The sequence below is a fragment of the Phaseolus vulgaris genome, chromosome 8 (assembly GCF_051622355.1).
Source record: "Phaseolus vulgaris cultivar YP4 chromosome 8, ASM5162235v1, whole genome shotgun sequence".
NCBI classification, from domain to species: domain Eukaryota; kingdom Viridiplantae; phylum Streptophyta; class Magnoliopsida; order Fabales; family Fabaceae; genus Phaseolus; species Phaseolus vulgaris.
The window spans coordinates 52,968,181-53,112,359 of record NC_143505.1 but is presented as its reverse complement, the minus strand read 5'-3'; the positions used below and the strand labels follow the sequence as shown (position 1 = coordinate 53,112,359).

Below are 144,179 nucleotides of genomic sequence, written 5' to 3'. Positions count from 1 at the left end.
TTTGAAAATTTATGGAGGTGAGAGAAGAAGGTATGGAGGTGCAGGAAGAAAGAGTCCAAATTTCGAATAGCAAAAGTAATGGGCCAGATAAATAGGCCTAGTCTTTTGCATAAAAAGATGTTGCGTATATTAAAAAGTGCGAGGAAACTAGTAGAAATGTTAGGCCTAATGAATAGGTCCAGGTTTTTTAAAAGACTAGGGGTGAGGATATAAAGAACGAGTGTGGAATAGTGCAAGGGCTAGGTTATCCAAAATGAGCCCAGTCTTTTCAATAAAATGTAGGGTGTTTCTCCCTGCACCCCAACAAAGGACTTCCTGCACCCCATCATTCTTGGAAAAGATCATTTTACGCATTTAAAAAATGACTTCTTGATTACTCTTTCTGAAATATTTTCAGAACATACTTTTTGGAATATATTTTATGAATTTCTGATTTACCATTCAGAAAATTAAAAAAATGTATTCCAGAAAAGATGTTCCATAATGGTTTTTTGTCTTCTGGATTTTCTATTATGAAAACATACTTTGCTTATAGAACCTCTATTCTGGAAACGCTTACAGAACCCTTATTCCATAATCTTCCAAAATTATCAAGAATAATTTTGGTATTGCAAAGAATGTAGGGGTGTAGGAAGAAATATCCTAAAATGTATGGTGTGTAAGCAACTAGTATAAACTTAGGCCGATTGAATGGGCCTTGTTCCTTTAAAAGAACAAAAGGCTTGGGCAATTGCTTCCTGCACCCAACACTTTTGAACTTGCACTCAACACAATTTTAAAATTCTGAAAATACCCTTTATTCCGGAAATGAAAATCCAGAATTGAAAATAATGCATTCCAGAAAAGTAGACCTGGAAGAGATTATTGTGTTCCGGATATAAAAATCCGGAAACAAAAAAACAAAATCCCATTCCGGATAAAAAAAATTCAGAATTAAAAATAATACATTCCAGAAAAATTTATTTGGAAGAGATTATTGCGTTCCGGAAAAGAGGATCCAAAATGTAATTTTATATGTACCCCATTTTTTTAAGAGTATTTTTAGCTTTTCCCATATAATTGGGTGCAGTGATATGGTGCCGGAAGCAATTGTCAAAGGCTTGTGGTAGTAATAATGAAAACACATCTTTTACAAGGAAATTGCTTCCTACTCCCAATCTTTTTTAACCTACACCCAACACAGTTTTAAATTTTTGAAAATGCCCTTCATTCTGAAAATGAAATTTCAAAACTGAAAATAATATATTCTGAAAAAATAGATCTAGAAAAGATTATTATGTTTCAAAAATAAAAATCTAAAAACAAAAATTAAAATCACGTTTCAGATAAAAAAATCCGTAATACAAAAAATTATGGAAAAAAAATCCAAAACATATTTCGAAAAAGGAGCTTCAGAATGTATTTTTATATGTACCCATTTATTGAAGGGTCTTTTCCACTAAAATTGGGTGGTGATATGGTGCAAGAAGCAATTGCCCATTTTACAAACATGTGCACGAGGAGGCTTATAGTGACAACACTATTGGCAATATCGTGAATCTCAGCCCTTGCTTTTAATCTCGTCGATGGGGCTCTCCGCGTCTTCTAGGTGGCGGGGACACGACCCGGATCCGTAGAGATGGCGTCGCAGTAGGCGATGCCGCAGACAACGGCGAGCGCGGTCCTTAGGGAATGAAAAAAAAAAATGGAATATAATTATTACAACTTCCAATTATTTGCAATCTTGACACTTTTTTTAAAAGTTAGATATTTTTAAGAAATATTTTAGAATATGTTTCCAAATTTTAACCAAGGTTTCACTTGAATTATGAGATAACAATACCTTTTAATAGATAAAATAAGTTTAGTTATTTAGTTGAGAGTCGGTGATTTTAAAATTGAATAGACTGTATTATTTTTATTTATTTTTTCATTGTTTAATTATAAATAATACCTCTGATTAAACATCTTTAATTTCTACACAATATTTTACTCCTTTTTTTGGGGAAACTTAATAAACTCGTTCTGGAATATTTCTATCCTTTTCCTAACTTTGAATAATAAAACAGAAAAAAATACTATAAATTTAATTCAATACACATGAATATGAACGCTATATTTTTTTTATACACAGGAATCCAATTCTGTACAATATAAACCACATTAAATATGCACCACGTGAATTATTTATGTTCATCTTTATTTTCAAGATCGAGCCATCATGTTTGGTAGTTGTAATAATTATATCCCATCTTCTTTTATTCTTGGTCAATCCCTATAATTTAGAAGCTTAATTCAGTGAGACAGCAAAAGCGTGTATCCGCGTAAGAAAGTGTATTTAATCAGAACACACTAAATTGATGAAAGTAGTTGAGAATCCATAGTGTAGTTTTGGTGTGTTTGTAGCATGGGAAAACATGGTGAGGAAGAAGAGCGTCTTGGTTTCACCTATGATGTGTTCATCAGTTTTAGAGGGGAAGATACAAGGAACACTTTTATAGGGCATCTGCGTAGAGAGTTGGGTAGGATGGGAATAAAAAGTTTCAATGATGATAGGAATATGAGAATAGGGGAAAGTCTTTCACCTGCTCTGTCGAAGGCCATTGAAGAATCTAAGATTTTCATAGTTGTGTTTTCTGAGAAGTATGCATCTTCCACATGGTGTCTGGATGAACTTGTTAGGATCATAGAACGCAGCAAGATGAAGAAGAAGATGCATCTTGTTTACCCAGTGTTTTACCATGTAGATCCCTCAGATATAGAGCACGAGAGAAATAGCTTCGGAAAACACATGAAGGCACATGAAAAGGAGATTGGAAAAGAATCACAGAGAATGCAGGATTGGAGGTCAGCCTTCTCTCAAGCAGCAGTTGACTTCCAAGGGAGGCATATTAGCACCGGGTATGTATAACAAACCATTCATTCTTATTTCTTTTTCATCCCATATTTAGAAAAAAATAATGTATTTTATGGGATAATTATTCACAACTAAAATAAAATTAATAATGTAACTTTAGTGAAAGAAATAAGATTATAATATCGTCAGTTTATAAATCTAATGAGAAAATAATAGTATATTATCTATGGAATGGTGTGTACCTATGCATTTTGTTTTGAAATAAAAGACAAGATTTATTGTTATGGGTAATCCATTTTGACTATTAGAATAATCTTTTTGTTGCTTATGTACCTCTTAGTTTATCAGTTAATTTTTGAATTTAGATAGCTTTCGTGTATGTTTAGATAATTTTTATGTTCATATTTTTTTTTGTACTAGACAAAATTATAACATATCATCCAATTTGGATTACCAACATACTGCTTTTCCTATTAGTATACACACATAATCATCAGTAACAAAATTCATTTAATAAAAATCATATAATATAAGTCTCTAAAATATAATTATAATCTTTCAAAACATAATACCATGCCTAATGTTTCTCTAAAGTATTTAAGAATATTCTTAATAACAATTCATTGTTCTCTGCCAGGATTTACCATAAACCTATACTAATCGTTGTCACTCCTTATTTAATGTCTAGTATTTTTTTTTTACATATGACGTACATAAGGTTTTACATTGTTGATGTATATAATACTCAAGAAATCTCAACCCTTATTGCTTCATTTATAGGACTCAAACTTGAAAATAATTTAAAATTGATAACAATTGCACATGCCCATTTGGGTGAGCATACCATATTACTTAGATATGGTTTTTATGAAAGTTATTTGACATATAAGAATATGTGAAAGTCGATTTTAGAGATCTATTCCTTGTCCAAGCTCATACTTTTGTTTGTGGCAAAAAAAAAAATATCTCTTCTGCATACCCGGTCTCATTCTTAAAGACAATTTTATTCTTATAATTTTATATGTTTCAAATGATCTCTACCCACATACACCTCCACATCCTATTTCAATTGTTCACATATTCCACATAACCTGCCTAGTGCTTTTTTTTTATATTTTATTTCTAGTTTCGTGAACCCACTTGTTAGGATTATATTATCACCAGTAGAAATAGAAGATAATGTTCCTTAGCCTAACATTGAATTTAGTAATCTTTGTTAGCCTCTCTTAGAATAACTCTTTTACCTTGCTTTTAACAATGACACGGTATGTACTCCATTACCCTAGATTTTCAACACCTTTAATCTTATTCCTACTTATTTTCCAATCCGTAACAACATGGAAATACCAAGAGTTTGAGTCTCCAAATTGAATCCATTTTGACCTAGACTTTTATTTCTCGAAGGACTTATGTTGCCAGCGTATGAGTTTAAGTTCACTAAATAGCCTCTTTCTTTCCATCCTTCCTTTCTCATTTAGATCACTTAAGTAATCCATTTTGTCGAAATCACCTATGAGTTATAGTGGTTTGATTAATTTGGTTTACATTACCAAATACCTATTTGTTACAAATTTGTAAGTCCTACTAAGTCTTTTTAAATTTGTCTCTTAAAACCATCCACTAACAAAAATTATTGAATTACCAATGGAAATTTATCGACAGATTTATGTGTATCAATATTTTTTTTTATTATTGACGAATTGTATACATTATCGACACATTTACTTACAGATATGTGTTCGTCGATAATTATCGACGAATCTGAAAATCGAAAAAAAAATTAGACACAAATCAATATCTATCAGTAATTGGACATCAAACTTGTTAAAGATAAAAAATTTAAAAAATTTATTTTGTTACAAAATAGAGTTTAGTCACGTTTCTCTAATTAAGAGATAGTTGATAATAGCTACTAAGCCAAAGTTATTTAGTTTAATTATGATTTTTATTATTCCTATTATGATTTTTATATTGTTTTCTTCCTCACCATTGTTCCATCCATTCTTGCAAGGATAAAATTGTGGAACCTACTTTTTGAGAAGTATATTTTCTACCTACTAGAAGGATATCCATGATTTCAGTATTTTCTATAAATTCATTAATTTTTATTATTTCCTTAATTTATACCTCTTCTTTAATATAAATTCCTTATTGTGTTAAAATTTCCCAATACATAGCAGGTATTGCATTATTGTTCCTGTCTTAATCTTAATATTTCATTCCATATTACTTACTTTTCACTATAGTTAGAAAAGGAGTACACATTCACTATTACTATTAACATATTATTCTTTTTGTACTTTCCTTTAACCCCTAAAAAACTTGTGTTTCTAACCAATGTTTCACATGTGAAAGTATCCTTACACCACATAGTTAAAATTCCTTGTATCCCATTTACAACTGAATGTTCCCATATTGTAGCATCTTTCTTTATTCACTATTTCTAATTTGATTTCTTGTAAGCATACTGCCCCAACCTCCTCCTTATTAAATCAATTCCCCTACAATGTTTAAACATATTATCTTCATTAATTGGATTCTATCTTCTCCCCCTTTAATATTTTCATCTCGCAATCTTTTTCCTTCATTTTCTCAATCATCTTTAAAATATTTTCACCCTACACTGTAAATTTAATTCTGATTTCCTAACCCAATTCGCATAACCTAATATCCTTTACACTTCCATTTCGTAACAAAAAAGTCTATTGCTATTATTAATAGCAGAGTCAGATGCAAAGTTGCTAACTTCAATTAACGTTGTTGTAGTGGGTTTTTTTCACACAGATTGTTTTTTTTGTTCCTTGGTTGTTTTTCACTTTCACCATCAATTGCGTTTATTGAACACCGTAAACTCTAACAATATTTTCTCAATGAGTACCATGTTGTTCTCTTGGGTTCCTTCAATACCTCGTTAGATTTTTTAAGCACCATGCTCCCAGGTGAGTATTGCTTTACCTCTAATCATAAATTTTGATGTTGTTGATTTTTGTTTATCAGAAAAAAAATAAAATTAAATTAAGAGGGACACTTTTGGAGTGTCCAAACTCTTATACAAGAACCAACAACCACATGTAGCTATTAACCACATATAGATCAAGACAACCAAATCAGAAAATGCATTCAGGAACAAACATGTATGAGTGGCCAATAATGCTGCAGAATGTGCTGCAGAATTATGCAGCAATAGTCTGCAAACGTTCCTTTTGACAGCAGAGAGAAGAGGTCCGTGTGCACATACTTACTACAAAAAACTGGACGGCATAAATTACCAATACGGTAACAATTGCACAGCTGTTAAACCTTAACACTGCACACGACCAAACCAAGATAGAAAGAAGTAGGCACTTGCTTCTAAGAAAGTATTTAATTCCAAGAAAGTAAAACATTTCTCTTTTTTTGTGAATTTTATTTCTAAAATCTTGTTTGTTGATCCCAAGTAATTATTATCAAATGTCTTCGATTCCCATATTTGAACTTTGTTGGGAATTATTACTAACATATTATCATCGACATATATTATTAAGATGAAAGACTTTACTTCTCTTAAAAAAAATAATTGGTAAGGAAAATTTAAAAGAAAAAAATATTTTTCCTCTCTTAATTTTTCTCTCATCCAAAAATAAATTATTTTAGTTAAAAAATAATTATAGCCTTTTATCAAAGGTTAAACACCAAAAGTAAGTTGACCTTATGTAACTTTACTTTTCACAAACAAAAATATTCAATGATTCAAGTAATAATTGATTTTTTTCAGGGTGTTAATTGATTTTGTTAGTCATAAAGTATAATTCTGAACATTATAAAAAATAATCTAAAAGATAAAAAAACTAATAAAAAATTAAAAGTGGAAAAAATCATTTTTTATTTGAATTTGATATTATATTTAGGTATTTTTTTTATAAATTATTGATTTTTTTGTTTAGAATAAAATTTCTCTAACTTTTTCATCTCCATTAAATTTTGTATAATGTGTAATCATTATTCTTTTGTGCTACTTGCTATGAGTATCATTGCTTTCTATCTAGTACAAAAATCACAATGCTTATCACTTGGTACAATAATAATAGAAATCATGATATCAAACAAATAATTAATTATTACATTCTACTCTTATAGGGATGATGAAAGCTATTGTATTAAAGAAATTGTTGCGAAGGTCCATGAATATATAACTCCTAAATCTTTATATAGTGGTCAAAACCCTGTTGGACTTGACGCCTGCATAGAAGAAGTTATGTCCCTTTTGGAAATGAAGCCTTATGATAAAACTGTAAATATGTTGGGCATATATGGACTTGGTGGAATTGGAAAAACGGAACTTGCCATAGCTTTGTATAACACAATTTTGCAACACTTTGATGCTGCAAGTTTTCTTTCCGATGTTAGAGAAAAATCAAGCAGAATCAATGGCATTAAAGATCTACAAAAGACACTTTTATCTGAGATGTTTGAGGAGTTGGAAACTGAATTGGGAAGTACAAGTAAAGGAATGACTGAAATAGAAGAAAAGCTTCAGAAAAAAAAAGTTCTTTTGGTTCTTGATGACGTTGGTGATAAAGACCAGTTAGAAAATTTGGCAGGAGGGGGTAAATGGTTTGGTCCAGGTAGTAGAATCATTATAACGACAAGGGAAAAAGATGTGCTAATTTCTCACCAAGTTAAAAATATGTATGAAATGAAGGAACTTGATGACCTACATTCTTTAGAGCTATTTTGTTGGAATGCCTTCAGACAAAGTTATCCTAAAACAGGTTTTGAAGATGTGTCTCTGCGTGCTGTAGATTACGCCAAAGGTCTTCCACTGGCTTTAAAAAGGATAGGCTCTGATTTAGCTACTTTTCATGAAAGTTTAGAAGATTGGGAAATGGCAATGGAAGAATATGAGAGGACTCCAAATAAAAAGATTCAAGATGTGCTTAAAATAAGCTACGATAAATTGGATGATAAGGCCAAACAAATTTCCTTGTTCATCAGTTTTAGAGGGGAAGATACAAGGTACACTTTTATAGGGCATCTGCGTAGAGAGTTGGGTAGGAGGGGAATAAAAAGTTTCAATGATGATAGGAATATGAGGATAGGGGAAAGTCTTCCACCTGCTCTGTCGAAGGCCATTGAAGAATCTAAGATTTTCATCGTTGTGTTTTCTGAGAACTATGCATCTTCTACACGGTGTCTGGATGAACTTGTTAGGATCATAGAACGCAGCAAAATGAAGGAGAAGAAGCAGCTTGTTTACCCAGTGTTTTACCATGTAGATCCCTCAGATATACGGCACGAGAGAAACAGCTTCGGAAAACACATGAAGGCACATGAACATGAGATTGGAAAAGAATCACAGAAAATGCAGGCTTGGAGGTCAGCCTTGTCTCAAGCTTTTGACTTCCCAGGGAGGCATATTATTACCACCGGGTATGTATAACAAACCATTCAATGTTATTTCTTTTTCATCCCATATTTCGAAAAAATCATGTATTTTATGGGATAATTATTTACAACTAAAATAAAATTAATAAAGTAACTTTATAAAATTAAAGAAATAAAATTATAATATAACCACCTTATAAATCTAAAATAAAAAAATAGTATATTATCTATCGAATAGAATACATTTTCACTATTATTGTTATGTGTAAATGCATTTTCACTATTAGAATATTTTTTTTTTTTGTTGCTTTATGTCTTAGTTCATCAATTAACCTTTGAATTTAGATAGCTTTCATGTATACCTTTGAATTTAGATAGCTTTCATGTATACCTTTGAATTTAGATAGCTTTCATGTATGCTTGGATGCCTTTTATGTTTTCAATTTATGTACTAGACAAAATTATAAAATCATCCAACTTGAATAATTAACATATTGCTCCACCTATAAGTATACACACATAGTCACTAATAGACTTCATTTAATAAAGATCATATCTAATTCTGATATTTCAAAACATAATACAATGTCTGAGGTTCCTCTGAAGTATCTAAGGATCCTCTTAATAACACTTCACATCTCAGTATCAGAATTTACCATAAACCTATACTAATTGTTGTCACTCCTTATTTAAAGTTTAGTTTTTTTACATATGTCGTACATAAGGTTTTACATCGTTGATGTCTATGGTACTCGATAAATCTCAACTCTTAGTGACTCAAACTTGAAAAAAACTTATAATTGATAACAATTGCATATGCCCATTGTGCGAGTATACCATATTATTTATATAGGGGTTTTATGTGAAAGTTGATAAAGATCTATTCCTTGTCCAAGCTTATACTTTTATTTGTGTAAAAAAAATATCTCTTCATATACGGTCTCATTCTTAAAGATATTTTTATTCCTTTGATTCTATATAATCCAAAAAAAAGATCTCTATCCACATACACCCCCATATCCTATTTCCTTTGTCATTCATTCTCGACAAGTAGAATTGTTGAAAGTTCAACTTTACATGATTTTGAGTAGCAGTACTTACTCCAACATACTTGTTGCACATATTCCACACAACATGCCTAGTGCTTTCTTAATTTCTATTTTGTCTTGTTAGGACTATATTATCACTAGGAGAAATAGAAGATAATGTTCATTAGCCTAACATTGAATTTATTTCTCCAAGGACTTATGTTGCTAGTCTATGAGTTTGAGTTCACTAAAGAGTTTCTTCCTTTCCATCATTCCTTTCTCATATAGATCATTTGAGTAATCCATTTTGTCAAAATCACCTCTATGAGTTATAGTGGTTTGCTTGATTTGGTTTACATTACCAAATTCCTCTTTATTCCAAACTTTTAAGTCATGCTTAAATCTTTTTAATTTTTCTCTTAAAACCACCTACTACAAAAAATTATTGAATTACTAATGAAAATTTATTGACAGATTTATGTTCGTCGATATTATTTTATTATCGACGAATTGTACCAATAGATAATGTTAGACATTTACTGACATATTTGTGTCCATAAATAATTACCCACGAATCTAAAAAAAAAATTTGAGCGCAAATCAATATCTATCATAATTGGACGTAAAACTTGTTAAAGATAAAAAAGTTCATTTTGCTTCAAGACATAATTTAGTCACATTTCTCTAACATTTCTCTAAGGGAACTACACATTTAGTATTACTATTGACATATTATTCTTTTTGTACCTTTCCTTAACCCTTACAAAACTTGTGTTTCTAACCAATGTTTCACATATGAAAGTATCCTTAGGCCACATAGTTAAAATTCCTTGTACTCCATTTACAACTGCAAAATGTTCCCATTTTATGTCATCGTTTCCCATATTGTAGCATCTTTCTTTATTGACTATTTCCAATTTGGTTTCTTGTTAGCACACTACCCCACCCTCCTCCTTATTAATCAATTCCCCTACAATGTTTAAACATATTATCTTCATCAATTGGATTGTCTCTTCTCTCCCTTTAATATTTTCATTTCGCAGTCTCTTCCCTTCATTTTCTCAATCATCTTTAAGATATTTTCATCCTACCCTATAAATGTAATTCTGATTTCCTAACCTAATTCACATAACCTAATATCCTCTGCACTTCCATTTCGTAAGCAAAAGAGTCTATTGCTATTATTAATAGCAAAGTCAAATGGAAAGTTGTTAATGGTATGAGTTGTTACCTCAATGAACGTTGTTGTAATGGGTTCTTTCACACAGAGCATAGAGAGTCTCGATTGTCTTTCTTTCGTTGTTTCTCACTTCCATCATCAATTGTGTTTATTGAACACCATAAACTCTAACAATATTTTCTCAATGAGTACCATGTTGTTCTCTTGGGTTCCTTCAACACCTCCTTAGATTTTCTAAGCACCATGCTCCCAGGTGAGTATTGCTTTACCTCTTATCATAAATTTTTTATGTTGTTGATTGAAATATTTTATTCTAAGGAAGTAAAACATTTCTCTTTTCTATATTGGTGAGTATTTCTAAAATCTTAGATTGTTGATCTTAAATTCTTATTATCAAATGCCCTTCAATTCTCATATTCGAACTTTGTTGGAAACTATTACTAACTTATCATCCACATATATCATCTATTAAGATGTAAGACTTTACTTCTCTTATAAAAAAAATACAATTGGTAAGAAAATTTAAAAGAAAAAATATTTTTCCTCTCTTAATTTTTCTCTCATCCAAAAATAAATTAATTTAGTTAAAAAATAATTATAGCCTTTTATAAAAGGTTAAAAACCAAAAATAAGTTAATCTTATGTAGGACTTTACTTTTCACAAACAAAAATGATTTCAAGTAATATACTTTATGGTATGCAATATTATTTTTATCACGTGTAGTTTGTTATATATAATATTCTACATCTTAATTATAATGGGATGCAATATTGTTTTTATCATGTGTAGTTTGTTATATATAATATTCTACATCTTAAACTTTAGATTTTTTTCAGGGTGTTAATTGATTTTGTTAGTCACAAAGTATAATTCTGGATATTAAAAAGTATAATTTAAAAGATAAAAAACTAATAAAAATCCAAAGTGGAAAAAATCATTCTTTATTTGAATATTATATTATATTTAGGTATTTTTCTTTATAAATTATTGAATTTTTTGTTTAGAATAAAATTTCTCTAACTTTTTCATCTCCAGTAAATTTTGTATAATGTGTAATCATTGTTCTTTTGTGCTACTTGCTATTAGTATCATTGCTTACTATCTAGTACAATAAAATAGTAACCGGAGAAACACGATGGTCGGAGTAAGTAAAGGCGGTTTGTTAACTTTCGACAATGGCGGACACTTCGTTTTTTTTTACTAACTTCCCCGAGCATTTCATGGAGAGAGATCTTTGGAAGGTTTTCCAAAGGTGGGGAAGGGTTATGGATGTCTTTGTTTCAAGAAAGCTCAATGCAAGGAATAAGAAGTTTGGTTTTGTAAGGTTCCAGGGTGTGAAGGATGTTCTTTCCCTGGAAAGAGAATTGAGTGCACTCTGGATTGGCACTTGGAAGATGCAGGTGAACCTTCCCAAATATAAGAGGAAGGATGGTTCAAGGAAGCAAAGGAATGAAGGGTCCAGATTAGGGAGGAACCCAATGACGAGCACAACGAGTGGGAAGGGGAAGCAAACGGAGCAGGTTTCGTTCGCTCAAGTGGTTTCGGGGGGGGGGGGGGGCAGGAAAGCTTGGAACAGGCGAGATTGTGGGTAGCTCTTTGGGGGGCGACGTTGATTCTCAGGTTATAGTGGAGGTAGAACAAGACGATTGGTTAGTAGATGCTACGTTGGTAGTTTGAAAGAGCTTCCAAGCATGCAAGTGATTAAGGAGAGCTTTGTGTTGGGAGGTTTCAGCCTAGTCAAAGTAAGATATCTTGGTGGTAGGTTCAGGTTCGTTCTGCTGTCTTGCGATGATGGAGGAAGTCTGAAGAAGATCATTGCAGACAACAGGTCTTGGTTCGACGAAGCGTTCTCGGCGGTTACACCCTGGGATGGTTCTTTCGAACTAAAAGAACGTTTTGCATGGATACGATGCAGTGGAATCCCGCTACAGTTCTGGTGCAAACATAGTTTTTCCAAAATAGGGGTAGTGGTGGGAGAGGTGATGGAGGTCGACGAAGTAACTGAGAGAAGAGAAACAGTGGAGTTTGCTCGGTTTAGAGTTAAAACATCGGTAAGATCAACAGTCAATATGGAGAAGGAGTTGTGCATCAATGGTAGGTCATGTAAGGTTGCCTTTGTTGAAGAGATGTCCGTCCCGGAGCAGAGTCTTGGCAAGTGGAATGGCGGAGCTTTAGAGGTAGACACCGAAGCTAACTCCGATGACGGAAGCGTAGGTGCAAGCTTGTGCGATTCAGTGGGGTCGGAGCTTGGGTTGGCCGGAGATGGAGGTGTGGGTGCCGTCGGGGAAGGAGGCTTGGAGTTGGAAGAGACGGTCCAGGGCATGGTGGACCCGGTTTGTCTTGGTAAGGGGCGTGAAGGATGGTTTCAAGATAATTTAAGAGGGCCAATGAATGTGCACGGTATTTCTTTGAGAAAGAGAGTGGAGTTAGTGGGTGGGCACGGTTCTCTTAGCTGTTCAAAGATAGAGATAGTGGATTCCTACGTGGAGGTGGCTAGTTCCAAGGAGTCCAAGTCAGCGAATGATAAGGCAAGGAGTAATGGAGGGGTAAGTGAAAGTAGGTGCATGTTGAGAGGGAATGTGAGGGCTGGAGCGTCTTTTCAAGCGCCACCTCAAGAGCCATTTCAAGAAGTAGGAATGCAGGAAATTAATGATGGTGGGCTCGCTTCTTTAAAAGTGTGTCCCCCTATGATTAAGTGCGTGGAAAATGGAGTTCTAAGTGTGAAAGGAGTGGTGGGGGATTTAAAGTGCCAAAGTGCATTTATGAAGCCGTGCAAAGAGAATTTGAGTGTCCAGGATGGTTGTCACGAAGAAGAAGAAGGAGAAGTCGGGAGCGTCTCAAGACAGACGAGTTCAGTGAGTAGGGTCGCTAATTCGGTAGGGATATGTCCTTCTTTGAATGATTTGGAACAGTCTGGGACCAGTGTGATTAGAGACGGAGTCGACGGGAGTTCAGTAGCAACTGTAAAGGACATCCCAAAGTCTCCAGTAGTCCAAGGTTTGAATGACAGTGAACCGGTAGATCCTGAAAAGTTGGTCGATGCAGAGGGGGCAAGGAGGTCAGAGATGTCAAAGTCGAGAGATGGTGGGTGTGCCCTCCCTCCAGGAGGACTATTAGAGGATTTGGGGGCAGGTATGGAAGATGAAGTGGAAGGTGGAGGCAACAACGGAGATACGGAGGGCAGGGTGACGGGTTTGGATGGAGAAGTCGTAGGAAGACAGTCCTCAGTGGAACAAGTGTTTTTGGTTCATCAAACAGGCAGCTCGTCGAATTCACTTTTCACTTCTGATAGCGCAATTGAGAATTGTAACATGATTTTTTGGGTGAAAACAGATAAGAATTTGGCTGCAAGTGTCTGGGGAGTAGGGAAAGAAGCTGGGTTTTCGCTCGCCGATCGAGAAGAGGTAGTTTTAGATGGTATTTATTCGTTATCTAATCAAGGCGGGGTGACTACGAGAAGAATGTGGAAAGAGAGGAGCAAGGTTGTTAATGAAGATTCTTAGTCTGAATATCAGAGGGGTAGGCGGGGCGGTAAAAAAGAATTATGTCAGGGATTTGATCAGTAGGGAGCAGGTGAACATGGCGTGTTTACAAGAGACAAAGTGTTCAGATTTTAGTAGGGAAAAGGTGTGTCTTTTTTGGGGAACTAACGAAGTGGATTGGGTGGAAAACAAAGCAGTTAATAAAGCAGGTAGGGTGATTACGATGTGGAGCAATAAGGTTTTTCAGTTGTCCAGTTTCAAGAATGGTAGGAACTTTTCAGTGTTAGAAGGGGTTTGGAAGAGGGGTTTTGGAACCCAAGTAACCATCGTGAACATTTATTGTTCAGGATCTTTTCGAGAGAAGAAGGAGATGTGGAACGAGATCAGTTGTTTCAGACAAGGTCAGTTATCGAAGGCTTGGTGCATCATTGGAGACTTTAATTGTATAAGAAGGCAGGAGGAAAGGAAGAGTTTGGTGTCGTGCTCGGATTGGTTGATATTCCGTTGGTGGGCAGGAAGTTTACTTGGTTCAAACCCAATGGTTTGGTGAAAAGCAGGATTGACAGGGTGCTGGTCTCCAAGGAGTGGTTGGAGGTGTGGCCTAACAGCCAACAATTTGTCTTCAATAGATCAATCTCAGATCATTGTGCTGTTATTCTGAAGGAGGTGTCAGTGGATTGGGGTCCGAAGCCGTTTAGGTTTTTGAATGTTTGGCTGAAGGATCACAGGTTCAAGGAGTTTGTGAGTTCGAGCTGGTCTGCTTACAAGGTGACGGGAGGGGGAATTTTTGTGTTTAAAGAGAAGCTGAAAAAGTTAAAAGCAGACCTAAAGGTGTGGAATAGGGAAGTATTCGGAGATATGAATCAGGCTAGTAAGGAAATCTAGAAAAGGTTAGACGAGTTAGATTCTCGTGACGACGAAGACGGGTTGTTGGAATCAGAAAAGGATGAAAGAAAGTCCCTATTTGCTCAACTATCTGAGTCCAGATCCAAACAAGAGGCGATCTTATTTTAGAAAGCAAAGCAGAATTGGATAAAGCAGGGGGATCATAATACAAAGTTCTTTCATTCTGCGGTTAAGTGGAGGAGGGCAAGGAATCAGTTACATGGATTTTTCGACAATAATAAATGGTGTGATGATAAGGAGGAGGTAAAGGATAAGGTTCGTAAGTACTTTGAAGAAAGGTTTGCCCGGAACGATGTTTGTCAGGTCACTTTGGATAATGTCAGGTTCAATACCATATCAGAAGCAGATAACGCTATGTTAGTCAGCGTTTTCTCGGAAGATGAGGTAAGAGATGCGATCTGGGGGTGTGATAGTTCAAAAAGTCTTGGTCCCGACGGGTTTAACTTTTGTTTTTTAAAATCTTGTTGGGACATTGTGAAGAAGGATGTGATGAACGCAGTAAAGGACTTTGCTGATTTTGGATGTTGGCCAAGAGTATCAAATGCGTCGTTTCTTTGTTTGATTCCAAAAGTTGAAAATCCTCAACAGTTGGGGGAGTTTAGACCTATCTCATTAGTAGGTTGCCTGTATAAGATCATCTCAAAGGCGCTCTCCTTGCGCCTGAAAAAGGTGATTGGAAAAATTATTGACATAAGACAGTCGGCTTTTATAGAAGGAAGAGGTTTGCTGGATAGTGTGCTTATTGCAAATGAGGTTCTTGAGGAGTACAAGAGAAAGAGAAAACAAAGTATCTGCTTTAAAGTCGACTACGAGAAGGCATACGATTCGGTGAAATGGGAATTTTTATATTATATGTTAAGAAGGTTGGGTTTCTGTGCTCGGTGGATTTGATGGATAAAGGGATGCCTGGAGTCAGTTTCGGTGTCGGTCCTTGTAAACGGAAGCCCAACTAGGGAGTTCTTTCCTAGAAAGGGTCTACGTCAAGGCGACCCGCTTGCCCCTTTTCTCTTCCTTATTGTGGCGGAGGGTTTAGCTGGGGTGACAAGGGTAGCAGAGGAAAAGAAGTTGATTGACAGTTTGGAGGTTGGGAAGAGTAAAGTAAAGGTAAATATGTTACAGTATGCGGACGCCACTTTGTTCTTCTGTGAAGCAAATACCAAAAGTGTCTTTAATATCAGGGCGATCCTGTAGTGTTTCGAGCTATCTTCTGGGTTAAGGGTTAATTTTGCGAAGAGTAGGATTGGAGGGACGGGGATGGACCAGGCCACACTTCAGAGATTTGCAGCGATTCTTGGGTGTGATACGATGGCCCCTCCGTTCATTTACTTGGGTCTGCCTGTTGGAGGGAGTCACAAGTGCGGTACGTTTTGGAACAGGGTGATTGAGAAAGTGCAGGCTAGGTTAAGCAGGTGGAAGGGAAGAAGTTTGTTGATGGCTGGGAGGATTTGTCTGATTAGGTTTGTGCTTTCTGCTATTCCGTTATTTTATATGTCTTTGTTCAGATTGCCTACTAGGGTGGCAAGTAAGTTGATCAAGTTGCAAAGGGATTTTCTTTGGGGATGGGGTGCAGAAGGGAGGAAGATCGCCTGGGCGTCCTGGAACCTGGTGTGTAAACCTCGTGAGTTTGGGGGGCTTTGTTGGGAAAGTGGATTTGGAGGTTGGGTTCGGTTGAGGTAGGACTTTGGAAGGACATCATTTTCTCTAAGTACGGGGGGTGGAGAGATCTGGGGGTGGCAAGTAATGGTAAGAGTTGTTCTCTTTGGTGGAAGGATTTGAAGGAAGTTTGGTATTCGAAGGGGTGGGGGAGATGTTTCGAAGACAGTTTTGAGTGGAAGATTGGGAATGGGATGGACATTTGTTTCTGGAAGGATAGCTAGTTGATGGGTGAGGCGTTGAAGAATGTTTTTCCACGACTTTTCTCAATCAGCTCTAACAAACATGCAAAACTGTCGGATCTTGGGTCTTGGTCTGATGGGAGATGGGTCTAGGGACTTGATTGGAGAAGGCCTTTTTTCGAATGGGAGAAACCGGCGGCGGATCGATTAAGTCAGCTCCTGCTTGGGGTTGAGGTTGTTCTTGGAGAGACTGATAGGTGGATTTGGAAGGGTGGGGGTGTTCAGTCTTACACCGTTAGCTCTGCTTACAACCTTATCAGGAAGGATTTTGAAGCGGTTTCTTCGCAGGAGCTTAGGAAGTTGTGGAGGAGTAAAGCAATTCCTTCTGCAATGGTTTTGGCTTGGAGGGTGTTGAAAAACAAGCTAGCTACCAGGGTCAATCTTAGTAGAAGAGGGGTTCGATTAGAAAGCTTGAGGTGCGTGTTGTGCGGGAAGGAGGAGGAGTCGAGTAGCCATCTGTTCTTTGGTTGTTCGTTTGCTTGGCGAGTTTGGTGTTTATGTTTTAAGTGGCTAGGAATCCAGTTTGTGACTCATATTGAACCAAGGTGCAACTTTGATCAATTTAGATTGTGCTTACCTTCGGAGACGGGTCTGGTTGCTTGGAACACGATTTGGGTTGGGGTGATAAGTGAGATTTGGAGCCACAGGAATCGTATAATTTTTAATAGAGGAGTGGCAGACGAGAAAGAGCTCTTTGCGTTGGCACAGGTAAAGGCTTGGTCTTGGGTTTCAACAAATTCCCGGTTAGTTTCGTTTTCTTATTCTGGTGTTTGGCTCCTTTGGAGTGTACAAGGTTAGTTTCTTGAGGTTTTTTGCTTGGTTTTGTAAGGGGTAGAAGAGTTGGGTTGGTTTTTGGAAGACGTTAGTTGGAGCTGGTTTAGCTTTTTTATGTATAAGGGTTAAACCACCCCTGAAGTGGTTCTATTTTTATTTTATTTATTTTTTATTGCCGATAAAAAAAAATCTAGTACAATAATCACCACTTAGTACAATAAAAAAAATCATGATATCAAACAAATAATTAATTAATACATTCTACTCTTATAGGGATGATGAAAGCTATTGTATTGAAGAAATTGTTGAGAAGGTCCATGAATATATAATTCCTAAACCTTTATATAGTGGTCAAAACCCTATTGGACTTGAGGCTTGCATAGAAGAAGTTATGTCACTTTTAGACATGAAGCCTGATGATAAAACTGTAAATATGTTGGGCATATATGGACTTGGTGGAATTGGAAAAACGGAACTTGCCAAAGCTTTGTATGACAAAATTGTGCAACACTTTGATGCAGCAAGTTTTCTTTCCGATGTTAGAGAAAAATCAAACAGAATCAATGGCATGGAAGATCTACAAAAGACACTTTTATCTAAGATGTTTGAGGAGTTGGAAACTAAATTGGAAAGTACAATTAAAGGAATGGGTGAAATAAAAGAAAAGCTTCAGAAAAAGAAAGTTCTTTTGGTTCTTGATGACGTTGGTGATAAAGACCAGTTAGAAAAGTTGGCAGGAGAGTGTAATTGGTTTGGTCCAGGTAGTAGGATCATTATAACCACAAGGGAAGAAAATGTGCTAATTGCTCACCAAGTTAAACCTACGTATGAAATGAAGGAACTTGATGACCAACATTCTTTACAGCTATTTTGTTGGAATGCCTTCAGACAAAGTTATCCTAAAACAGGTTTTGAAGATGTGTCTGTGCGTGCTGTAGATTACGCCAAAGGTCTTCCACTGGCTTTAAAAGTCATAGGCTCTGATTTAGCTGCTTTTCATGAAAGTTTAGAAGATTGGGAAATGGCAATGAAAGAATATGAGAAGACTCCAAATACAAAGATTCAAGATGTGCTTCAAATAAGCTACGATAGATTGGATGATAATGCCCAACAAATTTTCTTGGACATAGCTTGCTTCTTTAAAGGGGAGAGAATGGAATATGTGAAAAAGATACTTCAAGAATTTTGTCCAACAACCAACATGAAATTACTTCTTAATAAATCTCTCATAACTGTCGAGAATGGCTGCCTGAAGATGCATGATCTAATACAAGATATGGGTAGAGAGATTGTTAAGCAGGAATCACCAAATCCTGCTAAACGTAGCAGAATATGGTATTATGAAGATGCTATTGAAATACTAACAAAAGATTACGTAATCCTCTACTCTTTTATTCTATTTTGTTTTTTATTTATAGATTATAGTATTTTATATTACTGATAATAGGCAGTTGATGTTGCTTCTTTGTACTTGTGTTAAAGGGAAGTGATATGATTCAAGGGTTTATGCTTGATCCCCCTCAACGAGAAAAAGTAGAATGGAGTGGTACTGAGTTGGTGAAGATGGAATGTCTCAGAATTCTCATTGTTCGAAACACACAATTTTCATCTGAACTTGAACATTTACCAAATTATTTAAGACTTCTTGACTGGGAAGAGTGTCCTTCAAAGTCTTTCCCACCAAAATTTAATCCAAAGCACATCATTGTTTTAAATTTGCCTAGAAGTCGTCTAACATTGGAAGAGCCATTTAAGGTACAATTCTATATCATATTTTCCCATTTTTTACGTTTCAATTTTTTATTGAACAAAAACTTCCATATTTATTGTCATTAATAAGTTAATAACTCAAAATGCTGCAAATAATATTTTTATTGACTTTCAAAGTTAATAACTCGATATGTTCCTTGCAAAGGGTGTCGCAAATTCAGAATTGAAGCAGAACGCATCTTGATCTTTGATCTACGAGTTTTGTTCAGTGACAAGAAGTGGGTTGGCCTTGACCGACTTCTGGAGGAGGAGTGAAATCTGGTGCAGATTTAGTACAAAGCCACTTCCTCCTTCGTGATAAGTGGTTGGGGAGCTTTTGTGTATGAAGAGGAAACATGATCTCCTATTGGCTTCTCCCAATCCCCATGTATTGAGACAAGATGTGATAACTATTTTAATAAGGGCATTGTATTTTCAGAACTACAAGGAACAATTGAATAATTAAGTAAAAGATTCACTAAATAAAAAACAAAATAACAAAGTTTGTTGGGAGTTTGTTATGATGATAATGATTAAATAGAAAACAAGTCCAAGAATTTGTTGCTTCAATTTGAAAATTGGGATTGAAATTCATCCTCTTATGTATTGAGTTGATATTTAAATATAATATTTTGTTCTTGATTGATGATTGTTATTGTCATTTTATTTGTAATGTTTGTTTCTATGATCTAGATTGATCTTGACTGGAAAATACTCTTGAGTTTCTGACCCAAATGATAATGTTTAACATATTTTGAATGTTGGGAATAGATTTGAAATGTTAATTGTTATCAACGTCTAATCGTAATGATAAGAAGTTTTTATAAATATGTGATACAACAAGTGCACCGTGTTGTCAGAAGTAATAATTTATCCTTAAGGACGAATATCGAACTCACAAGGAACACTTGAATAATCAAGTAAAATATTCATTAAATAGAAAACAAAATAACAAAGTTTGTTGGGAGTTTGTTATGATTGCAATGATTAAAAAACACAAGTCAAAGAGTTTGTTGCTTCAATTGGGAAAAATGGGATTGAAGTTCATCTTTGAAACTCTTATGACTGGAAAGTAATTCTAAGTTTCTGACCCAAATGATAATGCTTAACGTATTTGAATACTTGGAATAGATTTGAAATGTTAATTGCTATCAACGTCTAATAATAATGATAAGAAATTTTTATAAATATGCGAGGAATCAATATTTAAGAGACTCTCTTAATAATTTTATATGCGAGGAATCAATATAAATGATTTTTATACCGCATCAATATCAATCAAATGATAGACTATTACAGTTCTCGCCGAGATGAGGTCAATCTAAATTTGAGTGGGCTTCGGGTAGTCTCCCTTTAAGCTCTAGTGATTCAACTTCCAAGGAATGAGGGGGGCTCCACCTGCAAAAAATACTCTGACGCTCAACTCAGTAAGAGCATCAAATTTTGTTTATATAGTGAGTATAGTGCCAAAATTCGAGTTGAGATTACTCCCTATGAGTGGTCATCTATTTATAAGCCTTCATGGACTTGGATCTCTAACACTAGTTTCTCCAGGTTTTGATGTGACATATCATAGTATCCTTTCATATAATCTGAATATCATGGATATAAATCGGAGTACTTTGTGATATAATCAGAGCATTTATGTAATATAATAAAGGATATTGTGTAAGTTATTAAAGTAAAAGAAAGAGTAGGGTAAATCCCTTGTGTATATTGAACACATAAGGTACCCCGTTGATCCCGTTTCTCATTCTCCTCCACTTCACTGAGGAGTGGAAAAATTTAGTGTTTAGATCGCCTTGTTTCAACCACTTTAGTCTTGCTTTTTGGTGCAAGACCGCTTCTTGTGTAAAAAGGTTTCGACTTTGTTCCACTAGCAAAAGTCCCTCTCCTCCCTCCCCAGCTCATCTAACTCACTTTCATTGTCTCTTGCGTCCAACTCTTGAATCTTCTTTTGTATAGATTCCCCTTCCCGATTGACATTCTCGAAAACCTCCCTATTCCACCTCTTCAAATCTAGCTTTCAATTTTTCAATTTTTCTTTTAGAACAACCATCCCTCCACAAAACACCTCATAGCTCTGCCATTTACTGCGAACAAAATCCAGGAACCCACTATCCCTTTGCCACACATCCAGACTCCTGAAAGGTTTAGGCCCCCAATCCACCGATAAAACTTTTAGAACTAAAGCACAATGATCAAAGACCTTTCTGGTGAGACAAGAATTCTGTCAATTCTGCTATTGACCGTCCCATTTGGCTTTTACCAAGCAAACTTTTTTTCGACCATTGGAATATCCAATAACTCCGTGTTTTCAATGAAATCATTAAAATCCCTGATCTCTCTACTATAATCTGATGTTGAGACTACGCTTTTTCTCTCATCTTTTCTTCTGATTGAATTAAAATCCCCGACAACACACCATACCTTGTTTTGTTGGTTCTTCCTGATTTCTCGTAACTCATCCCAAACCTCCTTCCTTTCTTTCAACGAGCTGGAACTGTACACATTTACTATCGTAATGTGTATCCCGTCTCCTACTTTCCAAACTCCTTCGATGATAGAGTAACATTTCCCATTTAAAAAACTTGTCTTATTAAAACTACTTCTTCTCCACATAGTAATGATTCCACCAACATTATTTACTGCACCATTCTCCACCCAATCAATTTCATTTGAACCTCACATATAAAAGCAATTGTTCTTACTGAGCACTAAGGACTTTGTTTCCTGTAAACAAACCATTCTAACCTCCTCTTTTCTAATTAATTCTCTTACGTATGTTCTTTTTATATTTCCTCTTACTCCTCTTATATTCAAACTAATTAGACTCATCATAAAAAACATTAATCTCCATCTCCAAATTCCTGCAATCCCGATTCTCCAAACTGCTAAGCCTATTTAATACCACATTTTCTTCACTTAACAGTGTGAAACTCATCTCCTTACCAACTTTCCATCTCTTCCTAGCTTCGCCCTGCTCATCTTTTAACCAAAGCATTCTACTGTATTTTCTGGCATCTTTGTCTAAGATAATGATTTCTGATCTTAAGCATTTTAGTGAATCTGACATAGATAACCTTTCAATCCTCGGTGAGCTTTCGTCTCTCGATTTAGGCAAATCGTCCACCCTTCCGCCAAAACTAGCCATCATCCTCCCCACTGGGTGACTTGCAAAAAAAAGTCTCAGTCTCCCTTATCGTGCCCCTATGAGTGGACGTCTTTGCAGCTCCATCATCCTCTCTACTCCATACTAACCCCATCCTCTCCATCACGCTTGTTGTTTCTCTGATTGCCTCACACCCCAAAGATCCTTTGTTTTCGTCATCAAACCCACCTTCTTCTCCCTCAACATGTGTAACCCTTGCCACCACTACCACCACACATTCGTCGCTCACCTCCTCTCCACTGCCGCGCCCCATGCCGGAACTATCATACATAACAGCGTCAGCCGCTGCCGCACGCTGCTCCGCCCCTACAGACGCGCCGACACCATTGCCAAACACTATAGTCGCGCCATCTCCAACCACTGAAGTCGTGTCATTGCTAGCACCAATCTCGCCATTGCTCGCCACTACAGTCGCGCCACGGCCGTCACTAATTGCACCATCGCCTGCCTCCTTCATTGTTCTAGCATCTTCGACAACCGCCATCAATAATCGTTGCCCCTCACTGCCTGCCTCCGACAACTTCAAGGTATAACCAGCGTTGGGATCCTCAATACCAATTACATTAGCCGCTACCGGCGGCGCAAGAGAAGCCGCGTCGGCTTCGTCGATGTCGAGGCCCTCGAAACCAGTGTCGTAAGCCACCGTCAGCGACGTAGGGGGAACCGCGTCGTCTCCCACCCAGTTCGTCGCTCCTCCTTGTCTAACAATTTCTAGTTGTGAGTCCATGTCAGCAATTGTGTCATAAATTAGGGTTTCCCTAACCCAACTGTATGCATTCAGTTAGGCCTAAACCAACCCACTACAAATTAGGACATCTGCTCATACTCTATCATTAGTCTTTTTGCACTTAATTTCTGCCAAGAAATGTATTAAAGGATACAGATACCAGAGTTATAGAAGGATCCTAATATTAATTGGGTATCTTTTCTAATTATCAATTGTTTCTCTTTATAGAGGAGAATAATTGTCTTTTCTAATTATCAGTTGTTTCTCTTTATAGAGGTGAATAACCTTTATTTTGTCTTTGTGTGTTCTGATTCTAGTATTTAATTATTGATTATTTTCATCTTTAGTTAAACCTAGAATGAGTATACTACTTGTATATATTCAACCATTTGTTTTGATTTCAATAACAAGAAAAGAGAGCTCTGATTAGAGCTTTGGTTGCTACATTTATCTATGGGTGAAGTTGTTGATCCCTCACAAGATCTTTGTTCACCTTACCATGTTAGTTCATAAGATAATTCATCCTTGAATAGAGTTTACTCTCTCATTACACAACAATAGAGGCAAGTTTTTGGTGATCAATCCAAGGCAATGATTGCTAGTAGCAAAGGAGGTTATAATAACAATGCTACGACCTATGGCATGGGTGGTGGATATGGAAGAGGAAACTATGGAGGAGGATATACTTCCAAAATTTGCATTTATTGTGGAAAGACAGGGCATACCATTGATACATGCTATAAAAAGCGTGGTTTTCCACCTCATTTCAAATTTAAAAATCAAAACCATCATCAGAGTCATGCAGCCTTTCACAATACAAATTTTAACAATAATGAGCAAAATCATGAAGGTTCAAAGTTAGAAGTGGAGTCTCAACAAATTGGTTTTACTCCTGAGCAGTATCAAACATTGTTAGCTCTTTTACAACAGGTCAAATCCAGTGACAATGTTTCTAGTCAAGTCTTTGTTATTCCTTCCATCATGACAACACAAACTGGTAATAACTTTATTTCTTCTTTTAGTTCTTGGATTATTGATAGTGGTGCTACTGATCACATTTGTTCATCCTTAACTTACTTCACTTCGTATCATCAAATTGATCCTTTTTATGTCAAATTACCAAATGGAAACCAAGTCATTGCCAATTATTCTGGAAGTGTTTTTCTCAATCAAGATCATGTCATAAACAATGTTTTGTATATTCCTTGCTTCACTTTTAATCTTCTTTTAGTAACAAAACTGATTGATAGACTATCTTGTGTTCTTACCTTTGATTCTAATGGTTGTCACATTCAAGACAAAAACTCCTTGAAAATAATTGGTTCTGCTCAGATGCAAGATAGACTTTATATACTCAGGATCCCATCTCACCGGAAATTTCAAATTAAACCCCTTGAATGTACACACATCATCAATACTGTTAATGTTAGTGCTAGTGATCTAGAAACCCTTTGGCATTTTCGATTAGGTCATATTTCAAATAAATGTATTAATGTTATCAAGAATAAATTTCCTTATGTTAAATATAACAAATCTTTTGTTTGTGATGTTTGTCATTTTGCAAAGCAAAAAATACTTTCTTTTCCTATTAGTACATCTAAATAAAAAAAAAATGTTTTGATTTGATTCATGTAGATATTTGGGGACCATACTCAATACCATCAATTCATGGTCATAAATATTTCTTGACCATAGTTGATGACTATTCGAGGTACACATGGATTTTTCTTTTGAAACAAAAATCTGAAGTTGTTAAGGTTTTGGAACATTTTGTTATTTTTGTTCAAACACAGTTTGAGACAACAATAAAAATAATAAGAAGTGATAATGGAACTGAGTTTGTCATGGCTAATTTTTTTGTCAGTAAAGGAATAATACATCAAACATCATGTGTCAATACTCCACAACAAAAATAGTATAGTTGAAAGGAAACATGATCATTTATTAGATGTAGCAAGAGCTCTTATGATACAATCTCATTTACCCAAAATTTATTGGTCATATTCTGTGATACATGTTGCACATATTATAAACATGCTTTCCACACCTGTTTTAAACTATTCTTCTCCTCATGAAATGCTTTTCAAAACTGATGCAAATTTTAATGGATTAAAGGTGTTTGGTTCTTTATGTTATGCTAGCACTTTGTCAACAAATAGAAGAAAATTTGATCCAAGAGCATCAAAATGTGTTTTTATTGGTTTTCAAAGGGGGACAAAATGATATATTTTGTTGAATATTCAATCAAGAGAAATTTGTGTCTAGGGATGTTGTCTTTTATGAACATGTTTTTCCATACCAAAGGATTCAAGATACTAGCAATGAAACTAACAGTTCTGACATTAATGATCAAATTTTGTTTGCTGAAGATCAATCTGTCTTATATCAGTCATCACAAGCCATTCTTGCACCTTGTGATAATACACCTTGTGATAATGTTGAAAATAGCAGTGATAATAATTGTGAGTCAGAAATTGATGTTTCAGAAGAAGATTGTTCCCACATAGATCAAAACCTCAATGAAAATCATGATATAGAACAAAGTTCTAAATCAGATCCATCTTTCCGAATGAGCACAAGAATAAAAAGACCACCTGAGTATTGATTATCATTGTAATCTTAATGTTTCCAGTGCATCTTCAAGAGTTAAATATCCTTTTAATTCTGTTTTGTCTTATAGCAATTTATCACCTCCTTATAAATCTTTTGTTATGTCTCTTTCTTCACATGTTGAGCCAAACACTTATTATGAAGCTGTGAAACATGAATGTTGGAGAAAAGTTATACAATGTGAGATATCTGCTTTATAGTCAAATCAAACTTGGGAGACTGCTCTTCTGCCTAAGAATAAAGGTGCCATAGGTTGCAAATGAGTATTCAAAATAAAATATAAGGCTGATGGGACAATTGAAAGGTATAAAGCAAGGTTAGTGGCAAAGGGATATACACAAACAGAAGGCATTGACTACCTTGATACTTTCTCTCCAGTAGCAAAGATGACCACCATAAGGTTGCTTCTTTCTTTAGCTTCTATTTATAATTGGGAATTGAAACAATTAGACATAAAAATGTCTTTTTACATGGAGATTTGAAAAAGAAAATGTATACATGGTTGCTCCTCTTGGAATGACTTTTATTCCACCAGGAAAAGTTTGTAAACTAAAAAAGGCTTTACATGGCCTTAAGCAAGTCAGTAGATAATGGTTTTGCCAAACTGTCATCATTTTTGCTTTCTATGGGATATACTCAATCTATGAATGATCATTCCTTGTTCATTAATTATTCTGAAGGATCTTTTACAGCATTATTGGTATATGTGGATGATATAATATTGACAGGAAATGATAAAGAAGAGATTGCTCGAATCAAACAAGCCATGAATCAGACATTCAAGATTAAAGATCTTGGGAATTTAAGATATTTTCTTGGTCTAGAAGTAGCAAAAGGTAAGACAGGAATAATGGTAAATCAAAGGAAATATGCATTAGAATTATTAACATATGCAGGTCTTTTAGCCTGCAAACCTACACCCACTCCTATTGATAATCATGAGAAATTCTCTTCTACTGGAAGTGTTCCTTTCACATATATTCAAACCTACAGAAGATTGATTGGAAAACTTATGTATCTCACTAATACCCGACCTGACATAAAAAATTTTGTACAACAACTTTTTAGTTTCTTGCTAAGCCTACAATTGCTCACTATAATGCAGCGATTAGAATTCTCAGATATATCAAAGGGCTCCAAGTCTTGGTCTATTTTTCTCTTCCACTACCTCTGTTCATCTGAAAGCCTTTTGTGATAGTGATTGGGGCACCTGTAGTGATTCAAGACAATCAGTGACTGGTTTTAGTGTGTATCTTGGGAATTCTCTCATATCTTGGAAATCAAAGAAGCAAGGAACAATATCAAAGAGTTCTTGTGAAGCTGAATACAAGGCAATGACCACTGTTACATGTGAAATTCAATGGCTAACTTATCTTTTTCAAGATTTCAAAGTTCCTTTTGAGCAACCATCTCTTTTATACTGTGACAATGACTCAGCAAGATACATTGCAGCAAATCCAGTGTTTCACGAGCGTAGAAAACATATAGAAATAGATTGTCACGTGGTCCGGGAAAAATTAAAGAAGGGTCTCATTCATTTGCTTCTCATTTCCACCACAGAGCAACTGGCTGATATTTATACCAAAGCTTTAAGTCCTCAATCTTTTAAGAATATTTGTTCCAAGCTGGGTCTCATCAATATTTGCTCCCCAGCTTGTGACGGGGTATTAAAGGATACGGATACCAGAGTTATAGAAGAATCTTAATATTAATTGGGTATCTTTTCTAATTATCAGTTGTTTCTCTTTATAGAGGTGAATAACCTTTATTTTGTCTTTGTTTGTTATGATTCTAGTATTTAATTATTGATTCTTTTCATCTTTAGTTAAACCTAGAATGAGTGTACTACTTGTATATATTCAGACCATTTGTTTTGATTTCAATAACAAGAAAAGAAAGATATTCATTCTCATATTTTTTACCTTCCTTTTACTCTTTTGTTCATCTTTTGTTCTCTTTTATTTATCTATGTTCTATTTTGTAATAAAATTATTAGGTTTACACGTTTTCCATACAAAAATTTTCTCTTTCCTCATTTCCAACGTGACATTTTGGCTCTTCCCAACAGAATTAATTCCCCCACTATTACATGCGTCGTCTTTTGGAAACTCTTCTTTTCCGTCGGAAATTGAACGATCTCCTCTCCTCTTCTCTCTTCTTGCCTACCACCATGTTCTGAGTAATCGGAGTCTGAAAAACCTTCACCAACACTATCTTCTATTTGGGCTTTCGATTCTTCCTCCGAAGCGTCATCCCATTTGTTAAACGGACTTCCAATCAAAGATACTGATGAATTGTTCTCCTCAAAATACACCTGACATACCTGTCAGTTCATGCATGTGAGAGAGGGGATATATTTAAAAATGAGAAAAATAAATAGTACATAGGATATAAAGCATCGTGTTTGGTTAGGTTGTTGTTTATGAAAAATTCAAAGTAGTTCAAAGACAGGACATGTAGTAGTAAGTATTTTGCTCAAATAACTTTTCCTTTGATAAGTAGCAATATTGTGACAAATTATGAAGGATAACTTAGTAAGCATGGCAATGTCAGAGGCACGAAAACCGAATCTTACACCACAATAGAATTTTCAGAAGGATTGGTGAGATACAACATACAATAAATGTATTACATAACATAAAAATGGTCGAATAAAAAGAGAGTTGGATATGTTAGGACATACATACATATTACATATTTAACTTGACGTTATCCTTTGAGGTTTTTTGACCATGATGGGGTTATTTTTTTTTTGTTTTTACCAAAATGGGGTCCGTTTAAAAAAAATTACAAATTTAGGCAAATTGTGTCAATTCGGTACGATTTCATATGCAGAAGTCGTCCTAATTAGGCACGACTTCTGCCATGTCATACTAAAGTCGTGTCAACTTGGCACGACTTCAACCATGTTATACTGAAGTCGTGCCAACTTGGCACGACTTCTGCCACGTCATAATTTTTTTTAATTTTATTATTTATATATTGGGTAGTAAGTTATGTAATGTTAAAAATTAATTTGATACATAATTTTCTAAGAGTGTTAGTTTTAAGGAACAAAAAATGGGATAATCGTGTATGAATCATGTTTGACGGTAATGTAATACAATAACTTGATTATTTGATTAATTAAAAAATGAAGAAAATTGTTATTAAATTTGGAAATAAATACATAAATGAAAATTTATTGTATTTGGAAAATAAATAGAGAATTATTGTTGTGAATTTGCAAAATAAATAGCTTGAGAAATAATGATTTTACAGAACACGTAATGATGAGAAGAGATTAATTAGAACTAAACAAATTAGTAAGATTCATTACAAGATATAAAATAAAACTATAAAGTTGAACTAGAAGTAAATTATTTATGGGAAGACGTGACACAATGTGGTCTTCGTATTTGTTGTCGAGGTCTTCGTGGAAGAGGATCATCAACGACATGTTCATCATCGTTGTTATTGCCTTCATTATGAGATGTTGGTGAGGGCATTGTGGGTCGATAGTGCATGAATGATGTTGGATTATATGCAGAAAGAGGGGTGAATGCCAAAGTTCCAAATATATTTGGTGGAGTGGAAAAAGTACCTGAAGGAGAAGGTAAAAAGTTATACGTGTAAGGAATTTGATGGTGTGGAGAATGAAGTGATAGGGCACGACTTCAGTATGACAAGGCAGAAGTCGTACCAAGTTGACACAACTTTAGTATGACAGGGCAGAAGTCGTGCCAAGTGGCACGACTTTAGTATGACATGACAAAAGTCGTACCTAATTGGGACGACTTCTGCATATGAAGTCGTACCAAATTGGCACGACTTGCCTAAATTTGTAATTTTTTTAAAACGGACCCCATTTTAGTAAAAAAAGAAAAAATAACTCCATCATGGTAAAAAATTACCAAGGGTATCGTCTCTATTTTCAGCCATTTCGGAAAATTTGGCTTTAAGTTGAACAATTTACCATCTTCAAGTTTTTTTTACTGTTGAGTCTCTTCGCCATTTCATTTCAGTTAGTTCTAGTAATATAGTATAGATTTTAATATATATAAAAAAATACATAAAAAAATATACTAATTAAAAATTTACATATTCTTGAGTTAATTAAATGTTTTAGATTTAAAAATGTCAAAGCTGTTATCTTAAATATAATAGATAAAATAAACTTAGTTATTTAATTGAGAGTCGGTGATTTTAAAATTTTAGAGACTGTAATCGAATTCAATACACATGAATAAGAATGCTATATTTTTATGCAGAGTAATCCAAATCCGTACAATATAAACCACATTAAATATGCACCACGTGAAATATTTATGTTCCCATCATCTTTATTTTCTAGATCGGGCCATCATGTTTGGTAGTTGTAATAACTATATCCCCATCTTGTATCAGCGTAAGAAACTGTATTAAATGAAATGATAATAAGGAAGGTGATTACATTATTGTGTCACTTTATGGCATATGGAGTGCGTTAGAAAAGCAGTTAAGAATCTGGTGAAGTATGAAAGAATCATTTTCCGGGACCCTTCAAAGATTTCTGGATTTAGCTGTAATCAAAAGGAGACGTCACGTGCCCCTCTATTTGTATTTCTACTAGAACTTTGACCGTGCAACAAACGGTTATTTTTTCTAAACTTTCATATTTAAATAATAATATTATAATATTAAATAAATTTAGAAAAATTAATTCATATATTACATTAAATTAAATTTGATTTTCTAAAACGTAAAATATTAATTTTGACATTCTGAAACTTAATATGAGTTCTATCATAATTTATAAGTCAAAATTACATTAATTAACAATTACATAAACTAATAAACTAATAATAGATAAGATCAATATATTAAAAAATAAAGTAAAATAAATTTTACAATAATTAATAATTTAAAACACATAAAGAGACGCAAAATAAAAAAATTAAAAACCAAATATTAATATATAAGAAACCAACATAAACATATTCTAATAAATAAATAAACTAAATATCATAAAAATTAATATAAATAATACATTAAAAATAATCATGCACGTAACTAAAATTATTCAAGTATTAATCTGACACAAATTTTGAGAAAAGTAAGTAATAGTAAAGAGTTGTGTAAAAAATGATGTATCCTAAAAGACGAATAAATCAAATTTTATTATTTGGTATGTTAACATTTGCTTAAAAAATAATTATATTGTCTTCTTTAAAGTCATTTAACATACATAAATTCTTACATCCCATTCTAAGTTTTGTTGATTTTTTTGGTGCGTTTTCTTCATTGTTTAGAATAAAAATATAATTTATATAATTAAATATATATATATATATATATATAAATTTAAATGTAAATAAGAAACTAAATAAAAAATTAAAAATCAAATATTAATATATAAGAAATAAACATTAGCATATAAAAATAAACATATTAAAATTAATATAAACAATGCATTAAGATAAATAATATAGGTAAATAGATAACTTCTTCAAGTATCAACAAACTCACAAATTTTTAGGAAAGTAAGTAATAATAAACATATGTGTAAAAAAGGACTCATCCTAAAAGTCGAATAACTCGAATTTCATTATAAGTATGTTAACCTTTGTTTCAAAAATAATCTTATTGTCTTCTTTGAAATCATTTAACCTACACAAATTCTTTCATCGCGCATCATGTTTTGTTGATTAATTTGACACGTTTTGATTTACTATTTTGTATAAAAATACAATTTATATAATTATATATATAAATGTAAATGTAAATGAGAAAAAAAAATTATACAACAAATATTAATATATAAGAAATAAACATCAGCAAATGCCAATAAATAAAAAAACTAAACATACTAAAGTTAATATAAACAATGCATAAACACAAATAATATACATAAATAAATAAATTGTTCAAGTATCAACAATCTGACACAAATTTTGAGAAAAGTAAGTAACAATAAACAATTGTGTAAAAAAATGGCTCATCCTAAAGCAAAATAACTCGAATTTCATTATTTGGTATGTTAGTCTCTGCTTCAAAAACAATCATATCGTCTTCTTTGAAGTAATCTAACATACAAAAAATCTTCAATTCCATTCCAAGTTTTGTTAATTTATTTGGCTTGTTTTCTTTCACTTTTCTGTATAAAAATATAATTTATATAATTATATATATATATATATATATATAAATGTAAATGTAAATAAGAAAATAAAAAAATTAGAAAACAAATATTAATATATAAGATATAAAGATGAGCATATTTGATTAAATAGACAACTAAACATAATAAAATTAATATAAACAACGCATAAACATAAACAATACCTGTAAATAAATAAATTGTTCAAGTATCAACAAACTGTCTTAAATTTTAAGGAAAGTCAGTAACAATAAACAACTGTGTAAAAGAAGAGATTCTTCCACTACAAGAAAAGTTGGTATTACATACAACTCAAATCCGTATGTAACTCAATAAATTTGTATATAAAACATAGTTACATACGGACAAAAATTCGTATATAAAATTATCGTAGGTAATTGTTATATACGGATAAATCCGTATGTAACTGTGATCAGACTTACATACAGATATATTTGTATGTAACTGTGTTCAGATTTACATACAAATATATGTAACTGTGTTCAGATTTACATACAGATATATCCGTATGTAACTGTGGTCAGATTTTAAATTTATTTTATTCCTTTATTTAGATAACCTTACACACCATAATGCAAAACTTTAATTATACTATTTACAATTATACAAACTAGTAAAGAAATAATGTATTACAGATAAAATTAAAAGTGACCATATTAACAACCGGGGTGGTAAACAAATTAACTACTATACTAAAAATATGTCAAAATGAAGAACTGATCATCCAACAACTGATGAACCAAGTCAATCAACCTAGGAAGATTAAAAAAAATTATACTTGGCTTTATTATTGTAGTTTCTTTAAAGCAAAAAACCTAAAGAAGTTCATGCCAACAACATTTAATATGCAGTTCCTTGTAAAGATTTATTTTATTCTTTTATTTAGTTAAACATACACACACCATAATGCAATAAAGAGGTCCATATATAGCATAGGTTGAAAACCTAATGCAAAATTTACAGACTTTCATTTTTTTTATTTTATTTTTTTTTTCATGAAAATAAAGGGATTCGATAGAGGGAGCAATTGTTATCATGGATCAGATGCAAAACTCCACAATAAACTTTGAGAGCCTTTTTTATATTCTCAAAAGAGTCAAGAAACTTCAATACACAGCAGTATACACCAGTCAAAATTACAACAGTATAAATACACAGTATTTTACAGTCTCACACCAGTATTATGTAGTCTCACGATTCAGTACCTATCATGTTTTCTTTTCATACCATTTACAATTATACAAACTAGCAAAGTTCTAGTATTATAAATCAATGCAACAGACAAATTTGAAGTGTCCATGTTAATAACAGGGTGAACAAGTTAGCTACAAATTACTATAATACTAAAAATATGCCAAAATGAAGATTAAATTCCATTCACCTTCAATTTTGAGAATCGATCTGTTGTTAATTCTTATGAACCAAGTCAATCAACCTAAAGAAAGATAAAAAAAAATATACTTAGCGTGGAAGCAAAAAACGGACACAACATGCAGAATCTGGGTTCTGACGCCACGAAACTCAAGTCCTTCCAGTAACTAGGGAAGCATTAACCACTAGACCAGACAAATTCTTTGGTCATATTATTATTAATATAATTATAAATATTATTAATATAATTATAAATATTATTAATATAATTATAAATATTATTAATATAATTATAAATATTATTAATATAATTATAAATATTATTAATATAATTATAAATATTATTAATATAATTATAAATATTATTAATATAATTATAAATATTATTAATATAATTATAAATATTATTAATATAATTATAAATATTATTAATATAATTATAAATATTATTAATATAATTATAAATATTATTAATATAATTATAAATATTATTAATATAATTATAAATATTATTAATATAATTATAAATATTATTAATATAATTATAAATATTATTAATATAATTATAAATATTATTAATATAATTATAAATATTATTAATATAATTATAAATATTATTAATATAATTATAAATATTATTAATATTATTATACATATTATTAATATTATTAGTATTAATATTAATAATATTCATATTATTAAAATTAATATTATTAATATTGTTAATATTAATAATATTGTTAATATTATTAATATTGTTAATAATAATAAGTATAATTAAAATTATAATAATACTAAAGAATTTGCTTGGTTTAGTGGTTAAATCTAACTTATAATCCTTTCTAACTTATAATCCAAAATCTAATAATCAACTATATTCCATGATTCTAAGTTAATTCTATAACTATCACGAAATGACTCATATTTCTCAAATTGCTTATGATACTCTCTTTCAGCCTTTATAATGCACTTCTTAGTTTAACTCTTACCTTGACAATGGACTAGGGTTATTAATTTGTTTCTGCTGGGGAGATGGGACCTAGAGAACTATTGAAGTTTTCGTCTTCTTCCCTCAGTCGGGCAGGTTGTTGGGTGCTTGACTGGGGTACTTCTCGTCTTCGTGCTTCTCCCTCGACTCTCGCTATCAGGCGAACATTGGGAAACTATATTAACACACTTATAAAGAATATTGCATATGTGTCATCTCGTTACTTACAACTTACTACATTATTTTGTGCTTCAGTTGGAAAACATTAATTTCTTTTAGAGATCATACTTAGTAACTATAACAATGACATTTATAGAGCATATAGTCAACTTTGAAACACTTTGGATATTGTATTAATTTAAGAATTAAGAATAAGTTACTTACTCACGCACTTAGTCTTAATATGTTTGTATCATATACATTTTCGCTAATTCTTTAAGATGATTTTATGCTTCATTTATGAGAAATAACATCTTTAAAATTATAATGGATATCAAAACAAAAAATCCTAGTTCATTTAGCCATTGCACACATATAACATTTAAATTTATTTAAGTTATATTACTAATTAAAAGTTTTATCCAACTTTTTTTTCTTAAACCAAATAAAACATTTTTAGATAAAATTTATTCTCTATTTTTAAATACATCCATTACCATTTGCACTAATTAATTACTTCATCTTGAATTTATATTCTTAAATTTATGTATATTTTATATAATATTTACAAAATTTAAATACGCATTTTTTTTTACTTTTCTTTTACTATTTTTTAATTAATTATTATTTTTCTACATGTTTTCAAATCTTTATAAACTTTTTAAGATAACTTCATTTAAATAATTTCAAAATTAAACACTTCCTCAATTTAATAAATTTAATTTAACTAATTTATATCATAATTTAAAAAATATATATTTATGACAATATATAAATAAAATAAGTTTAAAATAAATAATTTTTAAAATAATAAAATATTTTATATAACATTTAAATAATTTAAATAGATCTTTTCTTTTACTAAATTAATTTTAAATCAAACGCTTAATTAATTTAATAATTTTAATTTAACTAATTTATATTAAAATTTGATAAATTAAATAATTTATTATAATATTAAAGAAATAATTTTAAAATAAATAAAATAAAGAATTAAATATTAAAATATTTGTTATACATTAAATAATTTTAAAATCCTAAAATATAAACATGCGTGGGCTTTGCGTGGGTTGTGACGGACGCATATGCGTGGGCCGTGGCCGACGCATATGCGTGGGACGCATGCTGACGCATATGCGTGGGCCTGGGCCGACGCAAACTAGATTGTTTTAAAAAAAAACATTAAATCCATAAGTGCGTCCGTTTTGCATCCATTGCCATTTTTGCGTGGGTTTCTCCTCATTTTGGCCGACGATAGTAGCGTCCGAAAATGGCCCACACAGAAATTTGGAAGCTATTTGGCTGTTTTCTTGTAGTGTGTATTGTGTTTGTAACACATTCGTTTTTGTAAAAATCTTGGTGAGTAGTTTAGAATTGAAGTTATTTTGAACTTTATGTAGTATAATGATAATAAGTAATTTCATGTGTGTTTGTGATAATATGTGTTTTGTGATAATTGTTCTATTTTCCATTGAATTAAATTTACTCTTAGAAAAGTGAATGAGTGCTTCATCCACATATAGTGGCAAGATTAGGTAATCCAAGGGGTTTAATCCACATTATTATCTTTTTGCAGTTATAGATTCACTAATTATAAGTACTTCTTCTACCAATGATGTTGTATATATTAAATAGAGTTATCTCTAAAAGGTGCTTCAAAGAAACTGCCCTAGGCCCTTGTGGAAGGAAAAAGGTATTTAGCTTAAAGAGAATATGGTCTATGCCCTTTCATATTCGAGGAGATTACACGTATTTGGATTAGCTTTCCAAATAAGGACATGACTTGCAATATGGAAACGTGGTAGTCTCACAGAAGAGGCATGTGGGTGCTTTGTTTAAAAGTGATGTCCATGAACACTAGTTAGGTTCTCTGCGTGCTAATTCCCACTTATCCACCCACACAGATGGACCTTAGATTCTCTGCAAAAGCTGCATCATGCATTAACACCAACTCCTCCAATTACTATTCAATGTCCATTGTTTTCTCATTTTCCTTAGCATAAATTAACAATCAAACAAAGCATCTATCAAGACCAAAGACAAAAAACAAAAACTTATATGTCCTCCATATAATGAATGACCAAGGATTGGTTTTGTTTGATAAAAGCAAATGAGCAACAAAAAAACACGGGTATTTTAACAGAATGGAAAATTTAACATGGCTCCTCAAAGTCTATATGTGTAAAAAGTAAGTAACAATACATGCAATATTATAGGCATAAACATGGGATAGGACAAACACAACCTTCAAAGAAATTAGATGAAACTCTATTCTGTGAAAGCAATGTCATAGATTAGAATTAATAATATTATAGGAACAAGTAATTGAAAAAGTAAAAATCTAAGTGTTGATGATGAGTTCAATGTAGAATTAATCAATTGTAAGTAAAGAATCCCACTAAAAGGAGATCAAGTTTTTCTCCACTTAGATGGTCCTTTATGGTCTTACGGAGCAAAAGTTCCAAAGTGTGGGTGGTTTGGTACATGAAGCTCCCATAATGTGGGTTTGGGGACAGTCAAATATTACTAACATTTGACCCACACTCTCCACGCCACTTACTCTGCACCTGCTGCCTCTCTTACACCTGCTCCCACTCTTTCCAAAATCTCCACTACTCCCTCATTTCTCTCCCAACTTCCCACCACCTACCTTCACCTACTCTTTTTTTTCTTCTCACTCTTCATCAATATAAGGAGAGGCAGTGACATAGAAAAGGGGATGAGAGAGTGAGTAAGGTTGCGAAAAGGAAAGAGATAAGGAGGCCAGCACTCATGGTTTCCAAACAGTGTCATTCATGTGTCCACCATTGCCTTCCTTTTTCATACCATTCGTTGGCACAAAATACATCATGCAAACAGATATTAGGATAAAGAACAAACTCACCTTTGTATTTTTCAGAAGGTCGGACGGAGCTTCACCTTTGCTTCAAGATTGAGCTTCACACACTCCACTTCTGAAGATAGAATTAGGGCACACGGGTTTTGGGGGCAAACGTTGGGGTTTTAGTGAAAAAATGACAAAACTTCTAAAACTTATTTTTTTAATAAATAAATTTAAAATATCTGTATGCAACAGATGTTCTTTGTTACATACATATTTTTTATACGGATATATTTTATAAAATTTATTTACTTTTACATACAGAAAAATCAGTATGTATAAACAATTTAGTGACTGATTTTTATCCGTATGTAATATCCGTATATAAATCCATAATTATATACGGATCTAAATCCGTATGTAATAATCAGTGTGTAATGAATAAATATCTTTTGTAGTGTTTCTAAAAGGCTAATAACTCGAATTTCATTATTTGGTAGGTACTTCTACTCCAAAAGCAATCTTATCGTCTTTTTTGAAGTCGTTTAATTTACATAAATTTTTTCATTTTGTTGATTTATTTGATGTATTTTCTTTCACTATTCTGTATAAAAATATAATTTATATAATTATATATATAAATGTAAATAAGAAAATAAAAATAATAATTAGAAAGCAAATATTAATATATAAGAAATAAACATGAGCATATACAGATAAATAAACAACTAAACATAATAAAATTAATATAAACAATACATAAACATAAACCATACACAGAAATAAATAATTTTTTTAAGTATCAACAAACTTACACGAATTTTGAGGAAATTCAGTAACAATAAACAATAATGTAAAAAATAAAAATCATCCTAAAATACTAATAACTCAAATTTCATTATTTGGTAGGTTAAACAATCTTATTTTATTCTTTGAAATCCTTTAATCTTATCCAAATTCTTCAATCCCACTCCAAATTTTGTTGATTAATTTGACGCGTTTTTTTCACTATTCTATATAAAAATATAATTTATATAATTATATATATAAATGTAATTAAGAAAATGCAAAAAAATTAGAAAGAAAATATTAATATGTCAGAAATAAACATAAGCATATACAAATAAATAAACAACTAAACATAATAAAATTAATATAAACAATACATAAACATAAACAATACACGTAAATAAATAAGTTGTTCAAGTACCAAAAAATTGAGACAAATTTTGAGGAAAGTTAGTAAAAATAAACAATTATGTAAAAAAAATATTCATCCTAAAAGACTAATAACTCAAATTTCATTATTTGGTAGGTTAATATCTGCTTCAAAAACAATCTTATCGTCTTCTTTGAGTCATTTAACTTACAGAAAATTCTTTCATCCCGCTCCAAGTTTTGTTGATTCATTTGACGCGTATTCTTTCATTATTTTGTATTAAAAAAAATAATTTACATAATTATATATATATATATATGTAAATGTAAATAAGAAAATTAAAAAAAAAAATTAGAAAGCAAATATTAATATATAAGAAATAAGCATGAGCATATACGAATAAATAAATAACTAAACATAATAAAATTAATATAAACAATGCATAAACATAAACAATACACTTAAATATATAAATTGTTTAAGTATCAACAAACTAACACAAATTTTGAGAAAATTAAGTGAGAATAAAAAGTTATATATAAAAAAAAAACTCATCCTAAAAGGTGAATAACTCGAATTTCATTGTTTGATATTTTAACCTCTGTTTCAAAAACTATCATATCGCCTTCTTCGAAGTCATTTAACATAGAAAAAGTTTTCTATCCCACTCCAAGATTTGTTGATTTATTTGATGAGTTTTTTTACACTATTTTATATATAAAATATATATATATATATAAATAAAAAATAACTAAATAAATTACAAAACAACTATTAATGTGTAACAAATAAACATCAGCATATATATGAATAAATAAAAAAAAAACTAAACATATTAAAATTAGTCTAAACAATGCCTAAAGATATATAATAAACATAAATAAATAAATTGTTTTTTTTAAACTTAATAAATTCGTTCTAGAATATTTTATCCTTTACCTAACTTTCAATGTATAGAAAAACAATACTATAAATTAAATTGAATACACATGAATCTGAACGCTATATTTTTATACACAGAAATCCAATTCTGTACAATTTAAACCACATTAAATATGCACCACGTGAATTATTTCTGTTCCCATCATCTTTATTTTCAAGATCGAGCCATTATGTTTGGTAGTTGTAATAATTATATCCCCATCGTCTTATTCTTGGTCAACCCCTATAATTTAGAAGCTTAATTCAGTGAGACAGGAAAGCGTGTATCCGCGTAAGAAAGTGTATTTAATCAGAACACACTAAATTGATGAAAGTAGTTGAGAATCCATAGTGTAGTTTTGGTGTGTTTGTAGCATGGGAGAACATGGTGAGGAAGAAGAGCGTCTTGGTTTCACCTATGATGTGTTCATCAGTTTTAGAGGAGAAGATACAAGGAACAATTTTATAGGGCATCTGCGTAGAGAGTTAGATGGGAAGGGAATAAAAAGTTTCAATGATGATAAGAATATGAGGACAGGGGAAAGTCTTCCACCTGATCTGTCGAAGGCCATTGAAGAATCTAAGATTTTCATCGTTGTGTTTTCTGAGAACTATGCATCTTCCACACGGTGTCTGGATGAACTTGTTAAGATCATAGAACGCAGCAAGATGAAGGAGAAGAAGCAGCTTGTTTACCCAGTGTTTTACCATGTAGATCCCTCAGATATACGGCACGAAAGAAATAGCTTCGGAAAACACATGAAGGCACATGAATCACAGAGAATTCAGGATTGGAGGTCAGCCTTGTCTCAAGCAGTTGACTTCCCAGGGAAGCATATTGCCACCGGGTATGTATAACAAACCATTCAATCTTATTTCTTTTTCATCCCATATTTAGAAAAAATCATGTATTTTATGGGATAATTAATCATATATAATATAACTCTCTGAAATATAATTCTCATCCTTCATAATACAATGTATAATGTTGCTTTAAAGTATCTAAGGATTTTCTTAATAACACTTCACTACCCTCCACAAGAATTTACCATAAACCTATACTAATCATTGTCACTCCTTCTTTAATGTCTAGTTTTTTTTACATATGGCATACATAAGGTTTTAATTCGTTGATGTGTATGGTACTCAAGAAATCTCAATCTTTATTGCTTCATTCATAAGACTCAAACTGAAAATAACTTACAATTAGCAATCGTATATATTCATTTGAGTGAGTATACCATATTATTTAGATAGGTTTTTATGCAAGTTGTTGGGCATATATACACCAATAAGAATATGTAAAAGTTGATTAAGAGATTTATTCCTTGTCCAAGCTCATACTTTTGTCTGTGCCAAAAGAAATATCTCTTTTGCATATACGATGTCATTCTTAAAAATAATTTTATTCCTATGATTCTATATATTCAAAATAATCTCTACCCACATACACATTTACATCCTATTTCCCTTATCATTCATTTCCGACAAGTAGAATTATTGGAAGTTCAATTTACCTACACCTAACTAAGGAGACCAATTTTGAATTCATGTAAACTACCTGAATTGTCTACCTTAGGTATAAGTGAGTGTAAGTGTTATGAAAGAGACTTTGCATCCCTTATAATATTCCCACTAATTTGAAAAGAGTGGGTAGATTGTATGATTTCCACTTTTACAACCTCCCATAATTTCTTTGTAAAGCCAAATTTATAGTTATCTCACAGACTTTAATCAGTCTTACATTGCCTAGTGTTTTCTTAATTTCTAGTTTCGTAAACCCACATGTTAAAGACTATATTATCACCAATAGAAATAGAAGAGAATTTTCCTTAACCTAACATTGAATTTAGTAATCTACATTAGCCTCTCATAGAATAACTCTTTTACCTTGCTTTTAACAATGATAGGGTTTGCACTCCACTACCCTAGGTTTTCAACACCTTTTTAATCTCATTCCTATTTATTTTTCAATCCGTAACAACATGAAAATACCTAGAGTTTGAGTCTCCAAATTAAATCCATTTTGATCGAGACTTTTATTTTTCCAAGGACTTATATGTTACCAGCGCGTATAAGTTCACTAAATAACCTCTTCCCTTTCATCATTCCTTTCTCATTTAGATTACTTAGTAATCCCATTTTATCCAAATCACCTATATGAGTTACAGTGATTTACTTGTTTTGATTTCATACCTCTTTGTTTTAAAATTATAAATCCTAGTTCCGTCTTTTTAACTTGTTTCTTAAAATCACCTATTAAAAAAAATATTGAATTACCGATGAATTTATGTTTGGCAATATTTTTTATTACCAACAAATTATACCGACATATGACATTATTGACGCATTTACCGGCATATTTGTGTTTGATAAAAAATTTGTTTTGCTACAAGACACAGTTTAGTCCAGATTCACTCAGCTGATAACCACTAAATCAAAATCATTTTTTTGTTTTATTATGGTTATTATTATTCTTAATGATAATAATAATAATAATACTGTATTTATTATTACTAATAATATCAATATTACTGTAATTATTGTTAATTTTATTAATAATATTAGTACTATTAATATTAATAATATTATTATAATTATTATTCATATTACTAATATTATAATTATTAATATTAATATTCTTGTTATTATCCATGTTATTATTATCATCATTAATATTATTATAATTATTATTAATTTTATTAATATTAACTTAGTATTATTATTAAAAAAAATTATAGAAAATTTTATGTTAGGCATTGCAATTTGACATAATAATTATGTATTATTACATGAAAAAAGTATTACAATATTATTATCTTGAAACTAGGATTTGAACGCATAGTTAGTAATTATTATTAATTTTATTAATAATATTATAATATTAATTATTATGATTATTGTAATTATTACCAATACTATTATTATTATTCTTATTAGATTTATATTAATAAATATAATACTAATAATATTAATATTAATAAAATTAATAATGACTACAGAAATTAAATATATTAATAATAATAATAATTAAAATAATATTATTATTAATATTATATTAATAATTATAATATTAATAAGATGAATAATAATATTAGTTCTAATAATACTAATGTTAATATTAATAAAATTAATAATAATAATATTATTATTAATTAATTATAATAATATTAATGATAATAATAATATTATTATTGTTAATATTATTAGTATTAGTATTAATAATATTATTATTTGTATTGATATTAATAATAATATTATTTGTATTGATATTAATAATAGTGTTATCAGTATTAATATTTTTTAATATATTATTATTATTTATATTATTATTAATAATAAGAATAATAAAAATCAGAATGGTAATGTGTTCTAATAATTGAAAATAATAATATAATTTGTTAATGATAAATAGTATTTTAAAAATAATAATTGATAATATTAATAATTACTTAAATAATTTTTTCTCTTGGTAAACTCACCGACAAGCATATTATTGGTGAAATTTGGCTTGTTGCTCTTTCATAGGTATCGACAAATTTTTGGTCTTATTTATTATTTATGGATTTTGACCGTCGATAATATGTTGTTTTCGTAGTGAGTATACCACATCCACCAACACCACTATTCTTCCATGAACTCCTTACTACTACTACATCCAACCTTCTATCACCTAGCCTCTACACTTCCATTTAGTGGGTTCTTTCACACCTAGCTTAGAGATTCTAGATTGTCTTTTTGTCCATTGCTTGTTTCTTACTTCCACCATCAATTACGTTTATTCAACACCTTACATTCTAACAATATTTTCTCAATAACTACCACGTTATTCTCTTATATATTAAAAAAATACAATTGGTAAGAAAACTTTAAAAGAAAACATTTTTTCTCTCATCCAAAAATAAATTATTTTAGTTAAAAAATAACTATAGCCTTTTATAAAAGGTTAAACACCAAAAGTAAGTTGGTGTTATGTAGGACTTTACTTTTCAAAAAAATATTTTTTTTCAAGTAATATACTTTATGGTATGTAATATTGTTTTTATCACGTGTAGTTTGTTATGTATAATATTATACATCTTAATTATAATGGGATATGTAATATTGTTTTTATCATATGTAGTTTGTTATATATAACATTCTACATCTTAATTATAATAATTTATAAAAAATGTTAAATGGTCGACTATGCATTTAAATTTTAGATTTTTCCAGGGTGTTAATTGATTTTGTTAGTCATAAATAATAATTTTGAACATTATAAAAAATAATTTAAAAGATAAAAAACTAATAAAAATTTCAAAGTGGAAAACAAAATCCATTTTTATTTTAATTTGATATTATATTTAGGTATTTTTCTTAGAATAAAATTGTTCTAACTTTTTCATCTCCAGTAAATTTTGTATGATGTGTGATCATTATTCTTTTGTGCTACTGGTTCTTAATATCAATGCTTACTATCTAGTACAATAATCACAATGCTTATCATTTAGTACAATAAATTAAAAATCATGATATCAAACAAATAATTAATACATTCTACTCTTATAGGGATGATGAAAGCTATCGTATTGAAGAAATTGTTGGAAAGGTCCATGAATATATAACTCCTAAACCTTTATATAGTGGTCAAAACCCTGTTGGACTTGAGGCTTGCATAGAAGAAGTTAAGTCACTTTTGGACAAGAAGGCTGAAGATAAAACTGTAAGAATGTTGGGCATATATGGACTTGGTGGAATTGGAAAAACGGAACTTGCCAAAGCTTTGTATAACAAAATTGTGCAAAACTTTGATGCTGCAAGTTTTCTTTCCGATGTTAGAGAAAAATCAAACAGAATCAATGGCATGGAAGATCTACAAAAGACACTTTTATCTGATATGTTTGAGGAGTTGGAAACTAAATTGGGAAGTACAATTAAAGGAATGGGTGAAATAAAAGAAAAGCTTCAGAAAAAGAAAGTTCTTTTGGTTCTTGATGACGTTGGTGATAAAGACCAGTTAGAAAAGTTGGCAGGAGAGTGCAATTGGTTTGGTCCAGGTAGTAGGATCATTATAACGACAAGGGAAGAAAATGTGCTAATTGCTCACCAAGTTAAACTTAAGTATGAAATGAAGGAACTTGATGACCAACATTCTTTAGAGCTATTTTGTTGGAATGCCTTCAAACAAAGTTATCCTAAAACAGGTTTTGAAGATGTGTCTGTGCGTGCTGTAGATTACGCCAAAGGTCTTCCACTGGCTTTAAAAGTCATAGGCTCTGATTTAGCTGCTTTTCATGAAAGTTTAGGAGATTGGGAAATGGCAATGAAAGAATATGAGAAGACTCCAAATACAGAGATTCAAGATGTGCTTAAAATAAGCTACGATAGATTGGATGATAATGCCAAACAAATTTTCTTGGACATAGCTTGCTTCTTTAAAGGGGAGAGAATGGAATATGTGAAAAAGATACTTCTAGAATTTTGTCCAACAACCAACATGAAAGTACTTCTTAATAAATCTCTCATAACTATCGAGTATGACTGTCTGAAGATGCATGATCTAATACAAGATATGGGTAGAGAGATTGTTAAGAAGGAATCAATAAATCCTGCTAAACGTAGCAGAATATGGTATTATGAAGATGCTATTGAAATACTAACCAAAGATTATGTAATCCTCTACTCTTTTATTCTATTTTGTTTTTTATTTATATTACTGATAATAGGCAGTTGATGTTGCTTCTTTGTACTTGTGTTAAAGGGAAGCGATAAGATTCAAGGGATTATGCTTGATCCCCCTCAACGAGAAGAAGTAGAATGGAGTGGTACTGCGTTGGTGAAGATGGAATGTCTCAGAATTCTCATTGTTCGAAACACATCATTTTCATCTGAACTTGAACATTTACCAAATTATTTAAGACTTCTTGACTGGGAAGAGTGTCCTTCAAAGTCTTTCCCACCAAAATTTAATCCAGAGAACATCATTGTTTTAAATTTGCCTAGAAGTCGTCTAACATTGGAAGAGCCATTTAAGGTACAATTCTATATCATATTTTCCTATTTTTTATGTTTCAATTTTTCATTGAACAAAAACTTCCATATTTATTGTCATTAATAAGTTAATAACTCAAAATGCTCCAAATAATATATTTTTTGTACTTTCTATTTGGCAGAAATTTCCATGCTTGACTATTATGGACTTTTCATATAACCAAAGTATCAAAACAATACCTGATATGTCTGAACTTCAGATTCTAAGAGAACTGAGACTTGATCATTGTAGAGAGCTAACTGCAGTACATGAATCTGTTGGTGAGCTGAAAAGGCTTGCTCATTTAAGTGTTTCAGGATGCATAAAACTCGAAAAATTCGTGTCTAAAATGTTTCTGCCGTCTTTAGAAGTCTTTGACCTTAATTTATGTGAAAGCCTTGGTCACTTCCCGGAGATAAGGCTAGAAATGACAAAGCCATTGAAGATTTATATGATAAATACTGCTATTCAAGAGCTTCCAGAATCCATTGGTAAACTTACTGGGCTTGAATGTATAGACATATCAAATAACAGGGAACTTAAATGTCTACCAAGCAGCTTATTCAAGTTGCCAAATGTTGTTTCCCTCAAAATCGAAGCATGCTCCAAACTTCAAGAATCCTTCAGAAGTTTGGTGCAGCACCCTTCAAAAGCCGATGTTCGTCCAAAATTACAATCACTGAATGTCGAAAATGATAACTTGTCTGATGAAGATCTTCTTGCTATTCTTTGCTACTTTCCAAATTTGAAAGAATTGATTGCTTCAGAGAACAATTTTGTTTCTATCCCTTCATGCATCAAGGAATGTGGTGACTTGACAAGTCTCGAACTGAATGGATGTGAGAAGCTTAAAAAAATTCCTGAATTCACTAACTTGAGAATTCTTTATGTTCATCATTGTTCAAACCTTGAAGAAATTTCAGAGTTGTCGTCAACTGTTCAGAAAGTAGACGCAAGATTTTGTTTCAAGTTAACTAGAGAGACATCAGACATGTTATGGAATCAGGTAGCATGAGTTTATTACTTAAGTTAAATCTTGTACCTTTATTTTATGAAAATAATATTTTACAAATTTTCTAAAATAAATATAGAAGTGACAATTGAAAGTGTTATAATAATCTGATAGGTGAAGAAGAAAGGGGTACGTGGAATAGAACTGGTGATGCCATTTACAACTGAGATTCCAGAATGGTTTAACTATGTGGGGGTCCAAAGGTATCCTCGTTTCTGGGTTCGTAAGAAGTTCCCTAACATTGCTCTGGCCATGATCTTCCACTTCCAAGATGAGAGTGAAAGGGAAAAATTTGCTCGTCGTCGCGTTGTTGATCTGCGTTTACTTATCAACGGTCAATATGTTCCTTGCAAAGGGTCTCGCAAATTCAGAATTGAAGCAGAACACATCTTGATCTTTGATCTACGAGTTTTGTTCAGTGACAAGGAGTGGCTTGGCCTTGACCGACTTCTGATGAAGAAGGAGTGGAATCTGGTGCAGATTGCGTATAAAGCCACTTCCTCCTTCGTGATAAGTGGTTGGGGAGCTTTTGTGTATGAAGAAGACAAAACCAAAATGGATGATCTCGTATTCGCTTCTCCCGATCCCATGGATCCAGACGAGATGCCACAGGCAATAGTTCCTAAAAAAGATGATATGGAGGAATATAAAATGATGATAGAGAGTCTAGGTTTGGACGAATCATATAAGAGGACGTTGAATGAATGGCTGGACAACAAAGGAAGAGGGGGGTTTGAAGGAATGGCTGAAAACCATTCCATGCAAATTGTATTGGGAGAACTACAGAGAATATCCCAGGATGCTGAGAATGCATTAAAAGCAGTAGGGTCAGCTTTAAAAGATCCAAAATCCACTCTGAGGCAGATTCTAGATGTGCTAAAAAATGATGATGGAAAGCCTAAAGTTACTATATTAGGTGATCTAGCGTTGATAAGACTAAAGGATCCAGTGAAACTGCATAATGTAGAAGAAGCTTCAACCTCTGGCCATACGGGAAGTGAGGAGGAGGAAGGCTACGATCCTCGGGTGGAAGAAATAGTGAGAGAGATGTTTGTTGAAGGAATGGAGGATGGACTTCTTGAGGCACATATTAGATTTCCTTCACTTGATATTGTTGAAACCAGAAGAGCTGCTTTGGAGAAGGGTTATAGGGTTAGATGGAGACCTGAAGATGAAGTGCAAACATCGATTGAAACCAGGACATACATAAGTGGAATTTACAGTGGACTCTTAGAAGCAAAGCTGATGTTTCCTGATTTGGACATGTGGCCAACAATTAATACTGTGGCAAAAAGGAAAGGGATTACAGAAACTTTTGGATCACCCACTGAAGCAAAGCCGAGCTTTCCACATTTGGATTCACCTCCTCTGGTGGAAGAAATGGTGAGAGAGATATTTGATCAAGGAATGATGGATGGAGGAGCTCCAACCTCTAGCCATAAGGAAAGTGAGGAGGAGGAAGCAATAACGCGAGAATTATGGTATGAAGGAATGAAAGATGGAGTTTTTGAGGCACAAAATAGATTTCCTTCTCTAGATATTGCTGACACCATTAGCATTGCCTTGGCGAAGGGTTCTGGAATTGAATGGACACCTAAAGGGATGGAGATAATACCCTCAGCTGAAAATAGAACATACTTGAGTGGAGTTTACGGTGGACTCTTGGAAGCAAAGCTGAGGTTTCCTGATTTGGACGTGTTGGAAACACTAAATACTGTGGCAAATAGGAAAGGGATAAATACAAATTTTGTATCACCCTAGAACCAAAGCAGAGGATTCCACTATTGGATTGGACTACAGTGACACTTCCTCCTTCTCAAATTAGAGAAGCTATTGAATTGTGTGGTTGAAAGGTTGAAAAAACCAGAGGAGTTTGAAGATTTGATGAGTAAGCTAATAATGAAAACATTCACTAGAATATTTGTTTAAAACTTATACCAGGTGTAAGATGATGTCTTTAAATTGTACTCTCTGTCAATTGTTTTTTTTTTTTGGAAATGTTCTTTCTTTTTGGTAATGATGTGTGTAACCTTAAAAATCTAAAAAAAAATGTTATTTTCTATTGTAAACAAATCACTTTATTATAAATAAAATAAAAAATGCAAAATGAGCATGCATTGCAGGTCAAAATAGTCGATATGATGGTTTCTATTAATTAGCCGATAGAGATGATCCTTAGGTAGAGAATCAATGGTATTCGAAAACAGTTTCCAATTTTTTTTCCCCTTTGGCCTCTCTTCTTTCTTATAAAACTTCTCTCTTGCCTTTCTTTGTAATTGTTCTATTTACTAACTTAATTCCTTCTTATATTTTCGTAACTCTCCACCTCCACTAATTTTGCACTCTCTTCTTTATGACGATTATGCGGGTATCGTCATTAATTTCTTGGATTGGACTGTTATAATATATTAATTGGATTGCCCCTCAGTGATCAACCCATGACTTCATATTAAGATTCTAAAATTTATTCAAGATTGAATAAATCATTACAAGGAGATAACACTTTGCATAAAAGTGGCAATTAAAGTAATTTTTTATTATTTATTAGTTAAAGTTGTACCATTATAAGACTTTTTTTTTTGGTACACACTTGTTTATTAGTTTTTTTTAATGAAAGTGTAACTTGATGAGGAAGAGTCTCTTGTTTCACCTATGATGTTTTCCTTAGTAAAATTTTGAAAAGTTACTTAATCTATTGTTTATGACTTACTAAAACAAACCAATAGCACATAATAAACCATTGTTTGAAGAAGAGATGTTTTTCTTATCTTCGTAGTTGAGTAAATCGATTTAATGTATTTTATAAAGCATTCTAAAATAAAACCATTTTATTTACATTTGGTAAGATATTTTTTTAATAGTTTTAGTTTATTTTAATTTTACTCGAATGAAACTCATATTTTACCATCTTATTTTTTAAAATAATAATAGAAAATTTTAATGTTCAAACAATATTTATGTTCATTGTTATTGTAGAAGGCTGATATAATAACTTCTCTTTATCATAGTAATGTTTCCTTCCACTTTCTATTTTTGCATTTGGTCTTGGGTTTCTACGAGGATTGTACCTACAAAAGGTTTTCAAACATTTAAGTAGGTGATTGGTATTATGATGTTTTCAAACATTTAATAGACTTTTTTTTTTTTTGTTCTTATTTATATGGTTTGTTGAATCTTATGTTGAGAATCGCTTCTTAATTTAGTAGGAGATCCTGACCAATAAATATTGGTAACTAATCTATTGAATATATTCAATGATGGTCATTTCAAAAGTCTTGAATTTGTAACTCTCTCTTGAAAATGTGATAAGCATTAATTATCCACTATCTCTTTATGAAGAAGTCTTATTCTCATTCTCTATATAAAAGAAAAGAAACTTGTGAGAAAGAAAAAAGAGATAAAGCTTAAATGAGAGAATAGATTGGGTGAGATTAAGTGTTATCCTCCCAAGAAACAAATATTGTAATCCTACTTTTATAGGGGAAGCATTTTCTAGACTAGATCCCGTGGGTTTTACATATCAAGTTGAGGAAGTTTTTGTTAGAATATATGGTCTTAAACCAGAGGGGAGATGAATTGTTTATGAAAAATTTTCACAAACTTTGAAGGTATAATGAACTTCAATGCAGAATCTCAGATACAGACATCCATAAAGCAATCAAACAAAATTGTTGAAGTTGATTAACAAAAAATCAACCAGTTGTTTATCATTAATATTAATATTAATATCAATATTATCACTATTATTATTACAATTATTAAAAATATTTTTGTATGTAATTCTTTATATACGGATACAATCCGTATGTAGTTATTCTTGCTTCATGGCGCCAAAATTACATACTGACTAAATTTGTATATAATCATTTTTGGCTTACATATGAAAAAAATTAGTATGTAATGTCTATTTACATATTGAATTAAATCCGTATATAATCACTTTTGTTCTTATAAGAAATAAATTACAAAACAACTATTAATGTATAAAAAATAAACATTAGCATGTATGAATAAACAAAAAAACTAAACATACTAAAATTAATCTAAACAATGTATAAAGATAAATAATAAACTTAAATAAATAAATTGTTCAAGTATCAACAACTGACACAAATTTTGAGAGAAATAAGTAATAATAAACAGTTATGTAAAAAAAATCATGCTAAAAGATGAATAACTCGAATTTCATTATTTGGTATGTTAACATCTGTTTCAAAACTAATCTTATCACCTTCTTTGAAGTTATTTAACATACAAAAAAAAATTCATCTCGCCGCAAGTTTTGTTCATTTATTTGACACATTTTCTTTCACTATTTTGTATAAGAATATAATTTACGTAATTAAATACATATACATATATAAGTGTAAATGTAAAGAAAAAATTAAATAAAAAAAAATTACAAAGCAACGATTAATATATAAGAAATAAACATCAGCATATCTGAATAAGTAAAAAACTAAACATACTAAAATTAATATAAACAATGCATAAACATAAATAATACATGTAAATAAATAAATTGTTCAAGTATCAACAACACAAAGTTTTTGAGAAAAATAAGTAATAATAAAAAGTTATGTAAAAAAAATTATTCATCTTAAAAGGCGAATAACTAGAATTTCATTATTTGGTATGATAACTTCTGCTTCAAAAATAATTTTATTGTCTTCTTTGAAGTCATTGAACATACATAAATTTTTCCATCCCACTCCAAATTTTGTTGATTTATTTGGCACGTTTTCTTTCACTATTTTGTATAAAAATATATTTTTTATAATTAAATATATGAATGCAAATGTAAATAGAAAAATAAATTAATTAATTACAAAGTAAATATTAATATATAAGAAATAAACATGAGCATATACGAATAAATAAAAAACTAAACATACTAAAATTAATATAAACAATGCTTAAACATAAATAATATACACAAATAAATAAATTGTTTAACTATCAACAAACTGACACAAATTTTGAAGAAACTAACTAAAAATAAACAGTTTCATAAAAAATGAATTTATCCTAAAAGGTGAATAACTCGAATTTCATTATTTGATATATTAACATTTGCTTCAAAAACAATCTTATCGTCTTCTTTGAAGTTATTTAACATACGAAAATTCTTCCATCTCGCTCATGTTTTGTTGATTTATTTATTTTAGATTTTATTTATGTAGGCACTAAATATTTTAGATTTGTATTTATTTAATATTTTAAATAATTTAAAAAATTTATTTATTTTGTATTTTTATTTAGTATGACATTAAATATTTACGGTTTTTAGTTTTTTTAGCAATTTTGAATAATTTAAAAATTTAATTTATTTTGGATTTTTATATAAATACAGCATTAAATAATTTAAGTTTTATATTTATTTAGAATTTTGAAAATTTTATAAATTTTATTTATTTTAATCATTATTTAAGTAGGAAATACAATAATTTAAGATTTTTAAAAACTTAAAAAATTAATTAATTTTTATATTATTATTTCAAAATGCAATTAAATAATTTATATTTTTTTTTAAAAATGACATTAAAATTTTTTAGATTTATATTAATTTAGAATTTTAAAAAACTTATAAATTTTATTTATTTTAGATTTTTATTTTCTAGATGGGGACATCATGTTTGGTAGTTGTAACAATTATATCCCCATCTTCTTCTTATTCTTGGTCAACCCCAATAATTTAGATGATAATAAGGAAGGTGATTACATTATTCCGGGACCCTTCAAAGATTTCTGGATTCTTATTAGCTGTAATCAAAAGGAGACGTCACGTGCCCCTCTATTTCTATTTCTACTAGAACTTTGACCGTGCAACAAACGGTTATTTTTTCTAAGCTTTCATATTTAAATAATAATATTATAATATTAAATAAATTATAGAAAATTTACATTAAATTAAATTTGATTTTCTAAAACGTAAAATATTAAATTTGACATTAATATGAGTTCTATCATAATTTATAAGTCAAAATTACATTAATTAACAATTACATAAACTAATAATAATAATAGATAAGATCAATATATTAAAAAATAAAGTAAAATGAATTTTACAATAATTAATAATTTAAAACACATAAAGAGACGCGAAATAAAAAATTAAAAACCAAATATTAATATATAAAAAACAAACATAAACATATACTAATAAATGGAAATCGTTTTTTCATTACCCCAAATGTTCACTCAATTATATTTCTAAGTGATGAATGTCGAAGATTAAATAGCTCTTTAGCATTTTGTGGTCCTCTTCGCGAATATTTTTTCAAATGGTATCTAACCCCGCGATAAGATTTTATTATATTTGGTTTTAACATAAAACCTGCATCACCAAGATAGTATTTTCCTACAAAATATTGGAAAGTTGTGTTAGTATATACTACTATAACCTATTTATTCTTCTGCACACTCAATCCCCTAAAACTAACCTTCTGAAATAACCAAAGGATCGTCTCGTACCAAAGCGTCTTTTAATATCCTTGAATCCAAGGTTGTTCCTTCCCAACTGGCCAGGACATATGTGAACTTCATGTTAAAGTCACACACTACAAATATGTTTTGAGTTGGCCAATCTTTTCTCCCTCGAAAACGAGGTGCATCAGCACGTAAAACCTTAACACATACATGAGTTTCATCTATTGCCCCCAAACAATGCTAATGTAAACCAAATTTCATAAGTTTTATTAAACACAAAATAAATAAAACATGATACGTGATTTAAAATAATATTATCATAAACAAACCTTAAAGTAGGGGTAAAATCGATTGTTGTTAAGGATGTGCGATTCTACAACCATTCCATTTGGTTGAATTAAGAATTCCCCCTCCAACCTTAATATTGCACTCAAAACATTATGAAAGTGACGGGAAACTGTTTCTCCAGACCGATGAAAAAAGAATGACACACTTCGATTCTTCACATTATGCCCAATAATGTGTAGAAAGTTCACAACTTGTTCTTCCACGGTTGATCGATATGCATCTTTAACAAGTCCAGTTCCTCGTATTCATTGACATAATTGAAGGAAAGCTTCTGGTCCCATGGGAATAATATCACGACATTGTTCAGTGTGAACCAAGTACTCCATCAATTCTTGTCTGCGACGCTCTTTTTGTGGTTGGAACTCACTAATACGGTTCCTTGTAGTACACACCGTACGTAACAAATTCAATCCAAAACCAACATACAAAGGATCATCACAGAAGCACCTTCAGTATTTTTTTTAATTTGTTCTTGTATTTGTGAAATTAAATTCATGTTCGCCGCAACAAGGTCATCATAAATTGCAACCGTTTCCTCAAAATGTACCATTTCTGCCTCGTCGTAATGGCTACCCGAATTCATAATGTTATCCACAAAATGTAGAACTTTGATTCAGAACCATGATTATGGATATGGATAAGTGTCAATACAACATATCGAATGCAGTTACCGTTTCAGTGTAAAACTACACCAATACAGTAACCCTAATATCTAATTTTAAATAATTATAATAAACATTCTATTGTAAATGACTCTATCATTTAATTTATCTAATATAACAAAATAAATATAGACTAACAAAATTATAATTTAATCAATCAAGAAATAAATATATGTTCTCTTAACTTTTTTGATTTAGGGTTTTAGTACCATAATATTTTAAATATTTTAAATTATATTTACATTTTGTAACAATAAAAAATAAAAAATTGTATAACATTATTAATTTTTTTAATTACATTTTCCAGTATGTAACAATAAAACTTTCTATAACATTATTAATTTCTATAAAAACTTCTGTTAACATTTATTATTTATAACATGTCAAATATGAATTAATGCATCATGTCAAAATATTAACTATAAATAAATAAATGTATTATTTATAAAGAATTTAATTTTAAAAAATATAAAAAAAATTCTAAATTTCTATTTCTATTCTGTAAAAATAATAATATCAAATAAATAAATCTATTTTTTATAAACAATTTGATGTTCAAAAAATATTAACTATGTACACATATTAGTAAAACTTTTAATTTATTACGTAATCTTTTTCTGTTTTATTTAAATTACTACAATATTATATTTAATTTTTAAATAATAATATTAACAATTTATGTAAATTATGAGAAATAAATTATATATATTTTCATAACATTATGGTATGTCTATGTAAAATGGAAAAAAATTATAAATATAACATTCAAAATTTGTATTTCCATTCTATAAAAATAATCATTTCAAATAAATAAATATTTCTTTTATAAAACATTAAATGTTAAAAAAATATTAACTATCTACAAATATTATTAAAAAATCGAATTTATTATGTAATTTTTTCTGTTTTTTTTAATTACTACAATATTTGTTTTAATTTTTTCATAATAGCATTAACTATGTACACATATTATTAAAAATTCTAATTTATTATGTAATCTTTTTCTGTTTTTTTAATTAATAAAATATTTGTTTTAAAAAATAACATTAAAAATAATATTTACATTCTGTAAAAATAATAATTTCTAAAAGGTAGTCTATTCTGTAAATTTAAATAAAAAATTTATTTATTAACAGCTTCAAAGTTAAAATAAAAAAAAAATCTTCTGTATATTTGATTTTTCTGTTTTTAAATTACTGCAAAAAATTTTATTATCTTTTTAAAAACAATATTTTAGAATAACAAATTTAAATCTCTAATTTCAATCTATAAATTCAATTCAATTCATGTCACAAAAATAACATATTCAAATTTCATGAAATTTTTACATTAACAATATACAATTTTAGATAATCAATTTTCCTAAACATTCACATCTAAAATTAAAAACTAATTAACAACTACTTTAAAATATTTTAAACAAATTAAATTCAAAATAAAACTAAACATCCAAACACAATTTAAAAAAAAAAACACACATACCTCAAGAGAGCAGAACAAAACCACAACACAATGCAAGTCTAAGATTTATCAAACTTTACCTGAAAAAAAAAATCATTCAAAAATTAGTTCAAAAAACATAAAATCATAAATCTGGAAAATTAGAACCATAATCGATTATCACCCCAGTGTAAAATAGCACATAATCGATTATCCAAATGTTTATGGCACATAATCGATTATGCTTCCAGTGCAAAAACGACCATAATTGATTATCTCACGGGAATTTTTACAGATAATCGATTATGTCATGAACATAATTGATTATCAACTATTTTTTTCAACATAATCGATTATGGCATACGTTCATTTTCAGTGATAATCGATTAAGAATGAAACTAAACTCACACACAGCTCACCTGAGGTTACAAACAAAGAACCAAGCGCACTCACGACCCTCTCCAAGCTCTCTAGGTATGTGCTTTGTGAAGAACCAAATTGCCTTTGCTTTGTGAGGTTTGTGAGCTTGGGAACCACATATATATTGTTGCACCTCTTTATTACGCTCATCCACCCTCTCACCAACTTGCCTATGCATTCATTGAGCTTTTAACTTGGTCAAACAGATTCCTGAACAATGGTCAGGAATCTCATGTGCTTGTTGCTGAAAAGCTTCTCTTCACAAATGTGCATGCATGTTTCACGTACAATGCCCACATACATCCAAAAATCTAGTGAGGGCACAAATGATATTTCACTCATCCTACTTGGCACTCACTCCCTCACCCTCTCCTTTCTCTTCACTTCTGAATGCTCTCTCATTTGGCCCAACTTTCCCCTCACCCTCACCCACACCCTCAACCATGACTAGATCCAAACGGGGGTGGCACCCCACATCCGTTTGCGGCTACAGTGCCACCCCCCAATCCAAATAGGGGCTTAGGTAGGTGATTGGTATTCTGATGTTTTCAAACATTTCATAGACTTTTTTCATTTTTGCTCTTATTTATATGGTTTTGTTGAACCTTATGTTGGGAATCCCTTCTTAGTTTACTAGGAGATCCCGACCAATGAATATTGGTAATTGATCCATTGAATATATTCAATGATGGTCATTTCAAAAGTCTTGAATTTGTAACTCTCTCTTGAAAATGTGATAAGCATTAATTATCTACTATCTCTTTATGAAGAAGTCTTACTCTCATTCTCTATATAAAGGAAACTTGTGAGAAAGAAAAAAGACAAGCAAGGAGAAGAGATAAAGTGTAAATGAGAGAATAGATAACCACCATAATGGTGAGTGGGATGCTAAAGAGACTTTGTATTCCATTCTTCTTGGGTGAGATTAAGTGTTATCCTCATAGAGTGAGAGAAACAAATATTGTAATCCTACTTTCATAGGGGAGGCATTTTCTGGACTAGGTCCGTGGGTTTTACTTCTCAAGTTGAGGAAGTTTTTATTAGAATATATGGCATTAAATAAGAGGGGGGAGATGAATTGTTTATGAAAGATTTTCGCAAACTTTGAAAGTATAATGAACTTCAATGCAGAATCACAGATACAGAAATCAAGAAAGAAATCAAACAAAATTGTTTAACTTGATTAACAAAAATTCAACCGGTTGTTTATCATTAATATTAATAAAAATATTAATATCAATATTACCATTAATATCAATATTATTATTATTACAATTATTAAAAATATTTTGTTTGTAATACTTTATATACGGATACAATCCGTATGTAATTATTCTCGCTTTGTGAAGTCAAAATTACATACTGATTAAAAACATATATAATCACTTTTGGCTTACATATAAAAAAAATCAGTATGTAACGTCTATTTATATACTGAATTAAATACGCAAAAATTCGTATGTAATCACTTTTATTTATTTTAATCATTATTTAAGTAGGAAATAAAATAATTTAAGATTTTGAAAAACTTAAAAATTTAATTAATTTTTATATTATTATTTAAAAATGCAATTAAATAATAAATTTTTTTAAGAATGACATTAAATTTTTAAAATTTATATTAATTTAGAATTTTAAAAAACTTATAAATTTTATTTATTTTAGATTTTTATTTTCTAGATGGGGCCATCATGTTTGGTAGTTGTAATTATTATATCCCCATCTTCTTCTTATTCTTGGTCAACCCCTATAATTTAGAAGCATAATTCAGAGACATGAAACCGTGTATCCGTTTAAGAAACTGTATTAAATGAAATGATAATAAGGAAGGTAGAATCTATTAAAAAGGCAGTTAAGAATCTGGTGAAGTATGAAGGCATCATTATTTTTTCATTGTTTATTTATAAATAATACCTCAACTCTTATTAGGCATCTTTAATTTCTACACAATATTTTACTCTCTTTTTGGGAAACGTAATAAACTCGTTCTATAATATTTCTATTCTTTACCTAACTTTCAATAATAAAGTAGAAAAAAAATATTATAAATTTAATTCAATACACATGAATATGAACGCTATATTTTTTATATACACAGCAATCCAATTCTGTACAATTTAAACCACATTAAATATGCACCACGTGAATTATTTATGTTCCCATCATATTTATTTTCTAGATCGGGTCATCGAAGTAGTTGTCAAAATTATATCCCTATTTTGTATAGATTTTTATTTATTTAGCCTTTTGGAAAACTAATTTTTTTTATTAATTTTAGATTTTTATTTAAGAATGATATTAAATAATTTAAGATATGGTTTCATTTAAAATTTTGATTAATTTAGAAATTTTATTGATTTTTTATTTTTATTTAAGAATGATATTACAAATTTTTGAATTTTTTTTATTTAGAATTTTGAAAACTTAGAAATGTTATTTATTTTATATTTTTATTTAAGTAAGAAATAAAATAATTTCTGGTTTACTATTTATTCAAAAAAAATTTAAAATTTATTTATGTATGACATAAAATAAGTTAAGATTTACCTAGGATTTTGAATATTTTAAAATTTTAATTTATTTTAAATTTTTATTTAAGTAGAACATTAAATAATTTAGAATTATTATTTATTAATATTTTAAATAATTAAATAATTTTATTTATTTCAGATATTTTAGTTAAGTAGTACATTAAATAATTTAGGATTTTTATTTGTTTAAAATTTTAAATAATTTGTATTTGTTTAAAATTTGAAATAATTCCAATAATTTAGAATTTGTAACTATTTACAATTTTAAATAATTTAGGATTTTTATTTAATATAATTTTTTATGAAGGTATGACATTCAATAATTTAAATTTGTATTTATTTATAATTTTAAATAATTGAGATATTTTATTTATTACAAATTTTTATTTAAATATGACATTTAATAATTTAGTATTTGTATTTGTTTAGAATTTTAAACAATTTATAAATTTTTTATTACGATTTTTTATTTAAGTATGACATTAAATAATTTAGGATTGTATTTATTTAGGATTTTTAAAAATTTAGGAATTGAACTTATTTCAAATTTTTATTTGAGTGAAACATTAAATCATTTAGATTTTGTATTTATTTAGGACTGGGTATGTAAACCTCTATTTCAAAAACAATTTTATCACCTTTTTTTTGAAGTCATTTAACGTACAAAAAATTTTCCATCCCGCTTATGTTTTGTAGATTTATTTATTTCATATTTTATTTATGTAAGACACTAAATATGTTAGATTTAGATTAGTATTTATTTAAGATTTTACATAATTTAAGAATTTTATTTATTTTGTATTTTTATTTACGTATGATGTAAGGATCTAGAAAATAACCTTAGAGTAGAAGTGGTATATTTTAAATGATACCTGAATATTTTATTATTAAAATGAAAATGACATATAAATAGTGCACCGTCCCGTCCTTGGGCGTTGACCAAAGTCAAAGTCAACATATGGTGGGACCACTCGAGGGCCCCAAAGAAGGGAAGTCAACAGATTGACCACTGAAGGCGTCGCCAGGAGAAGGCGTCGCCAGGAGAAGGCGTCGCCAGGAGAAGGAGTTGCCAAGAGAAGGCGTCACCAGGGTAAGGCGTCGCCAAGAGGAGGCGTCGCCTAAGGAAGGCATCGCCAGGTTGAAGCATTGCCAGGTTAAGGTGTGGCCCAGAGCAGTTACAAAGAGAAGAGAAAGGTGGCTTCAAGGCCATAGTTCTGGTACCAGCAGGGAGTAACCTGACTCGTGAAGTACCCACGTCACCTCAGGGAGACCCCCGGGATAGATACGACCCACGAGAGGGTCATGCCCAGGGGTGAACCAGGTGCTTGGTGTGAGAGGAAGGTAGATACACTCCCAAGGCGAGTGACTAGAAGTTGGGGCGCATGAGTTGGCACCCAGAAAGTCACCCACTTGCGCCAAATGCACTTCAAGAAAGGAGGGTTTGCACGATGGATTAACCCTAAATTGGGTTACGGCGCTATAGGGCCCTCCACGAAGAGTCACGATTAAGTCAGAAGAACACGTGGCAATAAGCATTGAAAACATCAAGGCTTTTGTAAAAGTTCGCTAAGGTACGCGTTAATTCAGTTAAGATTCGAACGTTCCAAGGAATATTTTTATACGCTTTCAATGCGCTTTAACGCGTTTTAAATGCGAGAGATGTATAAAAAGGGACCTTGGGACGTTTGAAAAGGATCTGAGTTTTAACCTAATTCTCACAGTCTACACAAGAGCACAAACCCTAGTTGTTGTGACGGCGCACCCATTGTGTGCAGAAAAACGATTAGGGCAACACAGTTTTAGCCACTCAGTTATTTCTAACCACCTTCAGAGCATTCGTTTACGGTGTTCCGATACGGAGGTGCGTCACCTTTGATGCTTCTCGCTAGTTGACTTGATCGTCGGAGTGCAAACGGTCGCGAGGGCGCCCCTTTTGTTCACTTCTTTTCAGGTACTCACAGACGGACCAGAACGAAGGTGCCCTAGCTCGTGAGGACAAGCCACGCATAAAGACAACCCAGGTCAACCGGCGGGAACAAATAGAAAATTCGGTTATTCAGGTTTCATTTTAAAATAACCACCATCTCTCTACAAGTTCCAATTTTCCTTTCTCTCCCTTCTATCTAAGATTCTGATCTCCTCACTTATCAGTTTGGCGATCGGAGTCTGCCATTGGACTCCTGGCAGCGAAGACTACAAGACTGCCCGATCAGAATCTCTTATAGAGTAAGTTCAGTTTTGTTCCTCTTTTTCCTTTTCTTTCCCTTCTCCCTAAGATTCTAACCTTCTCGCTTATCAGTTTGGCAATCGGAGTCTGCCATTGGACTCCTGGCAGTGAACCCTATAAGATTGTTCGATCAAAATCTCAGATAGAGTAAGTTCATTCTTGGCCCCTTTTTCTTTTGAGTTAATTTTGATCTTATTAGATTTATGCTTTGCATATGATTCTTTTAGCTTCAGGAGGGTTAATTTTGTTAACAAAAGGTCCTAGTTATATAGTTAGATTTTTATCAGGATTCTGTGGTGCAGGTTAAATTACCTTTAGGCTTTTGGTAGATTTGGAGCTCCTAGCGAGCATCAGTCAAAATTCAGGTAAGGAAAGCTAGTTTTAAATTGCCAAATAGAACCCTAGGCTAGAAGATCTGGATGTGGGGGTGACGTGGTCACCAGTTTCAAATTTTCTTGCACGATCTCTTGTTTTTGTGTAGATTGGAAATTGTTTGAGATTGAAATGAAAAATTTAGATATAGTAGACGGTGTAGAATGTATATAAGTGTAGAATGTATATAATGTATTTGAAAAATGTTTGTGATGATTTTTCTTGACAATTTCAGAGCATATATTTTGATTATTTCGTCATGATTCAGTTTATGAGCTAAAAATTGTTTGTGACAATTTTTAAAGTAAACTATGAGTTGATTATTTAGAGAATTGCTATGTTGATTGTAATCTGAATTCTGGTGCTTTTGAGATAAATTAGTTGTTGGGTTTAACAATTGGTGACCAAACTTTAATTTTCATGTTGTGGCTTTCTTATCCTTTTTATTAAATAATGTTGGATATGTGGTGCTAGGTATATGTAAAGTAAAAAGAAGAACATTTATTGTTCATGCTTTTTTCTTTCATTCTATAAATGTTATACAATGTTGGATAATACTTTTCTTTTCTCCTTTTGTAATTGGTGTAACAATCTTGCAATAATTCTAAATATTAAAGTATTACAATACATGTTGGAATTAGTTCTTGCTAATGCAAATTTGAAGAAGTTGAGAACTATTGGATATAGTTGTAGTTGAGAGATAATTTTCTTTCATTCTCCTTTTATTGTCTCTCTTTTTGGGTAGTAAAACTTGATGTTATTTAGATACACTTTGCAGCCCTTTTGATTCAAGACATTTATATGAGTAGTAAATGAATTGTTGTGTGTTTTGGAAATTCTAAAATTTGGAATGATTTGATTGTTTGATGTTGGAGATTGTGATGTTTAGAATATGAATTTTAATCAAAACATAGTATTTTTAGGAAAGAAAATACCGTGTTAAGATTGTTTAGGATGTGCATTGACTAGGGATCGTCTAGAAGGAGATATCTTGACTCTCCTGAGATAATGGAATCATATAGATGAAGTTATTTAGGTGGTGAGAGTCGAAGGAGGTTCATATGAATGGGTAAGTTGTTTGAAAGATAACTAACTTGACCTGTTATATGAGTTAACCCTGTCATACTAGAAGAGATATGATATTGAGATTCTTTATGCGCATAGCTGTGTGGATTTCACAGTGAGATAGTATGACAAGTGCAGATCTCTGAGTCTAAGTCAACGCACGAGTCTTCCGCAAGTGTCTTTGTGTTGTGAGTCAGTAGAAGTCTAACATATGAAAGATGATGAATTTTATGAATGTAATAGACACCTGATGGTTTGAGAAATCATATGAGAATTGATGAACTATGCTTATAAATTTGAAATTTAAATTATATCAAAACTTTTTATATAGATAGCTTACCCTATTATTTGTTTGTGTTGTTTCTTTATCTGTGATGATCGTGTTTTACATGGGAGCAGATGAGATTGCAGGTAATAAAGCTCCTTAGTGAGCCGCTGAAGGATGAGATAGTTTTATTTGAATGCTTTGTTTTGTTATTAAAACTTTTGATGTATATATTAAATCCCTATGAAGAGATATTTCTTTTGAGATACACATATAAGAAAGTAGTATATGTTTATTTGTAATTAGATATTACTTGTTTTACTTTTATTTAATTATATATGGGTAAAATTAAGGATGTTAATTATGACATTAAATATTTAGGGTTTCTATTTTTTTAGCAATTTTGAATCAGTTAGGAATTTGATTTATTTTGGATTTTTATTTAAGTATAATATTAAATAATTTAAATTTTGTATTTATTTTGGATTTTGAAAATTTTAGAAGTTTTATTTATTTTAGATTATTATTTAAGTAGGAAATACAATAATTTAAGATTTGTACTTATTTAGAATTTTGAAAACATAGAAATTTTTTATTTAAGAATGGCATTAAATAATTTAGAAATTTTATTTATTTTTAATTTTTATTTAAGAATAACATTAAATTTTTTTCGACTTATATTTATTTTTAATTTTGAAAATTTATAAATTTCATTTATTTTGTATTTATTTACGATTTTTGGAAAACGTTAAAAAATTTATTTATTTGAGATTTTTATTTAAGTATAACATAAACTAAGTAAGTATTTGTGTTTATTTAGAATTTTAAATAATTTAGAAATTTTATATATTTCAGATTTTTATTTAAGTAGGACATTAAATAATTTAAAATTTGTATTTATTGAGTATTTTAGATACTTTATTTAAGTAGGACATGAAGTAATTTAAAATTTGTATTTGTTTAAAATTTTGAATAATTTAGAAATTCTATTTATTGTGAATTATTATTTAAGTAGGACATTAAATAATTTAGGATATGTATTTGTTTCAGATTTTGTATAATTTAAAAATTTAATTGATTTTTTATTTTTATTTAATTAGAACATTAAGTAATTTAGGTCTTGTATTACAAACTTTAATAATATAGGAATTTTATTTATTTTAAATTTTTATTTAAGTACAATGTAAAATAATTTAGGATTTGAATTTATTTATAAATTTTAATAACTTAGGAATTTTATTTATTACCATTTTTATTTAAGTATCACATTGAATAATTTAGGATTTGCATAGGTTTAGAATTTTGAATAATTTAGGTATTTTATTTATTGTAATTTTTTTATTTAAGTAGGATATTAAATAATTTAGATTTATATTTTTTTAAGATTTTTCATAATTTGGAATTTTATTTTTTTGGAGATTTTTATTTACGTATGACCTTAAATAATTTATGATTTGTATTTATTTAGAATTTTGAATAATTTAGAAATTTTATTTATTTATGATTTTTATTTAAGTAGAAATTTTTGAATCTTTGTTTGATTTTTTTGGCACCTCAATGTCCACTGTGCACTACTCTCATTCTGATTATACAAAGCTGCCAATACAATGTAGTACAAAATAGAGAAAAACAATGATAGAATAAAACTCAATGGATTCACAATAACCAAGTTATAGATTAATCCATTCATAATAAAGATATCAATTATTCCTCCATTGACACTTGTAGTTAAATTTTGTTCTTTGCATATTCTGAAAATAATTTTATTTGAATTTTCACACTAATTGTGCAAAACTTGGATTGCACATTTTTGTATAGTAGAGTTTCAAAATGCATATTGTATGATACTTTTCAGATTTGGGTTTCCATGTCTCAGAGCAATTTGAACACACTTCGGGAAAGACTCACATGTGGATGCTAGTCTATTGCTTTTTTCTCTAGGTCAGAATACTTCATTGTATTGGCAGCTTTGACACTTGCCTGACTTGTTCAAAATTCATTTGATGCAGCACATCATCTTGCCTACAATAGCTGTGATATATAGAAAAGAAAATTTGTAGACAATTCTTGAGAGTTTTCGTATTCTTTTCTGAAACTTTAGCACTTGGTTGACTTGTTCAAAATTCATTTGATGCAGCACCTCACCTTGCCTATAACAACTATGATATATAGAAAAGAAAATTTGTAGATAGTTCTTTAGAGTTTTCGTATGCTTTTCTGAAGTTTATACACTATTGTAATAAACATTGCAAGTTTGTATTGCTTTATTGCTTTTTTCTGGTTAAGTATAAAGTTGTTTTATTTTGCATATCAGTGTATCCCTATTATTTTGGAACCTCACTGTTCATTTCAATATTCAATGCAACGCAGACTTTTGATTCCTCTATACAAAGTTTGATTTATATTTGTTTTTTTTTTTTATGTTCAGTTTGATTCCTACACTAGTTTGATATGATTGCTGTTATAAAATTATAATGTTGTTGATTTTTGGTTGCTTGAAGTTGATTTAGAGTAATTTTCAGCTATAGCATGGACTTTGTAATTCTGGTGCTCTCTGGTATCATTTCGATCAACCTAAAAATATTTTCGAACAATCTAAAATTTCTGGTGCTCTCTGGTGTCATTTCGATCAACCTAAAAATATTTTCGATCAATCCAAATTTTCTGGTGCTCTCTGGTGTCATTTAGATCAACCTAAAATATTTTCGATCAATCCAAATTTTCTGGTGCTCTCTGGTGTCCTTAAGATCAACCTAAAATATTTTCGATCAATCCAAAATTTTGTATACATATATGGATATTACTATTATTATTATTTTAGCATAGTTTATTTTGGATTACTATTATTAAATAACTTCTTGGATATATTCGGATTGTTAGAAAGTTAAATTATATGTTATGATTGCATAGTGTATTGATGTGTTAAATGAAGTGTGCAATGATGTGAAAGTAAGATCAAGGCATAGTATTTTCAGGGAAGAAAATACCGTGTTGAGATTGTTGTTAGGGTGTATTGACTTGTGAGTATCATGTGAATGAGACGATCTTGACTCTACTGATATAATGTAATCACGTAGATGAAGTTATTCAGTTGGTGAGAGTTGATGGAGGTTCATATGATTTTACCCTATCATATGAGTGGATGAGATATTGAGATAATTATGCGCATGGTTGTGTGGATTTCACAACAATAATATGACAGGTGCAGGTCTCTGGATGCTAATTTCAATACACGAGTCTTCCGGAAGTAGAATCAAGTGTTTATGTTATATGAGTCGGTGGAAGTCTGGCATATGAAAGATGAATATTGAATTTTAATAGACACGTGATGATTTGAGAATTTGTATGAGACTTGTTGATTTATGTTTTATAAATTTCAAATTGAAATTTTATAGAATTTTGTTTTATATGGCTAGCTTACCCGTTATTTGTTTGTTTTTGTTTTCTTTAATCTGTGATGATCATGTTAATTTACACGGGAGCAGATGAAGTTGTAGGTAATAGAGCTCTTCAGTGAGCAGGAGGAGGATTAGATAGATTTAAATTGAATGCTTTGCTGTGTTTTGTTTTTAAACTTTTTGATGTATATATTAAATCCCTATGAAGAGGGATATCTTTTTGAGATACAAATATCAGCAAGTAGTATATGTTTATTTGTTAATTAGATATTGCTTGTTTTACTATTATTTTATTATATATATATGGGTAAATTTAGGGATGTTACATTATGGTATCAGAGCTTTTCGAACCTTAGGAGACCTAAGAGTTATGGGGTTGTTTTTGTGTGCTTTAATTGGTTTGTTAGTAAAAACTACATAGTTTAAAATTCTAAAGATTTATCATGAATCTTTCTTCTTTGTTTTATAGAATGGCTCCTAGACCTCCTACCCCTCCCCAACCTTCTTCTGAGATGAACCAGATTGTCAGGGCTATTGAGATGATGGCAAAAGCTATCCAACAACAGAATATGGCAATGGCTCAGAATCACCAGACAACAATGCATCATTGGGAGAATGCTAGATTTGCTGCAACAACTTCCCATGTCAGTTTGTCTCAAGAGCAGTTGGGACTGACAGAGTTCATGAGGCATAACCCACCTAAGTTCAGTGGGAATGCCACTCCGGATCAAGCAAACCAATGGATAAGGGAGATAGAGAAGATCTTTAAGGCAACCTCATGCCCTGAGGATAAGAATTTGGTTTTTGCTACATATTTGTTGTCTGGAGAAGTAGAGTTCTGGTGGATGGGAGCTCAACAAATGATGGAAGTCAGAGCTGAAGTTTTGGACTGGGAGTGTTTTAGAGTGATGTTTCTGGAGAAATATTTTCCAGATAGTGCAAGGTTTGCAAAGGAAACTGAATTTCTCAAGTTGGAACAGGGAGAGATGTCAGTTAATGCTTATGCTGCTAGGTTTGAGTATCTAGCCAGATTCTACAAGCTACCTCTGAGGCTTGGAGGTGTAGGAAGTTTGAAGAAGGTTTAAAACATGAGTTGAAGAAGATTATATCACCTATGTGCATCAGGGAGTTTCCTAGCTTAGTGGAGAAGGCGAAGATGGTGGAGACCTTGGAAAAGGGGGATTCCAGGGTAATGAGATCACACCCAGGAGGGTCTTCTAGTGGAAAGGCCAAGGTACAACATCAACAACACATGCCTTATGCTAGACCTCCACAACATAGGGCAGGAGCAGCTCCACCGCAGTTTCAGCAACAACCACCATAGATACCCACATGTTATCACTGTGTTGGACCCCATTTGAAGAAAGATTGTCCTAAACTTTTATCAGAGAGAAAATGTTATACTTGTCATAAAGAAGAACATCTATCAAAAGATTGCCCTAATAAGAGGAGGATAATTCTTGGAGGTAACTTACAACTAGGAAGAGGAGGGGGTGGCAGACCCCAAGCAACTGGAAGAGTTTTTTCTATGTCAGGAGCTGAAACATCTCAGTCAGGTAATTTGGTACAAGGTGTATGTTATATAGCTGGTAGATGTGTGAAAGTTTTGTTTGATTCAGGAGCGACACATTCTTTTGTGTGTAGATGAGTTGGGTCTTTTAGTGAAAGAGTTGTCGTTTGAACTGCTGGTCTCTACCCCTGCATCAGGAAAAGTATTGACCTCTACAGTTTGTTTTGAATGTCCAATAATAGTTCATATCTCACAGTTGTCAACCCTTGAAGAGATTCCCGCCTTTCTTGCTAAAGCGGCTTTCATGCAATGCAAGCAAGCCTTTGTAATGCGCCAACCAATCCCAGAACATTTATTTTCACAAGAAAGGACCTTTAAATGCATACATCAAAATAAATTATCAAATCAATGCATATACTTACTTAATAATTCAAACAAAGGATAAAGGGTAGATGCCACTAGAGAGACTGCATATTCAAATCAATCTCCATTTCCAGTCCAAGATAGATCACAGAGAGCCTGCTGGAAATTTATATTAAGATCGAGTTCTTTACCTACCGCAACACTTTGTAGAGCAAAGACGGGGTCAGTGAGTGCCAGCTAAAGATCCGAAAGTAAAATCGATACTTTCAAAATAAATTTAATTTGTCTACCTCTTCAAGACCTGGATGTTATTCTAGGAATGGATTGGCTATCTGTCAATCACATTCTCATAGATTGTAGTCAACAGAAAATAGTGTTTTCATATTCCAAGGAGTCATATGTGATGTCTGCTCAACATGTGTGGTCAGAATTGAAAGAAGGATCAAGGTGGCTTGTAATCTTAACTCAGATGGGAGTTAAGAATGATAAAGAAATAAGTAGTATACATGTGGTGAAGGATTTCATGGATGTATTTCCAGAAGAAATACCTGGATTACCTCCCAAGAGAGAAGTAGAATTCTCTATTCATTTGGCACCTGGAGCTGGACCAGTGTCAATGGGACCTTACAGAATGGCTCCAGCTGAATTAATTGAACTAAAGAAGCAAGTTGAAGACTTATTGGAGAAACAGTTCATCAAGCCCAATGTATTTCCATGGGGGGCTCCGGTGCTTCTAGTTAAAAAGAAGGATGGAGGGTCTCGGTTGTGTGTAGATTACAGGCAGTTGAATAAGTTGACCATCAAAAACAAGTATCCTCTGCCCAGAATTGATGATTTAATGGATCAGTTACATGGAGCCTCAGTGTTCTCAAAGATTGATCTGAGATCTGGATACCATCAGATTTTAGTAAAAGATGAAGATGTTCAGAAGACAGCTTTTAGGTCTCGTTATGGACACTATGAGTATGTGGTGATGTCGTTTGGAGTAACAAATGCTCCAGCTCTTTTCATGGATTACATGAATAGAATTTTCCGTCATTTCTTGGACAAGTTTGTTGTAGTCTTTATAGACGATATACTTATTTATTCAAGGACCGAGGAAGAACATGAAGAACATCTGAAGATAGTGTTGGAAATTTTGAGGGAAAAACAATTATATGCTAAGTTCTCTAAGTGTGAGTTTTGGCTGGAGGAAGTCAATTTCTTAGGGCATGTAATATCAGCTCAGGGGATCTCAGTGGATCCAGCCAAGGTGGAGGCAGTGCTTCAGTGGGAACACCCTAGGACAGTCACAGAGATAAAAAGTTTTGTGGGTTTAGCTGGATACTATCGAAGGTTCATTGAAGATTTTTCCAAGGTAGTAGCTCCTTTGACTCAATTAACTCGCAAAGATCAACCTTTTGCTTGGACTGACAGATGTGAGTAGAGTTTTATAGAGCTGAAGAAAATATTAACTAGTGCTCCGGTGTTAGTGATTCCTGATACAAGAAAACCTTTTGAGGTTTACTGTGATGCTTCCTATCAGGGTTTAGGTTGTGTCTTAACGCAAGAGAAGAGAGCAGTTGCATATGCTTCAAGGCAACTCAAAGTTCATGAGAGAAATTATCCTACTCATGACTTAGAATTGGCAGCAGTAGTGTTGCTTTGAAGATTTGGAGGCATTATTTGTATGGAGCTCAATTTCAGGTGTTCAGTGACCATAAAAGTTTAAAATATTTGTTTGATCAGAAAGAGTTGAATATGAGACAAAGAAGATGGATGGAGTTTCTGAAGGATTATGATTTTCAATTGATGTACCATCCAGGGAAGGCTAATGTAGTTGCAGATGCTTTGAGTAGAAAGTCAGTACAGGTGTCAGCTATGATGATTGAAGAGCAGAAGTTGATTGAGCAGTTCAAGGATCTAAATTTGGGAGTGAAATTTCATATTAATCATATTAGTTGTAGTAAGTTAACTATAACTAATGATTTCCTTGGAATAATAAAGGAAAAACAGTTAGAGGATCCTAGTCTGAAGCGTACTGTGGAGTTACTAGGTACAAATCAAGTTAAGGACTTTGTGATGGGAGAAGATGAGATCTTGAGATTTAATGGCAGGATTTGCATACCTGAAAATGAAGAGCTGAAGAGAATGATCCTAGAAGAGGGTCATAAGAGTCATCTTAGTCTACATCCCGGTATGAAAGATGTACCAAGATTTGAAAGAGTCCTTTTGGTGGTCAGGCATGAAGAAAGAAATAGCTCAGTATGTTGGTACATGTTTGACATGTCAGAAGGAAAAAGTAGAACATCAGAGACCTGGTGGTTTGTTACAGCAGTTGGATATTCCTGAGTGGAAATGGGACAACATTGCTATGGATTTTGTTACTCACTTACCAAGATCAGTAAGGGGTCATGATGCAGTCTGGGTAATAGTTGATCGACTGACAAAGAGTGTTCACTTTCTTCTAGTTAATTTAAGGATATCTATGGCCAAGTTGGAACAGTTGTACATCAAAGAGATTGTGAGATTGCTTGGAGTGCCTTCCAGTATTGTTTCGGATAGAGATCCCAGGTTTACTTCACGGTTTTGGCAAACTCTACAAGACTCTTTGGGAACTAGGTTGAGAATGAGCTCTGCATATCACCCTCAAACAGATGGACAGTCTGAGAGGACGATCCAGTCTTTAGAAGATCTGTTGAGGACATGTATTTTGGATCATCTGGGAAGTTGGGATGAGATGTTACCTCTAGTGGAGTTCACTTATAATAATAGTTATCATGCCAGTATTGGGATGACACCATATGAAGCTCTATATGGGAGGAAGTGCAGAACTCCTTTATGTTGGTATCAGGATGGTGAAACAGTTTTGGTTGGGCCAGAGTTAATTCAACAGACCACTGAGAAAGTGAAGCAGATACAAGACAGATTGAAAGCTTATCAAAGTAGGCAGAAATCCTATGCAGATAAGAGGAGAAAACCTTTGGAGTTTGCAGCTGGAGACCAAGTGTTCATGAGAGTGACACCAACCAAGGGTGTAGGACGAGCTATCAGATCAAATAAGTTATCTCCTAAGTTTTTTGGACCATATCAAGTCTTAAGGAAGATAGGTCCAGTGGCTTATGAGATTGCTCTACCTCCTCAATTAGCAAACCTGCACAATGTATTTCATGTATCACAACTAAGAAAGTATATTCCAGATCCTAGTCACGTGTTGGAAGTGGATAATGTGCAAATCAAGGATAACTTGTCTTTTGAAGCAAAACCAATTAGGATTGAAGATCAAAAGAGTAAACAACTCAGGGGCAAGACCATCAGTATGGTGAAGGTGGTGTGGGATGATATATCTGGTGATTCCACTTGGGAATTAGAAGAAACCATTAGGGAAAGTTATCCCTATCTCTTTTCTGGTAAGTCAATTTTCGGGGACGAAAATTTTTCTTGTTGGGGAGAATGTAAGGATCTAGAAAATTACTTTAGAGTAGAAGTGGTATATTTTAAATGACTCCTGAATATTTTTTTATCTAAAATGAAAAGGGAATATAAATAGAAATTCAGTTATTCAGGTTTCATTTTAAAAAGAACCACCATCTCTCTAGAAAGTTCTTTTCTTTTTCTCTCCCTTCTCTAAGATTCTGACTTCCTCGTTCATCGGTTTGACGATCAGAGTCCACCATCAGACTCCTGGCAGTGAGTACTACAAGACTGCCCGATCAGAATCTCTGATAGAGTAAGTTCATTTTTGCTCTTCTCTTTGAGTCAAATTTTGAACTTGTCAGGTTGTTTTTGTCTTGCTTTGCATGTGACCCTTTTAGCTTCAAGGTTAATCTCTGTTAGCTCAGGGTCTTAGTAATATAGTTAGATTTTTTATTTGGACTTTGTGGTGCAGGTTAAGTTACCTTTGAGTTCTTGGTGGTTTTGGAGCTCTTAGTGTATATCTACTAAAATTCAGGTAAGGGAAGCTAGCCTTAATTTCCAATAGAACACTAGGCTAGAAGATCTGGATGTGAGGGTGATGTGGTCACCAGTCTCAAACTTTCTTCCAAGGTTGTTTGATTTAAGTATATTAGTAATTGACTGAGATTTGAATGTAAAATTTGATATGATTGTTGTTATAAAATTATAATGTTGTTGATTTTTGGTTGCTTGAAGTTGATTTAGAGTAATTTTCAGCTATAGCATGGACTTTGTAATTTTGGTGCTCTCAGGTGTCATTTCGATCAACCTAAAAATATTTTCGATCAATCTAAAATTTCTGGTGCTCTCTGGTGTCATTTCGATCAACCTAAAAATATTTTCGATCAATCTAAAATTTCTTGTGCTCTCTGGTGTCATTTCGATCAACCTAAAAATATTTTCGATCAATCTAAAATTTCTGGTGCTCTCTGGTGTCATTTAGATCAACCAAAAATATTTTCGATCAATTCAAATTTTCTGGTGCTCTCTGGTGTCATTTCGATCAACCTAAAAATATTTTCGATCAATCTAAAATTTCTGGTGCTCTCTGGTGTCATTTCGATCAACCTAAAAATATTTTCGATCAATCCAAATTTTTTGGTGCTCTCTGGTGTCATTTAGATAAACCTAAAATATTTTCGATCAATTCAAAATTTTGTATACATATATGGATATTACTATTATTATTATTTTAGCATAGTTTATTTTGGATTACTATTATTAAATAACTTCTTGGATATATTTGGATTATTAGAAAGTTAAATTATATGTTATGATTGTATGGTGTATTGATGTGTTAAATGAAGTGTGCATTGATGTGAAAGTAAGATCAAGACATAGTATTTTCAGGAAAGAAAATACCGTGTTGAGATTGCTGTTAGGGTGTATTGATTTGTGAGTATCTGTGAATTAGACAATCCTGACTCTACTGATATAATGGAATAACATAGATGAAGTTATTCAGTTGGTGAGAGTCGATGGAGGTTCATATGATTATGTCTGGGGTTTGAAATAGAACCTGATCTTTCAGGTCATATGAATTTACCCTGTCATATGAGTGGATGAGATATTGAGATAATTATGCGCATGACTGTGTGGATTTCACAGCAGTAGTATGACAGGTGCAGGTCTCTGGATGCTAATTTCAATACACGAGTCTTTCAGAAGTAGAATCAAGTGTCTATGTTATATTAGTCAGTGGAAGTCTGACATATGAAAGATGAATGTTGAATTTTAATAGACACTTGATGATTTGAGAATTTGTACGAGACTTGATGATTTATGTTTTATAAATTTCAAATTGAAATTTTATAGAATTTTGTTTTATATAACTAGCTTACCATGTTATTTGTTTGTTTTTGTTTTCTTTAATCTGTGATGATCGTGTTAATTTACACGGGAGCAGATGAAGTTGTAGGTAATAGAGCTCCTCAGTGAGCAGAAGGAGGATTAGATAGATTTAAATTGAATGCTTTGCTGTGTTTTGTTTTTAAACTTTTGATGTATATATTAAATCCCTATGAAGAGGGATATCTTTTTGAGATACAAATATCAACAAGTAGTATATGTTTATTTGTTAATTAAATATTGTTTGTTTTACTATTATTTTATTATATATATATATATATATATGGGTAAATTTAGGGATGTTACACCAACAGTTAGTATAAATACATTTTTTAAATTTTTATGGAGAAAACGAATAAAATTATAAATAACTCGACATTAGTAACATAATTAACAAAATACATCAAAATTAACATAATAACAAATATTCATTGAACAACATTTGCTTATGATCAACAAAATATTGATTACATTTAATCTTGTTCGTATCACCAAAATACAGCTTACCTACAATTTTCAGTAATAATTCACAAACAAAAAATAAAGGATGGCATAGAATGATCAAAGTTTGCGTAGAACAATGAAAATTAAAAAAAAAAAAACAAAGAATCATAAGAAAAAAAATGGGGAAAACGTAAGAGAAAATATTTTGACAAACGCCAAAGAATAACAAAAACAGAGAACCAAAAATAAAAAAATGAAAAAGATGCAAGAGAAAGCATTTTGGCAAAAGAAATGAAAGAATGACAGAGATAATTAAAGTTTGCAACTTTGACCAGAAAAAAAAAACCGAAAAAACGTAAAAGAAAACATTTTTATACAAGGGAATCCAATATTATAAAATAGAAAAACAATATTATAAATTTAATTAAATACACATAAATATGAACGCTATATTTTTTTATACACAGGAATCCAATTCTGTACAATATAAACCACATTAAATATGCACCACGTGAATTACTTGTGTTCCCATCATCTTTATTTTCAAGATCGAGGCATCATGTTTGGTAGTTGTAATAATTATATCCCATGTTCTTCATCTTCTTGGTCAACCCCTATAATTAAGAAGCTTAATTCACTGATACATGAAAGCGTGTATCCGCGAAAGAAAGTGTATTTAATCAGAACACACTAAATTGATGAAAGTAGTTGAGAATCCATAGTGTAGTTTTGGTGTGTTTGTAGCATGGGAGAACATGGTGAGGAAGAAGAGCGTCTTGGTTTCACCTATGATGTGTTCATCAGTTTTAGAGGAGAAGATACAAGGAACAATTTTATAGGGCATCTGCGTAGAGAGTTAGATGGGAAGGGAATAAAAAGTTTCAATGATGATAAGAATATGAGGACAGGGGAAAGTCTTCCACCTGATCTGTCGAAGGCCATTGAAGAATCTAAGATTTTGATCGTTGTGTTTTCTGAGAACTATGCATCTTCCAGATGGTGTCTGGATGAACTTGTTAGGATCATAGAACGAAGCAAAATGAAGGAGAAGAAGCAGCTTGTTTACCCAGTGTTTTACCATGTAGATCCCTCAGATATACGGCACGAGAGAAATAGCTTCGGAAAACACATGAAGGCACATGAAAATGACATTGCAAAAGAATCACAGATGCAGGCTTGGAGGTCAGCCTTGTCTCAAGCAGTTGACTTCCCAGGGAAGCATATTACCACCGGGTATGTATAACAAACCATTCAATCTTATTTCTTTTTCATCCCAAATCTCGAATAAAAAATAATAATGTTACTTTAGTGAAAGAAATAAAATTATAATATTTGTTTATAAATCTAAATAGAAAATAATAGTATCGAACGATGCATAACTATGTGTTTTGTTTTGAAATAAAAGACCAGATTTATTGTTATGTGTAATGGATTTTGACTATCAGAATAAAATAATCTTTTTGTTGTTTATGTTTTAGTTCTTTGGTTAGTGACCTATGTTTGGATAGTTCGCATGTTTTCAATTTTTGTACTAGACAAAATTATAACATTATCAAACTCAGATAATCAATTTACTGTTCCTCCTATAAGAATGCATGATCACTATACTCCATTTAGGTCTAGACTCCATTTAGGGGTGACAAAGTGGAACGGGTTATACGGGTCGGTCTACGGCAAAAAATGCAGGGCGGATTGACGTTTTCAATCCGCTAATCCACATTAGCCCGTCCCGTATAATCCACGATCCGCGCGGGTCAGCGATGGAGCGGGGCGAATTGGTCAGGAAAAAATAAATAAAAATAAATAAAAAATAAAAAAATAATTAACTTGACAACAATGATTCAATGGAAGAGTGACAACTTTGAGGGAAAGAAAATTATTATGCAAGTTGTTGGGCATATATACACTAATATCTCCCAATTAATTAAAATTTTAAATAATAAATGTTATAATTAATGTTAGAACTAAACTGCAGGTGCAGGTGATTTCAAGTTCCTTGAAAAAATATTCATAGAAGATTTAACCATTCCACCAGTCAAGTTTTGTTATCATGTTATGATTATTATTATATTTATGAGTATGATTATCAATATTAAAATAATTAATAAAATAAAAATTAATAACATTATTCATATATTTAATATCATTTATTAAATATTATTAATATTGTTAAATATAATTAATATCGTTAAATATTATTAATATCGTTAAATATTATTAATATCGTTAAATATTATTAATATTATTAATATTGTTAAATATTTTTAATATTATTAATATTGTTAAATATTTTTAATATTATTAATATTGTTAAATATTGTTAATATTATTAATATTGTTAATATTATTAAATATTGTTAAATATTATTAATATTGTTAAATATTGTTAAATATTATTAATATTATTAATATTATTAATATTATTAACATTATTAATATTGTTAAATATTATTAACATTGTTAATATTGTTAAATATTATTAACATTGTTAATATTGTTAAATATTATTAACATTGTTAATATTGTTAATATTATTAATATTATTAATATTATTAATATTGTTAAATATTATTAAATATTGTTAATATTATTAAATATTGTTAATATTATTAAATATTGTTAATATTATTAATATTGTTAATATTATTAATATATATTATTAATATTGTTAATATTATTAATATTATTAAATATTATTTAATATTATTAAATATTATTAAATATTATTAAATATTATTAAATATTATTAAATATTATTAAATATTATTAAATATTATTAAATATTATTAAATATTATTAAATATTATTAATATTATTAAATATTATTAATATTATTAAATATTATTAATATTATTAAATATTATTAATATTATTAAATATTATTAATATTATTAAATATTATTAATATTATTAAATATTATTATTATTATTATTATTATTATTAAATATTATTAATATTATTAAATATTATTAATATTATTAATATTATTAAAATTATTAAATATTATTAAAATTATTAAATATTATTAAAATTATTAATATTATTAAAAATTATTAAATATTATTAATATTATTAATTTTATAATATTAAAAATATGTATAAATTAGTTATGGTTATTATTATTTATGAATATTAATTATGATTTTATAATGCTTCATATTATATTAATATTTTTAATTTATGTATGTAATTATTATGATAATAGTTGGTAGGTAATAGAAATCCGTAAGTAAAAGTTGGTAGGTAATAAGATTTGTGGGTAATAATTAGTAAGTAATGTTGAATTTACCTACAGACTAAGAATCTGTGAGTAATATCCATGGGTAATATATGTAGATAATGTTGAATTTACCTACGGGTTCAGATTCATGGGTAAAAATGCATAAATAATACTGATTTTTTTTTGTAGTGATAAGAGTACTTACTCCAACCTAGTTGTTGCACATATTTCACACAACGTACAATGTTACATCTGAAGAATAAATGGTTAACGAATTGCTCCATTAATATGCACATAGGGCAAAAAACATTATCTATCATTACTCCCTTACTCCTCCAATTTTCTTTTGTTTTGTTGCTACACGATTTAATATTTATTACCTTCCATGCAAAATGTTGTATTGAGGGTAGCATCTTCACCTTCTAGAAAAGATTAAACATGTTAGAGTCTTTCTTCTTACAAATATGTTATAACTTTTTGTAATTTACATTGTAAAATTCCCCATCCTCCTCTTTCCATTCATTCGTCATCATTGCATCTATTTTACTTGTTTTCTTTAATCAAATACTTCATCATGAATGTTGATTAGTAGCTCTCAATCATCTTAGATAGATATGTTTTAACCTACTAGACAACACTTTACATATTATCTTATACATACACCCAACTAAGGAGTTTGAAAGAATGGGTAGATGGTATGATTTTTACTTTTACAACCTCCCATAATTTCTTTGTAAAGCCAATTTTATAGCCATTGCCCAAAATTTAATCACTCTTACACTGTCTATTGCTTTCTTAATTTCTAGTTATGTGAACTCACTTGTTAGGACTATATTATCACTAATAGAAATAGAAGAGAATGTTACTTAGCCTAATATTGAATTTACACTACAAGAAAATCATCAAATAGAAACCAATTTTTAGAGATTAAAATAATTAGTTGCAATAGTAACTAAATTAGAAACCTTTTTAGAGACTAAAATAAGTAGTTGCAATAGTAACTAAATTATAGACCATTTTAGAAACTAAAAAAAATGATTTCTAAATTAGTTTCTATTATATTTAAATAGTTTCTAAATTGGTATCTAATTAGCAACCAAAATTCTAACTACCAATTATTTAGATTTTAAATTTGGTAGCAAAAAAGTTGGTTACTAATTAGATACCAATTTAAAAACCATTTAACAATAATAGAAACTAATTTAGAAACCAAAAAATTATTTAGTCCCTAAAATGGTCTCTAATTTAGTCACTATAGCAACTAATTATTTTTTGTTTCTAAAATTGATTTCTATTTCATGATTTTCTTGTAGTGTTAGTAATAATATCAAATTATTATAATTATTGAAATTATTGTGAATTTTAGTAATAGTAACATTTAGAATTATTACTATAATTATTATTCATATTATTAATATTAATATTATAATTATTAATATTTTATTATTATTATTATTGTAATTATTAAATATTATTAATTTTATTAATATTAAGATTAATAATAATGTTAGTATTAATATTATTAGTAATTTTATTATTAATAATATTATTATTATTGTAATTATTACCACTATTATTATTAGTTTTATATTTGTAATTATAATACTAACAATATTAATATTAATAATGACTACAATAATTATAATATATTAATAATAATAATTACAATAATATTCATAATAATAATATTATTATTATTATTTTTAATATTATTATTATTATTAATAACATAATAAAAATCAAAATATTACAATGACATCACTTTATTCAAGTGGTTAGAGACTCTCCTACCACTAATCCTCAGTTTTAAGTCCCACTTGCAACAAAATAATAATGTGCTAATATAATTAGAAATAATAATAATAATATAATTTGTTAAAGATAAATATTATTTTTAAAATAATAATTAATAATATTAATAATTATTGACAGAACTTTTTCTGCTGGTAAATTTACTGACAACCATATTATTGATGAAATTTTGGTCTTTTTTATGGATTTTGACCCTCGATTGTATGTTTATTTTAGTGACCATACCACATCCACTAACACCGCTATTCTTTCGTGGACTCTTTACTAGTGCATCCATACATTACAAGGTCATGGATTCAAATCCCAATATATTTGTATGGAATTTAACACCATAACACAATGATCTAACGCTCTCCTGAATAAAATTTTGTGAAACCTACTTTTTGCAATTCCATTTGGATACGAAGTAAATTTTCTAACTACTATCCATGATTTCAGTGTTTTCTATAAATTCATTAATTTCTATTGTATCCCTCTAACCTCTACCATCTTGATTTATACCTCTTCTTTCATCTAAATTTCATATTCCGTCAAAATTCTCCAATACACACTAGATTTTGCATTCTTCTTCCTATCTTAATCTTGCTATTTCATCCAACATTACTATCTTATCACTATAGTTACAAGGGAGTACACATTCACTATTACTATTGACCTATTATTCTTTTTCTAGCTTTCTTTAACTCCTAAAAAAACTTGTATTTCTAACCAATGTTTTAATGGGAAAAAATCACATGGAAGCAACACATATAATCACGAATCAACTGCAGAAAATAAATAACACAGGATTTAATGTGGTTCGGTCGCCAACTGCAACCTACATCCACACAGACAACTATTAGGTTTTCATTTCTGTCCTATTGCACACCAATTACAAGTACAATGATCTCTTTAAATAGAGATTATAAAATGGATACAGTGATTAAGCCCACTCATTAAACATGGTGTCTAGTCAGCCCAACCCAATTGGTCTTGGCTTCATACCCAACAATCTCCCACTTGAAGCCACGGAACAATGTTCACCTGCGCTTCAACTGTGTACAATGATTAAGCCCACTCACTAAACATGATGTATAGTCAGCCCAACCCAATTGGTTTTGACTTCATACCTAACAATCTCCCACTTGAAGTCACGAAACAATGTTCACCTGCGCTTCAACTGTGTACATGTACTTTTGTAATCTGTCGACGAAATTCAATGTTCCACCTCTAGTTGCCACCAACTTTCTTAATCATTTAGAAGACTTCGTTAAAACTCCCCTAAGTTTCAACACGTCAATCACTAACCCACTGTCGTCTAGGAACCTCTACTGAAGCACGACCCGTGCTCCCACTACCATAAGTACCTCTGACTGGTCTACCTGAACCTTTCCATGCTCGTTCATCCTGAATCTGACCTGTGGCTCTGGGTTTCTCTCTTGTAAAGACGACCCTCTTCTGCCCACGAGATTTTGTGAACCAAACTTTGTTTATCTTCTGAACTGGGATGGTCACTCCCTTAGAAGGTAATCCGACCATATACAACGAACCTCTCTTTCTTCTGCAGGCTATGACAAGATTTCCCTTGACGACCTTCCACTGCTGATTTTCGAACTTCACTTCATGTCCCTGTTCGTCCATTTGCCTAACAGAAATCAAACTTTTCGTCAAGCTTAGAACAACTCTGACATCCTTCAAAGTCTAGAAACGAACTAGTGTCTTCAACTTTATGTCACCCATGCCCGTAACATCAAGAGTTTTGTTGTCTGCTAGTCTTACCTTTCCAAAGTCTCCAATAACTAGATTTTGCAATGCTTCAGAATCCATGACCTAGAAATCCACACTTCAATCCGCACAACAAGCTAAAAGGTCCTCGTCCACGAAGTCTTCTGCAATGTTGACTTATTTATCATTTGGGCATTGATTCCTGAAATGCCTCACCTCCTTGCAGTTCCAACATGTTACACTTGAGCAATCCCGAGTCTTTGACTGACTCCTTTTTTTGTTCTTGCTCCCACTATCTTTGATATTTTTCTTACCTCTGATGACATATAGTGATTCACTAGCTAATTCCCCAAAACTCCTTCTTCGGACATCCTCGCCAAGAATGAGATCACAAATCTTCTCAAAAGTGAATCCATCGGATCCTACTGAACTGGTAACTGTTGTAACCATTCCGGACCAACTGTCAGGCAAAGACAATAGCAGTAGTAAAGCTTGAACTTCATCATCGAACTTAATGCCCACTGACATAAGTTTGGCTAAGATCGAATTCATTTTATTAATGTGTTCAGTAACTGAATTGTCTTAACTTCGTGCCGCAGCAAAAACCAGCCACACCCGCGCCTAGCACCGCACCGTCACTGCTGCACCAGCAGAAAAATGTACGTGCCACCCTGCGTCTTCCGTCACTGCCATCGCACTGCACCTTCGTGTCGTCTCGCTCACCATAAGCACCTGCACCTGTTCGCCGCGAAACGCGATCTGTCGTCACATTAGCACACTCCACCGCATTGCCTGGACACGACCCTACTACGAGCAAGCCATCTGCACAACGTCACGAGCCGCCACCACTCTTGTAGCGATCCACACCATTGCACACCTGCCGCGAGTCGCAGGTCTAGGCTGTCGCGAATCCTGGGCCACCGTGAAACCCTAACTTTGGGACGTTGCTGCAGCCCTTGCGAAACCCTAGCTTAGGAACGTTGCAGTCCCTGTGAAACCCTAGCTTAGGAATGTTGTTGTCGCCTCTGCGAAACCCTAACTTTGGGACGCTATTGCGCCTATGAAACCCTAGCTTTGGGACGTTGTTGTCGCCTTTGTGAAACCCTAGCTTTGAGACGCTACTTCAACCCTTGCGAAACCCTAACTTTGGAACGTTAATCTCGCCTTTGTGAAACCCTAGCTTTAGGACGCTACTGCAGCCGCAATTTTCACGTCTCGTCGATTAATTTCTGCTGATCGGATCTCTAGTGTGTAAACGAACCAAAGCTCTTGATACCACTTGATGGGAAAAAACGCAAGCAGAAGCAACACACATAATCACGAATCAACTGCAGAAAATAAACAATACAAGATTTAACGTGGTTCGGTCGCCAACTGCAACCTACACCCACACCGACAACTATTAGGTTTTCATTTCTGTCTGGTTGTACACCAATTACAAGTACAATGATCTCTTTAAATATAGATTATAAAAGGGACACAATGATTAAGCTCACTCACTAAACATGGTGTCTAGTCAGCCCAACCCAATTGATCTGGCTTTATACCCAACATGTCACATATGAAAGTATTCTTATGCCACTTAATTAAAATTTCATGTACCCCATTTACAACTACAAAATGTTCCCATTCTGTATCATTGTTTCTTATATTGTAGCATCTTTCTTTATTGACTATTTCTAATTTGGTTTCTTGTAAGAACACTACCCCAACCTCCTCCTTATTAATCAATTCTCCTATAATGTTTAAACATATTATCTTCATTAATTGGATTGTCTTTTCTCTTCCTTTAATATTTTCGTTTTGCATTCTCTTTCCTTTGTTTTCTCAATCATCTTTAAAATATTTTCATCCTACTCTGTAAATGTAATTTTGATTTCCTAACCCAATTCGCATAACCTAATAGCCTCTACACTTCCATTTCGTAACCAAAAATAGTCTATTTCTATTATTAATAGCAGAGTCAGGTACAAGTTTATAATTGTATGAATTGTTAACCTCAATTAACGTTGTTGTAGTAGGTTCTTTCACACATAGCATAAAGAGTCTCGATTGTCTTTTTGTACCTTGGTTGTTTCTCACTTCCACCATCAATTGCGTTTATTGAACACCTTAGACTCTAACAATATTTTCTCAATGAGTACCATGTTGTTCTCTTGGGTTCCTTCAACACTTTCTTAGATTTTTTTAAGCATTGTGCTCGTAGGTGAGTATTGTTTTACTTACCATTAATATTTAATTCTAAGAAAGTAAAACATTTCTATCTTTTCTATCTCGATGAATTTTTATTTCTAAAATCTTGTTTATTGATCCAAGTCCTTAATATTAAATGCATTTCTCATATTCGAACTTTGCTGGAAGTCATTACTAACATCACTATCATAAGACTTACCTTTTCTTAGATATAAAAAAAAATACAATTGGTAAGGGAAATTTAAAAGAAAAAATACTTTTCCTCTCTTAATTTTTCTCTCATCCAAAAAATATGATTTTAGTTAAAAAAATAATTATAACCTTTTTTAAAAGGTTAAAAACCAAAAGTAAGTTGATCTTATGTAGAACTTTACTTTTCACAAACAAAAATGATTCATGTAATATACTTTATGGTATGTAATATTGTTTTTATCACGTGTAGTTTGTTAAATATAATATTCTACATCTTAATTATAATGGGATGTAATATTATTTATATCATGTGTAGTTTCTTATATATAATATTCCACATCTTAAATTTTAGATTTTTTCAGGGTGTTAATTGATTTTGTTAGTCATAAAGTATAATTCTGAACATTATAAAAAACAATTTAAAACATAAAAAAACTAATAAACAAAGTTGAAAAAAATCCATTTTTTATTTGAATTTGATATTATATTTAGGTATTTTTTTATAAATTATTGAATTTTTTGTTTAGAATAAAATTTCTTTAACTTTTTCATCTCCAGTAAATTTTGTATAATGTGTAATCATTATTCTTTTGTGCTACTTGCTATTAGTATCATTGCTTACTATCTATTACAATAATCACAATCACTTAGTACAATAATAAAAAAATCATGATATCAAACAAATAATTAATTATTACATTCTACTCTACTCTCATAGGGATGATGAAAGCTATTGTATTGAAGAAATTGTTGGGAAGGTCAAGGAATATATAACTCCTAAACCTTTATATAGTGGTCAAAACCCTGTTGGCCTTGAGGCCTGCATAGAAGAAGTTATGTCACTTTTGGACATGAAGTCTGATGATAAAACTGTAAGAATGTTGGGCATATATGGACTTGGTGGAATTGGAAAAACGGAACTTGCCAAAGCTTTGTATAACAAAATTGTGCAACACTTTGATGCTGCAAGTTTTCTTTCCGATGTTAGAGAAAAATCAAACAGAATCAATGGCATGGAAGATCTACAAAAGACACTTTTATCTGAGATGTTGGAGGGGTTGGAAACTGAATTGGGAAGCACAAGTAAAGGAATGCGTGAAATAAAAGAAAAGCTTCAGAAAAAGAAAGTTCTTTTGGTTCTTGATGACGTTGGTGATAAAGATCAGTTAGAAAAGTTGGCAGGAGGGTGTAATTGGTTTGGTTCAGGTAGTAGGATCATTGTAACGACAAGGGAAAAAGATGTGTTAATTGCTCACCAAGTTGGAAATATTTATGAAATGAAAGAACTTGATGACCAACATTCTTTAGAGCTATTTTGTTGGAATGCCTTCAGACAAAGTTATCCTAAAACAGGTTTTGAAGATGTGTCTGTGCGTGCTGTAGATTACGCCAAAGGTCTTCCACTGGCTTTAAAAGTCATAGGCTCTGATTTAGCTGCTTTTCATGAAAGTTTAGAAGATTGGGAAATGGCAATGAAAGAATATGAGAAGACTCCAAATAGAAAGATTCAAGATGTGCTTAAAATAAGCTACGATAGATTGGATGATAATGCCAAACAAATTTTCTTGGACATAGCTTGCTTCTTTAAAGGGGAGAGAACGGAATATGTGAAAATGATCCTTGAGGAATTTCGTTCAACAACCAACATGAAAGTACTTCTTAATAAGTCTCTCATAACTATCGAGTATGACTGCCTGAAGATGCATGATCTAATACAAGATATGGGAAGAGAGATTGTTAAGCAGGAATCAACAAATCCTGGTGAACGTAGCAGAATATGGTATTATGAAGATGTTACTGAAATTCTAACAGAAGATTATGTAATCATCTACCCTTTTACTCTCTTTGTTTTCGATTTATACATTATAGTATTTTATATTACTGATAATATGCAATTGATGTTGTTTCTTTGTACTTGTGTTAAAGGGAAGTGATAAGATTCAAGGGATTATGCTTGATCCTCCTCAGCGAGAAGAAGTAAATTGGAGTGGAATTGAGTTTGAAAAGATGAAATGGCTCAGAATTCTCATTGTTCGAAACACATCATTTTCATCTGAACTTGAACATTTACCAAATCATTTAAGACTGCTTGACTGGGAAGAGTATCCTTCAAAGTCTTTCCCACCAAAATTTCATCCGAAGAAAATTGTTGTTTTCAATTTGCCTCGAAGTCGTCTAACATTGGAAGAGCCATTTAAGGTACAATTCTACATCATATTTTCCTATTTTTTAAGTTTCAATTTTTCATTAAACAAAAACTTCCATATTTTATTCACATTAGTAAGTTAATAACTCAAAATGTTGCAAATAATAATTTTTATTGACTTTCCATTTGGCAGAAATTTCCATGCTTGACTATTATGGACTTTTCATATAACCAAAGTATCAAAGAAATACCTGATGTGTCTGAACTTCAGAATCTAAGAGAACTGAGACTTGATCATTGTAGAGAGCTAACTGCAGTACATGGATCTGTTGGTTTCCTGAAAAGTCTTGCTCATTTAAGTGTTTCAGATTGCACAAAACTCAAAAATTTCATGTCTGAAATGTTTCTACCGTCTTTAGAATTCTTTGACCTTAATTTATGTGAAAGCCTTGGTCACTTCCCAGAGATAAGGCAAGAAATGACAAAGCCATTGAAGATTTATATGATAAATACTGCTATTCAAGAGCTTCCAGAATCCATTGGTAAGCTTACTGGGCTTGTTTGTATAGACATATCAAATAACAGGGAACTTAAATATCTACCAAGTAGCCTATTCATGTTGCCCAATGTTGTTTCCCTCAAAATCGAAGCATGCGCCAAACTTCGAGAATCCTTCAGAAGTTTGGTGCAAAACCCTTCAAAAGCCAATGTTCGTCCAAAATTACGATCACTGAATGTCGAAAATGGTAACTTGTCTAATGAAGATCTTCATGCAATTTTTTGCTACTTTCCAAAATTAGAAGAATTGATTGCTTCAGAGAATAATTTTGTTTGTATCCCTTCATCCATCAAGGAATGTGGTGACTTGACAAGTCTCGATTTGACTGAATGTAAGAAGCTTAAAAAAATTCCTGAATTCACTAACTTGACAATTCTTGATGTTCATCGTTGTTTCAACCTTGAAGAAATTTCAAAGTTGTCGTCAACTGTTCAAAAAGTAGACGCAAGATTTTGCTTCAAGTTAACTAGAGAGACATCAGACATGTTATGGCGTCAGGTATCATGACTTATTATTACTTAAGTTAAATCTTGTACCTTTATTTTAGGAAAATAATATTTTACAAAATTTTCTAAAATAAATGTAGAAGTTACAATTGAAAGTGTTATAATAATTTGATAGGTGAAGGAAGGGGTACATGGATTAGAAGTGGTGATGCCATATACAACTGAGATTCCAGAATGGTTTAACTATGTGGGGGTCGAAAGGAATCCTCGTTTCTGGGTTCGTCGCAAGTTCCCTAACATTGCTCTAGCCATGATCTTCCACTTCCAAGATGAGAGTGAAAGGGACAAATTTGCGCGTTGTTGATCTGCGTTTACTTATCAACGGTCGATATGTTCCTTGCAAAGGGTGTCGCAAATTCAGAATTGAAGCAGAACACATCTTGATCTTTGATCTACGAGTTTTGTTCAGTGACAAGGAGTGGCTTGGCCTTGACGCACTTCTGGAGGAGGAGTGGAATCTGGTCCAGATTGCGTATAAAGCCACTTCCTCCTTTGTGATAAGTGGTTGGGGAGCTTTTGTGTATGAAGAAGACAAAACCAAAATGGATGATCTCCTCTTCACTTCTCCCGATCCCGTGTATTCAGACGAGATGCCACTGGCAATAGTTCCTACAAAAGATGATAGGGAGGAATATAAAATGATCATAGAGAGTCTAGGTTTGGACGAATCATTTAAGAAGACGTTTAAAAAATGGCAGGACAGCAAAGAAAGAAGGGGGTTTGAAGGAATGGCTAAAGACGATTGCATGCATATTGTATTGGGAGAACTAAAGAGAATATCCCAGGATGCTGAGGATGCATTAAAATCAAAAGGGTCAGCTTTAGAAGATCCAAGCTGAGGCAGATTCTAGATGAGATAAAAAATGATGATGGAGAGCCTAAAGTTACTATCATAGGTGATCTAGCGTTGGTAACACTAAAGGATCCACTGAAACTGCGTAATGTAGAAGAAGCTTCAACCTCTGGCCATACGGGAAGTGAGGAGGAAGGCTATGATCATCAGATGGTAGAAATAGTGAGAGAGATATTTGATGAAGGAATGACGGATGGACTTTTTGAGGCACAGAATAGATTTCCTTCTCTTGATATTGTTGAAAGTAGAAGAGCTTCTTTGGAGAAGGGTTATAGGGTTAGATGGAGCCCTGAAGCGAAAGTGCAAACATCGGTTGAAAGTAGGACATACATAAGTGGAATTTACAGTGGACTCTTAGAAGCAAAGCTGAGGTTTCCTGATTTGGACATGTGGCCAACAATTAATACTGTGGCAAAAAGGAAAGGAATTACAGAAACTTTTGGATCATCCACTGAAGCAAAGCTGAGGCTTCAACGTTTGGATTGGACTACAGGGACTACGTTTGGATCCTCACGACCCTCTGATGCAAATATTCATGGTAATGAAGCAACAAAGTACTTTGGAACCGGAGGTCAAGAGTAAACTCTTTTGGAAGTTGAAGGAGGAACACCAAGCTCTGCGTGACAAATTTGCACAACTTGAAAATGAAAATGAAAATGCTGCTCAAAACACAGCCAGCTCTGGGAAAAATCAATATGATAAGTTTGTTGGGAAGAGTCAAGAGAAATAATACCCTCAGCTAAAGGGATGGAGATAATACCCTCAGCTGAAAATAGAACATACTTGAGTGGAGTTTGCGGTGGACTCTTGGAAGCAAAGTTGAGGTTTCCTGATTTGGACGTGTGGGAAACACTAAATACAATGGCAAATAGGAGAGGGATAAATACAGCTTTTGTATCACCCCCAGAACCAAAGCAGAGGATTCCACAATTGGATTGGACTACAGTGACACTTCCTCCTTCTCATGACCCTCTCATGCAAATGTTCATGATGATGAATCAACAAAGTACGTCGGAATTCGAGGTCAAGAGTAAACTCTTCTCGAAGATGAAGGAGGTAAATCAAGTTCTGGGCAACAGATTTGCACTACTTGAAAAGGAAAATGAAAATGCTGCTCAGAACACAGCGAGCTCTTCCAAAAATCCATATGATGAACTGATTCAGAAATTCAACATTCAATATGATGAGTTTGTTGGGAAGAGACAAGACGACCTTGATCATGTGGCAGAGTATGAGCATGTTAATGGTGTTTTGAAAGGAAGAGGTGAAGAATTAGAGAGGCTGTTTTATGGTTTGGTTGAAAGGTGGCAAAAATCAGAGGAGTTTGAGGATTTGATGAGTGTAATATACTTGAATGCACTCAGGGATGGAATCCTTGAAGCACTTGTCATCTTACTTGCACTCCACTCGGACACAAAAACTGATGAACGTGTCAACGATGAGGCTGCGAATAATTGAAGCATCAGAATTAAACTAGATGCAATAGCATCTAGTTTAAGGGAGGGAATGTTAGCACCAGTTAGAATCTCAATTGTTATTTTTTAATTTATTTAATTAAGTAGAGTTGTTTTTCTGTTTCAAATAAGTGGTCAATTATTGGCCTAATTTTTAGGAATATAGTTGTTAGGAAACCACCCATTATTCAGTACATGAATTAGTGGGTGCAGGTGTGATATTTTCTTATTTCTATTTTGGGTTTGTACGGCTATATAGCCTAACTTGCATTCTGAATTCAAAAACACAGTTTTATAAAATAAAGAGAGCTTACATTAATTGTGTTCAACAATTGGTATCAGAACTCCTTTATAAGGGGCCTGATCCAGAACTTGAGTGTGAGAGAAATAGCTGTGAGTGTGAGTGTTTGATAACATCAGTGTGAGTGTGAGAGAAACAGTTGTAAGTGTGTGCCAACATCAGTATCCTTCTAAGAAGAAGGAAATATCGAAAATGGCAGATTCCAGCTAATATGTGCAACCTGCAATTCCCAAGTTTGATGGGCATTATGATCATTGGGCAAAATTAATGGAAAATTTTCTACGTTCTAAGGAGTATTGGCAGTTGGTGGAACATGGGATTTCATAAGTAGAAAATAAAGCTACTGCATCAGAAGTAGAACTCAAACTCATGGAAGAACAACGATTGAAAGATCTAAAGATAAAGAACTATCTGTATCAAGCCATTGATCGAGAAATCTTAGATACTATCCTCAATGATGATACATCCAAACACATATGGGATTCTATGAAGCAAAAATTTCAAGGTTCTACTCGAGTGAAGAGAGCACAATTACAAGCCCTGCGAAGAGATTTTGAAATGTTGTAGATGAAGGACGGAGAGATAGTTAACTCATACTTTGCCCGTACTTCGAAAATTGCTAAAAACATGAAGGCGTGTGGTGAAAGCATGCTTGAGAATATCATTACTGCAAAAATCTTACAGTCAATGATTCCTAAATTTAATTACGTTGTGTGTTCAATTGAAGAATCCAACAACTTGGACACTATGACCATTGACGAATTGCAGAGCAGTCTTTTGGTTCACGAGCAAAAAATGACATATCAAGGAGAAGAAGAACAAGTACTGCAAATTACAAATGAAGATAAAGGAGGAAGAGGCAGAGGTTCTTTCCAAGGTAGAGGAAGAGGCAGAGGTTCTTTCCAAGGTAGAGGAAGAGGGAGACAATCATTTAACAAAGCTGAGATAGAATGCTTCAAATGTCACAAACTTGGACATTTTCAATACGAATGTCCTACCTGGGAAAAGAAAATAAATTATGCTGAAGTGGAAGATGCAGTGGAACAAGAGGATGAACTTTTGCTAATGGCTCACGTTGATGTTAAGCAACAAAAGGAAGATGAATGGTTTCTTGACTCCGGATGCAGTAATCACATGAGTGGTAACAGGGAGTGGTTCTCAAAGTTAGATGAGAACTATCACAATACATTAAAGCTTGGCAATGATGCTCAGATAGATGTGATGGGAAAAGGAAGTGTTCAATTAAATATTAATGGAGTCGTATATGTCATTTCACATGTGTATTATGTTCCTGAACTTAAGAATAATCTCTTAAGTGTAGGATAACTTCAAGAGAAAGGCTTGACTATATTGATTAAGGAAGGGAAGTGTGAAGTCTATCATCTTGAAAGAGGACAGATTATGGAGGTTAAGATGAAGGAGAATCGGATGTTTGTGCTGACAGCCACCATGATATCAACAAAGTCTTGTTTTCAGGTGGAGCTAAAGCATAATTATGAGCTTTGGCACAATCGACTTGGTCATTTAAGTTACAATGGTTTGAGAACGCTTTCATCCAAGAAATTGGATGATAAAAGCAAGCAATGTATTCTTCTGGGGGTAAGTGATGAATCCAAAGCATATCGTTTGTTTGATCCACTCAACAAGAAAGTACTGATAAGCAAGGATGTGATATTTGAAGAACAAAAGGGATGAAATTGGGAACAGAATGAGGAATACCAACAGGGCATTCTTGATTGGGGAGGAGATGAGGAATACATGAGTGACACTGAAGAACAGAGTGAGGAGAATGTTGTGGATCATAACGATGATCAAGAAATTGAGGAACAAAATGAAGAGGATGTTATGGACAGTTCCATAGGCACCAATGCTCCTCCTAACAATTATGAGACTCCAGTTGAAGGGAGGATTAGAAGGAATAGGAGAGAGCCGGTCTGGATGATTGATTATGAAAAAGGAGAAGGTCTATCTGATGATGCTGACCTAAATGTAATGATGGTCACCGGAGATGATCCAATTTCATTCGAGGAAGCTATCAAAAGACAAAAATGGAGAGATGCAATGATGAAAGAGATGAAATCCATAGAGAAAAATCAGACTTGGGAGCTTACATATTTTCCAAGAGGAATGAAGCCAATTGGGGTAAAATGGATCTTTAAAACCAAATTTAAAGAGAATGAAGAGATAGACAAGTTCAAAGCAAGGCTAGTAGCAAAAGGGTATGCGCAACAATATGGACTAGATTACACAGAAGTATTTGCTCTGGTTGCTAGGCGTGATACTATTCGTATAATACTTGCAACAACAGTACAATATGGTTGGACTATTTTTCAGTTAGATATGAAGAGTGTCTTTCTTCACGGTGAACTTAAAGAGGACATTTATGTGCAGCAGCCCACTGGTTTTGTGAAAAAGGAAGAAGAAGACAAAGTGTACAAATTAAAGAAGGCGTTATATGGCCTTAAACTATCACCTAGAGCTTGGTACAACAAGATAGAGGCTTACTTTGTTGGTAATGGCTTTGACAGATGTCTTTGTGAATATATATTGTTTACAAAATCAAAGGAGGAAGGTAAAATTTTAATTGTGAGTCTTTATGTGGATGATTTAATATATACTGAAATGATTGCAGTATATGTGATTAGTTTAGAAGATCTATGATGTCTGAATTTGATATCAATGATTTAGGAAGAATGAGATATTCTCTTGGAGTTGAAATTATGCAGAGTTCAAATGGAATTTTTGTATGTCAGAAGAAATATGTTCATGAAGTGCTATCACGTTTTGGTATGGAGTTGTCAAGTTAAGTTACTACAGTTCACAGGATCATGTTGCTGATATCATGACCAAGCCCCACAAATTGGAGCAATTCTTAAGGTTTCGCAATATGTTGGGCATAATTGAAGCATCATAATTAAACTAAATGCTATTGCATCTAGTTTAAGGGAGGGAATGTTAGCAGCAGTTAGAATTTCAATTGTTGTTTTTTAATTTATTTAATTAAGTAGAGTTGTTTTTCTGTTTCAAATAAGTGGTCAATTACTAGTCTAATTATTAGGAATATAGTTGTTAGGAAACCACCCATTATTGATAAGTGCTTAATTTCATTAATGTTTCATATTAAAATATAGGCACTTATGAGGATCTATTGCTAATTTACATATAAAATAATCCCTAATTTATAAATTTATACCTTTTTACATTTTTATGAGCTTTATTTGAATAAGAGCATTTTATTCCTAAATTTGGTGTTAATTGCAGATTTATAGGAAAGATTGAAGATTTGAAATAAAGGAGAATAATTTGAGCTAAAAAGATAAAGCCGGAAGGTCCCAGAATGGAAAAAGATGCAAAGAAATATTGGGTTTTTTTATGTTTTATCATTTAGCCCATTAGCGTGACACATGAAGCAACCTAACCCTAGAAAACTAGGATAAATAGAGGGCTAGAGGCTCAACCCTAGAGTGCCAGATTGAGAGGAAAACACCATAAAGTGAATTGTAACCCAATTGGGAGAATGGAAGGTGCTAGAAGTATGCGTGGCTAATTCTACCCTTTAGGATTGGGTAATCTGCTCAAACTCTTATGTATTGAGATGATATCTTATATATTAATATTCAGTTCTTGATTGATGATTGGTATTGTTGTTTTACTTTTAATTTTCCGTGACAAATTGAGAATCTTAAATCTGACCGGGAGGTATTTTTAGGGTTTGGACCTAAACAACAATACTTAACATATTTGAGTGCTAGGAATAGACTTGAAATGTTAATTGCTATTAAACGTCTGAGCTTCGTTCTAAGTTGTTCTTATAATTATGCGAGGGATCGATAGTTAGGGGACATTCTTAAGGATTTTATATGCGAGGAATCGATATAAATTATTTTTATACGGGCATCAATTTCAATCAAAGAACTTAATATTGACATGCTAATCAAAATACTTAAGGGTGAGAGAGATGAAACTAATCCTTATTTTTCCAATTGAAACAACTAATTCTTTGTCTGTTTTCTTATTGATCAATGCCAACACAATTAATTCAAAAACTCTTTTAGTTGTTCTGTTTTTATATTTAGCGATTATTGTACTCGATAATTCAGTGTTCCTTGTGGGATTGATATCCGTCCTTAGAGACAATTATTACTTCTGACAAACGCGGTGCACTTGCCGTAAAAAGTCATCAAATAAGTGGTTAATTACTAGCCTAATTATTAGGAATATGGTTGTTAGGAAACCACCCATTATTTTGTACATGAATTAGTGGGTGCAGGTGTGATATTTTCTTATTTTTGTTTTGGGTTTGTACGGCTATATAGCCTAACTTGCATTCTAAATTCAAAAACACAAAGTTTTATAAAATATAGAGAGCTTACGTTAATTGTGTTCAACAAGATAATGTCGTTAAATTGTACTCTCTATGTCAATTGTTTTTTTTTTTGGAAATGTTCTTTCTTTTTTGTAATGATGTGTGTAACCTTAAAAATCTAAAAAAATAATGTTATTTTCTATTTGTAAACAAATCAATTTAAAATAAATAAATAAATAAATAAAATGCAAAATCGAGCTTGCATTGCAAGTCAAAATAGTTTATACAATGGTTCCTATTAATTAGAGATAATTTCCTCAATACTGGGAGATAACATTTTGCATAAAAGTGGCAATTAAAGTAATTTTTTATTATTTATTAGTTAAAGTTGTATCGTTATACGACTCTTTTTTCCGTACACACTACTTTATTAGTGTAGCATCGTGAATCGTCTAACTTTAAGGTCATGAACCAATTGGTGTAATTAAGGTCATCAGCGCAATTTATTATAGAATCAGGCCAATAAGAAGGTTGGATACATAATAGGTAGCGAAGAGATTTTAGTATATTAGAGGGTACACAAGAGGAAAAGACAGATCACTTACTAAGTTAAGAGTACACTTATTTTTTGTCACTCTAAATATTCTAGGTTTGAGTTCACTAATACTCTTATCTAGAACATTTTGGCACCCACCGTGGGACAAGTAAAACTTTCCTATGCCATATCAATTTTAGTTACAAATTACTGAGCATTATGCGGGGCACACGAAGAGCGGCACCAGAGGAAGAGGCGAATGGAGCGCCACTGCTTGATGCAACTCATGTTCTGATGGAAATGATGGAGGTTATGAGGAGGCAAAATGAGGAAAGGGTGGAAGAATTCAGGAGGGCTCACGAGGATTTCAGGAGGGAGAGTGCAGAAGTGAGGGCTAGGATGGAGGAATCTGCGAGAGTGCAAGAAATGATACAAAGGAGAAATGAGGAGCTTCGACGGCAAATTGAGGGCCAGAATATAAAGGGTCAATGACAGTAGGAGGTGGAGACAGATTTCCAACCATTCTCAGAAGAAATCTTGGGAGAGCCAATTTCTTCGGGTTATGAATTCCCAAAAATGGGGATGTTCAGTGGAAAGCAGGATCCTAATGCTCACATCAGATGTTGATTTGTAGAGGACCAGAGTTTGTCCGATAGATGTTGGCTAGCACTTTAGTTGGAATGGCGCTGAATTGGTTTAGTAATATGCTAGGTGTATTCATCATGTCGCTAGAAGTCTTCACCGGGTTGTTTGTTGCCCACTTTGTAGCAAACAAAGCAAAGCCTCTAGAGGTGGCAGATTTGTTTTAGGTAAAACATGCGAAAAATGAGTCAATAAAACAGTTTTTGCAGCGTTCCAATGAGGTGGTGGTACAAATTCCTATGCCTAATGAAGGCATGTTTGTGGAAGCCTTTATTAGAGGGCTTAGGGTAGGAACATTTGGTGAGTCACTAGTCCAAAGAAGACTAGAAGACATGACAGCCATCAACATTAAGGCAGTGTCTCACATAAAAGTAGAAGAGTTTACCATAAAGAAGTTAGATGAAGAAATGAGGACTGAAGGGTCGGTGGTCGGTATACAACCTGTCAGTAATAGAGGCAAACCTTTGAAAGGGAAAAGGGATAAGTGGAGGTTTGGTGGGTCGTATGGAGGTTTTAAACCAGTGAATGAAAGGAGGTTGGGAAGACCGGAGTGGGTGTCACCAAAATTGGTGGCATCTCAGGAGGAAATTGTTAAAGATGTGAACACGACTAGACTTTTGTGCTTCCCAGAAAAGACAACAAAACATATGGGAGGAAACAAAAATGTTTGGTGTTACTTCCATAGAACATACGGGCATGAACTGGAGATTGTTACATCCTTTCAAGGCAAATTGAAGGGTTGCTAAGACAGGGATTGTTAAAAGTTTTCATGGCAAGAGAAGGAGGGGAGGAGAGACAGGTAGAAAAAAAGAAGGATCGGATAAGGAAGGAAGAGTTGAGGAGGGAGGTAGGTGGAAGGTAATCATGAGAAACCAACGTTAGGGGAATTGAACACAATTTCGGGAGGATTCTCGGGTGGCGGTAGATCAAGTGCTCGGTCGGTGATGGTTTTGTCAATCGAGGAAGTGTGTATGTCGTCTTTAAACTTTATAGAGGACGACTTAAATGACGTTTCCCACATGCTAATGACCTTGTGGTGATATCGGTGGTAATGTGGAGCCGAAAAATTCATAGGGTGCTAGTGGATCAAGGGAGTTCAACAGATATTTTGTTTTAGGATGATTTTATCACTATGGGAGGATCGTTGGACGATTTGGAACCATATGACAGAGTTTTGGTTGGATTTTCGGGCGACCCGGTGCAAGTTCGGGGGTATCTTGAGGCCAAGACGATGTTTGGGGAAGGAGAGAAGGCCAAATCAATTATAATAAGGTACATGATTGTAAACACCACTTCTTCTTATAATGAACTGTTGGGAAGACCGATAATAAATAAGTTAGGAGCAATAGTATCATCGATCCATATGAATGTGAAGTATCCTATGGATGAGGGGACAATTGGGGTGTTAATAGTATATCAGAGGGCAGCAAGAAAGTGTTACAAAGGAAGTCTAAAAATAGAAGGAGATGTATGCAGGTAGAACGGGAGGATAGGAATTTGGAGGGGGTAGAGTGAGATCCAAGGGTTGATTATAAGGATGAACAGCCACAACCGATGGAAGACATTAAGGTCATAAAGTCGGATGGGGGGAGAAGTTTAAAGATAGGTAGCAAGTTGGAGGAAAAAGAAGAAAGGAGGTTGGTAGAGTATTTGGGAGATAATTTGAGTGTTTTTGCATGATCATTGCACGATATGCCAGGGGTGGATCCAAATTTTATGTGTCATTGTTTGATTGTTGACCCTAGGACCAGCTGATTGGATATTGGAAGGGTCGGACAGTGTGTTGGTTGGACAGTCATTAAAATTTTCATTTAAAGTAAGCAACAACCAGGCCGAATACAAGGCTTTAATCGTAGGGATGCACTTAGCAACAAATATGGAAGTTAGAAGAATGATAGTAAGGAGTGACTCTCAAGTGGTAACCGTGCAAGTAGTAGGAAATTTCCAAGCTAAGGATTCGCATTTGGTCAAATATTTGGCCAAGGTGCGTTCCATGGTGGTCTTGTTTGAAGAGTTTGGGTTGATGTATGTTTCTCGAGACCAGAATGCTCAAGCAGATTTTTTGTCGAAATTGGCAAGTACCAAGAGGTCGGGAAATCATTGGTCGGTCATTCATGAGAACCTTGAATCACCAAGTGTGACGGTGGAGGTATTGGAAATAAGAGGTAAGCAAAGTTGGATGGATGTTTATGAAGAGTGGTTGAAGGAAGGGGAGGAACAATTGGATTCAGAGGAATATAAGTTATTAAGAAAAATGCAACACGGTATGTCATCGTTAATGGGGTGTTGTACAGAAAAGGCTTCCCAATACCGTTATTACGATGCGTTGGGGAGCTACAACAAAATAGGATCATGGAGGAGGTGCAGGAGGGTGTTTGTGAGAGTCACACTGACGGACAATCATTGGCATTAAAAATAATTAGGGCGGGGTTTTATTGGCCTACGCTAAGGGAGGATTGTCTTGGGTATGTCAAAAAATGTGATAGGTGCCAAAGGCATTCAAATAATATTGGCGTATCAGCTAAGCATTTGTATTCCATAATTTCTTCATGCCCCTTCCAGAAGTGGGAAATTGATATATTAGGACATTTTCCTATGTCAGTAAGGCAATTTAAATTCATTGTGGTTGTAATTGAGTATTTTACAAAATGGGTCGAGGCTGAGCCACTAACGACCATCACGACAGAAAAAATATCTAAGTTTATTTGAAAGTCTATTGTATGTAGATTCGGTGTGCCAAGGGAATTGGTGTCGGACAGAGCGCAATTTGCGAGTAGGGAAAGTGAGGCACATGTGTGAAGAGTTGGGAACTCGAAAAATATTTTCATCAGTATAGCACCCTCAAATAAATGGGCAACTAGAAGCAACAAATAAAATAATATTGTAGGGTTTGAAGAAGAAGTTAGGAGCGGCTAAAGGTGGATCGAGCTTCTTCCGCGGTAATATAGTCATACCACACAACGAAGCAATCAACTACGAAAGAAATGTCTTTCAGTTTGGTTTATGGCAGTGACGTGGTGTTACCCATCGAGTTGGAAATCTCGTCTAAGCAGGTGGAGGATTTCTCACAGGAAGCATAGAAAAAAGGGCGGGGTTTTCAGTTGGATACCATAAAAGAGTTGAAAGGCAGGGCAAAGATACAACAGGCGGCTCAGAAAAGGAGAGTGGAGGCGAAGCATTTAAGTAGGGTGTTTCCAAGAGAGTTTAAAGAGAAGGATTTGGTACTAAGAAAGGCAGGGGAAATAAACAAGGACAACAAGTTGGCACCTCATTGGATCGGGCCTTACCGAATCTGTGAGGTGGTCGGTAGGGCAGCATACCATTTGGAGACATTGGATGGTGGAGTTATTCCGCAAACTTGAAATGTGGCGAATCTGCGTTTTTATTATAGTTAATATGGTTTGGATTTAGTGTGGATTTAGTGTATTGTTAAACAATTTATTATTTTGCTTTATGTTTATATACGACTCGAATTATTTCAGGGGTTTATAGATATGATTGTTCAGGATTGTTAGGAGTACAATGTGTAAGGGATCGATAAAAGTGTTATGCTTTTACATTTGAAGAAAAAAAACATGAAAGGGTTTTAACCCTCTATGGTACCGAGCATGATCTCAGGTGTCGAGCATGATCTCGGTCCACTTGAGGAAAAAACCATGAAGGAGTCTTAACCCTCCATGGTGCCAAGCATAATCTCGGTCCATTTGAAGAAAAAATCATGAAAGGGTCTTAACCCTTTATGGTATCGAGCATGATCTCAGACCACTTGAAAGAAAACCATGAAAAGGTCTTAACCCTCCATGGTGTCGAGCATGATCTCGATCCACTTGAAGAAAAAAACCATGAAGGAAACATCATTTTTATGAATATGTATATAAACATAACTTTATGTTGGCATGTCGATGATTATCAAGTGTTGTGCATAGTGGTGGGACTAATATTTGTATACATTCCATAGCGATATGTTAAGCAAAATAATGAAGGAAAGTAATGATCTAAAAACATAGCGTAATGTTAGTACATAGTAGCATGATATTAACATAATGTTAGAACATAAAATTACATGTCCAATCATATTTTTAAAATTTGTTCAAAAAGAGTAGGAAGATGATAGTAAAGTTATTCACAGGAAATCCCGTCTAAGCGAGTGGAGGATTTCTCACAGGAAGCATCGAAAAAGGGGTGGGGTTTTCAGTTGGATACCATAAAAGAGCTAAAAGGCAGAGCAAAGATACAACAGGCAGCTCATAAATGGAGAGTGCAGGCGAAGCATTTAAGTAGGGTTAGAATATATTTAAAGTAGTTATAATAAATAGCATTTAAGGCAGTTACAGAGACTCCCTGAGAATCAGGGGCACATCCCACCAAATCCGAGTAACATCTCGAGAAATCAGGGAACCTCCCTATAAATAAATTATCACTAATATTTAATAGATTTGGCTTATCGTAAAAGAGGGTCCATAACCAAATACTATAAATAAACCCTTTATAGAGGAGTAAGGTACTTTTTTATCAGTTTCATTATACACTCTTAACATAGAGTACTTATTTGATTGTTGGAGAACCTTTTGCAAGTTAACTCCCGACCAGGCACGAAGGAGCGAGTACGAGAAGGATGAAGGAGGAGCGATCGAGAGATCAAAGACAATTATTACATCCAAATCCATGTACTATCTAGGCCCTACCAGTCTATACAAGTACAATTGGCGCCCATCGTGGAGCCAAAATAGTATTGAAGAGTAGCAAATGGTATTAACAAGGCAGATGGAAGGCGAGAAAATGATGGAGGCCAAGAAAATGGCTATGTTCCAGACCTTATAAAGAGATGGCGAAGATGGTCCAAAAGAACAAGGAGGAGATGCGAATCATGCGCCAGAAGAACGAGAAGGAGATATGAATCCTCTGAGAATAGAATGATCAAATGAACCAACAACAACTGGTCGGGATCATACCTGAACCAAGGGCCAAAAGCCATATCCTGAAGCTAGAAGACCCGCCTCCCCAAACAAATCTGAGGACACACGTAATCAATAGAAGACGACCATCCTTTAAACTCAGACTCATCAATCATCCAGGCTTCACCAATCGAAACACAATATTATTTTGGAAGAGAAACTTAAAGGACATTCCTTTACTGATCAAATCATGGAAGCACAAATTCCTCCTAATTGGAAAGGTTTGAACATTGACCGATATGATCTTAATCGAATATAAACCCGATGTGAGGTAATCGGAAAAATTATTTTTATCATTAAATATGTTGTGATATTATTATGAAGATAAAAGATATGATTGTTATTATTTCAATATTTTGTGATATTATTCCAAACATAAAAGATATGATTATTATTATTTAAATATTTTGTGATTATTTTAAACATAAAAGATATTATTGTTATTATTTAAATCTTTTGTGATATTATTCTAAACATAAAAGATATGATTGTTATTATTTAAATTTGTTATCATATTATTTTGAAGATAACATATATGATTGCTATTATTTAAATATGTTATCATAGTATTATGAAGATAACAGATGTGATTGTTAATATTTAAATATGTTGTGATATTATTTTGTTGAAAAAAGACTAATGATAGGAGATCAGCCAAAACTCTATAATTAAAGGATGACCCCCAAGAATAAGATAAGTATTATTTTATGCAATACATACAGCACTGATATATTTTATGCTCTTACACATGATCGTTGGAGTATGGACAACAAGTGAAGACTTCCTCATCTCATTGTAACTTCCACACATCTAAAAAGTTTTCAATTATGACAAAATTCCAAACATCATTTGGTCAAGGCAACTTGCTTAACAATTAGCAGTCCTTGTCGAACGAACGCGACACTGCATGCAACTCTTCGGCCAAAGCAGCTTGCTTAACAATTAGCAGCCATTTTCAAACAAACTCTTCGACCAAGGCAACTTGCTTAATAAATAGCAGCCCTTCCCGAACCAACGTGCAATGCTCTTATACAGTTAAGGAAGTTTTGCCTTAAAACGACAATCCTTACCGATATCCTTAATCAATATCGTTCGGCTAAGGAAGCTTTGCCCCCATGAGGCAATCCCTCCCGAACGGTTAAAATAAAGTTTGTTTCGATTAAGGAAATTGTATTAAAATAACAATCTTCAACATTCGATCGGTGTTCAACCTATCTGAAGCTCAAAACAACTTATTTAAATCATATTGATTCAGTATCAAGTCAGCATTCAATCTGTTAAAGGCTCCACATATTTAAATTATTTTGATTCAAGTATCAGGTCAGCATTCAATCTATTAAAGAATCGGCTTATTTAAGTTGTATTGATTCCAGCATGCACTTGGCATTCAAAATTGTAAAGCAATTCAAAAGCCTGAGCGACGTCCAAAGGATCTTAGTCCTAACGATCATTCAACATACATTGTTTAAAACTATACAAGTGTCCATAAAGGCATTCAAACAACTACTGAAAAGATCAAAAGCAATAAAGTCGTTCAGTCAGCCTTCAAAGAAGGACAAGAAGTCACTTCATACATCGAAGCACCCAACAGTCACATTTAGACTCTTATAAAGTAAACATTCCTCGAGTCTGGGGGCAAGCGTACTGATCACTAATATGTGAAGATGAAAATATCTTACAGTCATACATATGTGGTATGAAAATTTTGTAATTCAAAACTATTCTTACTTCTTCTCTTTGTTCTAATATATGAAGATGAATTTAACAATTTATAATCATTTTTTTTTTGTAATAACAAGTTTCTTCTCCTTTATAATTTGGTTGGTATGAACATGTTTTTTACGGTCGTGAAACACTAGATTTGTTGCAATGTATCTTGCCGAGTCATTGTCACAGTATAAAAGAGATGGTTGCTCAAAAGGAACTTTGAAATCTTGAAGAAGATAAGTTAGCCATTGAATTTCACATGTAACAGTGACCATTGCCCTGTATTCAGCTTCACAAGAACTCCTTGATATCGTGTTTTGCTTCTTTGATTTCCAGGATATGAGAGAATTACCAAGATACACACTAAAACCAGTCATTGATTGTCTTGAATCACTGCAGGTGCCCCAATCACTATCACAAAAGGCTTTGAGATGAGCATAAGTGTTGGAAGAGAAAAATAAACCAAGACTTGGAGCTTCTTTAATATATCTGAGAATTCTAATCGCTGCAGTATAGTGAGCAATTGTAGGCTTAGCAAGAAACTGAGAAAGTTGTTGCACAAAAAATGTTATGTCAGGTCGGGTATTAGTGAGATACATAAGCCTTCCAATCAATCTTCTGTAGGCTTGAATATCTATGAAAGGAACACTTCCAGTATAAGCAAATATTTTATACCTTTCAATTGTCTGCATCAACCTTATATTTTATTTTGAATACCCATTTGGAACCTATGGTAGCTTTGTCCTTAGGCAGAACAAGAGTCTCCCAAGTTTGATTTGACTCTAAAGCAAATATCTCACATTGTATAGCTTTTCTCCAGCAGTCATGTTTCACAGCTTCAAAATAAGTATTTGCCTCAACATGTGAAGAAAGAGACATAACAAAAGATTTGTAAGAAGGTGATAAATTTTTATAAGACAAAACATAATTCAAATGATATTTAACTCTTGAAGATGTATTGGAAACATTAAGATTACAATGATAATCCTTTAAATACTCAGGTGGTCTTTATATTCTTGTACTCATTTGGACAGATTGATCTGATTCAGAATTTTGTTCTATGTCATGATCTTCATTGAGGTTTTGGTCTATATGGGAACAAACTTCTTCTGGAACCTCAATGTGTGACTCACAGTTATTATCACAAGGTGCAAGAATGGCTTGTGATGGCTGACTCAAGACAGGTTGATCTTCAGCAAACAAAATTTGATCATAAATGTCAGGACTGTTAGTTTCATTGCTAGTATCTTGAACCCTTTGATATGGAAAAACATGTTCATAAAAGACAACGTCCCTATAAACAAAAATTTATCTTGATTGAATATTCAATAAAATATATCCTTTTGTCCCTTTTTTAAAACCAATAAAAACACATTTTGATGCCCTTTGATCGAATTTTCTTCTATTTGTTGACAAAGTGCTAGCATAACATAAAGAACCAAACACCTTTAATCCATTAAAATTTGCATCAGTTTTGTAAAGCATTTCATCAGGAGAAGAATAGTTTAAAACAAGTGTGGGAAGCATGTTTATAATATGCATAGCATGTATCACAGAATATGACCAATAAATTTTGGGTAAATGAGATTGTATCATAAGAGCTCTTGTTACATCTAATAAATGACCATGTTTCCTTTCAACTATACTATTTTGTTGTGGAGTATTGACACATGATGTTTGATGTACTATTCCTTTATTGACAAAAAAAAATAGTCATGAAAAATTCAGTCTCATTATCACTTCTTATTATTTTTATCGCTGTCTCAAATTGTGTTTGAACAAAAACAACAAAATTTTCCAAAGCCTTAACAACTTCAGATTTGCGTTTTAAAAGAAAAATCCATGTGTACCTCGAATAGTCATCAACTATGATCAAGAAATATTTATGACCATGAATTGATGGTATTGAGTATGGTCCCCAAATATCTACATGAATCAAATCAAATCATTTTTTTGATTTAGATGTACTAATAGGAAATGAAAGCCTTTTTTGCTTTGCAAAATGACAAACATCACAAACAAAATATTTGTTATATTTAACGAAAGGAAATTTATTCTTGATAACATCAATACATTTATTTTAAATATGACCTAATCGAAAATGCCAAAGGGTTTCTAGATCACTAGCACTGACATTAACAATATTGATGGTGTGTGTAGATTCGATGGGTTTGATTTTAAGTTTCTAGCAAGATGGGATCCTGAGTATATAAAGTCTATCTTGCATCTTAGCAGAGCCAATCATTTTCAAGGAGTTTTTGTCTTGAATGTGACAACCATTAGAGTCAAAAGTAAGAACACAAGATAATTTATCAATCAATTTTGTTACTGAAAGAAGATTAAAATTGAAGCAAGGAATATACAAAACATCGTCTATGATATAATTTTGATTGAGAAAAACACTTCCAAAATAATTGACAATGAGTTGATTTTGTATTTAATAAGTCTTATTTAATTATTTTTGTAACATTACAAATCTTCATGAAAATCTGATATTTAAAGGAGAGACTCTATCATTATCCTAAATTGATCAATAATTTTGGTCATATTACTTTTATTTTTCGTCAATTTTATCTATTTTTATATTACTACAAGAAAATCATCAAATAGAAACCATTTTTTAGAAACCAAAATAATTAGTTGTAATAATAACTAAATTAGAGACCATTTTAGAAACTAAAAAAAAAGTTAGTTTCTAAATTAGTTTCTATTATTGTTAAATAGTTTCTAAATTGGTATCTAATTAGCAACCAAAGTTTTAACTATCAATTATTTAGATTCTAAATTTGGTAGCAAAAACTTTGGTTGCTAATTAGATACCAATTTAGAAACTATTTAACAATAATAAAAATTAATTTAGAAACCAAAAATTTATTTAGTCCCTAAAATAGTTTTTAATTTAGTCACTATAACAACTAATTATTTTTGTTTCTAAAATTGGTTTCTATTTCATGATTTTCTTGTAGTGTATTATTTATTAATAATTGATGTAATTTTGATTTATAATTATCATACATTCTACCAATTCATTTAATTTTAATATACGGGAGAAAAACAAATTTAATGTAATACATGTAAATATTATATTTTAAAAAAATTTCCGTGCATTACACGGGTCACGGGTCAAGATACTAGTCCTGTGCAATTTAAAACACATTAAATATGCACCACGTAAATTATTTATCTTCCCATTAGTATATCTTGGTCGGGACATCTTGTAATAATTACAGGAAAGCGTGTATCCGCGTAAGACACTGTATTTAATCACAACACACTAAATTGATCAAAGTAGTTGATCATCCTTAGAGTAGTTTTGGCTTGTTTGTAACATGGGAAAACATGGTGAGGAAGAAGAGTGTCTTGGTTTCACATATGATGTGTTCATCAGTTTTAGAGGGGAAGATATAAGGTACAATTTTATTGGGCATCTGCGTAGAGAGTTAGGTAGGAAGGGAATAAAAGATTTCAGGGATGATAAGAACATGAGGATAGGGGAAAGTCTTTCACCTGCTCTGTCGAAGGCCATTGAAGAATCTAGGATTTTGATCGTTGTGTTTTCTGAGAACTATGCATCTTCCACATGGTGTCTGGATGAACTTGTTAGGATCATAGAACGCAGCAAGATGAAGGAGAAGAAGCAGCTTGTTTACCCAGTGTTTTACCATGTAAATCCCTCAGATATACGGCACGAGAGAAATAGCTTCGGAAAACACATGAAGGCACAAGAAAATAAGATTGGAAAAGAATCACAGAGAATGCAGGCTTGGAGATCAGCATTGTCTCAAGCAGGTGACTTCCCAGGGAAGCATATTAAAGACGGGTATGTATGTAATTACGATAACAAAGCATTAAATCTTATTTCTTTTTCATCCCAAATCTCGAAAAAAATCATGTATTTTATGGAATAATAATTCACAACTAAAATAAAATAAAAATTAATAATGTTACTTTTACTGACAGAAATGAAATTATAATATTTGTTTATAAATCTAAATAGAAAATAATAGTATCGAACGTTTGGATAGTTGGCATGTTTTCAATTTTTGTACTAGACAAAATTATAACATTATATTGTTATTCCTGTATGAATTACTATAAAAAAAATAGTATTATTTATGAATTTTATTTACGAATTTTAATTCGTAACTAAATTCAGTATTATTTATGGATATTATCTACGAACAACATTACCTACTAATATTATCTACAGATCTGAATCTGTAGATAAATTCAGCATTACCTACTAACTATTATCCACAGATCTTCTTATCTACAAACTTTTACCCATGAATCTTATTACCTACAAACTTTTATCCACGGATCTTATTACCTACGAACTTTTACACACGGATCTCTATTATCTACCAACTATTATCATAATAACTATATACATAATATTAAAAATATTATTATTATATAATTAATTATAAAATCATAAATAATAATAATAATCATAACTAATAAATATAACATATTATTAATATTATAAAATTAATAATATTAATATAATAATATATGAATAATATTAATAATAATAAAAAATTAGTAATATTAATGATATTAATAATATAATAAAATTAATAATATTAGTAATAATAAAATTAATAATATAAGTATTTAATAATATTAATAATATAATAAAATTAATAATATTAGTAATAATAAAATTAATAATATAAGTATTTAATAATATTAATAATATAATAATATTAATAATATTAATAATATTAATAATTTTTAATAATATTTAATCATGTTAATAATTTTTATATTATTAATTATATTAATATTGATAATCTTACTAATAAGTATATTAATAATCATAATGTGACAACAAAACTTTAACGGTGTAATGTTAAAGTTTCTTTGAACATTCCTTAAGGAACTTGGCATCGTGTTCCACCTGCTACAGTTTAGTTTTAACTTTAATTATAATTGTTAATAATAATCATAAAAATTGGAATAAAATAATATTTATAAATAATAATTGAATTTTTCGTGTAATGAATGCACACATAGTCATTAATAGATACCATTTAATAAATATCATATGTATTTTAAGTATTTTGATCCTTTAAAACATAATACAGTGCGTGAGATTCCACCAAGATCTACCATAAACTTATATTAATCTTTGTCACTCCTTATTTAATGCCTAGTTTTTTTTACATATGACGTACATAAGGTTTTACATCATTGATATATATGGTACTCGAGAAATCTCAACCCTTACTACTTTATTTATACGATTCAAACTTGAAAATAACTTATAATTTTTTTTTATCGGCAAAGAATTAATTGAAATAAAGGTGACCACTTCAAGGGTGGCTCAACCGGTATACAAAACGGAAACAAAAAACAACAGCAGTTTGCTACCAAAGCATACTTACTGTAGTAGTAACCCACAAATCCCCCAGCCCATTAGAGGTCCACACCAGACCCAAACAGATCATCAAAAAGAGAACCAGCAGCTCCATGTTTGAGGTCCACATCACACCAACAATGCATCCAAACATAGGAGAAAAGAACTTGCTGCACTTGATTGCCTCATGCTTGGAGCACCAACTAGCAACCCTTTCCCAACCCAGTTTTGGCATCACAACAGGTGCATCATTCGGGGCTCCATGTACAGGCCAACAATCCACTGCATTTGATTGAAATCTGCCTTGCATCTAACGCACAAATTTGACAAAAAAATACCCCTTGAATAAAGCTTTTAAGGCCAAGCTACAATTCAAGAGTATAGATGAATCCTCCTACATTTGATGGCCCCTTATTGTAAACCAGTGAAATTCACTTGCACCCAGCCAACAGCTCCAACACAAACCAGCAAACCAGTACTAGCAGCACATGAGATGTGAGAAGTGAGGCTCCATACAAGGTAAACCAGCCACTTCAGGTTTAAAGACCATCTTTAAAACCATCACTACAGACAGCCGCTCCAAACATCATATTACCATGGGTTTTACTTCCAAAAACCATGTGGTTTGAATCTACCCTGCCTCTTCGTGTAAAAAACCAGAAAAAAAGAAAAAAAAACCTCTTCAGACAGTAACAACAACCACAAAAAGAGACCTCCTTGGAGCTTGTTTCACTGGTCATATAAACCCCCTTGAATAAGGTGTTAGTAGCCAACTAATGCACCAACAACAAAGGTCTGCGTTGTCGCTGATGACCCTTGTTAAAGTGGTAAACGTTAGACTTTTCCTGCTACCTCAACCATTGAATTAGACATTCCATAAAAAACTCCATCAGCCCTTCTATGGTTGCTGCAAGCTCCATGAAAATATTTAAGAGAGTATATCTTCATTTTCCTTCACATGGGCACCAAAACACCTGCACTGCCTACACCTCTTTTTCCTCAGTTCCTTAGACAACTCAGCTCTCTTGTCAGACCTACAACAGCACAGACAACACCCACAAACTGGTTTTCCTACATAGAAGTTGATAAATTCCCCTACAACTGTTTAGGCATAACTCGTAGACCAAGGTTATTAATCTTGAATATCAATAACCTACAATCCACCATCCAGTATCCAAAATGAAGCCACAAAAACTATGCATATTGCAGTTATCTTTTACACCAAAAGCTTATGGACTACTACATCCAAGACAGCTTTGTGTGTCCAAAAACCTACATCAAGTGAACTGCCCCTGCTTACAGATTCTGCAACGAATCCGCTACTCCACCCACCTCTTTCAGAACCAGACCACTTCTTGCTTCCTACCTCCTCCAAGGAAAAGCAACACTGCCCTCCCTCCTCCTCCAGGGCATCTTGGCTCCACCTAAAGCCACTTACTTATAGCTACTAATGCAGGACATTGGATTCAAAACCTAATATGCAAAAAGTAGTTAAAATTATGTGCCTTATGCTTCATCCATAACCACGATTTAAGTTAGGCCTTTTGGAACACTTTTTCTGCATTTGCAACTCCTTGGTTAAACACAACTGAGTTTCTATGCTCCCACATACACCGGACTATAGCTGCCCATACCCCTTTTCAAACCAAGTTTTGTTTATTACTACTCTGAGTCAAGTGGAAGCTCTCAAAGTGAGTTATAAGATCTTTATGTAGGACAAATAAGATTCCAATCCATTTAAAGCACAAAGACCAAACACACAAGGCATGTTTACATTCTAGGAAGAGGTGTTGACAGGACTCTTCTGTGGTCTGACATAAGGCGCAATCTGTAGTGTTCAACATCACCCCTCTCCTACGCAAACACTCTATTGTTGGCATTCTACCCAGCAGTACCCTCTAGGCAGAGATCGTCACATTTAGGAACGCCTTAATCTTCCATAGATACTTGAACGCATCAATTTGGGGGGCCCTTTCAGACTTTGCTAGGCATCCATAAGAAGAACTCACCGTAAAGCACCCAGATTCATCACCTCTCCACACCTAGGCATCCTTCTCTTCCTTGAATACATTGACCTTGGAGATGTGCATACCAAGCTCTATTTCGATCGGGGTTTCCCACTCAAATCTACCACGCCTCCACCTTAAGGTCTACCGCCACGCCGATTCTTCTCACACACCTACCTCTTCCATCTTTTGACCTTTGTTCAACGACAGTGAGTACAATCTGGGGAATAAAGTTTTGATAGTAGAGTTTCCAACCCACACACCCTCCCAGAATCTTGCTTTGTCTCCACTCCCTAGCTTCCATCCGACTTCTTCTTGAAACCATTCATCTCCTCTTCCCTCCTTACAAACCTTCAATAAATCTCTCCACCAATAGGATTGTAGTTTCACTGATGTTTGAGAGGTATCGAGTTTCATGCCATACTTTGAGTCCAAGCACTCCTTCCACCTTCCTTTCTCATTAGAGATACACCGCCATCTCCACTTAGCCAATAGCGCATTATTAAACTTTCAAATGTCTCTGAGGCCCAGCCCTCCTTCCTCTCTCGGTTTACATAAGATTTTCCAACTAACCCATGAGATCGGTCTCTTCTCCTTTCCCCAACCCCACAGAAACCTCCTTTGGATACTGATGATGCATTTGCATACCGACTCCGGAGCTCTAAACAAAGACAGGTAGTAAAGTGGATTGGCCGTGATAACAAATTTTATTAAACAAATTCTTCATGCCTTAGATAAGAATCTCCCTTTCCACACATTGAGCCTCGAGTTCAGCTTGTTCAAAATAGGCTCTCAGAAGTTTTTCTTCCTTGGATTTCCTCCCACTTCTAGGCCCAAGTAGGTAAACGGAATACCCATCTAAGCACAGTTCAAGGTCTTTGTATAGTAGTCAATATTGAAAATAACTTATAATTGATAACAATTACATATCTCCATTGGGGTGAGTATACCATATTACTTAGATAGGGGTTTTATGCAAGTTGTTGGCATATATACACCAATAAGAATATGCGAAAGTCAATTTCAGAGATTTATTCCTTATTCAAGCTCATATTTTGTCTGTGTCAAAAACAATATCTCTTACGCATATACGGTTCCATTCTTAAAGATAATTCTATTCCTATGATTCTATATATTTCAAATGATCTCTACCCACAGACACATCCATATCCTATTTCCTTTGTCATCATTTCTGACAAGTAGAATTGTTGGAAGTTCAATTTTACATGATTTTTTAATAGGAGTACTTACTCCAACCTACTTGTTGCACGTATTTCACACAACCTACAATGTTGCATCTAAAGAAAAAATGGTTAACGAGTTGCTCCGTTAATATGCACATAGGGCAAAAAAACATTATCTATCATTACTCCCTTACTCCTCCAGTTTTCTTTTGTTGCTACATGATTTAATCTTTATTACCTTTCATGCAAAATGTTGTATTGAGGGTAGCATCTTCACCTTCTAGAAAAAGATTAAACATGTTAGATTAAATTGGTATCTAAATTATTTTGTCATTAAAAATTAGTTTTTATTTCTTGATTTTCTTGTAGTGTTATTTGTATGGAATTTAACACAATGTATTGTTTTCTTCGAGACCATTGTTCCGATCATTCTTGTGAGAATAAAATTTTTTGAAACCTATTTTTGCAGTTCCATTTGAATACGAAGTAAATTTTCTACCTAGTGGAGGAATATCCATGATTTCAGTATTTTATATAAATTCATTAATTTCTATTGTATCCCTCTAACCATCTTGATTTATACCTCTTCTTTCATCTAAATTTCTTATTACGTCAAAATTCTCCCATACACACTAGATGTTGCATTCTTCTTCCTATCTTAATCTTACTATTTCATCCAAAATTACTAGCTTATCACTATAGTTACAAGGGGAGTACACATTCACTATTACTATTGACCTATTATTCTTTTTCTAGCTTCCTTTAACCCCTAAAAAAACTTGTATTTATAACCAAAGTTTCACATATGAAAGTATCCTTATGCCACATAGTTAAAATTTCCTGTACCCCATTTACAACTACAAAATGTTCCCATTCTATATCATTGTTTATTATATTGTAGCATCTTTCTTTATTGACTATTTCTAATTTGATTTCTTGTAAGATACTGCCACAACCTCCTCCTTATTAATCAATTCCTCTACAATGTTTAAACATATTATCTTCATTAATTGGATTCTATCTTCTCCCCCTTTAATATTTTCATCTCGCAATCTTTTTCCTTCATTGTCTCAATCATCTTTAAAATATTTTCATCCTACACTGTAAATTTAATTCTGATTTCCTAATCCAATTCACATAACCTAATATCCTCTACACTTCCATTTCGTAACAAAAAAGTCTATTGCTATTATTAATAGCAGAGTCAGATGCAAAGTTGCTAATGGTATGAGTTGTTAACTTCAATTAACGTTGTTGTAGTGGGTTCTTTCACACAGAGCGTAGTAAAGAGTCTCGATTATCTTTTTGTCCCTTGGTTGTTTCTCACTTCCACCATCAATTGCGTTTATTGAACACTGTAAACTCTAACAATATTTTCTCAATGAGTACCATGTTGTTCTCTTGGGTTCCTTCAATACCTCCTTAGATTTTGTATTTCTAAAATCTTGTTTATTGATGCCGACACTATAAGAAAATCATGAAAGAGAAATCAATTTTAGAGAAAAAAAATAATTAATTGTTACAGTGACTAAATTAGAGACCATTTTAGAAACTAAAAAAAATTGATTTTTAAATTAGTTTCTATTATTGTTAATTGGTTTCTAAATTGGTATCTAATAATAGCTACTAAGATTTTTCTACCAAATTTAGAATCTAAATAATTGATAGTTAAAACTTTGGTAGCTAATTAAATACCAATTTAAAAATTATTTACCAACAATAAAAACTAATTTAGAAACCAAAAAATTTGTTAGTTTCTAAAATTATCTTCTAATTTAATCACTAAAACAACTAATTATTTTTTGTCTTTAAAATTGATTTCTATTTCATAATTTTTTTAGTAGTAAGTCCTTAATATCAATGCCTTCATTTCTCATATTCGAACTTTGTTGGAAGTCATTACTAACATGACTATCATAAGACTTTACTTTTCTTAGATATAAAAAAAAAAAAATACAATTGGTAAGGGAAATTTAAAAGAAAAAATACTTTTTCTCTCTTAATTTTTCTGTCATCCAAAAAAAAAAATAATTTAGTTAAAAAATAATTATAGCCTTTTATAAAAGGTTAAACACCCAAAGTAAGTTGATCTTATGTAGAACTTTACTTTTCACAAACAAATATGATTCAAGTAATATACTTTATGGTATGCAGTATTGTTTTTATCACGTGTAGTTTGTTATATATAATATTCTACATCTTAATTATAATGGGATGTAATGTTTATATCATGTGTAGTTTCTTATATATAATATTCTACATCTAAAATTTTAGATTTTTTCAGGGTGTTAATTGATTTTGTTAGTCATAAAGTATAATTCTGAACACTATAAAAAATAATTTAAAATATAAAAATACTAATAAAAAATCCAAAGTGGAAAAAATTCCATTTTTTAATAGAATTTGATATTATATTTAGGTATTTTTCTTTATAAATTATTGAATTTTTTGTTTAGAATAAAATTTCTTTAACTTTTTCATCTCCAGTAAATTTTGTATAATGTGTAATCATTATTCTTTTGTGCTACTTGCTATGATTATCATTGCTTACTATCTAGTACAATAATCACAATCACTTAGTACAATAATAAAAAAAAATCATGATATCAAACAAATAATTAATTATTACATTCTACTCTTATAGGAATGATGAAAGCTATTGTATTGAAGAAATTGTTGGGAAGGTCAAGGAATATATAACTCCTAAACCTTTATATAGTGGTCAAAACCCTGTTGGACTTGACGCCTGCATAGAAGAAGTTATGTCACTTTTGGAAATGAATTGGAAATGAAGGCTGATGATAAAACTGTAAGAATGTTGGGCATATATGGACTTGGTGGAATTGGAAAAACGGAACTTGCCAAAGCTTTGTATGACAAAATTGTGCAACACTTTGATGCAGCAAGTTTTCTTTCCGATGTTAGAGAAAAATCAAACAGAATCAATGGCATGGAAGATCTACAAAAGACACTTTTATCTGAGATGTTGGAGGGGTTGGAAACTGAATTGGGAAGCACAAGTAAAGGAATGCGTGAAATAAAAGAAAAGCTTCAGAAAAAGAAAGTTCTTTTGGTTCTTGATGACGTTGGTGATAAAGATCAGTTAGAAAAGTTGGCAGGAGGGTGTAATTGGTTTGGTTCAGGTAGTAGGATCATTGTAACGACAAGGGAAAAAGATGTGCTAATTGCTCACCAAGTTGGAAATATTTATGAAAAGAAGGAACTTGATGACCAACATTCTTTAGAGCTATTTTGTTGGAATGCCTTCAGACAAAGTTATCCTAAAACAGGTTTTGAAGATGTGTCTGTGCGTGCTGTAGATTACACCAAAGGTCTTCCACTGGCTTTAAAAGTCATAGGCTCTGATTTAGCTACTTTTCATGAAAGTTTAGAAGATTGGGAAATGGCAATGGAAGAATATGAGAAGACTCCAAATAAAAAGATTCAAGATGTGCTTCAAATAAGCTACGATAGATTGGATAATAATGCCAAACAAATTTTCTTGGACATAGCTTGCTTCTTTAAAGGGGAGAGAACGGAATATGTGAAAAAGATACTTGAGGAATTTCGTTCAACATCCAACATGAAAGTACTTCTTAATAAATCTCTCATAACTATCGAGTATGACTGCCTGAAGATGCATGATCTAATACAAGATATGGGAAGAGAGATTGTTAAGCAGGAATCAACAAATCCTGGTGAACGTAGCAGAATATGGTATTATGAAGATGTTACTGAAATTCTAACAGAAGATTATGTAATCATCTACCCTTTTACTTTCTTTGTTTTCGATTTATACATTATAGTATTTTATATTACTGAAAATATGCAATTGATGTTGTTTCTTTGTACTTGTGTTAAAGGGAAGTGATAAGATTCAAGGGATTATGCTTAATCCTCCGCAGCGAGAAGAAGTAAATTGGAGTGGAACTGAGTTTGAGAAGATGAAAAGGCTCAGAATTCTCATTGTTCGAAACACATCATTTTCATCTGAACTTGAACATTTACCAAATCATTTAAGACTGCTTGACTGGGAAGAGTATCCTTCAAAGTCTTTCCCACCAAAATTTCATCCGAAGAAAATTGTTGTTTTCAATTTGCCTCGAAGTCGTCTAACATTGGAAGAACCATTTAAGGTACAATTCTATATCATATTTTCCTATTTTTGAAGTTTCAATTTTTCATTGAACAAAAACTTCCATATTTTATTCACATTAGTAAGTTAATAACTGTTGTTCCAAATAATAATTTTTATTGACTTTCCATTTGGCAGAAATTTCCATGCTTGACTATTATGGACTTTTCATATAACCAAAGTATCAAAGAAATACCTGATGTGTCTGAACTTCAGAATCTAAGAGAACTGAGACTTGATCATTGTAGAGAGCTAACTGCAGTACATGGATCTGTTGGTTTCCTGAAAAGTCTTGCTCATTTAAGTGTTTCAGATTGCACAAAACTCAAAAATTTCATGTCTGAAATGTTTCTACCGTCTTTAGAATTCTTTGACCTTAATTTATGTGAAAGCCTTGGTCACTTCCCAGAGATAAGGCAAGAAATGACAAAGCCATTGAAGATTTATATGATAAATACTGCTATTCAAGAGCTTCCAGAATCCATTGGTAAGCTTACTGGGCTTGTCTGTATAGACATATCAAATAACAGGGAACTTAAATATCTACCAAGTAGCTTATTCATGTTGCCCAATGTTGTTTCCCTCAAAATCGAAGCATGCTCCAAACTTCGAGAATCCTTCAGAAGTTTGGTGCAAAACCCTTCAAAAGCCAATGTTCGTCCAAAATTACGATCACTGAATGTCGAAAATGGTAACTTGTCTGATGAAGATCTTCTTGCAATTTTTTGCTACTTTCCAAAATTAAAAGAATTGATTGCTTCAGAGAATAATTTTATTTTTATCCCTTCATCATCAAGGAATGTGGTGACTTGACAAGTCTCGATTTGACTGAATGTAAGAAGCTTAAAAAAATTCCTGAATTCACTAACTTGAGAATTCTTGATGTTCATCATTGTTTCAACCTTGAAGAAATTTCAGAGTTGTCGTCAACTGTTCAGAAAGTAGACGAAGACTTTGTTTCGACTTAACTAGAGAGACATCAGACATGCTATGGCGTCAGGTATCATGACTTTATTACTTAAGTTAAATCTCGTACCATTATTTTAGGAAAATAATATTTTACAAAATTTCTAAAATAAATATAGAAGTTACAATTGAAAGTGTTATAATAATCTGATAGGTGAAGAAGGAAGGGGTACGTGGAATAGAAGTGGTGATGCCATTTACAACTGAGATTCCAGAATGGTTTAACTATGTGGGTGTCCAAAGGTATCCTCGTTTCTGGGTTCGTAAGAAGTTCCCTAACATTGCTCTGGCCATGATCTTCCACTTCCAAGATGAGAGTGAAAGGGACAAATTTGCTCGTCGCCGCGTTGTTGATCTGCGTTTACTTATCAACGGTCAATATGTTCCTTGCAAAAGGTCTCGCAAATTCAGAATTGAAGCAGAACACATCTTGATCTTTGATCTACGAGTTTTGTTCAGTGACAAGGAGTGGCTTGGCCTTGACCGACTTCTGATGAAGAAGGAGTGGAATCTGGTGCAGATTGCGTATACAGCCACTTCCTCCTTCGTGATAAGTGGTTGGGGAGCTTTTGTGTATGAAGACGAAACCAAAATGGATGATCTCCTATTCACTTCTCCCGATCTCGTGTATTCAGACGAGATGCCACTAACAATAGTTCGTACGAAAGATCCTATGGAGGAATATAAAATGACCATAGAGAGTTTAGGTCTGGACGAATCATTTAGGAAGACGTTGAAGGAATGGCTGGACAAAAAAGAAAGACGGGGGGTTGAAGGAACGCTTGAAGACCATACCATGCAAATTGTATTGGGAGAACTAAAGAGAATATCCCAGGATGCTGAGGATGCATTAAAATCAAAAGGGTCAGCTTTAGAAGATCCAAGATCCAAGCTGAGGCAGATTCTAGATGCGCTAAAAAATGATGATGGAAAGCCTAAAGTTATTATCATAGGTGAACTAGCGTTGGTAAGACTAAAGGATCCAGTGCATAATGTAGAAGAAGCTTCAACCTCTGGCCATACGGGAAGTGAGGAGGAAGGCTATGATCATCAGATGGAAGAAATAGTGAGAGAGATATTTGATGAAGGAATGACGGATGGACTTCTTGAGGCACAGAATAGATTTCCTTCTCTTGATATTATGGAAACCATAAGAGCTGCTTTGGAGAAGGGTTATAGGAATAGATGGAGACCTGAAGATGAAGCGCAAACATCAATTGAAACTAGGACATACATGAATGGAATTTACAGTGGACTCTTAGAAGCAAAGCTGAGGTTTCCTGATTTGGACATGTGGCCAACAATTAATACTGTGGCAAAAAGGAAAGGGATTAGACAAACTTTTGGATCACCCAATGAAGCAAAGCTGAGGCTTCCACATTTGGATTGGACTACAGGGACACCTCCTCACGACCCCCTGATGCAAATATTCATGATGATGAAGCAACAGAGTACTTTGGAACCGGAGGTCAAGAGTAAGCTCTTTTGGAAGTTGAAGGAGGAACACCAAGCTCTGCGTGACAAATTTGCACAACTTGAAAATGAAAATGAAAATGCTGCTCAGAACACAGCCAGCTCTGGGAAAAATCAATATGATAAGTTTGTTGGGAAGAGTCAAGAGAAACTTGATCGTGTGGCAAAGTATGAGAAGGTTAGTGTTGTTTTGAAAGGAAGATGTGAAGAATTAGGGAAGCTATACGATGGTGGGGTTGAAGGGTTCCAGGAATCAGAGGAGTTTGAAGATGTGATGAGTGCAATATACTTGAATGGAGTTAGGGGAGGAGTCCTTGAAGCACGTGCCATCTTACTTACTCTCCATACGGACATAGAAACTGATGAAGGTGTGACTGAGGATCCCGTGATTGTAAAAGAAGCTCCAACCAATGGCCAAAAGGAAAGTGAGGAAGAGGAAGCAATAACGTTGGAATTATGGTATGAAGGAATGACAGATGGAGTTCTTGAGGCACAAAATAGATTTCCTTCTCTAGATATTGATGACACCATTACCATTGCCTTGGCGAAGGGTTCTGGGATTGAATGGACACCTGAAGGGATGGAGATAATACCCTCAGCTGAAAATAGAACATACTTGAGTGGAGTTTACGGTGGACTCTTTGAAGCAAAGCTGAGGTTTCCTGATTTGGACGTGTGGGAAACACTAAATACTGTGGCTAATAGGAGAGGGATAAATACAGCTTTTGTATCACCCCCAGAACCAAAGCAGAGGATTCCACAATTGGATTGGACTACAGTGACACTTCCTCCTTCTCACGACCCTCTCATGCAAATATTCATGATGATGAATCAACAAAGTACGTCGGAATCCGAGGTCAAGAGTAAACTCTTCTCGAAGATGAAGGAGGTAAATCAAGTTCTGGGCAACAGATTTGCACAACTTGAAAAGAAAAATGAAAATGCTGCTGAGAACACAGCGAGCTCTTCCAAAAATCCATATGATGAACTGATTCAGAAATTCAACATTCAATATGATGAGTTTGTTGGGAAGAGACAAGGCAACCTTAATCATGTGGCAGAGTATGAGAAGGTTAGTGGTGTTTTGAAAGGAAGAGGTGAAAAATTAGAGAGGCTATTTAATGGTTTGGTTGAAAAGTTGCAAAAATCAGAGGAGTTTGAGGATTTGATGAGTGTAATATACTTGAATGGACTCGGAGATGGAATCCTTGAAGCACTTGTCATCTTACTTGGACAAAAAAACTGATGAACGTGTCAGTGAAGAGGCTGCTAATAATGAAAACATTGACTAGAATATTTGTTTAAAACTTATAGCATGTGTAAGATGATGTCGTTAAATTGTACTCTCTATGTCAATTGTTTTTTTTGAAATGTTCTTTCTTTTTGGTAATGATGTGTGTAACCTTAAAAATCTACAAAAAAAAATGTTATTTCTTTTTGTAAACAAATCAATTTAATATAAATAAATAAATAAATAAATAATGCAAAATCGAGCTTGCATTGCATGTCAAAATAGTTGATACAATGTTTCCTATTAATCATAGATAATTTACTCATTTTTTATTCAAAGGTAATGTAATATTTTAAATTTTTTTCAAGATAGAATAAATCGTTACCGGCAGATACACTTTGCATAAAAGTGGCAATTAAAGTAATTTTTTATTATTTATTAGTTAAAGTTGTGTCATTATACAACTTTTTTTCCGTAATACACTAGTTTATTAGTGTAGCATTGGGAACGGGTCTGATTTTAAGGATAATGGTCGTTAATCGATTGGTGTGATTAAGGTCATCGATGCAAATTAGAAAATTTTAAATAATCAGTCTTTGGCGAGAAACAAACATTTATTATATAATTAAGTCAATTAAGTTAATAAAAAGGTTGGATACGTAACGAAGAGATTTTAGTATATATCAAAGGGTACTTACTAGGTTAATAATACACTTATTTTTTGTCACTCTAAATGTTCTAGGTTTGAGTTCGCTAACACTCTTATCTGGAACATTTTTTGTGCCCACCATGGGACAGGTAAAACTTTCCTGTGCCATATCAATTTTAGTTATGAATTACTGATCATTATGTTGGGCACACGAAGAGCGACAGCCGCGGAAGAGGCGAATGGAGCGCCACAGCCTTATGCGACTTAGGTTTTGATGGAATGATGCAGGTTATGAGGAGGCAAAATGAGGAAAGGGCGGAAGAATTCAAGAGGGCTCGGGAGGGAGAGTGCAAAAGCGAGGGCTCAGAAGGGAGAGTGCAGAAGCGAGGGCTCAGGAGGGAGAGTGCAGAAGCAAGGGCTAGGATGGAGGAATATGCGAGAGTGCAAGAAAGGCTACAGAGGAAAAATGAGGAGCTTCAACGGCAAATTGAGGGCCAAATTATAGAGGGTCAGCGTTAGGAGGAGGTGGAGCCATATTTCCAACCATTCTCGGAAGAAATCTTGGGAGAGCCAATTTCTTTGGGTTATGTATTCCCGGAAATGGGGATGTTCATGGGAAAGTAGGATCCTAATGCTCACATCAAAATTTTCAGGGCTCAAATGTTTATTTGTGGAGGACCGAAGGTTGTCCAATGTAAGATGTTGGCTAGCACTTTAGTTGGAACAACACTGGATTGGTTTAGTAATCTATCGGGTGGAACAATCACGTCGCTATAAGTCTTCACCAGGTTGTTTGTTGCCCACTTTGCAGTAAACAACGCAAAGCCTCTAGAGGTGGCAAATTTGTTTGAGGTAAAACAAGCGAAAAGCGAGTCAATAAAATAGTTTTTGAAGCGTTTCATGGGGTGGTGGTACAAATTCCTATGCCTAATGAAGGCATGTTTGTGGAAGCCTTTATTCGAGGGCTTAGAGCAATAACATTTGGTGAGTCACTAGTCCAAAGGAGACCAAAGGACATGGCAGCCATCAACATTAGGGCAGCGTCTCACATAAAAGCAGAAGAGTTTACCATAAAGAAGTTAGATGAAGAAAGGAGGACTGAAGGACCGGTGGTCGGTATACAACCTGTATGTAATAGAGGCGGACCTTTGAAAGGGAAAAGGGAGGAGCAGAGGTTTGGTGGGCCGTATGGAGGTTTTAAACCAGTGAATGAATGGAGGTTGGGAAGATCGGAGTGGGCATCACCAAAATTGGTGGCATCTCAGGAGGAAATTGTTAAAGATGTGAACACAACTAGACTTTTGTACTTCCCAGAAAAGACAACCAAACATATGGGAGGAAACAAAAATGTTTGGTGTTACTTCCACAAAACATACGAGCAAGATACGGAAGATTGTTACACCCTTTCAAGGAAAATTGAAGGGTTGCTAAGACAGGTATTGTTAAAAGTTTTCAAGGCAAGAGAAGGAAAGGAGGAGAGACAAGTAGAAATATAGGAGGATCGGATAAGGAAGGAAGAGTCGGGGAGGGAGGTGGAAGGTAATCATGAGAAACCAACGTTGGGGGAATTGAACACAATTTCGGGAGGATTCACGAGTGGCGGTACATCAGCTATGGGTAGAAAGAGATATGCTCGGTCGGTGATGGTGTTATCAACCGAGGAGGTGTGTATGACGTCTTTAAACTTTACAGAGGAGGACTTAAAGGACGTTTTCCCACATGATAATGATCTTGTGATGATATCGGTGGTAATACGGAGCCAACGAATTCACATGACTGTAAACAACCATTCTTCTTATAATGTAATGCTGGGAAGACCGACAATAAATAAGTTATGAGCAATAATATCATCGATTCATATGAAGATGAAGTATCCTATGGGTGAGGGGACAATTGGGTGTTAAGAGTAGATCAGAGGGCGACAAGAAAGTGTTACGAAGTAAGTCTAAAAAATAGAAGGAGATGTATGCAGGTAGAACTAGAGGATAGGAATTTGGAGGGGGTAGAGTTAGATCCAAGGGTTGATTATAAGGGTGAACGGCCACAACCGATGGAAGACATTAAGGTCATAAAGTTGGATGGGGGGAGAAGTTTAAAGATAGGTAGCAAGTTGGAGGAAAAAGAAGAAAGGAGGTTGGTAGAGTGTTTGGGGGATAATTTGAGTGTTTTTGCATGGTTGGTGCACGATATACCAGGGATGGATCCAAATTTTATGTGTCATTGTTTGACTTTTGACCCTAGGGCTAGCTGATGTGATATTGGAAGGGTCGGACAAAGTGTTGGTTGAACAATCATTAAAAATTACATTTAAAGCAAGCAACAACCCGACTGAATACAAGGCTTTAATCGTAGGGATGCACTTAACAACAAATATGGGAGTTAGAAGAATGATAGTAAGGAGTGACTCTCAGTTGGTAACCGAGCAAGTATTAAGAAATTTCCAAGTTAGGGATTCGCATTTAGCTAAATATTTGGCCAAGGTGCGTTCCATGGCGATCTTGTTTGAAGAGTTTGGGTTGGTGTATGTTCCTCAAGCCATGTCATTCGGCCTCGGTGATTGGTCGATCGAGTTAGAATATATTTAAAGTGATTATAATAAATAGCAATTAAGGTAGTTTCAGAGACTCCTTGAGAATCAGAGACACATCCCACCAAATCCGGGTAACGTCTCAGGAAATCAGGAAACCTCCCTACAAATAAGTTAACACTGATATTTGATAAATTTGATTCATCATAAAAGAGGGCTCATGACCAAATACTATAAATAAAACCTCTACAAAGGAGTAAGGTGCGAGATAGGCGGAGAACAGTGTGGCTCTATCTCAAAGTGAGGTTGTCAGTTGTCAGAGTCATGGGAAAGTTGGAGTTTAGGATAGTTGCGTTTGATACACATTCAAACCGTAGGGCCTCACCCACCTCTCATCTCTCTTTACTTTTTAATAATATACTTTCATCTTTCTTTTGTTTTCCCCTTACTCTTCCACATCACATTTCCTTAAAAAACTCTGCACCAACTGTCAAAACATTTTTTTCCATTTTATAACTTCATGTTTTAACCACCAATACACTCTCAGAAATTTCTTATTTCCTCTTAAATTTGGAAATTATTATTTGTGTTCTTCATCTTCCTCCTTAAAATGTAACCAAGTAGTAGTATGTTGTAGTGTTTTTGTTGAGTGTTAACGTTTGTGATGGTAGGTCTCATCTGCATCTTTGACGTGTTGGATAAATTATCTTGAGCTTTGTGTTCATTTTTTATCAGTTTCACTATACACTCTTAACATAGAGTACTTACTTGATTATCGAAAAATCTTTTACATAATACTTCTCGACCTAGCATGAAGAAGCGAATCAAGAAGATGAAGGATGAAGAAGCAGTGAGCGAAAGATAAAAGACAATTATTACATTCATTTGCATCGAGCCTATATCAATTTATACAATTACACAAACTACATGAACACAAAAGTAGATGTGCGGCAATAATTACGATCCAATGTAGGGTTTCTCATATCTTACATTGGAATGCCAAGCTTTTTAATTTTAAAAAGCTATAATGTTAACACTTTTTTTATCAAATAAACACTCACTGACAAATTTATTTTAATAATATAATAATGCATTAATATTTTAATTTGAAAATAAAAATATATAATTAATTGTTAAAGGATTCTTATCTTATTATGAGTGGCCAAATATCAATGTTCTTAATTTAATGTGTTTGAATGGTTTTCTAAACAAACAAGTGGCTGGAAAGGGAGAGAAAAATCTGTCAAGAAAATGGGCTTAGATAACTTGCACAATCAAGATCAATGGAGACTGTTCAAATCAAGAAACCCACTAGAGACCTGTTTTAAAATATTTTTGCTTTGACATAGTGAGTCTTATATGTAAACTTTTATTAAAAAAATATATCTAAAAAAATAAGTAAAATATGTGTGTTCAATACTTATGAATATCTATTAAATATATTGGTTAAGAATATTGCACGGTAGGACTTCTTTTTACTATACTTGTTCTGGTTTCAAGATCTTTAATCTTTTTTTTTTTTTCTTAAAATTTTTTATTTTTTAAGGTTTTCAGTTTCTTGACAAATACTTATGATATAATTAAAATCTCAAGTCACTTTCAGTCTAATTTAAAAATATTAACTCAGGATCAGAATTGTATTACATTTGATCTTTTCACGTTTCACTTATTTCTAGTAGTAGTATTAGATCTTCAGTTGTAAATACGATTAAATTGAGTCAAATAAAATCTAATTGTTATTTGTGAATGTGTAATATTTAAAGATATAGCTAGTTCTTTTCGATTTAGTATGAGAAATTTTCACATAGTTTTTTTATCCCTATTATAGAGAGAATTTACTATCAAAGTCTAAACTTTTCTCTTTTTCTCTAGTTTATTGTGTTTTTCTTGGGTTATTTAAAAAAATTATGTGTGACAGACAATATTATTCAAGTGATTACATAAATTAAATGAAAATTGTATAATATTTAAAAGGAGATTTGAAGTGAAATTATACTAAACCATGAAAGTGCATGCATGACTTGGGTAGGCAACTACGCATGATATTTATATAAATTAGAAAATTTAGCACTGAATTAGGAGAAATAAGTTGAATATTTGCAGTAATCTTCACAGTTATTTTAGAAAAAACTGTGATTCCACCTTAAAGTATTTCAAATTTTTGGTCCATTAAGGTAAGGATCAACTATAACTTGCAACTTGATACAATATGGTTTCGTACTTAATTACCTAATTTAGTCCACATTTTCTCATTTAATTTATAAGGAATCAAATATAGTTTCGATTGATTAGAAAGGTCATATCTGGCCAAATCACACTAACATATTTTCTCTATTATATATGAGTACAAAAAAACTATTATCAAATGTCTTAATTTGGTTCATTTTATCATTTAAAAGGCAATATTTTTTATCTTGCAGTATTATCAAATTAAAAAAAATATGAATAAGAATAGTTAGAGATTCCAACTTGAGAATTTCTTATCATATTTGATGATCGATACCAAACTTAATAACGACACTTGTTAAATTTATTCTTTATACATCTCAAAGTATCTTAAAAAATTAACTGAATAATAATAATTAATAAAAAAAAATATTAGCGACCAACAGAAAACATATTTAATTGAGATGGATTTTAAAAGCATATATTTTTTACATTATGATCAATATATTATAACTAAATTAATATTATTATTAAAAAAATAAATAGAATACATCTTATAAAAGTATTTTAGTATGGATTCATGTTTCTTCTAAGAAACATGAGACGCGTAATAATCTGACCGCTTCTATTTTCAATTTTTCATGAAATCATCAAATTATATATTGAAATTTCCTTATTCAAAAATAAATAAATAAATAAAGGAAAGAAAGAAAGAAAGAAATAGAAGATATGGAAATTTGAATTTTCAAATTCATTATTTAAAATTAAAAATATTTTACTATATAAACTATTGACATGGTCGCGAGATAGATAATATTACAAGGTTTAAGAAGTTTCTTTGAAGAATTGACCACGAGTCAGTCTCGTACATTATATATATAATCAAATAATTAAATATTTAATTGATTAAATTTCAATGAAAATAATTCATAATTTAGTTCTTATATAAAATTATTAAATAAGATGATAATAATTTATGAGGCTCGAACACCTCTCTTAAATGGTGTGTTGTGTAGGACACACATATTGGATACGGACACTCGTAAAACACGTATTGGTGAAGTATCCAATTCAAAAAGTATTTGTTAGATTTCTAACAATTTTAGCACGATTCTAACACAATTTTAAAAAGAAAAAATACATTAATTTTTTAAAAACTCAAACTTATTGTATGATTATAAAAATAAAGAACAAATTCTTTTGAACTAGTCATGAAAAATATTTTTCTGATAAAAAAAAAACTGAAACATACTTATGCACATAAATTTTTATTGTCAAATTATATAATATATAAATATGTATTTCCATATCTTAAATTTTAAAAATTATAAATATTTTCATATTTATATTTATGTCCGTGTTGTATCAGTGTTTATCTGACTGTCTCTGGTACTTAAGATAATAATTCTCCTTATAAGACTAGCTTCACTATTCTCATAATAAGCTCTACTCTTGTCATAATAAGCTCCAGAAAACAATGCCCGCGACTTGTTTTTTAAAATAGTAAATAATTAAATACTATGCTAAATAATTACCAAATAACATGATTTGCTGTAAAGATATTGAATTCTCAACGTAATTTAGTGTAATTTTATTTAAGAAAGAAGAAAAGAAATTTTATAATTTTAAGTTTCTAAAAAATAATTATTTAAAAAAATTATTTGAAAATAATTTCTTTAAAAAATATTTAAAAGATGATTATACAGAATGTTTTATTAAGTTTTAAGTTTTTTATAAACTTAAATGTTTTCAATTGAGTTTTTATAAGAAAAAAAATATAATTTGAGTTGTAAAAAATATATCAATATTTAAAAAATTATATTTTTTAATTGAATCTCTATCTTTTAATTTTATTATTTATTGAGCGACCGTGACTCTTATTTATTTGATGGATCATCTTGTTTATTTTTTTATGCATATTAAAAAAATATAAAGTTTTGTAATTAATATAGAAAAATAATGTAATTAATGTGAAACTACAAGTATTTTTTTATAATTTTCATCAAAAATATATTAAATAATAAAAACTTTTATTGTCACATCAATAGTGACATTGACAATCGTTTGATTATTATAGGTAATAACATAGAAATTATTAGGAAACATCACAATGTCGTTACATAACCTGTTTTTATCTAAATTAATAAAAACTATTTACCGTTTTTAATTAACCATAATATTATTTTATACTCACTACAAAATTTCATATTTTTTAATAGAATAAAATAATAATCACGTCATCTAGATATTAAAAAAATACAAATATAAAATTTTAAGTATTTAATATACTTAAAAGTATTAATAAGTATTTAATTGAAAATACCTAATTTCATCAAGAACTTAAAACTTAATTTTAAAAAAATCATTTAAAATAATTATATAGAATATAATAATTTTAAAATAATTATTTAAAAGCATATATTTTAAGCAATAATTATTTAGAAAAATATATAAATAAAAAAAATATTAACATTTATAAATTTTAATTTTTATATATACAATTTTGGTTTGGAAAATTTTTTATATAATTTGAATTATTTATTTGTGAATAATAAATGTAATAATTAAAATATCTATAAATGTAATCATTATTTATTGTAATTATTAAAAAAGGTAATAATTTATAAAAATATTTTTTTTATAAAGAACCCCATTTCCTACTCTATTTTTATCGATATTGTTATTATCATAATTATTTAATAACTATGTGTATGATTAAAATAAATTTTAAAATCATACCAATAACAAAATTTGAAAATTGGCTTAGAATTTATTTTAATATAGGATTTATTTTTACATTTTTTACATTTACATTTACTTAATCTATATTTTATTTATAAATAAATAGTTATTAATATTATATATTTTAAATATTTTTTCTAAATTTTTATTCAAAATATTCATTTTCAAGATAGTACCTTTTATTTTAAATATTTAAAATTCATTTCTCTTCATTTTTAAATAGAAAATAATATTAAAACTCAGTTCAAAATTCGATTGTTATTTTGACATTATTACCCCAATCATGTTTAGAAATTGATTATCTATATATCGAATTTTAAATTGTAACACTAAATCCTACTATTAATAATTATTTAACACAATATGCTAATGGATATAAAAAAAAGTGAAAGTGTATTAATTAGTGCTGGTGGACCATCTTTTATTTAGATAAAAAAAAAAAGTAGTCTAAAATTTCAATTTTTGTTTTATTTTTATACGAAAATTGTGTTGTATTTAGGACCCAATATGTTAAGTTAGTGAATTATTTTATTTAATATTTTTATTTATTTATTTATTTATATTTTAACCCACTAATCTACATCTTTAAATAGGACGAGTTACATTTTTTAATTTATATTTTCAAAAATAATTAGGTTATTTTAGACTTTTGATTAGTTAATATCATAGTGGATCTAATGGTGTGTTTAGATTGAGGAAGAGATTTGAGAGAATGAATTTGGAGTAATTTGAGAGAAAAATAAAGTTGTTTGGATGGAGGTATGTTAGAATAAATTTGTAAAAAAAAATTATTGAAGTTTGTAAGTGATGTGATGGTTGTGTGAAAGTTTGTGAGTAATTTAATAGATATAATAAATTTAAAATAATTATATATAATTTAATATAAAATCTTTAAAAATTAAAAATAATAAATAAAAAAATATATTAATAATTAAATTTTAAATTAATTTTTATTTATTATTTTAATTATTCATTTTATTATAATATAAAAATATATTAAACATTATACTTATATTTATATTAAAACATAACTTTTATATATAATTAATTTAAAAAAAATATTCACAAATCTTTTCAAACCACAAAAAAAGTTTGAAAGAATAAAAAAAACATTGTTTTTTGTGATTTCTAATATTTTTTTTCCAACTTTTCCTTCAATGATTTCATTCACATTTTTTATTTGTCTTTCTTCTTCTAGAAACAAACGGGCTTAAGTTAGTGGAAAACGTGTCAAACTTCATTATTTTATCATGTCTAGTACTACACTATATAATTAACTGAATTGAACTTCAACACAATTATTAAAATAGTTCTCGGAAAAATTAATTAAACTAAAATGTTTTTAAATTTGGTGTTTAAAAAGTGAACTATATCTTAATAAACTCTTAAACTAAATTGAAGTTGTTTCAAATTGAAAAAAGAAATCTATGAAATCTCATTTATTCGTTTTACATTTTTTTACCTAGTCTCTTATTTTTGTTTTTCTTACTAATATATGGTTCTTTGTTTTTACTTTTCTTTGTTAGCAATGAAATGATTCTGGTTTCTGCAGCTGAGAAAACCTTGTTTGTTTGTTTGAGAAGCATCCCCAACCATGAAATCTTTGAGATTCCAAAAATGTTTGTTTTTTGTCACTTTCACATGCTTCTTTTCTTCTTTTTGGTAGGTTGTACTTTCAGGGACACAAAAACACAAAGTGGTGCCTTTCACTGAATTGTTTGCAACTTGCAAATCAATTTTTAACCATTTTCGAAATAAATAAACAAATATTCAATAAATAATTTATGGTAAAAAATACTAAGAAAATTTAAACATTTTTCAATCTCATAGAATGGTATATAAATCTTATAAAAGACGATGTTTGAATTGTGGATTCTATACAGCAAAAAAAAGTCTCATCGGTAAATTTTTTATATAGGTGTTTGATTTTTGATAAAGTTAGATAATGTTTGATTGTAGTTTATTAAATTACTTATTAAAATGCTATTAAAGTTATTTATAACATAAATTTAGTAAGAGTTTGTTAAATTTATGATGTTATTAGTATCGGGTCACCTACCAATACTCAACGTGTTTTGGAGATTTATATAATATATAAATCTTGGGTTTGTAAGATTAAGTTTAAAATTTATTTTTTAATATTGATATTATATTTTATATGAGTTTTCTTTTCCTAGTAAACATTATTTTAGGGTGGAATATAATTTAATTAATAATTCTCGGAAAATGAAAATGAGAAAACAAAACAAGAATAGCAGTAGTCCTTTGATTATTACATTTGAAGATATTTAGAAATTAGAAGTGAAGATTGATGTTGATGATCATAATTTCAGGCACCAATAATCTAATTGGTGAAGTTAGCTTTCGAAAATTCTCTACAGAAAAATAATGACTTTGAAATCTCTTTTGACCTTTTCCCTTCTTAATTGCAAGTACCTGTTCCATTCCAATAATCCACATGTGTACATCATAGTCAAACTTGTGCCCACTCTCATAGACTTTACTCTCTTGTTGCCCTCAAAGCTAACACTTCATTAACTTAATAATAATAGCAAACCATATCAAAATAATTAAGACATCATTTTAAATTCAAAGATTTAAGATAATCAATTTTTTAAAGAACCCTATTTTTCAAAACCTTAAACAGATTCATATGTATGTATGAGGTAAGCTTCAACTTTATTTTTAAGACATCCACACACTATTTAATGGAAATATTTGACTTGACTGCAGCTGCTGCTAATATTCAATTTAGAGGGAAGATATTTTGACAGAGTTTAGTTTTCCTTCAATTTACTCAATGAGGTGACAGAAATTAATATAAGTACATGAAAAGGAGGAACATAGCTTACACATTAGAAGAAGGTTCCCAAGTTTCAAGTTTTGCAGAGACCAACAACAATGGATGTGCCCAAGTTACACAACACTGATGATGAGGACAAGAAAGAAGATGAAGTTGTGCTTCCAGGGTTTAGATTCCACCCAACAGATGAAGAGCTTGTGGGGTTTTATCTCAGGCGAAAGGTGGAGAAAAAGCCTCTCAGAATTGAACTCATCAAACAGATTGACATCTACAAATATGATCCATGGGATCTTCCAAGTAAGTACTTTTTGCATCTGATACAGCAGATGAATTGCATCAGTTTGGTTACGATTCTGCATGATTCAAGAACTGAATGAAACAGCTTAATACTGATAATAATTAACATTTACCATGATTTTCATGTGAAGATCTAGAAACTCAAACTTGAATAACGTGTTATTATAAATTGAAAGGAAGACAAAGATTTGGTACATGTAGTTTGAATAGGGTAGTTAGTTAGGTGAGAAAGTAGCCACCACCCAATTTGATTTTTGTAATTTCTATAGGGAGAAAAGTTGATTTGTATTGAGTAATTGTTGATGGTTTGTAATCTGAAGTGGTGTTTTGTGTGGTGGTGAAGAAGCAAGTTCTGTGGGGGAGAAGGAATGGTACTTCTTCTGCATAAGAGGGAGAAAGTACAGGAACAGCATAAGGCCTAATAGAGTAACAGGATCTGGATTTTGGAAAGCCACAGGGATTGATAAACCTATATACTGTGTTAAAGAACCTCATGAATGCATTGGTCTGAAGAAATCATTGGTGTATTACCGTGGAAGTGCTGGAAAAGGCACCAAAACTGATTGGATGATGCATGAGTTTCGTCTCCCACCCAATGGAAAATCTACCAATACTCCACAACCTAATCACATTCAAGAAGCTGTAAGTCAATTATACTAATTAATATTTTACTTTCTTCATCCCACACTAATTCTAAGACTAAATTAGATTCACACTGCATTATATTTTATCAAAATTTTAAAACTCTACCCAATTTATCCCTTGTTTTAAAAACATTCAATTGCCACTTTTTTTTACATTGCATATTTGCTTTCTTAAGTCTTAAAAAGTATTTTTTAGATGTCTTGATGAGAGATCGTTGTAATAGTGAAAAAGTAAATTTGAAAGCAAATTCAGGAGATTATATTGTAATTTATTCTAATATAATTATGATTTTATACAAATTAAAAAAATAAACAAATATACTATTTTTACAAATATTAATTTTATTAAAATTGTCTAGTTGCTGTCCATAAATGCATATTTTGACTATGACAGATAGAACAAATTTTTTTTTTATTGAAATGTAAGAATATTTAGTCAAAATAAAATTTTTTGAGAACGTAAGATAATTATTACAAAATTTAATATTTTATAATTTTTACTTGAATAATATTTCCATTACCATTCCATTTTACACTTGACTAAAGTTTCCATATAAATATATATGTATATATTAGGAAATACAGTAAAAATTATAAATTTTATGAAAAAAATATTGTTTATCTCTTTAATTATTTACTCGTTTATTCCTAATATATGAAGTATTTATTCATTAAGGATAGTTGTAAAAAAGTATTTAAGATACCATTAGTTTTGTAAAACCAGTATTAATTAATTTGAAATAAAGTGGAATAGAGGAAGGGGTATAAAAGTCAATATACTATCTTCTCTGATCTTAGAAGACTGCGTGTGATGTTTCTTTTTTAAGTTGTATTGAAAAGAAGTATAAAAAAATGTTAAACTAATAAATCCATCTAGAACCCTACGTAAAGACAAATGTGAGATAACATAGTCAAAGGACCTCAAGTTTCTCAGATTCGGATTCCAAGCATGTTCATATTCAACAAGAAAAGTAACAGGATTTTTTACAAGTTAATTATTAAAATAGTCAAAATTTTAAAAAAATACTAAATTATGTCAAAAAGGATAATTACTAATAGATTAATACATACAAACAAATTTATTTATTAAATAATCACATCAAATACGTATCCATGCCAAATATTGTATAAATTGGTATTTTATAAACATTTTATACAGTAGTTTAAGTTGGAAATCTCGTAATAATATTGAGTAGAGATTAAAGTATTTCATAATATATAAATAGATGCAAATCTTATTTTATAAATTGATTTTATGAAGTTGAGTTAGGTTTAAAATTTACTTATCAAACTGATATTAGAGTCATTTTCAAGTCTATCATAATAAATATTTGTTAAACTTACCAGATCCCCTGTTATCAAGTCATTATCGAATTCATCCATTGAGTAGCTTAATTGTTATGTATTTGCATGGTATTGAAGAATTTGAGATTTTTTTGGGTGTGTTTTGCAGGAAGTGTGGACGCTGTGTCGAATATTGAAACGAGTCCCATCATACAAGAAGTATACACCAAATTTGAAAGACTCAGCCACAAACTCTTCAAGTTCCAAAACATGCAGTTTAGAATCTGACAACAGCAAGCCATACTTGACTTTCACAGACTCACCATCATCACTGCTCCTTCAACAGAATGAAATTAAGAAACCAGTTTTTGGACATGGTCATCTACCTCACCCTCCAACATCCTTCTCTTACTCAACTTTTTGGAATCATCATCAGAATCTGGAATTTGCTCATGAGAATTGGGATGATCTTACATCTGTGGTTCAGTTTGCTGTTGATCCAACCAGAGTTTCTCATCATTGTAAAGACTCTAATAAATTTTGATACCATTTTCATTTTCATGCTTACACCACTTATAGCATAGTAACATGCATACATATTTCCTAGATCTCTCTCACCATATTCTTTTCTTGTGTGAAAACTTGACGTAATATATTAACTTTTTCTTGTTCATCTTTCTTTCTTTATCCTGTTATCTTTTAATTGATGAAAGATATATATATATATATATATATATATATATATATATATGAGATGGAATATAATATTCCACCAAAAAAAAATAGGAGTTTCATTCAATTGTTTAGATATGTTTTGATAGAATGGAATTAGATTTTTTTACTTTTCCCTAATTAAATGAAAAGAATGTTTATCAGTTATGTTTTTAATTCTTTAATTTGAAACATATTCAGTTTTTATTTTAAGAAAATCATATTGACATCTCGAATTCAGAAAAAAAAAATGCATTTTTAGTTTTTAAACATTAATTTTTTAAAAATAAAATATTTTTTCTTCAGAACTGTTTTAGTGCATAAACTATAAAGATAATCAAAACTGGGTTTTTCAAATTTAAAAACTAAAATATTTTTTGAAAGTTTAAGGAATTAAAACTTATTTATCCTAAATTTTAAAGACTGGGAGCATAGGTCAATCTAGGAATATAAGAAAAATAATGAAATAGAGTATGATAAATTTTACTAATTTCATTTTTTTTTTTAACAAAATTCAAACAAAACAAACAAAAAAATCTTGTTCCATCATGTTCTACTCCAAAACTTAACTTCCACCCAATTGAACACTCTCAACAAGGCTCAGACATATTCAGATTGAGATGAGAAGTGATGTGAAGTTGTGAACAGTTAGCAGTCCCATCAGTTCAGGTCAATACTTCCTTAACACAAATAAACAACTTTAAATAAAATTTTCTTGACAAAAATATCAGTAGAAATGTTATTTTAATATCAATTTTATGAGTATGAGATTTCTAAAATTTAAGATTGGTTTTAATGAAAAATTGAACTTTATACTTGTGAGGGAACATTCCAAACATGACATTTAAAAAAAAAGGAAATTACAGAATATTTTAATTATTATTGTATAATATGAGCAGTAATGGTATTATTATTAACAATTCGACATGATCCAGCTGTTAAAGAATATTATAAATATATTATCATTATTAATTGATAAATTAATAAAGATATGAGAAAATAATGAATAATAAATATAATGTAAAAGAAAAATTAAGAAAAAAAAAGAATGTCATATTGAATATCCTAAATTAGGATCCCAATATATTCCTAGTATAATATTAAATTAATATTTTGATTAATAAAAAGTTTGGTAAGAAAGTTTTATGAAATTGGTGTGTTGTACTACTACGGCCAAAAACTAATTACTTTGAATTGACTATGTTTTGTTGTATTTAATTTCCAAGTAAGTGCTTAAACATGAGTTGTGTGTATACATCACGTTGTCTACCATTTCTGAGAATGAAAAGGTGGGAACTAGGAGAGGTAATATTTGGGCTAACTAAAAGTCAATTCAAGGTTCACTGGTTTATCTGTTATGTTCATTGGTTTATCTCCACAGTTATTGTAGGGTGGTTGGATATTTGTGGTTCTTTATTTTTCAAATGTTTAATCCCAAGTTCAAGTTTTGGGGTAATTATTAATCATTATTTTAGGTTATGTAATGGCCAGCCATTTGTTGCAGACTAGGATTTATTATTTTTCGGATTCTGAATTTGAAATGGTAGACCCATTTGAGGTCCTTTCATTTAATTTACAACCATATAACATTAATTGTGGTGGCTTTGGTAGTTAATTTTTCTTTAGTGGTGTGGATTTGAGAGACATGACAATGATGAATTTAAATTTAAGAAGAAAGAGAATAGAAAGTAGGTTTTATTTTTAATTCAAAGAAATTAAAGAAAAAATTGTGAATAATAGATTAATTAAAAAAATTAAATGATAAAATTGTAAAGATATAATTTTATTTTTGTTTTAAAAATTAATTTAAGATAAAATATGATTAGTCTATTTTTACCTAAAACTCTCCTGTAATTAAAATATTATTTTCGGATGAACTCGATAAAAAATAAATATGAATTTTCTGACATTGTGTATACATACAAAATTATTAAAAAATATATTTTGATAAAATTAAAAAAAAAATTGAATAGCAATAATTATAAAAGATTTAATTAAAATTGTAAATTGTATAAAACTTAACAAAATCAACTTTTAGTATAGAATAAATAATTATATTTTAGTATCTACATTGAATTAAAGTCTCAAAATAAAAGTTACGAATTAATTAACATTGTCAATATATATATAAAAATATATTAAAAAATTCATAAAATTAAATTAAAATTAAACTATTATTGTTAATATTATTGTTTTATAAGTTATTTTGACTGTTATTATTTTCATTATTTATGATTTTCTAATTATTATTTTATTTTCATTTTTTATTATTACTTCAAAAATTTATTTTGATTATTATTATTAAAAAATAATTTTATATATTATTAACAATTATTAATCTATACTTATATATAAAGGGGATTTTCCTCTTAACTGCTCTTATTTTTTTTTTCCTATTTTATCCTTATATTAATATTTAATTTTATTATTGTATTATGGTCATTGTGTCATTTCTTATTCCCCTCTGAATTGCTCTTAATTTTTTTCTCATTTTATCCTTATATTATTATTTAATTTTATTATTGTATTATGATTATTGTGTCCTTTCTTATTTTTTCTACAATATTTGGTATACGTAGTGGGACGGTTTTGAATTGAAAAAAGAGGTGAAAAAGCGGTTTTGAATTGAAAGAAATGTGGAGGAACAATTATGAATTGAAAGAGATGTGCGGTTATGAATGGAAAGAGAAGTGGATGAGTGGTTATGAATTGAAAGATAATTTATTTTGAAAATTAATTGCATAATGAGAGAGTGTTTGTTGTATGAGAGAGAATTTAATAAAATATTTAAAATAAATGGAGCAACCGTTTGAATTGAAAGAGATAATTTATTTTGAAAATTAATTGCATAATGAGAAGGAGTGTTTGTTTTTATGAGAGAGAAATAAATATTATGAAATGTGAGTAGTGGTCAAACGTGAACAATTTGATTATTACTTAGCGGTTACCACTTTCTTTAGCAGTTTTCACCATCACCATTTACATCCACTCTCTTACGAAGGAGTAGTTTTCACCAGTTACATCTACTCCCTTATAAGAAGTAGTTGAACGGTTACCACTTTCTTCCACTTTCTTATAAGGAGTAGTTTTCACCAGTTGCATCCAAAGAAAAAAAATGTTCATAAATTTTGACACATTTTGAATCTTCTTCCTTCACGCTCCATATTCTTCTCCTAGTCTCACCCATCTTAGTTCCTCTTCTATCACCATTGTACAACAAAAACCACCATTGTTTCCTCCTTCTTGCACTTCCCAAAGCGTTCGAAGCGGAGACGTGTCTCATTGTTATAGGATTTGTACATTTTTGTTTCTATTGCTTTCTTAATTTTTTTTTATATTTTTGTATGAATCCTAAGTCCAGTTTGCGGGCAAAGTTTTTATGTCTACTGATGCTTTGATCTATTAGATATTACATAAGTTGGAAGTTTGGTAATTTGTATTTACTTTATTATTTTTATTTTTTCAACTTCTTTGCCATGGAAGATGTGGATTCAATTGATATGGTGATAGATTCTACCACTTCCAACATACATCCATTTGCATTATGTTTTGACATTGTTTGCTAGTCCATTTTTTTTAAACCTTAATTTTAATCTTGATAACCTTACAAAGTTCAAGATTACACCCAAGTTAAATCAAAATTTAATATTCAAAAACAATAAAATGAAAATATAAAAAAATTAACATAAAATCTTAATAAAACTATTATCAATGGTGCATTTAGATAATTTACATATCTTCTCATATAATTTAATATTTATTAAAATTATATAAATATATAAATAGTAAAAATGAAAAATGCGGATACACAGTCACGTGAGTGCATGTGTTCCTGCTATGTGTATAACATATAACATAATTAATGTATAATCTAATTCATTATGTTATACTAGCGGGAACACTGACACTCACGTGCCTGTGTATCCGCATTTTTTATTTTTACTATTTATATATTCATATAATTTTAATAAATATTAAATTATATGAGAAGATATGTAAATTATCTAAAGGCACCATTGATAATAGTTTTATTAAGATTTTATGTTAATTTTTTTATATTTTCATTTTATTGTTTTTGAATATTAAATTTTGATTTAACTTGGGTGTAATCTTGAACTTTGTAAGGTTATCAAGATTAAAATTAATGTTTAAAAAATATGGACCAGCAAACAATGTCAAATAATGCAAATGGTTGTATGTTGGAAGTGGTAGAATCTATCACCATATCAATTGAATCTACATCTTCCATGGCAAAGAAGTTGAAAAAAATAAAATAATAAAGTAAATACAAATTACCAAACTTCCAATTTATGTAATATCTAATAGATCAAAGTTTGCTCGCAAAGCTAGACTTAGGATTCATACAAAAATATAAAAAAAATAAATTAAGAAAGTAATAGAAACAAAAATGTACAAATCCTATAACAATGAGACACGTCTCTGCTTCGAACGCTTTGGAAAGTGCAAGAAGGAGAAAACAATGGTGGTTTTTGTTGTACAGTGGTGATAGAAGAGGGACTAAGATGGGTGAGAGTAGGAGAAGAATATGGAGCGTGAAGGAAGAGGATTCAAAATGTGTGTGAACATTTTTTTTCTTTGGATGCAACTGGTGAAAACTACTCCTTATAAAAAAGTGGTAACCGCTCAACTACTTCTTATAAGGGAGTGGAGGTAACTAGTGAAAACTACTCCTTCGTAAGAAAGTGGATGTAAATAAATTTATTTCTCTATCATACAACAGACACTCTCTCATCATTCAGTTAATTTTCAAAATAAATTATGTCTTTCAATTCATAATCACTCCTTCACCTCTCTTTCAATTAATAATTGTTCCTTCACATCTCTTTCAATTCAAAATCGTTTTTCCACCTCTCTTTCAATTCAAAACCGCCCCACTACGTATACCAAATATTGTAAAAAAAAAGTAAGAAATGGCACAATGACCATAATACAATAATAAAATTAAATATTAATATAAGGATAAAATGGAAAAAAAATTAAGAGCAGATAAGAAGGGAATAAAAAATGACATAATGACCATAATACAATAATAAAATTAAATATTAATATAAGGATAAAATAAGAAAAAAAATTAAAAGCAGTTTAGAGAGAATTCCCATATATATATATGCATGTATAGATGTATAACATATGATATAATCATATTATCCCTTATATAATTAGGACCGTTAGAATTAACTTTTGTCATTTCATATACAATGAAACCACAAATCAAATAATGTGAAAGCTGAACATAAATAATGTAGTTATGGAAGAAAGTACAACGGGACCCACAGAAAAACGAGGCACAGTGCAGATGATTAAATTTGTAAAAAGTGATATGCAACTGGTTTCTGGTCTTTTTGGACTTTCCTCTTATATATACAAGGATGGTTAAAGTGAATCGTCCCATAAATCAGTCTTTCCTATTCAGCCTAAATTAGTGAAAACAAAAGTAAAGAATCTACTTCCCTCCACATGAACAGTACTTATGTGGAAACAAACACTGCACATGAAGGTTTCAATTACAGGAGTAACCTACAAAGGTTGCTCATTTGTTGTGAATATAAGTAAACTTAAAATTGTGTTGTAGACACTCATGAATTTGCTACACATTTTGCTCCCCTTGTTCATGAGACGAAGTCAGAAAAAAATATTTGCCCTTTCAATTATAACTTAAACATATTATAAAATTAATTTATAATAATAAAAGTAATTTAGTCATTTTATAATTTTTTTCTCCGCCACTTTCTATCCTTTTTTTCTTAAATAAGGTAAGATAACCTCACTTTTCATTTTCCTTTATCACTCTCAAATCTACTCTCAAATCCAAACACAGCATGTAAGCACTTACCTAAATGTGAAACAAAGACACGCTAAGTCTCTATCAGATATTATGGGTATACCGGGGATTGCCGAGAAGGAACACGCTGGAATAAGTCTTCAAATGATTGGCAATATATTTATGCCTTTGTACAACAATTAAGCCAATTTTTCAATGAGCGAGAATGTTCAATTGAGTTTAATAGTTTGTTTAGGGTGTTCTATTCATTGTGGATGAAAAAAGGGCTCTATCCGTTGATCAAATGTTACACATCACAGAAGATTCATCGGTCAGCTCGTGTTGTATTACATTACATTTACATCAGAAAAAAGGTATTCACTTTCAGGACAGGGTCACATATCACACGGCTTGATTAGGCAATGATAAAATGAAAACAATAAGGTGTACATGCTCATCCAACAAAATGATATAATTACATTGCCTAAATTGAAATTTGCTCTATGTTGTATACCTGTGAATAACATTAGGGCTGATGGAAAGAGTTAGCTCCTTGTTCATGGTGATGATTAGTACCTGGCTGGCTAACCACAGGAATATCCAAGCTGCTTCCATCAGTTTCAGGTGCTACTTCCCTTACATCAGCTATCCTCGCCTCTGTTGCTTGAATATCACTCCATTCATTGTCTCCAACAGGCTGAATGTTCACCTGATCTGTTGCCACGTGAACGACATTCTCTGCAGGGGCGGGCATAGCTCTAGAAACACTCAGGCACGCTTTATCCACATTCTCTTCTGTGGGGTCAACATGCTTTGTATCTGAGCATGACTCTGTCTTCTCAAAAACTTGAGTTGTATCAATGTGTTGCCTGTTAAAAAGAAAACTATCTGTTAAGCCAACATTGGTTTTATGATGAGCCACATTTCATAACTGATCACATATTCAACCTCATAAAATACAAATAAACCATCAAAAGTTTCCTTCTCTTTCCCAGTTTTGCTAGGTATTTATATCTTTTATGTTTTGGTGGGAAAAGAGAAAAAGAAAAACTAACATACCCCACTCCAGGCTATGTGAAGATACGGGGAAGGGTCTAACAGACTGTTTTTGGATTCAAACCCATCAACCAGTCACCAAAGCAAAAACACTTTACTGTTTGCCAAGTATTCAACAAATCTACTTTAACAAGATAGAATTTAAGGGCAAAAGAAAATAAGATTACCTCTGAAGTTGGGCTTTTAGTACATTCACATATGCAAGAAGCTCTTCCTTTTCTTTTGTTGCTGCAGATTCTCTCTGAACAGCCTCCCTTATCCTAGCTTCAGCATTTGCTTCGGCGACCCTAACCTTTTCTTCTGCTCTAACTACAGCTGCTTCCAAGATAACATCATGTTCTCTAGCTTTTGCCAGCTCGGTGCGCCACATATTTGCTTCCTGAATAGCAGCATCTCTCTGCCTGGTTAATTGTTCTTTTTCTTTGCTTAGGCTCCCAATCTTTTCTTCAGACTCTTTTAGCTGCAAAAAAGAATAATAATAAAAGATGAGATGAATATTCAAGACCATTGCAAGTAATACCCATAGTATTAGCCAAGGGTTAATTGTCCCAAGCAGTTTACTGAGAATCAGCCCTAAACCAGCAAAATGGCATACCTTCTGCGTAAACAACTCTTGCTGCATCCCAGAATCTTTATTCAAACGCTCAATTTCTGCACATGCAATTCTCCTATGCTCATCCATAGTATAAGCAGCAGATGCTGCAGCCTCAGCAGCTTCAGCAGTCTCAGATAGTTTATCTGCTATATCTTTAATAGTTGAATCACGTGCCCGAAGGTCTCTAGACAAATTTTGTAGCTCCTCATCCTTCACTCTTAGTGTTTCCTGTAGAGTGGAGTAGCACCTTCAGAACCAAAAGTCCAAAGCAATAAAGAACCATAAAGGCGCAAGAGACAATAAATACCCACATACAAACAGTCCTTGTCTAATTAAAAAACAAATAATTTCTCTATTTATATCCGTTGTCCTCATTTCCTCTTTAAAATCTTGGCCATTACAACCCCTCCCTCCTATAATAGATAATACTATGAGAGAAATAAAGATATTCCCCAAGGTATTTTATCCTTTCATTTGTTTACTTCTTTTTGCTAAGCAAGTGAACATAAATCAAGAGTTTGAAAATGTGGGTTAGCCAAGTAAACAGTAATAAAAAAGGGAGACCTCTCCTAACTCCAAAATTAAAGGAGGAATTTAACCATCTTAAAACAATATTGCGACAAAAGAAAGGCATGTTACTACTGTTTAATACATGACAATGGCATACAAAGAAGCCTTATCATAATCCCATCTCAACCATATTGTGTATCCTCGCACAACCATTGTTTGATGCATTATAAAAGAAGTATGACAAATAATTCAAATCATAAACAATCAAAATTCATACAATTTCTTTATCAAATGTTCTAGCTAGAACTATCTAGTTAAGGGTGCATTTGGGTAAGGTTCGGTAAAAAAGTACTTTTCTATATCACTTATTTTCACCTTCTAAGAGTTGTACGAAAACAGTTATGAAGGTTTAGATAACTTTTTATCATTGTACATGACACTCCTTCCACAAAAACAAAAGTTTCCAAAAAAAAATATTCATTTAATCTTTGCTGTCACGTTGGGAATGTGTTAGGAACCATGAGTGGGCGAGCCAATGGATACTTGGATAGAATGGATGAAGGAATGAAATGAAGAGACTAGTTATTGATATATGAGTCTTTAAAGAAAGGGAGGAATTCTCCTTCCAAGGATTTCAATTTCACCTATATACAGAAGAACCAATGTCGTGTTCACAAATGCTAACAATTCAGAATGATCCCTCTACCCTTGCACATTTGACACAGAGAAAGAAAGACAGAATAAACCAGAACGAGATTATACCTTCATGATTGTTAAATCATCCATAGGACCATCAGTAGTCCTATTATTCATCATTCCCAAAGCATTTCGCAGTGAAATCTGCATTGCTGCTTCTATTTCTTTTGAACATTCCAAGGCTGTTGAATTGGCTGCAGCAACAACCGTTGCAACAGTTCCTAACTTTGTAGAACCATTCCCACTTAAGGAATTCACAGCTTCTTTATGGGCTTTTAAAACCAACTGAGTTGCACTAATGTCAGATGAGTAAACGGTTAAAACTAAGAATTATAATTATAATAAATAATAATAAGAGGAACATAAATATAAAAGCTGAACTATGACATAGAATTAGTATTCGGCAGGTCTCCCTTTCCAAGCAAATGTATATTTCCATGAACATAAAATTACACTGTTCAGAAGATTTAGAAAATCGTGAAGGACTGCAGTTATTACATGAATTTTAAAAATGACAGAAGTAAACAAAGTTTTGCAAGAAACTAACAAATTAATGGTAAAGCTCTACATGGTACATTTAGGTTCAGCCGAGCAGTAACTTGTTTGCAAGCTACACACCTCTTATAAATCTTGCAAACTGATGCTTTGTAATACAAAAAAAAAACATACATACTAATACATTCAACAACATAAAATAAAACAAATAAAAAAACGGCTAAGATTATATTCCATTTATTACAAACAAAGGAAGAAGAAAGTGTGGGATTGCAAAACTTACTGTAAAGTTGACACCCATGCTCTAGCTGCACCAGGAGTCTCGGCACAGAGGAAGTAATCCTTTTTCTGCGGTGTCCCAATATCTAAAGAGGGCAGTTAAGGTAAAAAGCAGAGTGATTTTCATTAATCTGTTAGCAGCTAGCAAATTCGCTGCAAGGACTAAAAGCCATAAAAATGACAAGAAGGATACAAAAGCAGCAACCGTCATACTTTGGAAGCCCCCTGTAACACGCAGAAGTAAATAAACAACCATGTCACGTATAAAAAATCCACCCAACAAAACTCGTATCATATCTGGAAACTAGGTTAACTACGCTTATGTTAGAAACACCGTTCTTACTGGAAATTCACAGGAGATACTGTGATCGTGCTATTAGCATCAAATAAAATCGTCCCTTTCACGGAAGGTTCGTTTCGTCTTATCCTAAAAAAGGGAAAACATCCAAAACAATACAGAACTTCAGTAATCAAAGTGATTTCCAATTCCTCACGCAAAGAAAAACCAGCATGCATAGACATACTTGTATTCCATTCTCCCCGTTGTCGGGTCCAAGATCACCCAACGCTCGTTCCATTTTCTCAGCTGTGAACACAAAAGCGGTTTTTGCATTTAGCTAGTTTTTTTTTTTCCTAAAAGAGACAATTAAGGCTGCAGAGATGGTTTTAAAAACAAAATTGGCTATCCAAACGATTACATAGCAAACAACAAAACAGAACGCATTGTAATTGTAATGTAACATGATCACAACATCGCGTGAGAAAGAAATAACAATTGGAATTAGGAAAAGAGAAGAGTAGAGGCGAAAATAAAGTGAAATTGAAGCGAGAAATGAGAAATTGGTATTGAGATAAAGGGAGTGCGTGAATTACGGTTTCAGATCTCTTGAGAAGTGGTCCCTGCAACAAGTTTCTACCGGAAGCGGATGCGAGTTGGCGCTTGATCTTCTCCAAGCTATTCTCTGTGGTTTCTGCAGCTCGCTGTCATTGCAATTCAGCTCAGAGTTATTAGCGGCGATTGAAAAACATGAACGCAACAAAAAGAGAGAGAGAATGCGTGGATTGATGAGTTACCGGAGAAGCCATGAGCGTAGATCAAGAGTTGAAAGAAGCTCAAACGCAAGGGTTTTGGGTGATATTCCCCAGATTTGCGTTTTGAGTGTTTTTAGAATATTGCAAGAGATTTTAATTTTTGAAAATTAAACTATTTATTAATGGAAAGGACCGGTAGGTTATTTGCACACTGACTTGCAGTTGTGTACTTTCTTAACTTATTTTTTGTAATATTCATTTAGAAGTAATTAATTTTTAACAAAAATTAATAATTAAAACATATGAGAGCAAATATCAATGAAATCTATATATAAATTTTTTCCAATTAAATAGTTAGCCCAAAATAAATTTTTAATTTTCTCAATTTTTTTTCTTTGTTTTATTCTGTTGTTTTTGTTTAATATCTCGAATTGTTTTTTGTCATCAATTATAACAAAAGGAATTATAAAAAATGAAAAACGAAGATAAAGATGACAAGTAGAATAAAGAGGGCCAAAAGTGAAAAAAAAAATATTATAAGAACTAAGCTATCATTTCATCCAAATTTACAAAAATTTAGCATAAATGCACTAATGGAAACACGTTGACAAGAACATCACCCATGATCAAGTAGGAATGTAAAGGTAACCTTTGGATCTTCCACCCACCTTCAATAAATTCATCAATAATCCTTATATTTATAAGTACTCACTTCAAAAATTGCAAAATATGTTCATTGTGCAAAAACTTATGGAAACACGAATATGAATACTACACGGATACGACACAAACACGAACATGGAGATACGGCTAAATTTAAAACTATAGCACACGGGATACATGACTATATATATTAAAATGTAGTAATATATTTTGTTATATGAAAAAATCAAGAGAAACATTTATAAAAAATAGTTTTAAAAAATTATGTACTTATGTAAACTATAGTGTTTGACTTTTACATTTGATCATCTTCATTAAAAAATACAACTTCTAATTTTGGTTCATCAAGAGATAAGCTAACAATATCAATAATTGTTATCCAATGAAAAGTCATCTTCTGCGATATCCTATAATTTAGTTTCCTCTTCTTTGTAATTTGTGGAGTTTATTGAGAGAAGACGAAGATTATTATGGACAAATACTATATCATCTGTCATTTTATTTCTTTCTTTTTAAATAATGTATAAAGGAGTATGTACTCCAATTCCTCCCATAACAAGAAGAAGAACATGATTGTCCAAGATGTAGTTTAAGAGTTATCTTAAGTGTTGGTGCATGAGCTCCATGAACAATCCACCATGATTTTGCATCCATTTTTCCTTTATCCTTAAAGAGTCAACATCAGCAAAATCTTCTCTTTCATCTGAAAAGTTTGCGAACTCTATATTTACCTATCTCCTTACATCTGCATCATCAAAGTACCTCTTTTAAAATATTTATTCCTTTCATGAGTAAATTCCTTATCTTGATGTGAGGCAAGTATTTGTGAATTTTCATTTAACCATTCATGACTATAATATCTACATAAAAAATATATAAACATAAATTAACATAATATTATGTGCTCAATAAAATATAATTATAAAATAATTTAACTATATTGTATTACCTTGGATTTAAATAATGAGTATGACAATAAAGATATGTGTTACTCTTAGTCCAATAATCAATTAATATTAAGTTTACTACCCAAAAACTTATGAATGTTCAACTTTTGTATTTCTTTCAAGTCAGTATATGACCTTTCTCACATTTTCAATCATTGAATCTCACATTTCGTTTACTAAATGAGCTCTTACTCAAGTGTAGATCCATTGAATGAAAAATTACACCGACTATAATTGATCATATTATTTCCACCACAGGGAGTTTTTCTTAACTTTGAAACATATCTTCACGAAGATTTTGTTTCATCTTCTTATTCAGTAACTTGAATATTCATCTTAAACTCCTATAACAAAATAAATTAAATATAAAATAGAAATCAAATAAATTCATTTAATAGAAATCAAATCATAAATATAAAAAATAAAATATGTAAGAAATTAAAAATTAATTATAATGTAATATATTATATATTTTTAAAATAACTTTTAATTATTATATTTAAGGTTATTTTATCTTTTTAATTTCAACATGATTATTATTAAAAGTATTATCATCTTTGATATAATAAAATTAAATTTAAAATACAAAATTTACTAAATAAATATAAAAAATAAAACATATAATAAATTAAAGATTAATTATAATATATTTTATATTTATTAAAAAATATTCAATTATTATGTTATTTATTTAAGTTTATTTTTTGTTTTTTGTTTTAATATAATTATTATAAAATAAATTATCTTTAATATTTATTTTTTAAAGTAAAAAGTTTAATTTAACTTTATAAAATATTGTTTTTTAATAAAAATTTAAGTGAATATTTAAAATGTAAAAGAATTATTTTCATGTTAGTAATTTAAAAACAAAACAAAACATTTAAATTATATAAGAATACAAAATATTATATAATTGTATAATAGATTATATTTAAATTATTTAAAAGTATTAAATATTAAATAACAAAAAATTAAATTCAAAGTTCCTGGAAATGTAAACTTTACTTAGAATTACACTAACCATTGAATATTGAATAGAAAACAAAAAAATATTAACATTGGTCCCTGCATAATCAACGCAAAACAAACAAATATTAACACGTACATGTGATATTTAAAAAGAAAAAAAAACTACCTCTCTAGAAACTTTTAGTTTCTCTTACTTCTTCTTCTTATGCCTTCTTTCTTCTTTTTCTTTCGCGAACTTGCTACAACTCAGCAACCCTCACGACAACACCATAGTGCTACTTTACGTCGCGTTCCAACTCAGGTTTTATTAAAGTGTAACTATTTTGATTGTGTATGCATTCAATAGAAAAGAAAAAACATTAAGATCGTGCTCTGAGAACTGACAATGTATTCATTCAATGGAAAACAAAAAATCGTTAACACAGTACATAATCAACACAAAACAAAAAAGCATTAACACGTACATGTGATATTTAAAAAGAAAAAAAAAACTACCTCTCTAGAGACTTTTAGTTTCTCTTATTTCTTCTTCTTCTTATGTCTTATTTCTTCTTCTTCTTTCGCGAACTTGCTACAACTCAGCAACCCTCACCACAACACCATAGTGCTACTTTACGTCGCGTTCCAACTTAGGTTTTAATAAAGTGTAACTATTTTGACTGTGTATGCATTCAATAGAAAAGAAAAAACATTAAGACCGTGCTCTGAGAACTGACAATGTATTCATTCAATGGAAAACAAAAAATCATTAACACAGTACATACTCAACACAAAACAAAAAAAGCATTAACACGTACATGTGATATTTAAAAAGAAAAAAAAAAA

The 144,179-nt window shown here is 31.7% G+C and overlaps 6 protein-coding genes and 2 pseudogenes across 11 annotated transcripts; 7 read left to right on the top strand and 1 right to left on the bottom strand.

Moving 5' to 3' along the window:
• The first annotated feature begins 2,281 nt into the window (after positions 1-2,281).
• On the top strand, positions 2,282-19,864 carry LOC137827165 (disease resistance protein Roq1). The gene is made up of 5 exons (XM_068633388.2): positions 2,282-2,880; positions 6,953-8,245; positions 17,740-18,841; positions 18,949-19,221; positions 19,382-19,864. Exons 1-5 carry the CDS (start codon positions 2,387-2,389, stop codon positions 19,418-19,420), a joined length of 3,201 nt encoding a protein of 1,066 aa, XP_068489489.1. The 5' UTR covers positions 2,282-2,386; the 3' UTR covers positions 19,421-19,864.
• A 19,579-nt stretch (positions 19,865-39,443) lies between these two features.
• On the top strand, positions 39,444-48,299 carry LOC137827163 (TMV resistance protein N). Its single transcript, XM_068633387.2, has 5 exons — positions 39,444-40,130; positions 43,834-44,935; positions 45,026-45,298; positions 45,438-46,301; positions 46,422-48,299. Exons 1-5 carry the CDS (start codon positions 39,658-39,660, stop codon positions 48,066-48,068), a joined length of 4,359 nt encoding a protein of 1,452 aa, XP_068489488.1. The 5' UTR covers positions 39,444-39,657; the 3' UTR covers positions 48,069-48,299.
• Positions 48,300-70,110: 21,811 nt separating this feature from the next.
• On the top strand, positions 70,111-70,821 carry LOC150025653 (uncharacterized). Its single transcript, XM_090294154.1, has one exon. The coding sequence runs from the start codon at positions 70,111-70,113 to the stop codon at positions 70,819-70,821; it is 711 nt and encodes a 236-aa protein (XP_090150280.1).
• Positions 70,822-73,619: 2,798 nt separating this feature from the next.
• LOC137827164 (TMV resistance protein N-like) lies at positions 73,620-87,988 on the top strand (annotated as a pseudogene). Its single transcript, XR_016514940.1, has 6 exons — positions 73,620-74,297; positions 82,905-84,006; positions 84,113-84,385; positions 84,526-85,389; positions 85,513-86,828; positions 86,973-87,988. The product of XR_016514940.1 is annotated as a TMV resistance protein N-like (transcript).
• Positions 87,989-88,632: 644 nt separating this feature from the next.
• On the top strand, positions 88,633-89,331 carry LOC150025652 (uncharacterized). The gene has a single exon (XM_090294153.1). The coding sequence runs from the start codon at positions 88,633-88,635 to the stop codon at positions 89,329-89,331; it is 699 nt and encodes a 232-aa protein (XP_090150279.1).
• Positions 89,332-103,360: 14,029 nt separating this feature from the next.
• Positions 103,361-116,724, top strand: LOC137827166 (TMV resistance protein N-like; annotated as a pseudogene). Its single transcript, XR_016514977.1, has 5 exons — positions 103,361-103,970; positions 111,347-112,459; positions 112,566-112,838; positions 112,976-113,837; positions 113,958-116,724. The product of XR_016514977.1 is annotated as a TMV resistance protein N-like (transcript).
• A 10,600-nt stretch (positions 116,725-127,324) lies between these two features.
• On the top strand, positions 127,325-130,292 carry LOC137827011 (transcription factor JUNGBRUNNEN 1). 4 transcript variants are annotated; one of them, XM_090293384.1, is made up of 3 exons: positions 127,325-127,691; positions 128,038-128,333; positions 129,789-130,292. In XM_090293384.1, the coding sequence occupies exons 1-3, from the start codon at positions 127,493-127,495 to the stop codon at positions 130,161-130,163; spliced, it is 870 nt and encodes a 289-aa protein (XP_090149510.1). In that variant the 5' UTR covers positions 127,325-127,492; the 3' UTR covers positions 130,164-130,292. The 4 variants fall into 4 exon arrangements, with proteins under 4 accessions (XP_090149510.1, XP_090149512.1, XP_090149511.1 ...); XM_090293386.1 differs by having other exon boundaries at positions 127,348-127,691; positions 129,793-130,292; XM_090293385.1 differs by having other exon boundaries at positions 127,352-127,691; positions 128,035-128,333; positions 129,793-130,225.
• Positions 130,293-136,346: 6,054 nt separating this feature from the next.
• SWAP70 (Pleckstrin homology (PH) domain-containing protein) lies at positions 136,347-140,953 on the bottom strand. Its single transcript, XM_068628550.2, has 10 exons — positions 140,818-140,953; positions 140,617-140,724; positions 140,268-140,329; positions 140,087-140,170; positions 139,937-139,968; positions 139,748-139,829; positions 139,036-139,264; positions 137,764-137,991; positions 137,336-137,628; positions 136,347-136,981 (listed from the first exon to the last, which is right to left on the bottom strand). The coding sequence occupies exons 1-10, from the start codon at positions 140,827-140,829 to the stop codon at positions 136,639-136,641; spliced, it is 1,473 nt and encodes a 490-aa protein (XP_068484651.2). The 5' UTR covers positions 140,830-140,953; the 3' UTR covers positions 136,347-136,638.
• Positions 140,954-144,179: the final 3,226 nt, after the last annotated feature.

Bases quoted from the DNA above. Each gene is read 5' to 3' on its own strand.
- LOC137827165 (XM_068633388.2), top strand. From the start codon at position 2,387: ATGGGAAAACATGGTGAGGAAGAAGAGCGTCTTGGTTTCACCTATGAT. The intron at 8,246-17,739 runs GTATGTATAACA...CTACTCTTATAG, and splicing joins AGGCATATTATTACCACCGG to GGATGATGAAAGCTATTGTA. The intron at 19,222-19,381 runs GTACAATTCTAT...TTCCTTGCAAAG, and splicing joins CATTGGAAGAGCCATTTAAG to GGTGTCGCAAATTCAGAATT.
- LOC137827163 (XM_068633387.2), top strand. From the start codon at position 39,658: ATGGGAGAACATGGTGAGGAAGAAGAGCGTCTTGGTTTCACCTATGAT. The intron at 44,936-45,025 runs GTAATCCTCTAC...CTTGTGTTAAAG, and splicing joins AAATACTAACCAAAGATTAT to GGAAGCGATAAGATTCAAGG. The intron at 45,299-45,437 runs GTACAATTCTAT...TCTATTTGGCAG, and splicing joins CATTGGAAGAGCCATTTAAG to AAATTTCCATGCTTGACTAT.
- LOC150025653 (XM_090294154.1), top strand. From the start codon at position 70,111: ATGACACCATATGAAGCTCTATATGGGAGGAAGTGCAGAACTCCTTTA.
- LOC150025652 (XM_090294153.1), top strand. From the start codon at position 88,633: ATGAAGGCGTGTGGTGAAAGCATGCTTGAGAATATCATTACTGCAAAA.
- LOC137827011 (XM_068633198.2), top strand. From the start codon at position 127,493: ATGGATGTGCCCAAGTTACACAACACTGATGATGAGGACAAGAAAGAA. The intron at 127,692-128,034 runs GTAAGTACTTTT...GTGGTGGTGAAG, and splicing joins TGATCCATGGGATCTTCCAA to AAGCAAGTTCTGTGGGGGAG. The intron at 128,334-129,788 runs GTAAGTCAATTA...TGTGTTTTGCAG, and splicing joins CTAATCACATTCAAGAAGCT to GAAGTGTGGACGCTGTGTCG.
- SWAP70 (XM_068628550.2), bottom strand. The intron at 139,830-139,936 runs GTATCCTTCTTG...TGCCCTCTTTAG, and splicing joins GTATGACGGTTGCTGCTTTT to ATATTGGGACACCGCAGAAA. The intron at 136,982-137,335 runs GTAATCTTATTT...TCTTTTTAACAG, and splicing joins CTAAAAGCCCAACTTCAGAG to GCAACACATTGATACAACTC.